Source organism: Pomacea canaliculata, linkage group LG5 (genome assembly GCF_003073045.1).
Source record: "Pomacea canaliculata isolate SZHN2017 linkage group LG5, ASM307304v1, whole genome shotgun sequence".
NCBI classification, from domain to species: domain Eukaryota; kingdom Metazoa; phylum Mollusca; class Gastropoda; order Architaenioglossa; family Ampullariidae; genus Pomacea; species Pomacea canaliculata.
Genome location: NC_037594.1, coordinates 25,370,382 through 25,494,739, shown reverse-complemented (window position 1 = coordinate 25,494,739; position 124,358 = coordinate 25,370,382). Strand labels below are relative to the sequence as shown.

The following is a 124,358-nucleotide window of genomic DNA, read 5'->3' as shown; positions in this document are numbered from 1 at the left end:
ATATTGTTAGATCAGGAAGCGTACAAATTCTCATTGTAGCTTAATGCCACATAATAGAGAAGCGCAAGTGAGACAATTTTGATTACTTTGATTACTTGGAGACAATAGCGAGGGAGGATTTCGAAGAAGAACTTTGATAATTGGATCAATGGAAGCCGAGTGGCCGAAGCGATCTTCAAGATTTACTACAGATGACAGAGATTGTGACTGCTCATGCATGTCACTGACATTAGTCTCGAACGGAGCATCTTAGGGGGTCGTGTGTTAGTAGTTTGGGTTGTGTGTGTGGTTGCAATCCGCGACTTGCAACTAACCTAGAATGTGAATTTGCAGTAGCCAGCCAAGGTATTTCTGTTGTCATGTTGCAGCCATTGAATATTCATCCATTTTCGATGAGAAATGTTTATTCGATACTACAATATAAATTGTTGTAGCGCCTGCAGTGCTATGAATAGCAAAGTTTAGTAGAAACGATTTTTTTTGCAGAATCCTCATTTTTTTTCTAAGAATTGTATGTGCATGTTTCGATTTGTTTCCAAAAGGTTTCGAGAGACTGTAAATAATTTTAGTGCACGTGTGGAAATTTATGACTTTGTTCGTTATTGTGCTATTTAATCGCCTCAGCCTTGCGCGTGCTGCAGAAGGTTTGTAAGACTCGACACAGACAAACAGATAAAATGAAAGATTTCGGGACTTTTAATTGCTCACTTTTAAACCTCGTGCCAAGAAGAAATGTCTGAATGAGGGATTTGTATCAGGATTGTTTGTTTGTATTTACATGTGTCACCGGAACAAGAATCATGAAGTTCACCAAAGCAATTGAAAGCTTTGAGGCAAAGACAAAAGATATGAAACGTGTTCCAAATTTCTAATACTGTATTGTTAAGGAAGGATTGAAGAACTGGAAGAACTGCATAACGATTCTTTGGTAATAGTCAATGGATGTTCTATTTGAGGTGGCTGATAAGCTTGGGGTGAGTGGTTGTGTCAATTAGCCAAATTTTTCGTCTGGCTTCCAGTGACTGGTGCTTACATTCCACATACAACTGCGTGGACAAATGAGTGAGCACGCATATCATTCGAGGACATGATTACGTATGTGCATAACTGCAGTGTCCGAGTACCCGTCCTGACGCTTGCGATTCAATCTGTTACCTGCCAGAACAGGCGGTAGAAGGTTGAAAATGATGTTTAGTGGGCGCTTTGACTTGCTGCGTGAGGTTAGCTTTGCTATGTGTACAAATACAATACAAAGATGTACATTCAGTTCTCATGTCTTCCGCGTGCGTACCATGTTTCAGGTCAGAGCAAAGATGCGATGAATATTCTGGTCAAGCAGTCCAGGGTCGGGTGCGACAGATAAAGGAACACGTGACACATGGTCCATGTAATCATTCCTTTCACCCTGCCATTTGTGGTGGGGAGCTGAAAGATATTTAATACTAATTTTAAAAGTTGGGATGAATAAGTGTGTTGAGGAGAAACTTGTCTGGTGATAGTCATGAGATGGAACAGCGGAGGCGAGAGGAGACTAACAGATAGATGACCTCTATGCGTGGTGGTTGATGGGGCGAGAGTTAAAAAACCATAGAATATTGCAAAGAAAATGTTGCAAATTATAGTATGTTTATAAAAGTCATAACGACTTTATTATTTAGCGAGTCTTGTAAGGACTCAGACAGACATATATGAAAAAGGCGGAGACAAAAATTGGGTGGAGTAGGCGCACTCACACACATCGCGATTCTACCCTATCCTCCCCCCCCATACACATGTAGCAGTCTATCCAGCATTTCTATTTTCTTGATGTGAAACTGTGTCGTTTTAGAGAGAAAGATGTTGCGCGGCAGCTGACCCTGTTGGGGATGGTCAGAGCGTTCCAATACTGGAGCGGACCAGTCATCTGACGTTTGTAAAAGTCATTCTTACTCTGCCACCTGAAGAGATATTTTGAAGGCAGTCTGACAAGGATTTCGGTCACATGCAAATTTTTTAACTGCTCACAAAGTCTATATTGTTTAAAGTGTGGCGTTGAAATCGTCGTCCACAGATGAATAGAAGTGTGATGGTCGTGGAGCGGTTTTCACGATGATGTCCAAGATGTTGAACGCGCTGGTTATAGAGCAAATCCTTCCGTACATACTGAGTGCGAAAGTAAAGCAGCTTATGGTTATCCAGGCATGCTCCGGCTCTCGTTGAAGATCGTATGGTGCAGCTCTTTGAGGCTTTTCGATGTTGAATTTCGCTTTGCATCTCAGTGTGCTCACGCTCTCAATGTTTTTGACCTTCATTTTTGGCTTCCTAGTCCAGCCTTATATCTTTTACCCTTTCAGGACCATCGAATTTCATGCCACTCGAGATTCCTAAGGAAATCCTTACTTCCATTACTCACTTCTAATTACCGGCAAGATTCATTAAGTTAGTTTTAGTGACCACAAATGGTTATATTGTGATAAAGTTTTTGATTGATATCGCAATAATTGACAAACTTCGTAAACATCTAATGTTCACAATCAGAGATGACTTATAATACAACAAGAATTATCTTGGTGCGTTTGGCTTTAATATATTATTTTTCTTGTGTGTGGACATTTAATACTATTTATCGTGAAATTTGACTTTGTAATATATTATTTCTTGGTGCATTGATTTTAAATATTTTCTTGGTGCATTGACTTTTATAATTACTTCAGGTACATGGATTGTATTACATTCCAAATAAGTCCTCCGTATGATGGGGTGTACTGAGTTCTTAATGGTAACGAACTTAATTAAAACAGCAACGAGTTCTCTGATGTATGCTCCAGGGCAAATTTTCAAATGAAAAGAAGGAAAAAAAATTCTGTTCTGGGCATGGCTCTATTTAGAAACGGCCATTATAATCCCTCTTTGCAGAGATGGAGAGGGGAGATCTTAACATGACTTGGTCAAATCACATTCTTGCTGTTGCTAGTTTACTGGCCGGAGTTGGACGGTTTGTAGATTATTGTTAGCGATCTGTGGACTAGAACAATTTCTTTTTCTTTCCTCGAGCTTGCTAACATTGCGCGGAGCGTGCGCTTTCTCAGTATTTCACAAGATGAAAGGAGTTGTCGAATCAGGTTGACTCGCAGTTTAATCTGAACTCTCGAGTCCTTGATTGAAGTCGCAGCAAAACAGTTTCGTGTTTGTAAGGCCCTGTGTTCTGCTTGATAGGTATGACTCCAGCAAACCTTCTTATTAACTGCAGCTGTGAGTCGCTTTTAGGGCATTGGTGAGGTCAGAACATGAGAACCGGGTAGTATTGAATTCAGTGAGGTAGGTGATTAGATTTGGAGACCATTATCAAGGCAGACACTCACTTGTTTAATAATATGATCATCATCTGGTCTTTATTAGAGATATTTGCCTGAGCTCGTCATTGAACCTGAGCCAATAGAATCCCACCTTCTAATAAGCGCACGAATGTCAAAAGGTCGGAACATGCCATTAGCTAATAAGGGACCCTCAATCTCTTGTGCTCCACCACTGCGATAGTAACTACTACCTGCTCCTCGTGGCGTACTTGTGTGCCGCGCACCTCGGACCGAGAGCACACAACGTTTTTCCCACTCTTACATCAGCTGCAAACCGGTTGCAAGGAGCACAAAGTTTCGTGTCAGCGAGAGTAAGCGATAGAGTGAGGGTGAACCTTAACGAGCAGGCCACGAGTTAGTCTCAACACTGTATTCCCCGCATGTCTCCTTACCGGTCTCTTTGGGATCTGTCTTACATTCACCTGGGCGTTTCTTGCAGTGACGGCGATAGTGTGGCGGTGGTTGTCCTCGTTCACGACACCAGATTCAAAGCAACCAAAGCCCACATAACCAGCTGCATGTAGCTATAACCTAATTACACGCGGCTCTGGCAATTTTAGTGGATACCTATCTCTCGAAGAAGGACTTGTGGATATGTGGTTCTAGAACTGTCGGCTGATTGACAGTGAAGAGTTGCTGCAATGCCATTGATATCATTAATATTATTAACAGCTGACAGTGTGCTCCTACGGCGAACAACGAGAACTCAGACACGCATGATAGACAGTATTATAGCTCAAACAAGCTCGCCAGGTAGGTGGAGCTACACAAGGAAGTGGGACTGGATGCTTATATCACCATCATCTTGATTTTTCGTAATAAAACGAACCTTATTGAATTGGTTTTTATAGAGCACACAAACCTCGGGCATAGGCGATAGAGATCCGAGATCAAAACAAAAATAACATAGCACAATACGGGGAGGGGATTCTACGGACTCCAAGGTGTGCCTCACTGTGTCTACATGACCTGAACTTAGCCTTGCTTCAGCCATAACTGATAGAACAGCGGAGTTTATTAATAACACAAAAATTAAAAAAATTGAGGTCACTAGCATGCTGCAGGAAAAGAAGGAAATAGAACAATTAAATAAAAAAAGTCAGCGGCATTATAGAGGAGAGCACGTCTACTGGTTCCATACGTCAGGCCGCTGAAGCGAGTGTTTTTTCATTTCACTTCCTCCGACTGTTTCACGCTGCGCAACAGTCTTTACGCTGTTGCCACCTAAAAATAAAAAACTCTTGTCTAAAACAATAAATTCAAATAAAAAATACAACACAATCTCAAAAAAATACAAAAAAGGGCTCTAGCGAACTGACAAGCACAAAGATCAACGGAATCCCGAGAATAAATGTAGAATAATGAATCGTGTACAAATTATAACAAAAAAAAATAAAACAAATAACAATAAAAAAAAAATAAAAAAAAATAATATAAAAAGAAAATTGTTGGTTTTACCAAATAATAAAAAAAAAACAAAATAATATAGAAAGAAAAAGAATAAAACAAAATATAAAGTAATTTAAAGAAAAAAAATAATAAAGAAAATAAAAAAAAGATAAAAATAAAAAATAGGAAAAAAAAAAAAAATATAAAAAAAAAAAAATAAAAAATAATAGACCCCTTAGAAGTAAAGCAGAAAGTACTTGGTCGAATCTTTTCACTCATTTTGAATATAAATAAAATATTGTACATGTGACAGGGACAAGTTTTCTTGGTAGTTAAAACACAGATTGACCGAATCGTTTTGATGAAGCCGTCTAGTAGATAGCGATTTCGTGGGACGTCGATTCCCACGCTTGATTAGATTACAAGGCGCGACGAATCTGCAACTGTAGAGGACTTGAGATGTGGATTTCTGGAAGGCTGTAGTTGGTGTAGCACAACAGGTGTTTGAAAGTTGCTGGGCAACTCCTGTATCAAGAAGAGACCACAACATGAAGAGCTGTGACTGAGCATCGCTCTTGCTGTCTGCGAAACTCAATATTCTAGAAATATTATTAGGTCTGGAATTATCCTTCAGGAGCATCATTGTGGTTTCTGTCTGCTTTATGTGTCATAGCCTGTGATCGACGCTGAGAACACTAGAAGTATTTTAATAATGCTCTGTAGAAGGTAAATATGGGAAGACTGTAGTGAGTACTAAGACAATAATGTTCAGACTAATTAAATAACTATTTCGTAACAGCTAATTACAGAAATTGGGTTTGGGCTTTGTATGCGGTCTTTAGAAGATAAAAGCCAAATGTTCAGTATGAAAAGTCATTGATAGGTCGCTTAAATCATGTTTAGAGTTGTCTTATCGACATTTACTGTCATTCTTTTATAGAACACTCGTCTGTTTGTCTTCCTCAAGTCTTCTGATGGCAAATTAGCCAAATTATTTCATTACATGCATTGCCATACAGCGACAGCTATATTACCACATAGAGTAAAAAAAAAATGTCCACAGTGACACCAACAGTACCACATACAACGACAATAAAACAATATATAGCGAAAAAGAGGGTCAGGTATGATACATTCAAAACCATTTCCAGAAAACGATCTTTCCTATCAAGCTGTGTTTCGTTGCAAATGACGACCGAAACAGTAACATCCGTTTCTACCCTATCCTTTCCCACCCGGCTCAAGTTCGTCCTCTACAATGGCTTTCCCTGTCAGTTTGCCTGTCTGTCTGTGGTTTTTTTCTGTTGTCGTACAACAGGCTCAATCAAGCGCTTCGTGACAGGTTGCTCTCACACCGAGGGCGAGGGACTCACTAGACCTTGAACCACGTGACTGGCCGAGATGGTTATCAACCTCTGAGCACGGCCTGCTTGCTAAGGTCTGGCGCCCGCGTCTGTTTACTTTGTTATCTACTGACACACACAGTCACACGACTCGAGTTTGTTTACTTCGGCTACTCGTGCACCAGTTTGCTTTTTTTTTTCATCTCATGCAGACTAATTCCACGACTCATGTTCCCTCCACTGCCCGGGTATGAGATAAAGCTCGAGAATAACTAGCACAAGGACCTCTGCCATGCTAGTGTGCTGACTGCATGTAAAGCATAGAAAGTCCAGAAAGAGAGAGAGAAATAGAGAAAACGGCTACTTTAAAGAATAAAATGTTCTTTTTCATCTACAGACACAGTGTACTGAGTAACAGCACTCTGCTAACTGCATGTGTGACAGTTCTGACATAGGTACCTATAGTTAAACGACAGGAGCCTGTTGAAAGAGGATTTTTAAGGAAGCTACTGATCCACAGTCTGATGTCCATGAACTCGAACTAGACATAAAGATAAAACAGCACGCGCGTGTTTGTGCGTGCAAAGACAAAACGGTTAATTGTGTACATTCATTGTTATCTTACTCCGAACATTGAGAAATGTACACAAGCCATAACAAGCAAAGTACAAAAAACGACAAGCGATTATCGTCTTTTAAATGAAATGTCCAGCCTTGAAAACTGTTTTAGTCGATCCAGGAAATGCAGCATTGCAAGAAAGGTATCTCCGACAGTGACAAATGTCTCAAACAGAAAAATCTTTTTCTTTTTGCATATTCACCAGACTTTTGCGGTGCACGCCCTTGCCTCTTTCTTAAACTCGCAATTTTCAATGACAGTCTTGCGTTGAGAGGTGGAAGTGAGCAAGAGCAGGAGGTAACGAGGCTGTAGAAATTCGATGAGGTTGAAAAACACTGTGATGGAAATGGGAAAATATCGGAAAGTAGTCGCGTCTGGCCCGCTGTCAATAAACTAGCAATGCAGCGCCATGGATGTGCGAAATGCGATAGCTTGCCTTAGTCAGCCAAGAGAGTAATTAGAATGTTGCACTGGAGAGTTAGCTCCCTTTAAGGAGCCACTGAGTACACAGTTTAACCGAACGCATGCGCAGTGCCGTTTGTCTTGTGGCTTCAAATGTCCAATTGCTTAAGTCCACGAAATAAGAAGGAACCGAAAATTCCCTAACTCAGACAACATCGACAACCATACATCTTTGTCGATTTCTAGGGGAATATTGAATGTATTCGAAATAAAAGCGACAAATCCGTGTGCAATGGTTTAAAGTCCAAATGACGTTAAATACCACTGCTCCTGCGCTTAATAAAATACCACGAGTGAGCAAGAGATGTAAGGCACGGAGGGAAAGTGTAGGGCTGAGGGGAAGATGGGGAGGGGTAACAGACACAGTTATCTTGTGTAAGTAAATAAAGCGTTGAATTAGATAAAACAAGTGTCAACGTTGCAATACTTCTCATTTAAACCGGCAGTTGGTCAGCGACTCCAATATTCTTTTTGCTGTCATCATTTTCACACAACTCTTCTCGGCTTAACCTCTCACACCTAGGCAGTCGATACCGATATAACCTATTTGGATGCGTCCATTTGGAAAAGTAAGTCAATCCTAAAAAGCTTGCTGGGGCAAACACGAGGTCTCGAGGATAGTCTGATTACTTGGAGTCTGACGGCTCACCCGTGTGTACTTAACTCACAACCATGTGATCGATTGTAGCTCCAACAAGAGTTAATGTCTTCAGCCCTCTTCTTTAGATTTCCGAACGTTTCGGGCAGTCACGATTTGTAGATAGACCTTAAAACTGCTTTCAATCCCCTTCGACAAATAGGATTTTCTCTTAAACCTTCCTACATAGAACGGCTTATGTCATTGGCTGGAAGGCGACGTCTCACATACAACGGCTTATGTCATTGGCCGATAAGTGACTTTTGAATGAAGAAGTGCCCGATAGTTGCATCTCTTCTCAATCCAAAGAGAAGGCTATACACGGATCAGTCAAAAATTTACTAGGATTCCCAGCCGATATTACAACAACCCTTTACCTTTTATCATTTTCCTTTTCGTCAACAACTTTTTCAGAAACGATTTAGTTAGTGTCCTGTGTCTAGTGGTCTGTGATGGATGTGAGAGAAACTGAGGATAACTTTACAGATATTCTATAAAACTCAAAAGGAAGAAAGCACGGTGATCGCTCAGTGAATGGGAAACGACTTTAACGCCTCTGGCACCACAAAAAGTAGTCATCTTTACTGCAACCACTGATAACTGCACAGCGAGACACTCCAGAAAAATTCTGGTGAAGACTTTGCTAACAGTGTTGCTAACTGATATTTGTGACATACTTTGTATATATATTTCACGAGTCATGTTCTGAAACATGGGTGTTTTTTCCATACAGCTAATCTCACACACAATATGTGATATCACAGATTACTGATTGCTGCGGTGGATAACTTGCATGTGATCTGATATGTATTTTAGTACAACTCAACCATCACTTCCTTTCCACCCGCTACAATAAAAAGTGTTCAGATGAATACTCTTCTGAAAAGAAATGTACAGAGCGGCATCAGTTTTGAAATTTGGTTTGTACACTCCGTAAATGTTTGTCGGTTCGTAAATGGTTTGCAATACTCGTACTATACGGTACTTCTACAGCTACTCGTGAAGTACAATATTCTCAGTAGACAGTACAACTACTATACAACACAAGAACTTCAAATACTAAACAATAAAATGCGGTGTAGTATCTTACAATATTCATATTATTATGCAAGAAATCCAATACAGCACTTGTACTTTATAAGGTCAGACTCACACAATACAGTCATGTGTTTTCATGTTTATAAAAAACATGTGTTTTCATGTTTATAAACGGTAAACATTTCCTCTGTCGTTGTGTACTCGCTGGTGTTTGAGTTCAGACCGTCCGTCGTCTGCCTCTCTGTTTCTAACCCCGAGGATTACTGTAATATCCAATTTCCCACACACTCGCTTAGAGTGCATGTAAGGTATTACCAAAGGCAATAAGAACTCCATGAAGAAGAAATTAATCGAGGCTAGAATAAGCTCATTAGCTCCTTTCCAGCCGATATCTTGTCGTCGTCTCTTGGGTTACAAGAGAAGTTCAGCAGACGAGTCTGGCGTTGGCGAACTCAGTTTCTGATGACACTTTGATGAGCACCAGCCAGACAGCCATGTTTTCACTCTTTAAATCATCTCTGACTCTTTAGGAAGAGCATAGAAACTACAGTTTACTGTTCAAATTACCTTAAAGACACTACAATAAATGGGTACTACTCCCAGCTATACATATAAAATGAGTTGTTTATGTATATTGTTAAAAAGCAGATAAAACTATCATTCATTAGTTAATGAATCAAAGAAATCAAAAGATTTTCAGAAGAACCACACATCTTTATCAGCAATAATATTCAGGACTAGTTTTTATTGAATCATTAACACGCTGTTTACTGTAGAACAGAACGGGGTGCCAGTAAAAGCGTGTTTATAACGCGGGCCACCCCAGGGGAAGAATTCACTTCAGAAAGCAATAAACACAAGTAGAAGCACAAATTGGTAGAAACACAATATTGCTTCTTCACTTCACGCCGAAACAGCAGCACAAATGTTTGTGGAGGATGCTTTGGCCCGCACCTCACTTCGCGAAAGTCTAGAAAACAGATGTGAGTCGGTGTCTGCAGTCTCTTGAAAGGTGATGTTTTCTCACCTTAATGTGATTAGTTGGCTGTCTCGTCCATTCGAAATTGCATCCGCGCAATTCCCAAGTTTGATCACAAGAAGAAAGCTGAAATCTTGCTTCATTCATAATGACTGCCGGTCACCTAGTGCTCCAGACGCTCTGCATTAACTTCTCCTCTTCAGCAAAAAGATATCCTTTCTCGCATCCTTTTCTCGTCTCTCGCGAGATTCAAATTCACGACTTTCCTCTTTTGAGGGAGAACTGCCGTGAAAAAAACGCAAAAGAAAAAAAAATAGTTCGTGATTAGCACTCATGTCTGGGCGTTTTCCATACAATGATTCACAGACAGACCCACATTGCAGACGTGCTGTCTGACTTTCTTGAAGTCTCCTTACAGTATCTGTTGGTGTTGGCAGCTGGACATATATGTCTACCAATGAAAAACCGTGGGAAGAATATTCGACAGGAAATCCATATATGTTTTCATTTGCTCGGGATCGTTCATATATTTACAAAGATGGACATCTGTTGAACATAATCTCAAACCTTCCTGAAACCACCTTGTTCATCACCTACAGTATTGTTTTCCTCAATGCAGTCATGAATGCACTTGTTGAGAATGGAACTGCAGTTTACTGCAGGTGTTTAGAAGAGGAATATCACGGTAATTATCCGGTTGATTGACATCACCCTTCTTCAACAAGGGCTGAATAATGGCTTCAGTCCATGCATCAGGAAATTTTCCATGATGAAATAGGTGATTAAAAAAGGAGACCCAAAAAGGGGAGATAGTTTTTAAGGAATGTTTAAAAAGTTCCCATATCAACCCGTTTAGCCCTGCTGCTTTACTATTCTTCAGAGACTGTGCTGCCCGCGCTACTTCTTCCATTCATCATCATTATCATCATCCACATCAGCAACAACAACAGCAGCAATATGTGTAGTTTTAGCGTTATCTATGCTTGACTTGCTTGAAACAGCAAAGGAATTAAAAATCTTTCCAAAACATAGCCCAGTAGACCACATATTTATTCTAATGGCACAGATACAGAAGCGATTGGTCAGGCACAAAAAAACTTTATGTAGTTTACATTGAGTTTTATAAAGCTTGTGACTGTGTAACGAGGACAAAACTGTGGCAAGGACTCCAGAAGACTGGCATGCATGGAAACATGTACAGAGCCATCAAAGCTCAGAACTGCAAATGCCCGTTCTGTCAGGATGAAGAAACTGAAATACACTTTCTATTTGTCTTTCCTATGTAAGCTGATTTAAGAAAAAGCTACATCACCCCAAAATATCATAAAAGACATTCTCTATTCAGATTCCAACTTATAATGTCCGACACTAGAATTAATTTTTCTAACCCCCTAGTCGCAGTTGTCTACAAAGCATGAGATCGGAGAGATAGGTCCCTAAAATAACATATTTATGTGTTCTCTCAGTACTCGTGTTTTTGTAGTTTACACACGTAACTTGTTACATCTACTACAATTGTAAAAATGCTGATAATCCTATACAGTTTGGGTATCACTGATATTTTTATGCTCCCCTTGAACCGGGCCGATGGCCTATTCAATAAAGTTCTGTCATGTTCTGTTCAATCTCAAACCTTCTCCAGGTAAAAAGCATCGTATTCTGAAACTAACCTAAAACCTCCTTCTGGTAAAAGCCTCATCTAGGGATGATGTATTCATCGTCCATCTTCCCCACCCCGTACGGCTAATGCTTCAGAGGTCGACAACGACAAAGGAGTAATTCTTCATCAGACAAAGTGAGTGATGTCCTCTGTAGAGGCTGCTATACCTGCCAGCACATCTCTGCCTTCCCCGGGGTTCAGCAAGTTCTCAACATTAAAGCTTAAGTGAATGTAAAGTTCCATTGTCTCACTGACAGTGAAATGTGATTCATCGTTAAATCACAAAAAAAGAGAACGGACGGTTTTTAGCGCTTTTAGTGAGCGAGGCAAACTACGGCCGGTCACTGTCATAAATTACAAATACTTGCTTAGTTTGTAGAAGCAAATCAAAGGTTGTTAAAGGGCTAAGCCGCTAAGGCGTCAAATGCTGTTATTTAATCCTTGCTGAGATTAGAAATATTTGGCTATTAGTAAAATCACACACATATATTTTGTATGTATATAACTTGAGAATAATAAAATATTACAGCGGCGCAGGCTTTCGGTCTCTCCACACCCGCTGCCCACACTCTTATCTGTTTGTTGTTTTTTTGTTTTAACTTAACTTGATTACTGTAACTCCTTACTTGCTGGCTGCCATGAATACCTTCTTCACAAACTCCAGAAAGTTCAGAACTGTGCTGCACGTCTGGTGCTTAGAGCAGGACACGGGACCACACCACACTCTCCTACATTTTTTTTACACTGGCTTCCCATCCGTTCTGGCATCCAGTACAAACTGTCCGTGTTGTGTTTTAATTTCTTTGCTGACTCCTGCTATAACTATTTCTCTAGACTTCTTCCTTCCCTTCATCACACCCAGACAACTTCGCTCTTTGTCTGATGACCATACCTGTCACAACAACAACATATGATCATATATCGCTACTGTACAGCAAAATAGTGTAACTCTCTCCCCTTCCGCCACGCACCCACCATCTAATTCTTTAAACGGTCACTGAAAATTCATCTCCTCCACGAGCATTACTTCTAACAACAGTCTACTTAGTGCTAGTCTATCATTAACCCTTTACTCTAACCTTTTCTCTAACTTTTCTTGATTAACTTTTCTTGACTAACTTTTCTTGACTTCTTTCTATTGACTAGTCCGCCTGCTCATCTCCCTCTACAGATCCTAACTTTCAGTCCTTACCGTTCCTTACCCTATTCTTCCTTCCATCTTCTGTGTTTGTCTTTCATTACTTGTCTGCATTTTTGTTCCTCCTTCCGTGCTTCCATGTCCCGCTGTGATGAGAGCGTGCTCCTGCATGATGATACACTGTATACATCTATTTATACATAATGCGCAATGGTTATTATTCTTTCTTTGTAATTTAACGAAGCAGGAGGTTGGTGCAGTGAGATGTACGAGGGCTGAGATGCCTCTACTTAGGGCAAAATAAACTGGAAGTGATGGTTTAACTGCAGAACAGAGAAGGCACTCAATAAGAGATATTCGATCAGACGTTTCGGCGCGTGAGTGGGGCGATCAGATGACTGATTTCTATGCGTGGCTGTGTGTTGAGAGGGAACTGATGCTGCACCCCGAGTCATTTATAAAACTTAGACAATGGTGTGAATGTCGCATTACTCCCTCTGTGAATTTAAATTTTGCATACTGATTTACTGGATTTGAAGGGTATAGAAACCCTATCCTTTGGAACAAGTGGCTTGATTCTGTATATTTAGATGCAGCTGTACATACCATGCTAATCAACAGGTAATTTTTAAAGTACTTATTAAAGGATGGAAGTATAATGAACATACCTGCATACATTAGCTAACTATCCCCCTTTAAAAGGAGAATATGTTTGATGACCGTATTCTACTTATGTTCAGCCTCTAGGAAAATATCCATTTGTCTATAGAGTGCTGTTGCAATGCTTTTTTGTTGTTGTAAATATGTTTGTATCTTCACAATGTCATAATGACCGTGAGTCATTGGCATTCAAGGCTTCATGTAATATCATGTCACTCACTCTTGTTTGTTGACTCTAACAGTAAACTAATTTAAATAAGTTTGGTAAAGTGTAAAATTTCCTAAAAGTAATGTCTAACTCCAAGATGCAGGCAAGCTTCACAACATAATGCAAAATTAAATTCATTGTTTACCACTGCTTTATGTAAAGGACAAATTCAATCCTGCATGATTGCATTCTAAACTTGCCTCAATACTAGTGCTCTGTAAATCAAACTGTAAGTTCACCGTTAGAAATGTTTAGTAAACATTTTAGAAAATGCAATAGGCACAATACAAGGAAACATCTGTGTCGCAACCCTGGGGCAGGGTCCGTAGATTTGGTAAGGGGTACGATTTCTATCACCAGTCCAACACACCGTCTATACCCCCACCAAGTCCACGTCGACACTTACCGCGTGCTACCACACTAAATTGCTTATTAATTACCCACTCTAACCAGCTCGAGCCCCCAAGCACGCATACCCCAAAGTAAAACACGAGGCAATTTAGTGCATTAAAAGATGTTAATTATTATTTCCAGAAGTTCATACAAACCAAAAATGTCACAATTACAAAGTATGAACCTTGATCGTTGTCTAGACCGTCCCGTTTTCCTAATTATTTCCCTGCTTCTATTATGTCAGAAATGAGAGCCAGATCTAACCTTACTGTCATAACACAATACTGCTCACACAATACTCCTCACACAATATTCCTCACACAATACTGCTCACACACTCTCCCCGTACACTCCTTATCGCACGCCACTTAGCTGTGTTCTCGACTTTGTGGTGTGGAGATTAGTTCTTGCAGAACACACACGCACAACTGTCACTGCACTGTCCAATGGCGGATGCAGTATGGGTAATCTCTCGTCGCGCCGCAGAAGAAATATTGTCCGAAGACTTCGGTCTTCTGTAGATCGGCACGCGACAGAGGAGTACGAGGAAGGTACACTTCGAACTATCGTTTAGCAGGCCGACGATTTTGGTATGGACGCAACACCGATACCATGGCCGGAACACTTGTCCGTTACTTGGTCGTCAGGTCGGACGAAAGTTGTTCTTTCCAACGCACAGGTACGACCGTGTGGCTATATCACCTTCTAGGTTGATGTCCTTTCTCTCAGTAGTTCGGCGAAGGACAATTGCAAAGGAACTTGAGATCTCAAGATCACTGTCTCTCCCTAGAGGTATCTCGTAAAGCCCAGCTTGTCGTCCAGTTCTTTCTCTCTTTCAGTCCAAACGCTCAGCCTGCATCTCTAGATCTTTCAGTCTCGTAACCGTCTTGTTGGCCAGTCATACCACCTGACACACCACAACCAATCACGCCTCACAGCCACCACGAGCCTACGCTCCCACCCGCATCCGCGTAAATGACGCAATTTCTCTCTATGACGTACTTTCTAGAGAGAGAAATTACGTCATATCTAGAATAAAATAGATATACAAACCCACACTACAGCCCTATCCCACTCTTTCACGACACCCCCGTGCTAAAAACGAAATTCCGATTTCGTAACACTAGGGCTGCAGGGTGGTTTACATCTCTATTTACCTACATCTTACATGACCTCCTCTGAAGTCATCACCGTGAGGTAAACCTTCCAAACTACCTACGTACAATCTACTAGTACTAGATTACGCCTAGTCTTAATCACTAGGTACTGGAAACAGGGTAGACATTTCTACCACATCTACATTTCATACTATCATACTACAGTCGCGGACTCAGTTTGTGGTGGGGAAAATAGATCCAACTAACGTCCCCGCGATTACTTCCCCACCCGGAACTTAAAACTACAGTTACATACCCTCTCCGTACCACCCACACACCCCCGTGCTAAGAGTGTACCCATCTGAAACCAGTGGTATGGGCCCCTAACAATGCAGCAGTCAGTCAAGCTGTCGCTACTCACAAACTACTAATCACTAACCCACGTTCAACGTATGTACACGTGCACCCTTGCACTCCTTGCTAAGCCTGTTCTTAGCAGGGGTTAACTATACCTAGTCGACCTGTTCCGTCCTCGTCGTCACCCTGTCTGACCTAGGTAAACAATAACACAACAATGTTGACACATCAACGCCGCCTCACACACCCCCTTGCTAAAGTGCACTCTCCGCACTTACTCCGGCAAGAGGTGTGATTGCAACCTTATCATGGCGGCTGACAACTATTGCATCGACTAATGCAGCACCAATTCCGACACCCCTCTTCCGGCCACACCCTTTGCCCGAGCGTAGCCGCCGACTAGGAAGGTGTCCTCATGCCCCTGATGTCATCAACCATGTGACAACATACACAGGAGGTTCCGCCTCCTTTGACCAAACATGCATGACCTATGTCCTCGCCACAAAAGCAGCCACCTCTTTGGCCACTCACAGACAGCTCGATCTAGCTCTTCGGAACCACCACTGCCTCTCGCCAGCGATGACGCGTCTTTGTCAGCTGGTGTCCGCCCCCGTTGCTCACTGCTGTCCCGTGCCTCACCGGCAACCACCTCTACTGCTACTATCTGAACGGTATCCGCTCGACAGCGGTTCCTTACTGGTAACAGGGGTTCGCACCCAGCGATCTGACCAGTGCCCCCTGCAATACAGCAGTTCACATCAGCAGTCGGCGCTCGCGTCGAGCGCTCGCCACTGACACCCGCCTGCGGTATTTCCATGGGGCAACCCTTGCTATGCGCACCTCGCAATAGCTGTCACCAACTCACTGCAGCGGTATCACCTCGACGCGTGCTTTCGCGCACTTGCGATCGCCACCGTCACCCCCTGCAACAGTATCGCGTCGGACGGCCGGCGTTGCATCCAAATCGCCGCCGCCATCCGCGTGCCAAGTTTCCACTTCGACAACCGGCGTTCGCCATTCGCGTTCCTCGCTGCCGTCCACATGCATCTGTGCCATCTCGACAGTCAGCGTTCGCATCCCGCGATAGACAGCTGCCCTCGCGTGCCAAGTTTCCACTTCGGCAGCTGGTGTTCGCCACTCGCGTTCACACGCCGTCGTCCACCCATCTGCTTCATCTCGACAGTCAGCGTTCGCATCCCGCGATTAGCTGCTGTCCTCCGCTTGCACAGGTATAACCTCGACAGCTGGTTCTTGCCACCGCAATGGCCATGTCATCTACCTTGCAGCTGTTCCACCGTGTTAGTTGGTCCCGCATCTCGCGATCGCCACTTTCAGCATCCTGCCTTGACCCAGCACCTATACTCCAGTTGCTCGAGTCTTCCCAAGACTATGTCCTCGACCTGCAGTTGCTTACTTCCCTCGTGGCTTCGACTAGCCTGGCTCCCGGCCAGGAGATCAGCAATATCTCCATACCCTGACTCTCCTCCAGCGTGAGTCATCAGTTCGTCGATAACCCCCGCCCTTCGCTAGCCACAACAACGCTAACTCCCACGTCACTGGCATCACAAACGCTAGAGTCTAGCTTGCCAAACTCATCCTCGCAATGCTAGCCTGCACTCCTCACCATCGCTCTCTCCTACTCCGCTCTCCTCTACATCATTAGCCATGTTAGTCTTGTCGTCACTAACCACTGACAACCTCTGCTCGCTACCTTCACCAAGCCTATCAACATCTACATCGTTAGCCTCCCTGGCCATCATCTGCCTGCGAGCGCCACTCGCGTGCAGCTTAGCAAAATGGGCCTTTGGCTCAGGACAAATGTCATGCTTGCAGCCAAGAATGACCTGATGCTTGGGATCCTCCAACGCAGCCTTAATGCTGCCCTTCACTAACTACCGTCTAGATCAACATCGCTATGATCTATGTCGCCAACCTCTGAAAACCTCGCTCGCTGTTTCCGCCGCCTCTAGCTCTGTCAGCCGTTGCTGCCCACCGTGACTTGTTGCCCTGGGACAGCTCCGCGAGTAGTGTCCTACCTTCCGCAGCTGTAACATTCAACCCTCGCATGCGCCTCAGTCTACCATGCTTTTTTAGGGGCACCACTTAGCAACATGTCCTGCGCCATTACAGCGGTAACAGACAAATAGGGAATGGTGTTCTCACGTTGACCCTTCCTCCACCCTGAGGTACTATAGTCTACGTCTTCACCCTCACTGAGTAAATTGTCATTGTCACTGACATAGGTCCCACTATTACTTATGTCTGTTGCTCTGTGCAATGGCGGCTTCCCTTTTTTGACTACCACTTTGGCCTCCTTGCCGCCTATTTCTCTTGTCTTCCAGTTACAGCTAAGTCTCGCAGCCGCTGGAGACTGTTATCTCGGCTTGTAGTTTCCGCAGTTCGGCAGGGGTGATGTTCTCGACGGGGTTGGCGACTGATAAAGGGATGGAGGTTTTACGAGCTGCTCGGGCGCGAGTAACCGCATGTAACTCGGCGCAATGAGCCCCTGGATCCGGACAAATGACATGCCGGCACCCCAGAATGATCGGGTGCTTGGGATTGTCGAAACATGCGGCCTTGATTCTTCCGCTAACGTATTCACAGTCAATGTCAATGTACGCCACGGGAAACTTCCTGATGTCCCGGTCATTGTACTCAATCGCCACCATCTCACCTGTCCTATCTTCTGGCGCGACCATGCGACTGTCAATCACTGCGGGGTACGTGCAGCCGGAGTCCAGCACAATGTCGTACTCCTGACCATTTACCATACCTCTTGTAGTCACCAGGCTGTGTATGTCTCCACCCATTAACGTATTAAGCGAAGCGTGGTCATTCACTTTCCGTTGAGGGCAGTCGCGAGAGATGTGACCTTCTTTACCGCACTTAAAGCAACTGTTACTCATTCGTTTAGCCTCCGGTCTTTCTCCGGTAGTTTGACCACCGTTCCTGGGGTGAGTTACCGCCTTGCTTACAGTGCCGTCCTTGTTGCTGGGTGGATGGGGGGCTTTTTCGTTCCGTTCAGCCTCCTTCCTCCCTTTCCACCGTTTCTGCTCCGCTGCGTCGAACCGCTCGGCAGCGACTGCAATTTCTGCAAGGCTGGCTGCTCCGTGCGCCTCCAGATGGAATGTTAAGTCCGGCCGGTAACTGCCCATCACTACTTCCTTAGCCCAGTTCCTCCCGCACACTCTTGTGGTCGGACGGGTCTACGTTAGCCATACTCAAACCACTTGTCTAGATTGTGTAACACACGGTGATGGAATTGGTCATGTGTCTCGCCTTGTTCTTTTTTTGCCTGTCTAAGCGAGACGGTAAGTCTCGGCTGTCACCTGGAAGCGCCTCAGTAAAGCGGCTTTCAGGACCTCATAGTCGTCCGCCGACTCGTCACTTAGCTGGTGATAGACTTGTTTCGCGCTATCGCGGAGAAGTCCTGACAACTGAATCGCCCAACTATCGCATGGTACCCGACTCGCCCTGGCCAGCTTTTTCGAACTGTGTCAGGAACCTCTCTATCTGGTCAGTTTTACAATCGAACGGCGCCATCTTAACTTCGGTCCTCTTCCAGCCCCCAAAGCATCGCTCTCACTATTACCAACTCCTTTTCACTGCCGCTACTCAACCTTCTATCCGCGCACGTTTCGGCTCTGAGTTTAAGTTCGGCCATTTTCAGCTCATATTCGCGTTCTCTCTCTCTTTCCTGGCGTTCTCTCTCTCTTTCCTCGCGTTCTCTCTCTCTCTTTCTTCTTTCCTCGCGTTCTCTCTCTCTCTCTTTCCTCGCGTTTCTCTCTCTCTTTCTCTTTCTCGCGTTCTCTCTCTTTTTCCTCCCGTTCTTTCCTATCCTGGCGTTCCCTCTCCTCCCGTTCCTTTTATCCTGGCGTTCCCTCTCCTCCCGTTCTTCTCCCGATCCTGGCGTTCCCTCTCCTCCCGTTCCTTCTCCTCCCGTTCCTTCTTATCCTGGCGTTCCCTCTCCTCCCGTCTTTCCTATCCTGGCGTTCCCTCTCTTCCCGTTCTTCCAAGCTTTCTTGTTGCTCTCCAGTTTGCCATTTCATCATTTACAAACTTTTCGAGTTTGTTGCCGCTAAACTCTGCCCTCAACCCTTCCGCTCTGAACTCTTCCCTCTTCTCAGTAGCGGTTTTAGCGAATTCGGCCTGCAGCTTATCTGCCATCTCCGCAACTTAGTCCTATCACGTAACTGCAACTACACTTGCGAATGGACCACCCCCCTGTCTTGTGCTTAGCTTTCCACGAACTCACAATCGTCAAGCTCACAGCAACGGTAACCAAGCCAGCTAGCTACACAGTTCGTAATCAGGAATATAACACACACTTACTTCACTGTCAGTCTTACGTTAACTTACACGAAATCACCCATCGTTAAGCTAACAACATAACAGTTAAGTAAGCAAAGCAACAATCAGGTTATCTTCTCCAAAATAACCTCACTCCACACAGCCTTCTGCTCCTTACACAACACACTGTGCCCTCCACTAGCTTACACGAAATCACTCCACTGTTAAGCTAGCGACAACAGCAAGTAAGGCAGCAATCGCCAGGCTATCTAATCCAAGATACCCTGCCCAATCACACCGCTCTCTCTCGGCTAGTGTGAATAAAACAACTTACAACAAGCCCTGCACACAGGTATCAATTTGGGGCTATGCTGCAAATCGCCACGTGCGACACGAAGCACGTGCGTACAATTATACAACAGTATATACTCAAAACAGTGTGTACCTTAAGGCTAGCTACTAGGCTTGCTTGATTACCAAAGCACATTCAGCCTCTACAGTGACTCACAGCTACCTGGACTACTTCAAAGGGATACAATTCAATTCATTCAATCCCGGACAGAGCCTACACTATGTCGCAAACCTGGGCAGGTCCGTAGATTGGTAAGGGGTACGATTTCTATCACCAGTCCAACACACCGTCTATACCCCACCAAGTCACGTCGACACTTACCGCGTGCTACCACACTAAATTGCTTATTAATTACCACTCTAACCAGCTCGAGCCCCCAAGCAGCATACCCCAAAGTAAAACACGAGGCAATTTAGTGCATTAAAAGATGTTAATTATTATTTCCAGAAGTTCATACAAACCCAAAAATGTCACAATTACAAAGTATGAACCCTTGATCGTTGTCTAGACCGTCCGTTTCCTAATTATTTCCCCTGCTTCTATTATGTAGATAACTGAGAGCCAGATCTAACCTTATCTGTCATACACACAATACTGCTCACACAATACTCCCTCACACAATATTCCTCACACAATACTGCTCACACACTCTCCCGTACACTCCTTATGCGCACGCCACTTAGCTGTGTTCTCGACTTTGTGGTGTGGAGATTAGTTCTTGCAGAACACACACGCACACTGTCACTGCACTGTCCAATGGCGACGCAGTATGGGTAATCTCTCGTCACGCCGCAGAAGAAATATTGTCGAAGACTTCGGTCTTCTGTAGATCGGCACGCGACGAGAGGAGTACGAGGAAGGTACACTTCGAACTATCGCTAGCAGGCCGACGATCTTGGTATGGACGCAACACCGTTACCAGTGGCCGGAACACTTGTCCGTTACTTGGTCGTCAGGTCGGACGAAGTTGTTCTTTCCAACGCACAGGTACGACCGTGTGGCTATATTCACCTTCTAGGTTGATGTCCTTTTCTCAGTAGTTCGGCGAAGGACAATGGCAAAGGAAGACTTGAGATCTCAAGATCACTGTCTCTCCCTAGAGGTATCTCGTAAAGCCCAGCTTGTCGTCCAGTTCTTTCTCTCTTTCAGTCCAAACGCTCAGCCTGCATCTCTAGATCTTTCAGTCTCGTAACCGTCCTGTTGGCCAGTCATACCACCTGACACACCACAACCAATCACGCCTCACAGCCACCACGAGCTTAAGCTCCCACCCGCATCCGCGTAAATGACGCAATTTCTCTCTATGACGTAATTTCTAGAGAGAGAAATTACGTCATATCTAGAATAAAATAGATGTACAAACCCACACTACAGCCCTATCCCACTCTTTCACGACACCAGACAATTAGATTTAAAACTAGAACCAGGTTGCCAGTGTAAGCAAAACATACAAACTGCATGTATAAAATCAGTTATAATAAATTTGTATAATAAATTAGATTATGCCATGTGTGGTGTGTGTTGCATTATTTTCTTAATATTTTATAAGAAGAAATAGCACGGCTGTGTATTATGCAGCTATCCTCTCCTTATAAAACAGCAAAGTAAAACCTTGGGCATGCTAACCTTAACCCTTCTTTTTCTGATCTCAGTATTTAAGATTCCTTTTCCTTTTTGATAGTAAAAATGGCAGGGATTCAAGGTGACCTGTATAATAGGCAGATTATTTTAATGTCTTTTTTTTGCATTAATGTACTGCTGCTAAGGTTCACTGTTGTTCCTGTGACACCATTCTTTGCTGTTTCTTGTCATTATAGTGCACAATACTGCTGTTTTGCCAAAACCATCCCTCATTTCTTCTGCTTGTTGGCAACAAATTACTAATGTGGTCATTGTCTACTTATATGTTGCACATAGTCTGCAATATCTGCTGTTTAACATAACATGTAGATCAACCATTCATACAGCCAGAGGTAATATATACTTATAAGGCTTACATCATGCATTATACCATACAAAACATATATATATATATAGCATGCAAAAAGCAGGGAAAAAAGGACATCACTATAAAAAAAAATCAGACAGAGCAAAATAAGAAAAAATGTGCATATTATCCTAATGGCTAAAATAGTTGCTTAAGAATGTTCAGCACATTCACTCACAGAATATCCATCAGCACCCTACAATACACTATACTTCTAGTTTTCAACAAGCATTCCTGCAGGAAACACATCCATGTCTTTTTTAATAAAGCACTTTTAGTTAAATTAAGAAGTCCTAACAGTATTTCCTTAAATACTTTTTTAAAAGAAGAAAAAGATATGAACTAGGCAGAGAGAGAGTGACCAAAAATAGCATAGTGGGGAAAAACCAAATCTGAATTGACAACTGGTTTTAGTCATCACCTTTTTCTCCTCCTCTGGCAGCATCAGCTAGAAAACAGACCACATACACACACACAGGCATGTATGCAAGCATGCACACGTACACACACACAGATCACCACCTCTAAATTACCTTCATAATTCTCACAGCTGTTTTCTCCCTATCACTAATTTAAACAGTACTTTTTAAACACTTCTCATAAGCAAATAACAAAGAAACCACAGTTTCTTTATGGACAAAATGTACTCAAAACTTTTCATGGAGAAGCTAAGCTATTATGAGCATAGGTAAACACCAGCATAACAAAAAGAAATCTGCTCAGCTGTGCAAACTGCAACCACTAGTAATACAAGATACAAGCTGCGCTAATGCTACAGTTGCCAGGCCATGAGAACAAGTGGCAAGCAGTCAGTAAGCATGACCATATAAGTCAGACTAACACAACATGCTAGCTTGATCTTATTTATCAGCTATCAGTATTCTCCTAGTCTGTAGTACATAAGCCACTTACCTCTGCTAATAACTATACATAAGCCAAGAGTGTCAGGTAAAAGTGTTAACACGTACAATATAAGACTCAATACAAGATTTAAGGTGCGGACACACGAGAAGCCAAAAGCGGCTTCGCAAGCTTGGCTTTCGAAGCAGCGCTTTTCCGAGCCCGCTAGCGGGCTGCTTGATAAGCCGGCTTGGAGGGGGCCGCTGGTCACACACACGAACGCTGTTTCGGTCTTAAATTGTTTGTGCCTATATTTAGGCCGTCTCGAGTCCCATAGCTCGCTATGGCAGTTAATTAATTCGATCAAATGAACGTCTGGTCCTCGCTGAGGCTCGCCAGAGGCCTTGTTGCTTTCACAGCCATGTGGAAACGCATGGAAAAGTAGAACAGGTTCTAAAGCGCGAAGCAGGCCGCAAGCTAAAGCCAAGCAGGCTTACGAAGCCGCTTTGGGGATAGCTTGCAGTGTTGGTCACACGGCAAGCAGGAAAAGCAGGGTTGCTTCGGAAAAGTTTCGCGCTTTTTGCTTCTCGTGTGCCCGCCGCTTAAAGGTGAAGAAAGAAAAGACAGTTGCAGGGATCTACTAATCATCTAGCACTTGCAGGCTTGACAATTAAAAAGCAGGGACAAAGTGTTCCTACACAACTACAGCCACAACTATGCCTTCAGCAACTACAGTCCATGACTATGCCTTCAGCAATCTTACCCGTGCATTGTGCAAATCTACACCATACATCTCCAGTCGCTTTGCCCTCTCCAGGAAGTTAAATTCAGCGTCAGCCGGTGTTTGACCCCTTCAAGACAACCACAAACAACATGATCCAAAACAAAATTTTAAGCTCTGCCTCTAATACACACAAACAGTATTTTCATGTAAGACTGGGTTTAGCAGATAAATAGAACATTATGGGATCAGCTATTTATTCAGGTGATGAGTAAAGCATTAACACTCGAGTCCTGGTCTTGACTTCTTGATTTTAATCCCCAAGTAGCCACTGATTTGAAGTACTTATTTTTTAATCAAACATGACAAAAGGTAAATCAAATTTACAATTATAGTTAAACTAAAGAAAATGAAGCCACTCCTACCTCATTCCATCACAAAATAGTGCATTCTTGTTAATCCAAAGGAAATTAGGGATATCAAATCATATTTCCAAGAAGATTAAAAATACAGGCTAACCCACAATTTATGATCTCTGTGATGTTTACTCCAATATTCAGTAGATTTTAATGGTTTGCAGACCACGTAGAAATGAATAAATATACTTATGATAGCGAAGAACAATTTCAGTGTCTTAAAAAAGCTAACAAAAATCATGAAACAAATCACTAGCTGTCTTCTTGTTACAATGTTAATGGATGTAATTTTCTTTAAATAATTCACCTAGCTAAATGACTAGATTTAGTACCTTTTGTTTACACAGTTTTCTAGTAAAAATTATTGATGGACATCAGTGGGTGGCCTGGACTTAACAGTTACTGAAGGGACCCTCGTGCCACACTCAAAGACATAAAGGGTCAGTTATTTACTCTTGGACAGTTGGTAATTTAGGATTAAGAGGTAACCTATTTACTCACACTTGGCAAGAACATCATCATGAAGTCACCTATTCTCTCACAGCTAGTAAAGCAGAGAAATGAGTTGAATATTTATAATATAATATTTGATATATATTGAATATTTAGTCATGGACAGGTCTTTTACACTGCTCTGCTCACATGTTCACTCATAGCTGGTGAGTAAAGCATTATAGGATCACCTATTCACTCATGGCTGGTGAGTAGAGCATTACAGGATCAGCTATTCACTCATGGCTAGTAAGTAAAGAATTACAGAGTTGGATTTCCACTCATGGACAGATCTTTTACACTGCCCTGCTCACCTATCACCTACCGATGCTGCCTGTGTTTTTCTGCCACTTGTTGTTCAAATTCTCTTGTCTGGTTGGGGACAAACATAAAGCCATTGAGATAACCATCTTTGTGTTCATCAGGATTGAAGTCACCAAGTTCAGCTGAAAAAAAGACAACTTGAGTTAAAGTCTTTACTGTCATTCTGCAAGCACACCTATCTTAGATCACCTTATTCCTGCTTCTAATTGTAGTAACTTTTGAGACATACTGCATATCTGCTTGGTAAAACATCATCAGAGGACTCAGTTTTATTATATACATTATTACACATTATTCCTTTACTATAAAAGCCCCTGAGCACACATGCATAGAGACAAGCACACACAGAGGCAAAAGGAAAAAAAACCGAATGAGCAAAGAATGACAGATGCAGAAAAAAATAGCAGTCACAGCCCACAAGAGGTAACAGAAAGCTGTGAAATCTGCTCACACTGTACAGCGTAACTGGCAAGGGCGGCTGCCTGATGTTCAGAACACACCAGTTTCCCAGATAGCATGTCCTGGCGAACTTGCAGGAAGAAGTGGTATCTAAAACCATAATAGAAATTATAATAGCGACATCATGTTGTGGCTGTAGCAAAATAAAAATAAATCAAGACTACTTCTGGAAATATATAAGTTGCAGTCAATGCAAGCATATCTCATCACTAATCTACTGGATGTTTTCTGCACATACTACAACTGCCTTACGGTCCTACTTGCACTCAATGAATTAAGACACTTCTACACTTATTTTTCAGCAAACAATAATTTTTAGCAGTTTCTAACTTCCCACACCAACTGAATAGAGGAGCATATTAAATATATATGTAAATGTGTAATTGTATAATTTGCAGCTATTTAACATACTTTAAAAAATTCTCTTTATTTACAGATGCTGAAAGAAAGCTACATGACATATCACTGACTTCTGCAGTCTGGCTGACCATGTTACAAAAAAAGGCTACTCACCGTGTGTATTCTTCAGCAAGTTTGCTTGGGTCTGACACATAAAACTTGACACGAAAGAAGAACTCATAAGGGGGACCTGAAAACAACCACAGCTGACTAGCAGAATGCACATTAGCAAAATAAATAGCACAAATCACTTGACTGATCAATTTAAACCGTTGGCTTAACTCTTTCCCTGTATTTTGCATCTGAAGAAGAGAACTTCTTCACAAGCAGTGCCTGTTTCGCACACTTTAACGTGAACAGGGTAGTGTGCATAAATGGCAAAAACTTTTGGTACCTTTCGGGATTGTTCTACCATGAATGAATTCCCTTAAGGAGCTAAAATAGTCAACCCATCATATATTTTGCTATATTTGAAAGTGGGCAAGGAGTTGGTCAAGAGCCATGTTCAAGAAGGTTGCGAGTTACTCGATGTGACATAAATATGTACTCCAACAACAGAAAATATTATAATAGTAATATTTGAAGTCTAATGTATATTCAAATAAAATATATCATTGTTTGGCACTTTGTGTTTGTATATGTTGTGTAAATTGTTTTTTTTAATTTCTGCGTTGTAACCTATTTTTATGACAGGAGCTTTCTTTTCCATATAGTTACCATCTTTTACTAGAATTTAGTAGAAGAAAACAAAAACTATTTCCTTCAAATCACATCACTTAAATGTTTAAAAAAAAAATGCTCTTAAAATAGTGTGTCAATGATTGTTTTTATTAAAGATTACTAGGTGCAAATATTAAAACAGTGACAATGAAGATTGTCTTTCCTGTAGATTACCAGGTCCAAACACTGATATGCTGTTTTAATATATGCTAATATTAAAACTATGTGTCAATGATGACTGTCTTTATCGTACATTATCACAGGTGCAAATATTAACACTGCACACCCTCTTCACAAACTCCAGAAAGTACAGAACTGCATGTCTGGTGTTTAGAGTTAGGAAACAGGACCACATCACTCCTCTTCGTTTTCGGAACTGACTACCCATTCAGTACAAACTGTGATGTTTTAATTTCTTTGCTGGGTCCTACTCTATTTCTCTGAATTTCCCTCTCATCCCAGCTAGAAAACTCCACTCTTCATCTGATGACCGTCTTCTAACTATTCCTGTTACCAGAACATATGGTCACAGGATTTTTTTGGTTCTTGTGCAGCGAAACAATGGAACTATCTTCCTTTCCATATCCACCACCTACCCTCTATTAAATCCTTTAAATGCGTATTTAAAATGAACTTCTTCCTTAAGCATTACTTGTAACACCAATTTCCACAATGCAAGTCCTTTTTCAAACCCTTCCCCCCTCTTTTCCGCTTATGGCTACTTCCCTGCTTGTCTTCTTTTTGCAATCTCAGTCCTTGTTACCTGGTTCTCGTTTGCTTTTTTGTGTTTATTTTTTATTCATCATCAGTACTCTTGTTTATTCTTCCATAGATCACACGTTTTCTTGTTCTTCTGTCCCTTGTACACTGCCCATGTCTCGTTCTAATTCTTAAGTGCCAAGAGCATACTCCTTAGAAGTGTGAGTACAAACTATAAAAATTTTGTGTTTATTATTATTGTTCAGATTTGATGTGGTTAATAATAAAATTATCAACAACAGCAAGAGAGAACACACAGAACCACAAATGGGAAATTTGTACCTCTACACTGTTTCTTGATTGTCTTCAAGGGATCAAGCCAACGCTGAAAATATAAAAAACAATTTACAAGACTTGTTAAAGCAATGACTGAAGCTTCAAAGTGTGATATGAAATCCATGGGGCATCACTCCACACACTAAATGACATATTTTAAGCTTGATATGCTGTCAAAGTGAATATTTAAAAAAAAGAAAACAGAACATACGAATAAAATGGAATACAGTAACCTCCCTATTAAGACTCGTTAAAATTCACCAAAATCAGTTTGTAACTGAGAGGGTTATAGTAGGGAGACTGCTTTCATTCTATGAAACATGACTTCAAACACATATAAATTCAAGTTCTTGTATTTAAATGTTAAAATAAAGCTCTTAAAACCATATCATAAAGCTTTCCTTTATCATCTTTTCTTTCGATTGGTCATGCTTATTCTGCCATTACTAAAGATTTACAGGGGAACTAACTCTCTAGATAAGAGCAATCAACCAATTCTCATATACCATGGTAGACAAAGATGCTCTCTTAAAATGCTCTGTTTATATTTTTGAAAATTTCTGCAAAATGTGACAATAAAACACATTCTGTCACAAACATGTAATTTTTTTTCTAAACATGTGACTTCTGGAAAAAAAGCAATTAATGAAGCACAGTCAAGTGATGTGAACTGTAGAGACAACAATGGGAGTAGGTCCCTTCGAGCAAAAGCCATATCACTCTGGCTATATTGACTTTCTGCCCGAGTAAAAATTGACCACATCATTCCAACAAAGAAAGTTGGACCAAAAGGGGCCCTAAGCATGAGCAGCTGTTTTGCATTAACCATATAGATTTAATAAGAACCTCCAAACTAAAGAATCACGACAAAGGATTTATAAAAATTGATTTTGGAGTAATTCATGTTTATGCGCCATTCTGAGATTTTGACTGAACATCTGCATATACAGTTAATATGAACCTCTACATTAAAGAAAATAAGATCGAAACAGAGGACAAACTGTCAGTCCTAAGTCAGGTTGGGGAGATGGTCGTAATGGAAATAATACTTATGTAGTGAAATATGTCCATGTAAAATATTTGGGTTATAACTTACAGGTGGTTGTAATAAGGAAGGTTTTACTGTATCACTAATATCTATTTGTCAACTACAGAAGTTTTCTGTGCATCTACACAGATATAAATAGGTGCTACTGGTTAAACGATTGTTGACAATGTGACATTAATCATGCAGTTCTTAATTCTCATCCTGTCGTGAGGCATATTTTTCTCTCCATATGGCTTCTTCACAGGTCTTAAAATTGCAAATTCTTTCTCTCCCCTTTTCCCCACATAATCCAAAATCTCTGCCAGTAGAAGAATTTTCCTGTCCAATCAACACAGCCAGCTTTTTTTATTCCTTATTTCTATTTCCAGGCTGCTACTGAAGCCATTAAAAATTTGACTTACTGAGTCACATTCCAAAAATAATTTTATTTATCCTGGTTTTCTACATAATCTTTCTTCTGAAAATGCTCTCTCTCAATTCATCTGAACTGCAAGAACAGTTTTCACTCTGCAGATAATGAGGCCTCTAAGAAAATGATAGTGCTTTGTCAGCAAGACAGTCAGCCTATCATTCTATATGAAGACCCTGATTACAAACCACCTTTCTCGTGACAAATATGTCGCTTACCTTCATAAAAAGTTAAAAAGAGAGAGAAAATGATGAGACAGTGTGAGACAAGGCCACAAGCTATATCATCACAAGGCTTCTGTGAGAATGCGAGCACGACAACAGACTATTTCTGCTGTGTTTCTGATCATCTACACCACACTGCTCTGACTACAGACAAAAAGGATGTTTATAAACACTAAGCAATGGTACTAACAGTGTTCTCTTATTGTTTAGTAATTAGTATTGAGCATATTTGTGACCTAACCAATCAATCTCTCTTCCTCCAGCAGTCCCTCCATCACTCTTTATGCTGCTGATCACATAACGATGTTGCCTTTTTTTAAAAAGAAAGCAAAAATTAGACACTATATGTAAGGCAAAGGACAGATACATATATCCGTTCAGACATAACTTCCAGGGGTAAATGCTGCTGTGACAATGTGATAAGTTCTGGCTTTCAAATTTTTAAATTGCCCCTCTGATAGTAGAAGAATAAAGAACTCATTGGAAACTTCATGACTGAGAGTGTCTAGTGCATAGAAGAGATCGAAGATCACAGCCAGTGATTACTGATGAACAATCCTTTTTAAATTACCTTTCATAAAAATTCATATTGCCAAGCAGTACTGCAATAGAAAAGTGAACATAGGCAAACATTCCTAAAACTTCTTTAAGTGTAATAATTCATCCTTCTTTGGGCTTTTTCTTTTTTTGTGAGAGGGATGGGGGAATCTCTCTCTACACCCTGTAGTTATCTATCACACATCTAAATGCACATATATTCACACACGCATGCAGCAATGTGGATTCACTGATCCAGCAGTCTAATTACAAAGTCCACAATTTCTGATTCACAAGTGACAAAAGAAATTTCCAGTCTAAAAACAAATCACACTCCACTGGCTAAATGAAAATACCCTTCCTCCATCCCCTCTGAAATTTTTCTAAATCTCATCAAAAGTATTTTCTGAGCAGTAATTGAAAAAAAAGCTGTCCTTGTGAACTAACCATGCCATCCTCTCCGGGGGCCATGTCTATAAACTGCAGGCCAAAGTAGTCCTTCTCTACCAGCTCCAGATGGTCAAACACTTTGTCCAATAGCTGCTGTGCCTTGGACCGCTTCTGTAATGACCATAGCATCAATAAGGTTGGTCTATAATGTCCAATGAGGTTGGTCAATAATGAACAGTCTCTGGACCTGCTGACTGTTCAATGATACACACAAAAATCTAACATCTATTTGAGATAGACCGGGTGCTATTACCCTCTGTTAATCAATCTCCAACATCTAAGCAAGTGATGAACTAAGATGCACTGGATGATACACCCACTGTTGGTTAACCTCAGACATCTATTATCATGATTAAAATATTATGCTTAAACTTTTGTACTCATTATCTTACCATTACGCACTAACGCAATTCAGTTCAATAGTATTTTATTTGTTACATGTATTTTTTAACACTTAATGTCTCACTTTAACTTTCATCACCTGCATATTCTTTGACCTGTGGCTGATTGGCTAGAAGTGTCTGGTACCAGCATGTTACTGTTATATTGTATTTCAATGTCATTTCTTCATTATCGTTGGTCAGCACAGAGTGCAATCTCCTTTGGTTAAGATGATATATAAGGTCTCATTTACTGTTATCTATGAAATGGTGTACTCACATCAACTTCAAATGTCTCATCTGTCTCATCAAGGAAGTGGACAACACAATTAACAGTTTTGGGCTGACGATCTTGATTGTGGGCCATTTCTGACGCTCGTACATTGTAACTACCGCTTGACACCAGCTTTATGGACATACTGCGGAGCTCTGCAACAAACACAGCAGTGACTTTACAGCCTGTGTTCATTAAGTAGTAATATCAAATCGACAAGAAAAGGCAGCCGCTAAAAAAACTACCATTTATGAGATCAAAACACCACATTGCAAAGCTAAAAAAATATATAAATATGTCCCCAAAACACTGTACCTCAAATGCCAAAATGTACCTATACCTACTATGCTCTGATTTCTTTTAATCTTTTAAGGACCAGGGAATATGTCCTTTTCAGATCAGTGTTCCTGACTGATGCTTCTGTCAGTGGTTATCATGACAGACCATGAACACTTCTACCGACCAGATACTTGATGTTTACTTGCATTGTTCTGCTGCTACTAATGAGCACAAAGCCTCATCCTGTAGGCTCCTATGGGTTAATTCACCTTTCTGCATTCTCCAGCAGAGTTCACACCTTCTTCCTTCTGCTACAAAGTTCTGCCACACCTCCATCTTTCTGCCTCCTCCATCAGCCATCTATTTCCACACCTTTCTACTTCTCTCCACACCTCCATCTTTCAGTTTCCTACAGCATTCACTTTTACACTTTTTTACCTGCTCTAAATGCTCCCCATTTCCTCTTCATTTTCATCCACACCAGAGACTTGTCACTTCCCTTTATCCTCTACAACGTCTTTGTGACTACTGTTTACAGTACAGTATAGCGTGAGCTTAAATTCTTGTTAGATTCTTCCTCACAGCACTAAAGTTCACATGACAGAATGAGGAAATCTCCAGAAAGATCATGCTAAATATTATTAATCAAGGACACATAAAAACATAATCAAAAAATGGGGCTTATGTCTATCACGAAAAAATGTGATGATTAACTTCGCCATTCACTATGTCAGCAAACTTTCAGTAATCCAAACATTTCCTGACTTGACATGTCTAGTGCTCAGTCCAGTAACTTTCAAAAGGTCAATGCTTTGTCCCAAGCACAGCTCCTGTTCTGTGACTGAACAGTCCACCCCACACAGATGGGTTCTTAACTCCTGGCCAGCTGTACAAGCCACAGCTTCCTGTGCATTTGTTGGTTAGGAAAAAAAATAGACAAGGGAGTGTTGCTGCCCCATGCACTATGCAAACTGACCATAATGATAATGGTGTTGGACTGACTCATTCTAAGTTGTGCTTGCTTAGCTGCCCCCCCCCCCCACTAAACATTAGTCAACATCCTGCTAATGAATGTAGTGGGTGAGTCAACAAGACCTAAGAATGTAAGGGAAAAGCCTATGATGCTACGATTGCATATAAACATCTACAACCATAATTTCTTCAAAAAGGATTTGACAAGTGTTGGAAAATTCAGAAAAAAATTAGTAAAATGAACATATAGGGATTTCCCAGAAATTGGGAAAGAGGCGTAAGGGACAGCTGCTTTAATGTGGAAAGCACTTGGGAAGGGAGGAATTTTTCTCTAATAACCATCATGAAATTCCTGAATCTGTCATTACAGTTGAAAACATCATTGTTCTTACTAAGGCACTGATACATTTTTCTAGAACCATTATTGTTTTAAACTGGGCAGGCCATATAAAATTGGTACTTGGTGTCCATTTCCTTTCCCCTCATGTAGAGAATAGTTAAAAATAAGAGATGAATGCCAAGGAAGATGCTGATGAATGCTCGTATGCTGTGTTGTGTTGATACTTCTGTGCTCTTACTGGCAGCTCTATCAAAACATTGTATGCTAAAAGATCCTTCCCCCAAAGTGTTTAAAATAAGTCAACCACTATGACTACAAGTTTGGAAAAGATGGGGGAAAGTAAAAGAGTCCTGACAGATTTCTTGAGGGAAAATATTAATATGTACTGTTATTATATCTCAAACCCTTTCTTTCTTTCCTCTCTCTCTTTTGCTTAAGCAGAGAGATGTGATCGAAGAAACCTATGTAAAGATGATGTTTCAATTATACATTAAGGAAAAAAAGCAAACCAGACAGACCCTCAGTTGACTAAATTAAAAGTACCTATAAATGGTCCAAACTGTTCTGGACAGAAAATTAACTCTTCCTCTTCTTATAAAGTTCACACCCACAGATGCAAAGGTTTTCATGGCTTCAGCTCAACTGCCTTGATTAGTCCATATTGAGTGAGTTAAAGCTATGAACAGACATGAATACACAGTAATATAAGTCACCAGCAGTGGTATTATCACACTTCAAACATGCTTAATATTCCTGATGACTTCTCTGAGATAAAATTGCAAAAGAGGAAACATCAAAAGAATACTGTCAAACTCTTACTAATTATCCAATACTTCTGCAAGAATTGTAGCTAAACAGCAGCAAAAGTGCTGATGTTGATAATATAGGAGAACTGCTGAAAATAAAAAGAAAGCATTTCCAAATTTTAGTTCATTTGACCTCTTTAAAAAAAGACGGTGAAACTCACCGATAAAACGGTGAGCCAGTTATAGCATCGATCCATAAATGGTGAACACCTACAAACCAGATAACTACTGAATTATAGCTTTAACAAATGTAGTAAGTAAAATGCATGTAGGTGACCAGCCAAGCAGGCTAGATGATAAAAGACTTTAGGAAGAGTCATACCAACTGATATTCTGACATTTTTATTTTATACAGAGACACTTTTACTGAGTAATAAGATGTTGTACGTCACCCTGTCGCCTTTAAGCAATATATGATAATAAACCTTTACTGTTGGAGCACTTCAAAGAAACAGGTGTTCGATAAGTATATATTTTGGTTCTTGCAAGTGCCTTCTGTACACCCTTAAGCCCATCTGAAAAAAATGCACTCTTGAGACACAATAATGCCAAGATATGCTTTCGCCAAAAAACGAAAAGCCTGTCATAGCATTTTCTTAATTTATGGATGAAGCAGACTAGGCAGGTAAAAATCTTTTTCTATGCATACACTAAAATAATCTCTACAGCCACGATATGGTTGTCCCTGATATTAACATACCAGGATTTTTGCACACATACATTTGTAAATGCAAGTGGGTATAAAGTCTGTATAGGGTCTACAAAATGGAGTTATGTGCCCTGAATAGTGATTAACACATAACAGTGTTACACATTTTAAATGTGTCTGGAAGTTATACAATCACAATTCTAAACTACCAAAGCTGTACAGAAGTGTGCTCAATATGATCTATAGTTGAAATGCCACCATGTTCATTGTGGAGAAAGTCACGAAAAGCAGTTCGATATAAAATGCTCTGTGTGTGAGAGAGAATCTGGCATAATATCAAGATATGTTAACAGTTAATCATAACACATCAAATCCCAAAGAATGTGCATCTGCCTGACACTGATTTTGCCATCATAACAGTAACCACAACAATGTGTATAACTTCATGACAGTAACCATAACATGGAGTGTACCTACATGACAGATATGATCTTCAACAGTAGCCACAGTGGTGATGCCATGGCAATGCACCTGTTCAATGAAGTATGTAAAGGCAATATTCTGACCTCTGGCCGGCCCTCCCCACCTCCAGGCCTCAACAGCTGACATCTGCTGGCATCAGGTACCCCCTGCCTGCCAGTCAACTGCCTGTCACATCTTTAGCTGCCTCCTGCCGGCCTCTGGACTCCACTGACAACTCCCCCCTCCCCGGCACTACAAGTGTTAAGTGTTGTGACCAGGCACAGCGGTGTATTCCACCTCGGGCTGCAAGTTGGCTGTGAAGTTGTGTTCGACACTCTGCCGTCTGCTGACATGCCGCTTGTTGACGAACCGCCCAGCCCCCCTACCCACTCCCTTGGGCACACCCCCTCTGCCGCGCTACCAACGCCACACCATCACCACTGCCAGCCAATCGATCTCAAGAGAGAGAATTATTTTCTCGCATCGGCGGAATGTCGATAACGTGCCGGGCGCGGGCTGGTGTAGAGGACTGCCTGACTCGCTCTTTGCCTGCACCCCAAGCGGCACAACTTGCCGCACCATCCACGCCGATCGGCCAGGGCAGCAAGACAGGAGCCACACAAGTCTGGTGCTGGTGCCGGCAAACCCTGCTAGTCACTCTCATGTTGTATTTTAAAAGCTCTCAGACAGCAAACTTCTTGCCGTTAGCGCTTCTCACTCTTGTCGGTGTCTCTCTCGCTACACGAACGCCGACAAGAGCGGCGTCAAGGCGGCGCGGCAGACGCCCCGCGCGACTCGCCGCTTCAGCGTCTGCCAGTTTCCTGCAGCTGCAGGAGGACGGATAGCGCCACTCTTCCCCTCCATATTATGAGACAAAACCAAAGCAGGGACTAGAATTCCCTAAAGTTGACATGACCTAGGCTCCCTGAGGTTCACCTGCTGACAATTTTAGCTCGTCAGCTGTGAAGCCTAAAACCTGATCTTTCCATCTGAGGACAGCCTTGCGATGGCACCACTGTCCTGCTCCTGGTAATGTGCGCATTGTGAGGTCATTTACAGCAGCAGACCTGCTTTTTTCCAAATTATCTTGCAGCTAACATGTAGCAGGAGTCTGCTGTGGAGTAGGCGCGTTAGCTTACGTGTTGTTTCTAAAATATCGTATTCTGTCTATTGAAAAGGAGGGAGGGAGTAGTTACGTGTTTGTAGAATGCAGCAGGCTTTATTAGGATGATGGTTATTTAGTTCGAATGGTTAACCGTTATGCTGAGTAGTTGTGGCTACATCGAAACGCCATTCAAATGGTTAATAATGATAACACACCACCACCACCACCACCACCACCACCACCACCAATTACCAAAACAGCTATATAAAAAAACAGACTTCAAGGAAAATTTCTGAGCGTATCCACTTTTCTACGGCGTACTTCTCCTACAATCCCATGACGACCTGGGTTAACTAGACGTTCCGCTGCGATCTCTGGCATCTGCTCCTGTCGCCATCTCTATACGCGCGTGTGGTGTCGCCTGTACCAACCGCTTCACACTCCCTGACTTTCCTGTTACCCAGCGCTCTCTAGAGAGTAGGGGTCAGAGGCTCTGCAATTTAGGGATACGGTCTGGGGGTTGGGGGTGTATGTAATACTGACCAGAAGGTCTTTGCTAAGGAGGGTGGTGGCGTGCGACTCGTGGACACTGACGGAGAAGTGCACCAAGACCGACAACTCTGCCTGCGGCGAGTGCGACGTGCGTCTCGCTTCTGGTCCATGGCGCCGTTCCTTGCAGTTACTCTTGCCGAGTGAAACTAGCATTTTAACCAATCTTTTATATAAATTCTACTACAGCTGTTTGTGTACCAGAAATTTTGTGTTTAATTTATTAGTTTATATTTTGTAAGAACCTTTCGAATGTCTGACATTTCTAATTCTTGCAGAGGGCATTTGACGTCTTCATGGAGTCATATGAGCAGGAATCCAGGAATGTGCTCGTGACTTGTATGTGATCTTCCAATAGAAATCAATGGGTCACGACATGAATGAAGTCTCAACCTTTTCTCTACACCAGATAAACTGTTTTGGGGTTTATCATCATTGCCCTGTCTGAAGTGATTTTCGACTGTTTAGGTTAAGAGCAGTGATTGTACTTAAATCGTGTATTTTATAAAATTAGTATTATTACACCACCGCTTTAGCGAAAGGACACAGAGTAGTGTGCACTTGCAGCCTCCATTCTCTGGTCTCTCCCTCTGTCCCATCGCTCCCTATGACTGTTGACGCTCAATGTGTATAATAGCAACCTGCCCAACCATTTCACCTGTATTTGGTTTGTCACTTGAAACACATCCTTCCAGCTCAGCTCTAACCCTCTCTTCCTAATCTTTAAGTTGTGCTTTGTGACGGGTGGATGGACAGATGAATGTCTGGAGTACACGTGTCTCTATGACGCACCAGCACAGTTAAGAGCCGTGAGAAGACAAAAGACAATCCATGGATCAGTCTCCAATTACGGGGCGGTCGTATATCGTGCACTGGATCAACATTTTCTGTTTCACAAAGTATTTGAGGCCCACGACAACGAACATAACTTCGAGAAGAATTTGTAACAAAACGTTCGACTATGGAGTAGGAGCAAGATAACTGCAATAAAGAATACTTTCGCGTATGTCAATGCGACAATGGGAAACACAATTGTCTGAAAACTAATTAAGAACGTAAATACTTTTGTCGCATCTTCTGTTATTTTTCCCCAAATCTCCGGGATCAGAAACCTTAAGATCGTACGCAGTCAATTGTCGCAACCTAACTGAATACTGCCCTGTAAGCAACACAGCACAACAAAGTCTCAATGTAAACCTGAACCATGAGTGCTTAACAAACGCGGATTGTTTTTCCGACAAATCTGTGAAATGAGGGATGTCAGCGGAAATGGGTCTCCTCGTCAGAAGTATTCAAGTCCCTGTTCCTTCCAGGTCATATCCTAAAGGCAGCGTCAGGTTTGTCATCAGATGATGGCTAATAACAAAAAGTGATCAAGTAACACCACAGACATCCTCGACTTCACTGAGGACTGATAACGTGTTACTGGGACTAGCGACACAAAGACGCCATGCCAAGCAAGATCCTGTAAGTCAGCAATCTCAAAAAATATTCCTTATACGTCTCCTACACAAGCTACTGTTAGGCAGGGTCGTCTTAGTCAGCCATCTGAACAAGTGTCTCGCGCGTGTCTGCCTGCAAGACACTGGCTCTGATCCGACGAGTTACAGTCTGACCCTCCCGCCTCCAACACGTACAACGGAAGTAGACAATACAAATAAACGAGCAAAACGTCACGCACCTGCGATTCTTTCCCAAACTTTGTTCATTTTGATCATCAGGTGTTGGTCAGCGTATGATGTGGTGTCGACTGGTGGTTGGTGCCTAGGGTACCGATCTTGTCGACTCTTTAGTCCGGGGCCAGGCGGGTCCCGTGCGTCTCCAATGACCCAGCACGGGGCTGACCATGCGTAATAGACGCGCGTGGCGACATACCGGAACACAACACAGCTCGTGCGTTCAGTTGTCCCCTGATCATCATCATCTGCTACTGTTTCTCGTCAGCTGCGTAGATTGTGCGCCAGCTCAGCACAGCGGCGTTCCGCTGCACGGGACAGACCTATCTGCTGCCTACATTTCACACAGACTCCGGCATTACGCCTCACAACAACACGGAGGTATGCTTCAGGCCAGAGCACGTGCAGGGGTTAACAGCCGGCCTTCACCTTCACCTTACGTGCGGTGCAGTGATGACGACACATCTTGTACATCAAGACCACACGGTGACCGATACACGACCAGTCTCTCCAACTGCTGGCGGTGCCGTCCTCGCGGAGGTGAAAGAGGCTCTCTGCTCATCCCAGCATCTCCAGCAGCAGCAGTGGAGACCTTCATCGTGTGACCTTCACATGGATCAATCTCGGGCACGCAGCAGGATGAAGCCAGTGCATCTGTTGGGTGTTCATAGTACATCTTCCCCACCATGACCTCTTACCACCCCCACAGTAATATCCTCCCCTCCCCCCCAACATTTCCTCACAGCCCTAAAGCATGGCCCTATGCTAATGCGTGCCACTTTCTAAGCCAGTCAGTGCTTTCTCAAACAGGTGCCATTCTGACACTAATTATGAACTAATATTTCGTCACAAATCTTATCAGGTTAGAACAGTGAGACGGGAGCGGCGGAAAGATGGTTATTTGCGCTCCTCGTCGCCTGTGCACAGAGATCGTCTGACTCATAACCCTGAGAGGAGCTTGATATAATGTACAACTCCCCCCATCAACCCCCTTCCCCACGGTTGGCACGGAACTGGTGTGCGCAAGCGTTACGATGGTTGGCAACAGGCAATCAAAACTCAGGTATATTTCGAGAAGTGAAGAGGGGGAGCCGAGGCTGCAGCTGCAGGTCCTGTTTGTGTTGCCTCACCCTACTCCCTCCTCCCGCTCATGTCTCTGTATGCGCAACTACTTTCTAGGCAGGGAGCAGGGGGTCTGGCTGAAACACGGTTAGCAGAACGATGAAAACAAGGCTAGCGGATATATGAAAATGACAGGAAGCATGTGTGGCCTGCCCATAGCATGACAGCAATGCCCCGCCTCTCGATGGTGTGGGATCGCGTCCCTGGACAGACAGGCGACTAAGCGCCTTCTTCCAGTCCTCCATGCCGCCGCCGTCGTCGCCACACAGCGAACTGCTGCGGCTACCCCCTGACTTCCCGCCACACTCCCCACAGTGCATGCAGCATCCCTTTGCTTCCTTCACACACACCCCAACTAACAACTAGTTCTCCATGAGGAGACACAATCAGCTTGCAAAAGGCTGACTGCGGCTGCTATGTAGATTACAAAACTGCACGGGCAGCAATGCCACTGAACTGCTGCAGTGACTGTTAGGAAGTTTTACTGTCACTGACAAGACTGTTAGGACTCCCTGATGTCAATGACATTCTCACCCCCCCACCCCACACACACACACAGTCACACTGTAATACACTTCTTCCCTATGATAGTGTTTCCAATTTCTCATGCCACACACCTCTATCTGAAAACTGTTGGTAACAAGTTATTAAAAAAAAAATAGATGTTTACAACCTTGCTTTCAAAAGTATGTCATTAAGAATAAAAAAAACCACTCATTAGATCATGATGATACAGTATGTTTTGTTATTCCTCCAGAGTGGAAAAAATGCAGAACAATGTACTGATTAAGTTCTCCTCTCTAATTACTAGTTCAATTATCATTTAGACCAGAATTTGAGCAATGATAAAAATCAAATTACTCTGAAACTTTCCCCCTATGTCCACAGGAATAGCTATTATTCCACCTAGGATGCGCATCCCAGAGAAAAAAATCTTAATATATCCCTCTCAAAAAAAAAAAATCTTTCTCAGCTCAAAATGGCAAAAATATTTTACATCCACAACTCCAATAATATAAACATAAAATTCAGTATCACAAACAGTAAAATATTACGGAAGATTCAAGGGATGCTATCATCAGCTGAAATAATGACAAGGCTCTGTCTGAATTCCCTCCCTTAGACCATAATGCTTGTGTGAAACCACAGATTTTAAAATAGTCACAGGTACCAGGTAAGAGATGCATGTCAGATGAAGTACACCAAATTTTCAACTCTAACTTCACATAACAATAATAATTCACATATTGTATCTGGTTCTAACTTGAAGTTACTGTGCCCAATGCACTCACACACCTATGCAAGGGGTCTTGAGATCACAGCACCTATAATGGTTTATACCGGTAAATGAATGGATAAAACAAGGAAATTGTGAACAAATAAAGGGCCCCTAAGAGAAGAGGTAGCTCCTTTCTCTTTACCTGGAGTGGTGACAAAAGCAATAACTACTAATCCTTTCCACTTTTAATGAAACAATCATCATTGATTCAAATATTTTAATGTGATGCTCATTTTCACTACTTAAAAAAAAAACCCTTATAAATTGAATTTCGTGTATGGGTATGTCTATCTGTTATGTTTGTGTATATATATATATGCTTATGTTTGCATGTGTGTAGCAACTGTCTGCAAAAGACAGATTTCTGTCTGGGACTGCCTTGGACAGACAAGAAAATTTGATTTGAAACTACCACAATGCAAGCAATAAAAACAAAGGGAGGCCATTTTTGTACTCTATGAGTGCCTTTATAGAAGCCAGTGATGTGTCCTAAGCAACTCCATGGGAAGAGCATGAGGACACAACAATGCAGGCAGCATGATTTTGAATTCGCGGAAGTTTGTTCAGCTGCCCATGAAGTAAAGAAATCAATGTTGCAAGGCAGTAATCAACTTGGGAAAGAATACACAGCAATTTAAGTTAGAGACAGATACAAATCTTGCCAATATATACACCAAAGGCCAGTTGGCCATCTAAATACAGATGTCATGTAGAAAATGCAATCAGATAGAATATGAGAAAAAAAAATGCTCACCTGTTGCAATCTGCACTTTGCACTAATCAGCATGAACTCAGTTTATTCAGCATTCATTTTATCAACCAGCCTCCATTATGGCACTCAACACAGCATTAAGTACAATCAACAAGGCCAGTGACATCAGACAATGCAGCAGAATTGTACAACTGAGAGTCAAGTGCATATATATAATAAAGATGACCACAAGACCAAATGACACAACCTAATGTCTGCAGGTATATTGTGAACAGAAATGGTCTCAATATAAACCCCTGAGCAACATTGTACCTAAGGAGAGAAGTGCCAGACCTAACATTTCTGGTAGCTACCATTTGTGTAAGTTAGGTGAGGTAAGATTCACACCAGCACCACACACCAAGCCCCAAAAGTGGATGAAAGCCATTCACTCAAGATCACATGGTCAAATGATTCATAAGAGTAATAAGTCATCACCATGGTCAGATGCATTCACAAGACCATTGACCATGAAAACTATAGCTGTCTCACTGCTGTATGACTTACTGCTAAGGCTCCAGAGGATCATTAGCCTCTACCTTACCCATGAACTTAAACTTGGCAGCATGCTGCCTGCATCCCTACCCATCATTTCAAATGTGGTCACAGAGTTGATGACAGTGTCACAAACATAAATGTTTAAGCTTCTCAATGATCATGTAAACCCCTCAAATTTGTTTTTAACCCCAAAGTATTGCTGAATGATACCAAGTCACCAAACCCATCCAGCGTCCTTAGCATCCATGATTTCAGACATCATTTAAGATAGCTGGATGCAGAGATACATCACACTTAACATGATGAATGCCTATAATGTAGCAGTCACACATCATAGCTAACTCCAGACCCTATACATACAGGGAAAACTGTGAGCATGTTGTAGTGGTATTAGTCAGCATCAACCCTGCACAGTGAATGGGAGATGATAGAAGACTGAAAGATTGCTTATGATAGATAACCCAAACCTGTGTGTGCCCCAGACTGTAGGTAAGGACAGGAATAAGTTGTTCATGATGAAAGGTCAGAAACACTTTCTTAAAAGAATAAGCTAAGAGATCAGTTGACAAGCCAAGGTGAAGATTTACATCACCAACAACAACTATATAATAACGACACCAACCTATTAAACAAGAATTTAAACAAATGCATCAGGATAATAGAGAAGACATAAAGATCTGAGTAATTCAGATAAAATTCTTTGAAACTGAGTTTAAATTATTGTCATTACTTATGATGTATTTGTTTTGAAAGAAATTTGAAAATTAATGGCTTATGACAGTGTTTCCCCTAATTGCTTTCTTTCATAGCCTGATTGCATTGATTTTCCTACCTTGCCCCTGATGCAGGAATGGATAAATGGTTGATTTCACTCATGTATACTAGCACTGCATTAGATCAGTCTAGAAATGTGGCACTTTTAATTGAGACATGTCATTATTCCTTGCTACTAATATAGCTAAAGTGATAACATTTTTAAGAATGCCACATTTTCTAAACAACCAAACATGGACTAGTATGTAGCCCAAAAGCAGCACAGAGTGATAAAAGTAATTCCTAGCAAAAGGTCTGGTCTCCACCACCATCCAACCTTAGTTTTACCATAACGTATTATAAGCTTTAATATAATAATCATCTAAGCAACTACAAAATTTAAAATACTGTGCAACACTTCTCTAGTGATCACAGTCATAGGAATGTCATGAACACCCAAAATTATTAGTAACATGACAGCACATAATAGCTTCTGAGGCACTGCAAGCATTTTGAACTTTTATTTTTTTTTATGCAGCACAGCAGGCTTTTTATATCAGTACTCTGTAGTATGACTGATCGTATCATTTAGATATAAAATGAAAGAACCTTTTAATTTCTATTAAGTCAAGGTGTGTCAAATTAATTATTCTATATATAATGGCATGTCACAGTATATTTCCAGGTAAAAATGTTAAGGTAAACTGAAATCACAATCTAATACTTCAAAAGATATAACTTTAATACCTCCTTAAAAGTTCCCTTATTATTTGATACTGGCCTATAAATCATCACCTTAATAAAGGATTAGTACCCAAAATCAATTATTCACTATATAAATAATACCTCTGCTAAAAACGCTAAATATTATCATGAACAATGCTGTGACATTGACAACTACAATTCTGGGAAGGCTCCATGACCTGGTGGCGAGTGTGCTCAGCTAGAAAGTTGATGATTTGAATCTTGCTGAGGGAAAACTCACCCTGCCTAATAACAGATTCCTGGTGGAAATGGATTATCCAGGAGGCATTACATAAACCCTAACAACATTTAAGGGGCCACTAGGTTATGAGAAATTATACCTATTATCTAATTACAAACTTAATTAAACTGTATTGAGGCTAAATGAATCCCTGTTAATTACATGCAAGGAAAGAGACTGATAAATCATGCTTGACACTTAATGACAGTTCCCATTAAAAGCAATGCAACAGGAAACCCACTCTGATTCAATGATGTGCAGTTTCATAACAATGTAGTATAACTATGAGGTTTATGTATACAGCATCAAATCAAATGGCTTAAAAAATAAAACAAACTGCTTCAAATAGAACATTCAAAGTTGTGATGAAAATAATTTATAATTTCTTTACCTTTGTGCATCTCACAAAGAGACAGAGAGACACGCGTTAGACGCCGATAATTACAATTCTACAAGAAATCACTATGGTCAATGATGCGAATGACACATCTGCATCTGTAACTCAGCTATAAGTAATGCCATGGCCACGATACATCTAATATTCAATGCACTTTTAAATATGAATTTAAACTGTTATCGTGCATATGTCTGCAAAAATCATTGCATATAATGATTCACACCTGCGGGGGCTGATGCTGAACTTGAGGACACGCTATGTGACAACACAGTACAGGTAACAGTTAACGACATCACTGACTGCAATTTTACAGACAATCAGTATCTTACCTGGCCTGCCACGATGGTGACCAACTTAGGGTGGGATTTAAGTTCACCATCAAGCCATACAAGCTGATAAACACTGTAATGATCCGGTATTTCAACGTTTACTTGTGGAAATATTCGTTACAGGAAGTGGAGCTTCGACAAGATGGCGGAGGAACAACAAAGTCACGTGACCGGCACATTACCACTCGGATGATCAACGGCCAAATTTTGGATTATTAGCCAGCAAAAAAACGGCATTTGCTCTGGGTGTGCCTTGCAGCGATCAAAATAAAACAGTAACTCAGATGCGTCAAATTGCATCTTCAAGTTCTCCCTTCTATGGCGCATCTTGTATAAGGGCCACCGCACACGCACGGTGACGGCGATCTCTCACATGTTGTTTGTTGGTTTGTGATAACCTGGGCTTTGTGCACTTCGAAATGTTAAATATTTACTGACTGCAGTAACTGAAGCAGAGCAGTTTGAGATCTCCAGCCTGCAATCAGCGCACACGTGCGGGCCATGTAAACGCTTTGATTTATATATATATACTTATATAAATACACGTGCATGCATCTACGGTGTGCCCGCTAACTCCGTATTTTCCTATTTTTGGCAGGATTTTGAAAGTTAAAGATTGTCTTTTAGGAATGCAAAACATCTGTATGTGTTTCTTCATGATCTCTGCATAGCCGAAAGCGCCGCCGTGTTCTACAACATTTGCGAGGTGACTTTCTGGAATACTGCGCGAACTGCATGTTTACATGGGACTCTGTGTGTGTGTGTTTTTGTTTTTTGTTTTTTTTTTTTTTTTGTAGTTGTTGTTGTTGTTGTTTTTTGTTTTGTTTGTTTGGTTTTTTTTTGTTTTTTGGGGTTTTTTTTTTTTTTGGTAAGTCTTGATCGAATGGCAATGTCTTAATTGTAAGGCTGCTTCTACACTTCGAGGTTTTCTTTGGTCGTAATGTGCCCTATAGTCTTTGTCGCGTGTCACAACCATGCTCGGGTGGTCTGTATATGTATGAGTTTAACCACGGACGTAAAACTATCAAGAACCGCGATAAAATTCTTAAAGTCAGCAATAGACTTGCAATAAAATTTCTTTGTTTTTATTTCTGTCTTTTTTGGGGGGAAGGGGGAGAAGTCGCCATCCACGTCCCACTACTCAGAGCAAATAAACTAAAAGCATAAGAGCAGGCTTGATGAGAGGTGGGGTGAGGAGCAGGGGGAGCGACGAACGCTGTATACCCAGGCCGGAGGTTGTGAAGTTAGGCTCACCCTTGGCCAGTGGATTTGTTTCCTTCTTCTTTTCCTTTTCTTTAAAAAAAAATCAGAGGAAAGAAAAAACAAGCATGATACATACATGTGAATGTTAAGTTTCAAGTTTGTATCATAGTATTTCCAGGCTAATAGGTTGGGGGACCGTCAGGGTAGAGGGCCTGGGGTGGGAATCATATCCTCGCTGGATGCGCTTGGAGTCGAACGGCCGCTGGACACCGAGGATTTATCTCGCATGAACGTCTAGAAGAACGTTCGTGCGTTGAGATTGCTGGATTTATGTTCAGCTAGGGCAGGGGAGGGCGAAGTACTTATTTGGACCAGCCTGTCTGCCAAAATGTGAAGTGCACTTGTTTCATTTTTTTTTTTTTTTTTTTTTTTTTTTAACCTAGGTTAATTTGATTGAAATTCAATTTATCAAGAACAGCAGCGTTAGAAATCGGCAGTCCGTAAGATTGTAACACAAAGTACAAAGATAACAAATAACACGGGTGACATGTCTCATGAAGTTGTTAGAGAGCATCTGGAGGAGGGAGGGCGGATGCCTTCAAAGGAAAAGCTTGTTTTAAAGTTTTATTGTGAGTGAATTCAAACAGTTTCACTTTACACACAATAAATTGGGTAAGTGAACGCCTTTATGTACTAATTTGTTGTCTTTCTATTATCACTAGGTTTTTTGTGTAGTCACCTGGCCTGGGGTTTTGGTATTTTACTGGCGTTTCCTTATTCTTTGACTGCGATTACCTTCTGATTATCATAATATAACTCCATGTTTTTTTATCACAATACTTTTTATTAAGGAATTATTTTTATATGATAAAAAAGCAACTGTATATACTATACTTGGCATAACCAGTTAGAAGCTTGACAAAAGTGAATCGGTATTTTTGCCCCTGAATGCTGCTGCCTAAAGCGTTTTGTTTCTTCTAATTTCGGGAAAGGTGTGAAAGAGGTGGCAGGCACGTGGTACCTTCTACCCTAGTCTGACATGAGGCGCGTTCTATTCCCTCCATTCCTTGAGAGTTATGTGTGAACTCTCGACACTTGAAACTTATTGCCGCACATGGTGTCGGGTGCTGTCCTGGCACACTCAGAACTCGCATGGTGACGGCAATCTAAAGCAACGAAAAGCTTTCCTGTAATACTGTGAAAATTATATTTTTTCCCTAAATTCGCTTTAAAATATTATTGCAGACCATACCTGCACCCCACTCAAAGGTTTTGCCTTAAGCAACTGCTTAATTTGCCTAATGATAGACCTGGGTCTGCTTCCAGTTGTCATCGCTCCATCTCTAGCGCTTAGCCGCACCGCGTATGTATAGAGGATGAGGTCATAGACTTCTGTACTCGGAGATCACATCGACACAGGGCTATTTTCCAATCGACTAGGCCCTGTGACCGGTCGATAAATGGTCAAAAGATAGATGGTGAGCTTGTTGGCTCCATACAGAGCCCCAGTGTCAAAAGAATCAAATAATCAGTCAACCCGGGATTCCATGTCTCCATATAACCACAGACGGGACAGCACAGAGAGCGGTCCACTTGCTCTAGGCTAGATATAACAAGTCACGTGCAATCCGCAGGCTGCGATGCTCACCATGATCACAATGAACTCTTAGTCCTTTAACTATGTGAGAACTACGGAAAGACTTGTCAGCAGTTCAGTTCTGTGCCGCACTTCGCAGAGCTGTACGACTGTGCTGTAAATGCAAATACACGATCTTTAGCCATGACTGTGCTGTTAGAGGGCAAGGAATAATCACTGAATTAATCTCTTTGCGGTCCTTGCGGAGTGAACAATTAATACCCTGCATAAATTGTAGTTTCAGTTTCTCACCTAAAGTTTCTCCACAACAAATCATCTCTTAACTTCCTTGATATTTAAGTTGTCATTGATTTTTTTAAAATTGAGACTCGTGAACCACTCACCTTCCAAGGATACATTAATATCTTCTTTGCTACTGCACAGTAACTATTAATTTATGCATGTAAGTAAAAAGCGAGGCAGAATGTATGCTTTGCGCATGCATTATGTGTGAGCTTTGATATCTAGCTTGTTCACATGTAAGGGGAAAGGTACGTCTTGGAGCCTATGCAACTAAGATTCAGGATTTAGATTGTTCCTTTCATTCAGCGATATAGTTGAATTCCTTTGATAGCGGAGTTTATGTAATTGCATGTGTGCATTCATGCAATTGTGTGTGTGTGTGTGGTTATCCTCCCCGTCCCCCCCTAAGTGTCTTTAACATACTAATATAGTTACTATATCCACAAAGAGTTCTCAGCAATGGATGACAGTAGCAGCATCAAGCCCGTCGTCTTTATCTCGTTGCCATTTTCAGCAGAGGAAACTGGACAGTTGGAAGCGTCATGTGACGTGCGCTGGCTACCTGGGGCTCCACAGCCCCTTCACAGGGATGTCTTACTGTAGAACGTGAAGTCATTGTCTGGACTCAGGATCGAGTGGAAGCTGAGTTATTGGGCGATGCAGGTATAGGAGTGAACTGAACTCTACACAAGTCTTTTGACATGTACCTGTGACGTACGTGGTCCTGCTACCTGCTTTGTACAAAGTAAAACTAGAATATGATGAACACGTAGACCTAGAGAGATAGGTTAAAGTAACTCAATTCATCAGCGTAATGGCATATCAGAGACGAAAAAGACTAAATTAAACTGATATATGTTCTATAATTTAAAATAACTGAGGTAAATTTAAGTAGTTCGATGTTTTACAGATGAAGACAGAACCGCTGTGGGCGCCTAACTCGTCTCAGTTTACAAATCTAGCCGTCGACCCCTGTACCTTCATTTCCTCAACCCCGAGAGTGGAAAATCATCTGCACAATGCAAAAGTCTCACGTTCGTGTCATTCTGTTACACTCGGGACATGTTCCCATTCTTACAAACACAGCCATAGCCTTGTTGGCTGTTCAGAAAAAAGATTCACAAGTAAACATTGAGCACACCCTTTTCCTAGTTTAAAATGTTTTTGAAACATGCACCAGAAACAAGAGGAGGAAACTCAACGCGGAAAGATGAACACTGTCAGGTAATTTAACGAAAGCTGTGATGACAAGCTCTCGCTTATTTTTAGGTATCCTGACTCGCTGGCTGATTCGGCCAGATGCCTTCTGGTCCAGCAGAGGGTCCCTGTGTACACAGGACTGAGAGCGAAGTGGTGGTCAGTGAGAGAGCGTATGTAACGCAAGGCCTCAGAAACTGAAGGAGACAGTGTAAACAGAATAAAGAGTTCTAGAGCTAACGTTCGGCCTGAATACTTCAGGGGCAAGAACTCTGAAAGTGCTGTGCCGCAGTGTGCGGGTGTACATTATTTTGTATTATCTCCCTTACTAAAGTCTCATTATCTCGTACTTGGGCGTGGGGTAGTCCTCTGTTTTCTTGTGTATGTCTGTGTATTTTCCCATTTTTTTTAAAATCTACATATGATTAAACGCATTATTTGTACCGTTCATTTCGTTTTTGTTGTGGTCTACTCTCATCAAAGGTTCGACAGGTACGTCGTGTCCCGCCTCAGCGGACTAGCGAACACTTTACTTACACAGTGCAAAGGTACTTTTACCGTACTCGAGGAAAAAAAAAAAAAAGAGAGAGACCTCCCTTTATCCGTAACTTAGTAACGTAAATAAAAGTAGGCATTAGAAGAATTGTGTGGGTGCATGCATGATCATTAGACATGTAACCGGAATGACGATCACGTCTCTCGCTAAGGCCAACACCGCGTCAGTCCGTTCCTCTTTGGTGCTCCAGGGAAGAGGATAGAAGTTCAAAAGGATAATTTTTAACTAAAATTCTAGCACTCGTACGTCGAGGGTGCATTGTCTAATCTGCGTTGTGGTTTGTTTGTTTGTTTTTTGTTTGGTTTTTTTTTTTTTTTTAGTTTATTTTTATGCACCACAAACCCACACTCAGCCGACCTTGGAATCCACAAAACACTCTGCTTTTTCCCAGACAAAAGTGTCTTTTCTTCCACGGATCTTTATGTGTGTGTACGTTGCTGCTGCGTCACAACTACACGGACAACACAAATCTCACTCGCGCTAGTCATAGACGTTCACCTCATTCACACGACGAGGACATATACGTACGACACGAACGCATTCGTTCGGACTTTCACGCTCACACAGGTAAATAAGTTCAAAGACATGTTTATTTACATAATTTACACATACAACTATACTACATCTATTCCAAACTACCTACATAGTCTACCAAATCCTAGCACCTAACTCCCTGGGGTGGGGAAAGAGGGGGTTTGACGTGAGCCGCTTTCCAGTGGGACCAAAGCACCTGGCGGTAAATGGTACTTCTCATGTACTCAGGGTGGACAGAACTAATTAGCTGTACTTAGATGGGTGGTTTGAGTGACGCGAGCCGCTTTCCAGCGGGACCATAGCACCTTCGAGCAAAATGGTACTTCTCTCGTGCTCAACCAAAGTTTTACTGCTTTTCCGAGCAGGACCAGCCGCCTCTCGGTAAACAGGTGCAAGCACAGACTTTTGCCTGCTATTTACACTGGACAGTTTGGGTGCTACGTCACCCGCTGTTGTCGCGCGACCAAGTATGGGGTGGAAGGGGATGCGGGTGGAGATAACAAGCAATGTCAACGGTACACGCTGCCCTAAGCAAACGCTCCCGCTGCAGACAGGCTGTGCTTTGCTGTTTGGAGTGGCTTTTGAATGGTGTTGAGTGTGAATGAATGTAACATGAATGCGTAAGTCTGTTTGGCGCATGGATTTGTTGTGGTGTTATTTCATTATCGAGAAGCACTCGAATGGCCCCCTGGAACAAAGTGTTCTCTTTATTACATATGTGAGCATCATGCATGCATTGCCCCTAACTAATTTTATATTTTATTTGTAAGTTATATGCATTAAAGAAAATCCTGGAACGTAAAGAAAAATTATTTTACCCTTTCAAGAAAATTTCAAATAAAAGTGTGTTATAAAAAGTATTTTTTAAACAGATTTTATTTTTTGCCATTGATTTCAGCGATCGAGATTTAATTGTTACTAGACATATCGCTGGTACCCGTACGTTCAATTCCTGCGAGATGACAGCACAATCTTGACATAATCTAGATTAATTGAACGTAATAGATAAATTTAGTTTACTTATTTTTTGCATGCTTCTTTTTACCTCAAACTTTAAAACCATATCGATCAGCTGATTCTGTAGCGCCCACATCGCCAGAGAAAGATTTTACCAATCCTACGGCCGACATACTATCGTCCGATCGCTGTATTAATACACCCAATGCGCAGGACAATGCATAAACCAGAAGAATTCACTTTGTAACACTTTATTTAATCAAGAATAAGCATACTTCAAGCTTTTTGTATCTAATTATTACTTATGACAAATTCGAAAAATAGTTTTAAAGTAAATACATTAGAGAACTATTTTATTAATCTATGTAAAGTGCTTTCGGCGGTGGTACAAATTTTGTCGTCTGCAGCTTGACGCTTTTGTCAGGTGGTAACCCTTTTTCCATTTTTAGAATAGAATGTCTTTTGGCGTATACATATAAAGTAATTCAGATCTAATTATTATAATTTAACTTGTTTAGGTTGCACGAAAATGACTATCAAAGACGAAGCAGTGGACTTTGTGCTAAAATCAGGCGGAGCAACCTACGCTCTCACTGCTGCAGTTCTTGTTCTGGCAGTGTCTTGGCTCATCGGAAAATGGAAACACCAGGGCACCGTAAGTCAGCAACTCACAAAGCATTAAAATAGACCGAAATTATTTCATTTTGTGATTTAAGCGGCAGAACATTTTTTGTAACAGTTCCTCACAGAAAGCATGCACCAGACGTGAAATAATTTTCACGATCGACATGCAGTCATTATTATTTTTTTTTTCGAATGTACCAACTGACATGAGTACAAGCTAGACTGGTGACTTGGTAATGTTTTGTTTTAAGCACTACCTGCCACAGAGGCTTATATTACAATTGATTAGTATCTATGTTGCCTTGCACGTATTTTTTATTTCAGGAAAAATTACCTCCTCACATTCCTTCAACTATTCCATTCTTGGGTCAAGCCATTAGTTTTGCACAAAACCCTATTGAGTTTCTCCTGGCAGCATATCAGAAGGTAAACATTTGTGCCGTCAGCGACAGCAGTTGGAGAATACTTTTTTGCATGCAGTCTGTATGTGTGAAGGTTGGGGAAAGAGAGTATGAGCACTTTTGTGTATAATAATGATAAGCATTTATAAATCCCCAGCATATTATGATATAGTCGGGATTGTTAGACTTTTGACTAAAACTTTGGTAATCTAAAAAGGCCATAGGGTACAAACTTCATGTAAATGACAATGCTATTTACTTATAGCAATTTGAGGCTAGTAATTAAATGTGCATATTTCAGGGGTGGAGCAAAAGGCTTTTTTTCACTCATATAATTATTCCCTCAGGGCAGCAGTCACATATAATATTCAGTTATTTGCAATGAACATTTTTATAATTCATGCTTAACCAGAAGATAATTCTTCTAAAATTTTAATAATTTAAAAACTTGTCTTCTGCTTGCAGTATGGGCCAGTTTTCAGTTTCACCATGGTGGGTAAGACATTTACTTACCTCGTGGGTTCAGAAGCTGCAGCCCTCTTTTTCAACAGCAAAAATGAGAATTTAAATGCTGAAGATGTTTACAGCCGTTTGACTACTCCAGTCTTTGGAAAAGGTGTTGCTTATGATGTACCTCATCCAGTGAGTAAATTTTTCTAGTAAATAAGGTCTAATATATCTAACATTACTTCACATAAATAATATTTATATAGTCAGATATGTAAAGTCATGGAATTAGGAATGCATATTTCTGTAAGTCTTAGAGATAATTGTTTTGGGGTAAATTCCAAGTCGATAGTTTTTTGTGTGTGTGTGTTTTTTTTTTTTTTTTGGCAGTTAGAAAATGATAATAGTTATCTTTGTAAATATGTGGATATACAAAGAATATCATGAGATTTAAAAGGCCGAGAAACATGTTTTTCTGTCTTAAAACTCTACATTTTTTATACATGGTTATTTACACATGAGTTTTGCATGGAGTAACAGTGAGTAGTAGAAATGACGAATGTGACTAGACCTGTATTAAAGTACATGGAAAGTGGAAGCTTGTGCTACTGCTCTCTTCAGACATTGAATTCATATGGAGAGGTCAAAATTCAGGAGGAGATGTCTTTGAGCATGAAAGGGATTTACTATTTGTTTTGTTTTCACATTTTAATGTCTGTGTTCACATGTATTCATAAAGGGCAGTCCAGTGCTGCTATGGTTAGCGCCATTATTCACCAATACTGTGAAAGGCTGGCTGTCCTGGGTTCAGTTCTCTTCTCAGGCATGCCATTCTTTTTCTGCATGTCACATCTGTTTATGTGGCTGGCTGCCTTGCCATGATGTAGCCTTAGTTGCTGGCTCATTGTAAAACCCTTATCCCCCTCACCCAACATGTATTTATGGATACATATAGCCAGTTATTCATTTACATGTTTTGTGCATATAGCCAGTAAAATAAAATCATAGGCTTATGCATCTTTATCAGCATATGCACAGGTATTAGATACTTACATGCTTTTCCACTTTATAGAAACTTGTTTGTGAAGTTTTCACATGATCTTTGATCAGTTATATTTCTCTACCAGGTTTTTCTGGAGCAGAAAAAGATTTTGAAGACGGGATTAAATATAGCAAGATTTCGAGAACACGTGCACATGATTGAAGAAGAAACAGACAGTTACTTCCGCCGCTGGGGAAACAAGGGAAAAAATGGTGTGTATATGTTGGGGGATGGGGAACATTTACATTGCATGTAAGTGCTATAAAATGTTTTGGGTTTTTTTTTACAAATAAATTTCATAAAAAAAAAACTTAGTTGATTTTGCTAATTTTTCTTTATTCAGCTATTTCAAAAAGAATTTTGAGCCCACTCACAAAATTACCGAAGTTATAAGCTTTTAAAAATGTTTATTTTGGCGCCATTTTGGATTATTTCCATAGCAACTGCTAGTGTAACATGCACAGTAAAAGCATTTTTTAAACTTCCATTCAAGGGCAAACTAGTTGAAAAAAAAAAAAATTAGCGATATTGTATAAACCCACATTTTCTTTTTCTTGGGCCATGTTGGGCCTTAAAAAGGAGGTTTTAACTAGGTTATACATCCAGGAGAACTTTGATGTTCAAAATTTGCTCAATAAAATGCAAATCAACATAAGTGACATTTAGCATTTTGTTATATATGTTCAACATATCTCTGTATTTTGTTCTGTATGTTCAACAGATCTTTTTGTGGCAATGTCAGAGCTGATCATTCTTACGGCAAGTCGTTGTCTACATGGTGAGACCTCAATTTCTGTTTGTACAAACTAGTCATATTTCACTTTTTTTTAAATTCTTTAGTGATGCGGACAAATGAGTCACTATACGAACTTTGTTGAACAGTGCATCCAAAGCAGACTTGTGCAGAAAGCACTTTTAAAGCACCCTCTCTAAGTGGATAGTTCAATTTCGGGATAAAATCTCATTCTAGAAACTATGTAAACCAAAATGCTGGCAGCACTGAAAAGATTCATGATGAAGATTCGACAAAGAGTGTACCAAAATTTATCTCTAAATCAAAATCTTTACCTGTGGGTCTAACAGTTTTTGTTATCAGACGTAGCTTGTATTTCTACTTTGACAGCTTTACAATGGAAATTGTTGTCTGAAAGAGTCCATTGTTAAATACTTTGCATAAAAAGGTCAATAATAATAAGAGAAGACAAGTTTTTAAATTATTAAAATTTCAAACGAATTATCTTTTATTTAATCATGATACAGAAATAATAAACATACAACATATGAAGTAAATGAAGTATTAAACCTATAGTGCAAATTTAATGAACTGGTAGAAAGACCCTTGTTTCTGCCTTAGAAGACAGAAATGATGCCTTTCACTGCCTTGTTCTTTTCACCATTGATGCGTTGATGTCATGGAAGCAGCCATCTCTGATGTGTCATCTTTAAGTTTAGGAAACACAACCTGGATAATGAAATCAGGTTCAGAGTAAGAAGAACTGGCCAGTTAAGACACCAGTTACAAGTTTATAGCATAAGCATTTATTTTAAATAGGTATTAAGGTATTAGAATTTTAATTCTTTTTTATAGATTTTGAAGGGGTGTGTCTTATTACTTTTTAAAATACTTTTTGAATGCCGTGTGTCTACTTTCTCATAGGAAAAGAGATTCGTGCCATGCTAGATGAGAAAGTAGCACAGCTGTACTGGGACTTGGATGGAGGATTTACCCATATGGCATGGCTTCTACCTGGCTGGCTGCCTTTCCCAAGCTTCAGGTCTGGTTTCAAACATTTTAACTCAAAAGCACCTTAGTAATCCAATATATCTGTTATGTCAAGAATTTTAAAAGTCTGAGGTCTTGTGTTGACCTGACTTGGTGAGGGTCTTTAATATTTGGTAGGGCTTCTTGCTGTCACCCTGTACCCTTCCTTCCTCAATTGCCCAGCATTGGCCCTCAATTCAGTTCCCCCCTTACTGCCTTCATTTATCTAGGCTCTTGGTGGCACAGCTCACTTCTTTGGGTTTGGTTTTCCTTTCTCCCTTCAAGGCTCTCTTTTGGCAACAGCTTAGGACAGGACACAGCTATGTCTTGCATTCCTACCTTTTACAAGATTGATTGACTAACTGAAAAACTATTTAGCTTACACAGAAGATATATTCTTTGCTGGCCACATTTAACACTATATTAACAGCACTTTATTTCCATTTTCACCAATTTAAAGAGCATTTTGTACAGTAGGATGACTAGAGGAGGCCCACAAGGCAGTGACATACAACAACAATTCAGCATGTTTAAAATACCTCTCATCGTATTACTTGAGTATATTATGATGTTCTTGTAACGGCAGAAAACGGGACAAGGCTCATCTAGCAGTGAAGCAGATGTTTTACCAAGTGATTCAACGTCGTCGAGAAGCCAAAGAGCAGGAAGATGACATTCTTCAGACATTGATAGATTCTACCTACAAGTGAGTTTGCTAAGCTGACTTTATATGCTGATTATGCCGAGAATATTTGAATACATAAAATACAAAATCAAAGAAAATATTTTTAACTTGTTTATTTTGCCTAACAATAGTAAATTAATCTATCTTTTTACACTTTGGCAGTTTTATCATTTAACAATGTGAAGGAAAGGAGTCATGGTGTGGCTAAATGCTACTTGGCATATGTTCCCAAAGGAAAGGATAAACGCTAGAATGGAATGGCAAAAAAACCTGAAAAAAATAATAAAAATAATAAAACAATGTAGAAAATTAGTGTATGACATGAACAGTCTTTAGAACATAATACATGAAACAGAGAACAAATTAACGAAAATTAAGAGTGAGGAATATGACTCAAAACTGTGATCACAACAAAGAGGTAAAAGGAATTGGGGCGTGAGAACAGAAAAGAGTGGGTTATTCTGCCTCCTCTTCTAATGATTCTGCAATACATTTTTGCTCCGTAGACTTCTGTCATGCCAATAATTTATCACAATTAAAATCTGTTATAAAAGTTATTTTACAAAAAGGATCCTTACTATTTCCTATGCTATATAATTTCTATTTTTACTCTACCATATCTGGTCATATAGAAGTGGTAGAAAGTTGACAGATGATGAAGTAGCAGGCATGCTTATTGGGCTTTTGCTGGCAGGACAACATACATCTTCAACTACTTCATCATGGCTTATATTTTTTCTTGCCAAACATCAACACATCCAGGTATGCTTTTCAAGTTGCCCCTTTTTTCTAGTAGATTACATATACACCCAGGGGAAAAACAAAATACAAGAAAATTAGTCTGGCATTTAGTAGCTTATATGAGCAGTACCTTTCTTTTATTCTTTTTGTCTGTGCCTTGTTCTTGTATTGTTTTTCTTTTTGATTTGAATGTTTGTACCTAATGCTACAGTTAATTAAGGTGTCCAATGATGATGATACCATGCCATGATAATGTTCTGCCCACGTCTTCTGAAGAATTAATGGCATTTTATAATCTGTGAATATTGTGTTTCTGTTGATACGGTTGATTTCTGTCTGGGAACTATTTTGGTAAAATCAGATCCTCTTTTATTTAGCAGACGCCCAGCATGTGGGTATTTACAAAATGAATTAGTACAAATACAGATAGTTAGAAATGATATGAGAAAGAATTATGTTGTTTATAATCATGAAAAACAAAGATGAATGGAATATTCCTGTTGATATAAACCTACAAGGAGAATTACATCATTTCCTGTTGCTACAACCTGGGTGTTCTTAGATGCTCAGTAAATGAGGCAGCACCTGCCAAGTATTACCCTTGTTCTGGTGTCAGATTGTTGTCATGGAGACCTGTCTGCTCTGGCAATTTGTGTCCAGTTGAGACTATCCTTGCCCAAAGTTTCTGGTCCATTGCTAATTATCTAACCCATCAGACCACTTGGTATCTGCTTTCTATAAGCCACTAGCTGCTACTGATATAATTTGTGCTTTTGAACTATGCCTAGCACTTTCTAGATTACTGTTTTTTTCTGTGTGTCCATTTTAATGTCTCTGTGTTTATAGCATCCTCAGATAGTACCTAAGACTTGATAAGTGCTTTTGTGTGCGAAATAAAATAAGACAGTGCCTGCATTGAACATGTGTGATTGTATGTGTGATTGTAGTACTGGGAGTTTGTTTGGGGCTATTTTGTGCCATAAGCAAGACACATTAAACAGATGGTTTGTGTGATTGTAGTACTTAGGCTGGGATGGTTTAAGGCTATTTTGTGCCATAGGCATGATACCTGCTCTGCCCTCAGGCTTCAGCCCCCAGAAACCAACCAGTGATAACACGTTCAATAATAAGGCTTATAATGTGCATCCTCTTTCCATTGCATACTTTAACACTTTAACACTCTTTCAGTGACTTGCTTTAATCTTCCTGGCTTTGTATCTTACTACTTCTTAGCTGTTTTTCTATATACTTCTCGCCAATATTTCTCCCTACTTTTAATGTATTTTTTTCTCTTTTTCACCATATCTTCAAGAGAGATAAGGAATGCTGTAGATGATTGAGGCCTATACCCAGACTTGTTTGTTTGCTAGAATAAGGTATTTGAAGAGCAGAGGCACCTGGCCTGGAACGAGGCAGATGGCATGTGGGAGCCACTCAGTTATGATGTGCTCAAGGAGATGCAGCTTTTAGACTGTTGCTTGAAGGAGACACTGCGCCTGAGACCACCTATCATGACTATGATGCGTATGTGCAAAACTCCTCAGGTAAGGAAACTGTACACAGTGAGGTTCTTTTAGTTGTACAAGGTAACAGAAAGATTATTTTCAAATGAATGGTTTATTAAAGGATTCTATTTCCCCACAGAACATCACTCATTATGTACTTGTCATTTTCCACTGCTCAATCATTTGTGCATATGTCTTGAAATTGTGCAGGTCTTATTTTCAGCTCCTCATTGTCATGAAGGTGTTTCAACTTTTCTTGCTTTCTCACGACAATGAAGATTATCGCTACCCTAATGACCCGGCGCTAACCTCCCCAACCTCATGCTATTCTGTTTTCTGGCCTGTCTACCCAAACAAAGAACTAGCCTTCTGTGCCCCCTTCCTCTTAGCACTAAATCTACTTTTTGTCCACTAAATCTTTTTTTATTTTTAGAAAACATTATCTTCAGCTATGAGTGAGTGCCTATATGTTTCACCCTCCTTCACTGTAATCTGTTTGCTGGAAATTTGCAGACTGTGATGGGCTACACCATTCCTCCAGGTCACCAGGTTTGTGTGTCACCAACCACTAATCATCGCCTGCCAGACAGCTGGAGAGAGCTTGACCAGTTCCTCCCTGAAAGGTGAATCTAGCCTAGTATAGCCACAAAGTGATTTAATTTAAATTTTTTGTATATATATCAAATGGAAGTTTTTTGTGAGATAGATATGGATGAATATGGCTCCATGCAGCTTTTAGTTTTATGACCTACTGCAGACAACACATGGAGGGTAGAAAAAAGTACAGCATGTATTATTTTACATTTCAATTTTGTATGTTTACTGTGATCAGAAGTAAGTGGGGTTTTTTGGAGGGAGGGTGGTATAGGTGGCTCCAATTATTTATGGATTATCTACATTTATTTCTCTGAACTTCCCTTACATTCCAGCCAGAGAACTATGTTCTCCATCTGATGACTCTCTCCTAACCATTTATGTCACCAGAGCAAAAACATGATCACAGGATTTTAGTTACTGTGCATCATAACAATGGAACTCTCCTATTCCATATCCGCCACCTACCCACAATTGAATCTTTGAAATTTGCACTGAAAATGTACCTCTTCCTTAAGCATTACTCCTAGCAACAGTCCACACAATGCTAATCATTTGTCACACCCTTCCCCCCCTCCCATCCCACCTTTTCTGCTTATTGCTACTTCACTACTCATCTTCGTTTTAGAATTTGATTTTTCCAATCTAACTTTTGAACCCTTATTTCTAACAGTTGGACATAATGGTTGTTATTGTAGGATGGGGTATTAAAAAGCATGTTTATAGTAAAAATTTACATATCTGGCTTCCAATGCTGAGGTTTAACTTTTAAAATTTGCTCTGCCTCTAAAATGACCTGTCTCTAACAAGTTTTTTGTTTTTACTGTTTTGTTTAGATTTCTTGAACCAGATACTGGTAACAGTGAGAAATTTTCCTACGTTCCCTTTGGAGCTGGCCGCCATCGCTGTATCGGTGAATCATTTGCTTACGTACAGATCAAGACATTGGTGTCCTACCTGCTGAGAAAGTTCCACTTTGAGCTTGTGGATGGCTATTTTCCTGAGGTGGATTTCACCACCATGATTCATACACCTAAAAACCCTGTCATTGCCTATCATCTACGGCAGTGATACCGTTCTCTGGCCTTCACTGTGGACTGCATAAGGATATACCAAAGTGTAAGCTGGGAGAGTGGCTTGATTAGGTAAAACTCAGGAAAAGTTTGACAATTGAAGCTTGAATTTTTTTTTTGCTCTCCCAGATTTCTTGCATCATTAGATTTTCTTTCACTTTGGTAATCTAAACTGCATGGAACTCAGCTGTATTTGAAAATTAATAACGTGGCAAAGTCCAGACCTATTTGCCAGAAAATGTTAGGACTAAGCTTCAGGCCAGCAATGTTTTGCCGAAGACTACTCTTTGTAGCCTTATGAATTATATGGAAATCTAAACAGATTTCCACAAGGACTTTGAAGTATCATGTAGATTTGACTGCAGACAGAATAAATGAAGCTGAGAGTGGAAGGTGGTGGGAGACAATAAAGCAAGGCTACTTTAGAGACAGTTGCCATGACTTCTACAACAATCAATATAATAATTTTATAATTTAATATTTTAATATTTTGGCTAAAGTTGACAAAAACTTCAATATCTAAAAAAAAAAATTCTATAAAGAAAAGTAGAGGTGTAGAATGTGTAGTAGGCATTTCAACTTGAGCTGACACTGGGCTGGTGAAGGGTGGTATCTTTTTTATTTTAAAATATGACAGTGTCGGTGATTATGATTGATGAATAAATGCAATTTTTTGTTTAAAACTTTCTCAGAGTTTCTGCACTTCACATTTCATGAAGGGTGTGTGATTAAAAACAACACAAGCATATTCTAATTCTTTAATATATTAATTGTGCATTGTATTCCGTTATACATCAAATGTTTGGAAAAAAATAAGAGTACATGTTATAAAATGCTTTTGTTGGAATGGACCCTTCTTTCATTCAAAAGTTCTCCTGTTTTACCTTAACTTTATTTTGAGAATCTTAAAATCTATAATTCCTACTCATGTATGTATGAGTGTAGATACATACACATATACACACATACATCATGTTTTTTTTTTTTTAGAGGTCATGTTCAAGTAGTGTGAAAGTTCCAGGAAATTTCAGTAAGCTGTACAAAGAGACGCATTTAGTCCTGTAAGGAGAAAATGTTCGGCTTTCTACAACAAAAGATGTGTCTTGGAAACTTTCATTGTTTGCAGGCTACATCATGTCCTTCCACCATGGATCATTTTATCTTAATACTGTTGAAATCACCGACATGTATAGGTGGGTTGGTGTTTGGCTGCCGAGACTAACGCTTAGCCTCTTGCGAAGTTCTCCGCTGTTAGTCTCGGCGAACCTAAACAATAAATGTGACTTCACCGGAAGCCTTGTACACACCTGCCTCGTTTTAGTAGTTAACTGGATCGTCTACTAGCAGTCCAGTAATACAAGTTCGTGGTTGAAATACAAAGCATGACAAAATGTAGAATGCAAAATCTTTAAATGATCAGAATTACGTTAAAAAATATCTTGGTCATATTTATTTTGCTATAAAGTTGCTTCAGATTCATTGGGTTTAAATGCATTCGCCTGCAAGCAGTACATTTTTTAAAATCAAATGAACATTTGATCCTGCAGTACATCAAGGCAACAGCTGGCTTAAGTTATCAACAGAAAAGTGGTTTTAAAACATCTTTTTGATCTAGTCTTATATATGTGTTAAAGTCTTACACAGAACTTGATAATGACGTTGAAAGGCACACTACCATCACAGGCTCCTCTCTCTGTCAGGAAGAGACAGAACGTCTTGCATTCCAGAAGCTCGGGTCTGGCTGCAGTCGCTAGCGTGTTTTTTTTTTTTTTTTAATAGTGCCACTTGTAGTCTCTTTATCTGAGTGAAGTTGAAGTTTGGTGTGAGGTCTACTGGCAAGTCGTCCCGGCCGCAGGGTTTAACATCGCCTGACGGTTTGAGGGTTGGGGGAGGTAAACGGAACGGACTCAGTATTCATAGATTGTTCTGGTGGTCACGTTGCCATAGGAACAAGGTCTGCAGGCGCATGAGGAGGCTGTACCCACGTAGCGCTCTTTGGTGGTGCCACGACACTGGAAGACCACTGGCACGTAGCGCTCCTGATAGGGCTTGCAGCACGTGCAGTGCTGCACATTCCTCACCTGCTGCCTCTCGAAATGCCATTCCGGCTGAGAACGCGAGTGACACGTGCCCCGACACCCCTGGGTCACCACGCTCAAGGAATCGCAGCCGTCGAGCTGCAGCCTCTGCATCACTGGCTCCGTGCGACATGTCTCGCCCGGCGTGAAGTAGGTAGCACGCACCTGGTGGTTGTCGGGACGCAGCAGGGTCTCACTTCGCCGTCCACGCCTCGGCAAGACTTCAAAAGTCACGGCCGCCAGTGTGCTGCTGCTGCTGCTGCTGCTGCTGCTGCTGTTATTGAAGGTTGCGTTGGAAGCATGTAACTGGCGGCGGAGAGACGAGATGGACGCCCTGCTATTTTGCTCACTGTTAAACACTCGTGCAACGGACAGGCTACCGTCATTCGCCACGTCTCCGTGCACATGCTGTACAAACGAGCGTTTTTCACCGCTCCTTGTATCGTAGTTACCGTTCCATCTCTTCTTGTCTTCATCGTCTTGACTCGGCAAACGTCGATGTCTGATCGCAGCTAATCACATTCTCCTCATCTCTGCCTCCCTCCACACCACGCGCCGATACTGACGCATCCCTGTTGTTTACTTTGTGGAATTTATTGACAAACGGTCTGTCGACCAGCCCTGTAGCTGCAGAGTTCCACGGCGGACCCAAGAACCGTTTTGTGGGCGATGGGCTTCCAAGTTAACAAGATGAGCATGACGTTTATCAGACCCACCTGTTGCATCGGATGCAGCTTGGTACAAAGGTGGGCGGGTGTACTCAGTGTTGACCGTCGGCTCATGGTTTGGTGGTCGGGTGGAGACGGTGACAGGTCTCGCGGCTAGTGCGACAGACATTGCCGGGGTCAGAGGGCACATCCGACACCAGGCATCCCAACGCTAACAACCAAGGTTTTGCAGTGAACAAAGGGTTCAATCTCTCCTGATAGGCAAGAAGGTTCGGACGCAGTTGGCGCAGTAAAATACCCGGTTTACTCTGTGTATAGTTACCGAAGGGCTACGCATCCCACACTTGTCAGCAGCAGGAGAACTACACAAGCATCGTTTCCCAAGCTCATGGCTAGTAGCGACGACGACCTTTTACCTGTCATCTAATGACACCGACACACGGAGTGTGTAGCACAGACGGTGTTTCACACTGATGTCCGGCACAGCTAATTCTCAGTCTGCGGGGCTTGAAGCCTAGTCCTTGTTTGTCGTTACCAGACCTTGCTTTCCTGAAGCTGAAGTAACTTTCAAAAGTGATCAACAATGGCCAAAGAATGGTATAAGTTCGGGAGGTATTTCTCTCAAAGCAAGTTGAGTAGAGAATCAACAAGTATAAAATTGTGTCGTAAATTCATCTGCTGCTTAGAAGATGAAATGATGCTTTGCAAAACTGCCGTATTTATACTTTTCTAGCAAACGGCCTACAGATGAATATTTAGCCGCATGCCACCCACTCTGCCCACCAACCGGGTAGGTGGAAGCTCGCGACACGCGCTCATCGGTCCATCCACCTGCACACACGCATGCACAGAGGACTCGTGACGTTAAACTCACTGGTCCACCTCGAGCCCGAGGCTTCTCAGTTGACAACTTTACATTTTCCAACTCATTTTCCGACAGTGTTGATTTTGGCTCGTGGTATTTGTGTACCTGTTGTTGTTGTTGTTGTTGTTGTTTTTGTTGTTTTTTGAGGGAATGCAATGGATGAGATACTATTCCAGATTTTTAGTGTACAGTCTCTCCCATCTGTTCTACAGATACACGCAACAAAAAATAGTAACTTGCACTGACCTTACCAATTAATAAGGAGAAAATGATTTACATCCTTCATTGTCCTTTAATGTTTCGAAATAGAAGGACAAAAAGTTTTCCATTTTAACATTATTCAGTACCTGGTTATTTTGACTCGAATAAAGGTGGCGGTGACATGTTGGGAACTTGAAAAAGTTACAGTTAGTGGTGTACTAATTGTGCCTTCTTAGCAAAGTTGTCTGCCTGCCAATAAAATGTTAGACTGCAGAAGTCTTGGAAACATAGAAAGCATGCACTGTAAAGCCTGAGTGCACACTGCAAGGGCTAGAAAGGGGGAGGTTGCAATAAAGAAAGGGTAGCCTGACTATTGGCAAGTGGATGAAGATCAGCTATGAATTACAGACCAAGGAGATGAAATTTAGAAATTAAGAAATTTGGGGGTTTACCTTGTCAATCCCCGCTCCCCTATTTTAGACCAGTGACAGTGTGTGGTGAACCAGTGGTAGTAGTGTTTGGGGAAGGTGGGGTTGGGGCTGACCCCTCAGAAAAGATGCTGAAAGATCAAAAATATCTTTTTGCCTCCTCCTCCTCCACTGACCTGGCCTGATGCTAGAGTTGTGATTCTTCACAAAATGCAAAAAAAAAAAAAAAAAAAAAGGTAGAAAGGGGTTGATAATTAGAATCCGATGTGTTGTTGAGAATGTGGGAGGGGTAGCTGGAAATAACTTTCCTGATTGACCTGCCAGGGAGATGCTCATAATTCTTGGTGGTGCTGTCGTCTCTCCAGGGCCTGTTCTACCTTTAGGCAGTCACGAAGGTGCGTAAAAACGACTTTTTTTTTTTAAGTAATGAATGGTGTTAGGAAAAATATTTTCATAGGACATTGGTAGGACACCTTTTCTCTGTGTGTAGGTTGTTCTATGACTGTCTTCTGACCATTGTCAAACATTCCCCACCAGATCGTAGCAGCGACCTCTCTTTTCTAGAACCATAAAATTATTTGCTGTCACAATTTAACGGGTATACTCACTGACCATCATGAAAGTCAGAGACTAAAAGTCAGCAAACTAAATTTTAAAACCAGCATGAAATTACTTGGACATATTCCGTGATTTACTGTGAATTCACACGGAACGGCAGGAGACATTTGTGCCAAGTGAAGGCAAGCCACGGTACAGTTAAGTTAAGATCACAATTTATTATTCATTGTAGTCACTGGAACAGATCATTCACAAACAATACTATTCCGCCTTCACGTGTGTGTTGAATAATCTTCTATCAGTTTTATTTTAACGTTTCAGATTAATCTTATTCCTTATTAAGAATATTTAATCTCTGTATTGTACTCTACCCAAACGTACATACAGTATATATTCTTAGATATGCAATCATATGTACCTGTTTTTTTCAGTTTATTTCTGTAGACTTATTTTCCTAGGGCCAGCTTTGCCACCTGAGACGACAGGAAAGTTTGATGTGGCTACTTGAGTATCGAACAGTGCAGTCTAGAAAGTGCTAAAGTCTTAACAAGAAAGATCATAAAATTTCTGTCTTCAAATGTTTATCAGCATAAAACAACAGTCTCAAATTTTTTCAAGTGATTTGACGTTTTCAATTTTATAAGAGGTTAAGGCCTCAGTTTTACTTTTACTCGTTTATTAGGAATCAGACAACTCAGTCCCTCCCACTGCTGATTGCAACTTGTCAATCCAGATGATGCTGGAGTGAAAAACAACTTCCAGCTGGGACCAGTAGAAAGCTAAGAAAGCTTCTATTGATTTTTGCAAACTAGCAAGTCTCTCATTTTATGAAATTTGATTAGCTTGATATATTTAAAAAATGCAACAGATCACAGTGGACACCTGTAAAGACAGCATGCTGCCTTCATCTATACTGGGAAACAGATTATCACATAAGACATTTTTCAACGAACAGGTTTTGGTCACAAGAAGAATGCCAGCTAAAATTAAAGAGCCACAGAGACATGCTCCTTCACGAAGAGACTTCAATACAACAGGCACTTTTATTTGTACAAAACACTTTTAAAACTTTGAAGAATTTATTAGCAATCTCTTCTGCATGCCAAGACATTCCTACCTCCCTCCACCTAACGCACACACATGGTGTTCAGTAAAACCTCCTTGTTAAGACTTGCCAAAATCCATCAAAATCAGGTTGTAACCAAAAGAGGTCAATAGGGACGTTGACCATTTTGCTTTCATTCTAGGAACTATGACTTGAAACACAAACAAGTTCATTTATTTAAATGTTGAAATTAAAGCTATTAAAATCATATAGTTCTTTTCTTTGTTGTTTTTAGTCATGCATATTTATTCACCAATGTTTCGCTTGATTGGAGCTTTCATAGGGGAACTAGCCAAACATCTGCATAAACATTTACCACAAAACTCCAAGCTAAAAGAATAAATGATGACAAGCTTTAAAAGATGATTGAAGACAAAATCACATTTGTGAGATGTATTCTTTAAATTCCAATTTTATCCATGTTTGCTTAGTAAGATGGCGGCTGAACTTATTGAAACACATGGCTTTGTTGGTAATAATTAATGTTCATAGCTACTTATGTCATCAGTAATAGATTCATTCTTTGGGTTTGGGTCAAATCGACTTCAGGTATTGAGACCATGTAGTCTTACATGGGTTGAGATGGTGTGATATCCTAGAGCGAACTATGTTTGGATGTCTAGACATTAGTAATTCATAGGCTGGAAAGAGGCACCTATGACTCTGTCTGGATTGAGGTTGTTACTATGGGCTGTAATGGCGGGAAGCTGAGAAGACCGACAGCAGATGAGCTGTAGAGCAGCTCATAAAGCTTGTGTCTGAAAGGTTATATAAACCTTAAAACCTGAGTTGTGTATTTGTGAAGACATTACAGATGGTCTTGGCAGTTCCAATGCGAAACTAAAGGAGGATGGTCAATATAGTTTTAGGTCAAGATGACCAATGAACAACAAGCACTCCCTTTCAAAATGTATTTAATTTATTTGACATTATTTCTGCAGTAAGTCAGGTCAAACGGTCTGTCAAAAGCAGTCTATTTTTAAACTTACAAAAGCTCTTTTAACACCAACTTTTGCGACCCCAAAAGTGTCATAATATAACACAAATGGTTGTAAGTCGCATTGGGTAGTCATTTATATAATGAAATGTGCTTGTGAAAAAATTTCTGGGTCACGTTTAAGAGGTGGTCGCAATAGGGAAGAACTTAATGAGATTTTACTGTAGTCCTTGCATTCCTGCCTGCCCTCTGTATGTTCAATTATTCAGCAATGCTCTAATACCTCAAATGCTACGATTGGTAGAAAAGATTCACACAGAAATCTCGATTCTAATCAACTGCAAGAACCTCAAATGAATCAATCACTTCAAATACAAGTTTCTTGGTGGTAATTTATTGGAAGTCTTACATTATCTGAGTAAAGAAGTAAAAACTTTCTGATGCTCTTCTGCTGCACAAATCAGAGTGGTCTTCTCACATCATCCTCTGCTGCAGCCGACCATGTGCTTTCCCTTTATATTAAGCTACAAGAGGTGATAACTATGACAGGTGATAGCTACGAACTTCTTTTGTTAAGGAGAATTGTCAAGATCTCTAAAGGTCATCCAAAACAGCTTTAAGATTTGTGGCAAATTCTGTTGCAAAAGATCTTATGTGTTCTCCTGCTACTTATAACAGTTTGCTATGTAAACCATAACACTAAGTGTACACACAGTGTAGAGTGCATGTAAGATGGAGAAACACAGAGATAAGGATTTTCTTGAGCTGTCCTTATCAACTTACTGACTATACTTGTTTCATGTTAAGCAAAAACAACCAGAAATGTAGACCTTTATTTTATTTCCCACTCTCAGCAGTTCTGAAGAGCATCATTCCTCAGTTTTCTCATACTCTGCTTCTTGCCAAGTTAACTCTATCTCCATGGTTCTCCTTTATGAGGCTACACAACTATTCTGTAAGCCCAAGTTAACTCCACCTCCAGGGTTTTCCTTTATGTCAGATCTATAGTGTTTCTCCACTATTCATCACCATTTCATAGCTTGTAGTCAGATGCTCTTCTTCCAAAGTTACTTGCTCTCTTTGGCATCAAGCATACCTAAAAAGCCAAAGCAACTGGCCGACTGGTGTAAATACAGATACAGTACACATATATATGCACAGGCACACGTACACAAGGAATGGTAAAGTTAACAATACATAAAAAAAACATTCAACCAATTAAGTCTTGAGTGAAAATACATCAATGCCTTCTCAGATACTATAGTAGTTGAGCGTGTAAACACAAGCTGCTTATGAAGAAGCCTGTTCAAAAGTCATGCTAGCTGTACATGTGGACTAGAAAAACCCAGTAGTCCAAAGTCAGTTGTTTCTCACAATTCAGAAAACCATACCATTTGTCATCCACTCATCTAGAAAACATTTTCAAGGAGAAGAAATGATTTTCCTTTATCTCTTTGCATGCATTTACACTGAGAAAAAGGCAAAGAATAAAACGACAATGTCAACACAAACTGTCCCGACGACTCATCCTTTCAATCATCACGTCATTCTAACAACCACTGTTTTGTAAATGTTTTATGCATAGTAACTTGACGAAAATTCAACACTGCCCTGAATTATTGGAAGAGCAGGGAAACACAGTTTACAGTAATAACAAGAACTATTGCAATAACAAGAACTATGTGTTAGTAACAAGAACATTTCTAGGAGTAACAGCCAGCTATGGAAACAAATGGGTTGATCATCACAGAGTAGCAACTAAATAAGAAAACTGTGGCAGCCTTGACTCTTGGTTTTGAGTTTCGCAAACAGCTGTTTTTGTTTCTCTCAGCAGAAAGACAGTAGCTCACATTGCAGCTCTCATAGCTTCCACACAGCCTGAAGCATTCAGTACTTTAAAGACTGTGAAACAACTGTAGTCCCCATAATCCCAACAGATTTACATTATTTTTAGCTTCTGTTTCACACAAGAAGACACTGCCAGTACAAAATGAACAAGAATAAAAAAGTGGTACCAAACAGCAGGACAAGAACAGTTGTGGAGGTCACAGACCAACTGGCTTCATGCAATATTCCAGATTAGAAAACAAATCCAAAATAGTGACAAAATTTGTGTGCACTTTGGCTTAGTTTACTGCATATAACTATATCCTCACATCAACTCCTGCTGTCTATGAAGCATGTGATGTGTACTTCATAGGTGTGACCTCCTGACCTTCTTGCCTGTCCTCATTATTAACACATCTCCCTTGACAAAGGTGTACCTCACATTTGATAGCATGCCTTACACATCTTAGGTATGTAATACTTTGTACAGTAATAGTCATAATGAGCATCAACACCAACAGCATTTATAATATGTCGATACAACAGATAGTAGGCACATTTTTTCAGTCATGTACACCACTCAGAAAACATTCAGGCATAAAAAGCAGTACTCAAGCAAACTCAAACTCCCCAAAAGGAAGACAAATGTCTCATCTACTCACATTCCAGCACACCTAACAAGTTATGTGTACCTCATAAACTCAGTTGTACTCAATCATATGTTGTACTACTCAGTCCTGAGTTGTACTCAATCAGGTCTACGTCAGAAGCAGTTGCATTCTGCATCCAAACTGCATGCCAAGCATGACAAGTATTTCTGCTGAGCTCACAGCCTGTCTTTTCACTTAGGATATAGTTGTGTTAGCCTCAAAAGCTAAAACATACTGTTGTAGCTTTTTTCAGCTTAACTGTTAAGTCCCCTATGCTAGTCTACAAACAGTTCTGTAACAGAGGACATGGATGTGTTGTGATGACACCCAGCATATGAAGCATACCTTAGCTTCTTAATAAACAAACTTTGGATGCAGAAAGTACAAAAATCTGAGTATAATGTTAGCTCCTTATGACACTACCAAGTACTTACAAACTGGCTACTAATAGACATGAGCACAAGCATGTCTTTTCACAAGTGGACGCCGATTTCTCACTTCTGCAATGACCCTCAAGCACTCGTGCAACAAAATCAACTTTATACTGCTTACACATAGGTACTATAGGAGTTCCCAATGACCAGATCAACATGCTCTATAATTATGTATGTGCATACCTATACTGCATAATGCCAGTACATGCTAACAAGATCAACATCTCCAAAAGGAAAAACTGGCGACATGTCTTGGACATGTCACGTGAAGGACAGATATCATGCATACATGTTCGTAAGATCTCATTCATTTCATTTCTGTCAACAGCACACTAGCAGGCTACTTTGGCCCCTCCTCGAGGTCACCCACTTTGGTAGTTAAGTCCCATGATAAGAAAGCAGTATAGACACTAATAGTGAAGCTTGAAATATGCAATCCAACAGATGTGGCAGACCCATTTCACCTCCCCACTAACATTAAGTAAGCAACAGCGTCAGTCAGATGTGTTATATGCTGCAGGTACACAATCATAATATGCTCCAGCACTTCAAACATCAAAATCTACATACCTTTATAAGCATCTCACAAGAGGACTACATTTCTGGTTATAAAAGCTTTCTGAAGGTTTGCTAACTCAATGAAGCGTTGCCTAACATAATCTGTGTAGACTGATCATGAAGCAATGAGCAAACATGGCAGACACTGATTGTCCTGCAGCCATTGTCATAAGAGGGAGGAATGATTATGGGGAAAAACTCTTGAGAAAACATTTATTGCTATCAAAGCTTAGGTTCTGTTATTAATATCAGCCCTTCCAAGGGAAGTCATATAACTTTCACCTATGGACAGTACAATCCACATTACAGTGAACAATGGGAGACTAATTACTGTTACTTATAAAAAGGACAGCACAATCCACATTACAGTGAACAATGGGAGACTAATTACTGTTACTTATAAAAAGGACAGCACAATCCACATTACAGTGAACAATGAGAGACTAATTACTGTTACTTATAAAAAGGACAGCACAATCCACACTACACTGAACAATAAGACTCATCTTGCAATCCTCTAAGGGCTCAGCCGACAAAGCTACAGTAAAACCTCCCTAGCAAGACTCATAAAAATCCACCAAAATCAGGTCATAGCTGAGAGATTGTAGTAGGAAGATCAAGAAGTCTGCTTTTATTCCATGAACCAATTACAGTTAATTTATTGAAATGTTAAAATAAAGCTATTAGAAACCATAAGATGATTTGTTTCACTTTCATTCCATCTTGCTTATTCTGCCATTGCTAAACTTGACTAAAGATCAGGCAACCGACTAGTCCATGTATGCTGTGATAGATAATCACGCCATCTTAAAAATGCCCTATTTCTATTTTTGAACATGATTTGTGCAAACCATTTCAATAAAACACAAACAGTCGGTCGCAAGAATCTTTGTTTTTTTATAAACATATGACTTGTGCAAAAGGTTGTTAACAAAGCACAATCGACTGATATGGGCTGGTTAGAAGACAACAATGAACTGGAGTTGATCATTCCAACCAAAACCCAATTTACCCCAGCTATATCAACCTCCTGCCTGAGTCGAATTCACCCCACCATAACAACATTGTCCCAACATCAAAGGTCAAATTGGCGCAGGCTAAATAAATGTTTCTGTTTCAGGTTAGCGAAACATCTGCATATGCAATTAATACACGAAGAGCCTCCAGCCTTACAGGACAACAAAGGAAAATGTTTGGGGTCGTATCTAAGAAGGGAGTTGCAATACCGAAGGTCTTAATAGAGAGGTTTTACTGTATTACAAAAGCACCTAACCTCACCATTCAAAAGCAGACATCATCAACTGAGACAAAACTAGTAACTTGGAATGTGCAGTTGTTGGACCACACATCCTGCAAGGGCATATATGCTATCCGCAGTTGCTGTATATGCTATTTGCAGTCACTGTACATGCTATTTTCAGTCACTGTGTATGGAAAATCAAGGCTGGCAACATTGGCAAGACACTGTTTTCTTAAGAAAGTGTAAGTATATTTTACTCACCCGTTAAGTTTAATATTACAAAAAGCACAGTATCCTATGGCAACAGAAGAAGTTTGTAAGGTGGTGTGCTTTGATGAAAAGTAATGATAATCGTTTTGTAAGATATCTGAAAGGCTTCTTTAACTTTATGCCAACATAGAGATGCTATAGTTCTCATGCAACATTTGGTAAAAATGCTATATTTTGGATCAGCCACCTAGGCTTATCCTAGCCCAGTCTACTGTGGTACAGCACAGTCACACTGCATGAAGCATATGGGGTGCCAAGTATGTATAGAATGAAATGTATAGCTATAAAATGCATTCTTTACCTATAGAATTAAATTGTATAAATATAAAATGCATTATATACATATATAATGCATTGTAAAGCTATAGAATGAATTCTATAAGTACAAACTGCATTGTAAAGCTATAGAGAGAAAATTAGAGAAAATTCCCCTCTTGGCGCCCCATAGAATCACAGTATAGCATCATACTACCAGCCACAGGGTGTCTTTCAGCAACAGGAAATCAAAGTAGTAATCTCCCTGCTGCTGTTTATCTTACCTTCTTTATCAACAAGACTTCTGGAATGTTGGCTTCATTGTAACCCTCACTATCCACCACCACGTTTCCCTACAGCCATATTTACCTCCCACCCTCAAATATTATGCATTTTTAAAACCTAAATACAAATGGCACCACTTCCTTCATCATCTTCACTTGTATGAGAATACTAATCTCACATGTATTGGAATGTGAATTTAATGTACAGCTGTTTATTTATCTTCTGAAAAAATTTGTACATTTTTCCTGGAAAAACTTTGAAAAGCTGAGGAATGAGAGCCACCACTGTCACCCTGAATACGTCCAAGGTCAGACTGACATTTCTGAATGATGCTGAGGAAGCTGCTGATGAGGTATTTTTGACAAGGTAGTCATTTCTGACTGGCTGCAAGCAAGGTTAGGAACAGTGACTTTTAGACTTTATCTTCCTACCTAGGAAAAAGCAAGAGAACACCTTATATAGACGACTCTTGAAAGAAGTTAATAGCATCGTTTTCTGCACATTCTTTCCCTTTTGAAATCTGGGAGATAAATTTGTTGATTTGCTAATGAAAGCATTTTCGCTCCACATTGAAAGAACACTAAGGACTAAACACACTTTCTGAAGATGCACAGTCTCAGAATGAAACAAAGTTTTCACAAGGGTCCCCATGAAAGAGTTCAACTTTGGCTGAAGCTGTGTAACTAATGAAGCCAAGCCAGCTATCAAAAGTTAAGGCAATCCATGATCCAATCACTCTGCACCATCCTTAGGAATGTACTGTCTTCTGGAAGCCCCTTGCAGCACTTAAGCCACAATTGTCAGTGATGTATTGCCTTATTGGTTCTGCATGTTGCATTGAGTCCTCTCTCACGTCATCACAAATGCAGCATCTTTTAGAGGTCACTTAAACTAATCTCCCTCAAAAGTCTTGTACACAGCTTCCACTTGCTGAAAATCAGAATGTTCACTGGAAGAGCGCATCATACTCAAGAAGCATGTACTCAACGACCCTGCTCTGGCACATGGTCAGTACAGCCATATTGCTCAGGTCACCTTCAGCCCACATGAGGGTGGGACCAAAGACAATGGCAACATTCTGCACCTGCATTCGGTTTTCCTGACTGAAGTGGACCACGCTGTTAAGAAAACATAAAGTTCATGTTTGACTTTAACAGCTTTAATAGCTGAACCCAATCATTCTTTCGACAGGCACAGGATTTTTTTTTTTACATGTTAATTGCTTTTAGTGTATCTATTTTCACTGCATTCATGGCATGCTAATCTTAAGAGAGATGGGTAGACACAAAGATGGACAGACACAAAGAGGGTAGACACAAAGATGGGTAAACATACAAAGAACAAAAAAAGGGAAGGGGAAAGAAAATAAAAATAAAAAAGGATGACATGAGAAAGTATAGAAAAATCAGAAGGAATACAAAAGGATAAAACGAAAGAACAGAAAAAAAGAAACAAAACATAAGAAAGAAAAAGACAAAGGAAAAAGGAAATGAACAACAACAAAAAATGATATGAAGGTGAAGAAGGAAAGAATAGCAGAAGCAGAAAGAAATGAGAGAAAGTTTGACATCACAGCCTTTTTTTTTAATTGTAGGATTAGCACAGGAGGAACATGAATATGATGTTATTGACAGTTCATGTAACCCTTTCAGCATGTTTCTGAAACTAGCTAAACAACACTTAAAAGTATTTTTTCATCAAGGAATAATAACTGCTGAAAGTATACTCTGAGCTAATTAAGTGTCATTATTAGAAACTTGTCTCCGTGGAGAGTAATATCTTTGGTTGCACTGTTTCTCCTTTGATTATCATTCAGAGGCCAAGCTACTTGTTTTTGTCAGCGCCTCACTGGTTTCCCGACCAAAATCACTATCTTCTAAGTAAAATTTCCTAGAAGGACATTTATAGAAGCCAGCACATATTTACAACTCGATATAAAAGTGACTACCAGACGAAAAAGTTAATCTTATGAGTGACTAACACTGGTACTAAACTCACTTTTTCAAATGCTGGAAGAGGACACGCATGGTTTCAAAGTTGCTTTTAGGTAAGGAGGCCAGTGCCTCTTTAAAGGCTTTCAATTTTTCTTTAGAAGTTTCCTTTCCTGAAATGACAAATGAATACATCCTCAATAGCATTTTCCCCTGATTACTTGACAGCTTTTGCTACTGCTGATGGTTTTAGATCAAGTGCAAAGATTTGTAAGATGGTGTGCTGCTCTTTCCTGCCTTTGCCTGCTGCACTGTTGATTTGTTTTGCTTTATTTTTTTACTGTTAATTGTTTTCATCTAGTGCTCTCATAAATAAAAATACAGCATAAATACACCATTATTATAATGATAAAGATAAATATGCATACTGCTTCCACACTTTCAAAAAAAAAATCAAGGTATCGAGGTCAGAGCTAACCAACCAAAACTAAACTCTGGAAAGAAAACAGTTGTAGGGAATATAATTTTTCATTTAATAGGATTCCTTTTCTGTATGTTTAGATATGGTTCGAATACTGGCATGATTTTACAGGTCATTATTTGATATTGTATTAATTTTAAAGAGCTTCTTTTTCTATTAGCCATGATGTTATCCTCCACCTATCCGCCTACCCCTCTTGATAATGGCTTAAAACCAGATATTAATAAAACACTACAATCTCTCTTAAAAAAAGACTTACTGGCGGCATCAAGAAACTTGTTGACGCTCTTGAAGGGGAAAAGTGGCTCTTTTAACTCACGAAAGAACAGCTTCAGAGCACCTGTGAGTGTGTGGATATCCCACTGGGGGTCCATCAGATTGTGAGTATCATCTGCAAACAATAAACATGTATCTTCTTTTCAAAGTGCACGTAGGCAGACCTACCTGCTGCTCTAACTACAGAACATTAGTCCTCTTCATACCTATCTGGTTCATGGTGTCCTCAAGAGACCTACAGTTCTGTCTGTCAGCAGAATCCATTTTTTATGCATTCATTATGTTGTTCCATGTCATTTTCTGTCCTCTTTTCCTTATTAACTGATCTTCATCAGTTTCCTTTTGGTGAGCTATGTTTCCTCATGCCATCAACTGTCCAATTATGTCCAAATATTTTGGGAGGTGCATCTCTTTTCATTCTGCACACATGCCCCAGGCAAATCCACCTTCTGTTTTTGGATTTTGCATGGTTGCCGTATTTTTACAGCTAATTTTTATGATGATTTTTCTGTTAGTAGTTTTTCTTAGCTAGAAAATCTTAATTTTTCTACAAACTTTCTTTTATCTCTTCTAGCATTGTTTTACTTCTTTGTCTTTGTGGGAATATTCTTTCACCAACCCTTCCTCTAATAGGCATCTATAAGACTTTGTGTTAAGCAGTTTATGTTTTATCTTTTTCAAATGTTATGTGAAGTCTATAAAGCTATGAGAGATTTTGACTGGTTGTTAATGTAAAAAATCTACAAAGTGATAATGGAGATGGTGTTCTTAAATATGATCTGTGATCTACAAAGCTATAAAAAAAAAACAGTTCTGATGGTGCAAGAGTTCCTTAACTATTACGCTAGCCTCATATCCTCTGCACCTCTTCCTACTCTAGCCTGCTAAAAAAATAAAACAAACAAAATACAAACAAGTGAATTATTGATGATGGCTCAAACCTTTATCAATGACATATCGCAGCCGTTGAATTTCTGCCAAGTTGCCACTGATGCGGTACAATCCATCATGATCAAGACCTGTTTGTACAACAATGATGTTGATAAAGGCTATATCAGTATTCCTCCCAGTGAAAAAATGTCAATACATTTATAATGGTATGGTAAATCCTGGCTGTACCCTACTATTATAATTACCTTATATGTACCCTACTACTGCAGTTACCTTTCATGTAGAATACTACACCTTACTAATATACTTACCTTACATGTACACTACACCTACTATTATCATTAACATATATATATATACCCTAGTGCTGTAGTTACCCTACATGTACAACACTATACCTGCCATTAACATGTACCATAATACTACAGTTACATGTACAATAGTATACTGTTGTTGAAATGGGGGTCATGTTTTATTTGAAAAACACTAACGAAATAATGAAAAATTAACCCTTATAACTGCCCTGTTACTTTAGTCTCTTAAGGTCTGTACCTTTATTCTCCACAGCCGTGATGCATTCCAGCACAAATGTAGGAACACTGCATTTATCTCTTTCACATAGATTCTGAAGAGTTGATCCGAAAACAGAATCTGCAAGTTTAACACACACACACAGAGTTCAAAGGCAACTGTTTACTCATATCAAACAGAATAAGTTTAAGTAAAGATTTAACATTGAGCGTTTGAGCAAAGATGTAATATTCACAGAGTAGAGTAGTAATAATTTTTACTCCAAAACTAAGCAGACAGGGACTAAATCTGATTACTTATCTCAGTGAACCATTTTTTTATCATAATTTTAGCCTTTGTTTTTCATCATCATAAGTTATATTTATTGAATTCTACATGGTGTGTGACCATGAGAGTCTACTGCAGATTAAGAACAAGTTATTTCTGATTAGTTTAAACTATAATTTTAACTAGTCCTCCTGTCATGTTTAATTTTATATTTTATGGTTTATCTGAAATGCTTGAAATTCATACCTGAGTATCAAAGAGAATGGTAAGGACACAGAGAATGATAAGACATAAGACATACATACATACCTTTGATAATGCCTCGCTTCACAAGGTCTTCTTGTGTAGGTCGACGGGATATGAAGTTGAGTAGCTTGGCCTTGATGCCCACCATGCTGCGGCCTTTGTCCATGTTGACTCCCAAGCTGCCCTCTTCTGACGATTGGCTTCGGGTGATACCTGAGAACCCACAAGCAGTAAGAAATATATCACACACTAAACCAAAATCTACAAAAACATTTACAAACAACAACCAGTATAATAATGCAATACAAAATAAACCAGTGGGTGGAGACGTATGTCTGTGCCCATACATGTGTATGTATCAGACATACAACCCTGTGAAGCTGTCAGCCTTAAGAGAGTGTGTGTGTGTGTGGGGGGGAAGAATTGGTGTTTTATGCGGAGCCAGCAACTAAGGCTATGTCATGGCAAGGCAGCCAGCCCTGTAAACAGATGCCACATGCAGAGAAAGAACAGCGTGCCCAAGACGAGAGCTGAGAGGTGAACCCAGGACAACCAACCCTCACTGTATTGGTGACAGGCGCTAACCGTTGCACCACCAGACCACCCTACCAGCCTCAAGAGTATCATAAAAGTAAAAATAAATAAGAGTAAGCAGATCATACATGGATGTTAATAATAAGTTAGTACACACCATATAACTGACTTTCACTCAGCACATACCACACAACTGAGTTTGCACAACACATATCCATAAATGACCTGCTTTACTCAGCACACACTACACAACTGACCTGGTTTATTCAGCATATAAATAATTTACCTGGTCTACTGAGGGTACCCTCTGTATCTCTAGGTGACAAATCCTTAAAGAAAAAAATCAAAAAGAGTAGAAATAATTACAAATGATTTATACAGCACATTCGTAGCTCAAAGTTTGGCTTAATATCTCTCTCTCTCTCTCACAAACACGAGAATAAATTTATAGCATGCATCTAGAGTGACAATTGCACAGATGAACTTTAGGTGATAAATGAAACATTTACTTTTATAAGCCACAATGTACCATCTTCAGAAAATGAAACACAGTGAATATAGCTCACTGTAAAGCCATGAGTCAATGTGGCAAATAATCTAGTCACTTATTTGCTTACAATCTGATTAGGTTATTTTTTCAATGAGCACTTAGCTGCAGGATAATTTATATCCCATAGATTTGACATTTTTAAAACAAATGACTACTTTACCTAATAATAATTATACTTGCATATATTTATATAGTACCCTTCCCATGCACCCAAGCTGGGCTTAAAACACTTTATATACAGGTATAAAAGCACACACTTTTTTTAGGATAGGCATCAATCACACCTTCATACACCGACATGTGCACTCACAAGCATACAAGCACACAAGAACACAACACACACAAGCCTACATACAGTAGTACAAGACACCCCATAAAATGTTACTGTCTACATACAGTAGTCTCAGATTCTCCATGAATACTCGCTTGTCAAACATCAAGGTCTAGGTGTTTCAACTTGAAGAAATTTCCTGATTTTAAATAAAACTACAATTTTGAGAGTGACTGACCTGTGAAATGTCATTTGCAACCATCTTCATTCTGAACAAAAACTCATGAATGAGCTTTTCGTCTTCACTCTTGAAGAAGAAACTGATTTCCTGCTGTGACACACACCTGCCACAACCAAAACCAGTGTCAACACTTTATCGCTGTTACTGCTCTTTATAGGTAACATGATTCAGCGTGTCAGTGGGAAAAATTGTGGTTCTTGTATGATAGTTGTCAATACAAGAAAGACAGAACACTCCTGAGAATATTCCAAAGAAAGTTTCTGCCGCTCTCATGGAAATTCATTTCCAGTAACATCAGATTCATCAGCTGTATTGTTCTCTTTAAATATTCATCTGAGGAACTCATTTCACAATGAGATTTCTTAGAATATGGAATCTTGCCTTGTGTTTGATTCATAGCCTGTGCCAAATTCTAATTATATTAGTGAGCAACACCAAAGAAATGACTAAATGACATTGCTCTTTGACATCATGAGCACAGAAGAGACACAAAGAACACAATATGAAAACATAATGTATACATGGCTCATAATACAGGGACATGAAGTGTGAATATGAGGGCTTACAATACATCAACATGTGGTGTGAATACAGGAGGAAGAGAAGAGGAGTATGAGAAGAGAAAGGGTAAGAATCGCATAATGATAAGGATAGCAAATCAGGATGATATAGTATAGCCTGATAATTATAAGGATAGCATTCCAGCCTCAAGCTAAGCCCAGACTAAACATTAGACTAAATAAATGCCCAACTAAAACTGACTGGGTAAATTTAAGGTTGATGTGTACATAGTTTTTGAGAAATTATCCTTCTTGACACTAATGAAGCTAGCATAGACTCAAATTGTATTCACACCAGGATTGTATTCCGTTTGCTGGTGAATTCTCGTGGAGGGTTGAAGCTGATCTTGGCCCCGAGAAGGCTGATGACCCCCTCTGGACGTCCATGTGGGGACCCCGGTTTCTGTGCCGCTGCTTTGCTGTCTTTATAGAATACCAGGTTGGACGACTGAAGCACAACGAAGGTCTGATTCCAACTTTTTCTGTAGTTCCAACAGATAATAGTTAATGTTAGTTCTCAGGAAAAGCGTGAACACAATAAAAATAGAATCATGATGTACGTGAAGAACTAAAGTCAAAAGTGAGTCATATTTTTGCACACAGGCATTTAGAAATCTTCTGGACAGATGTACAAGTGGCCTCTCTCCAAACACATTTTACATGCAATTGCATTCTTTTACTTAAATTTCTCATGTTCAAAACCAATTTGAGAAGTAGAATGATCAAAAGGCAAGAAAATAAATTGTCTTAAATCGTCCTTCAGTTTCTCGCTTGATAAGAGCAGCAGTAACACTTACTTCACTTTCTTCTTGCCAGCCTCTGCAATCTTTGCTTTATTAAGGTAGCCACTGAGCTGGTCCTGTAACGGTAGGTTTATATAATGAACAATGACACTTCTGTCTGTTATGGAAATGATTCATGTTGCAATCTCACAATGATGGTTGACATTATTAGAAAGGTGACCAGGAGTGAATGACTACCCATGCAATGGTTACATAGCACCCAGAGAAATCTAGCATGCAACTACATTTTTCTGCTAAATATAAAAACTGAAAAATCATTTTGAACCTATTGTCATATTTACAAGTTATCAAATACAAAGGACTCCCCACAGACTGGGCCCAGATGAAGGACAACATAACTTTAAACATGATTAAAAGGCAGCCTAAGGAAACAGACTCAAGCAAGGTGCCAGTGGCCTAAGAAGGGAGGGCCCAAGCGAGGCAGATGTGGGGATTTGGTGGCCTAAGGATGTGGTCTAGATCAGGCAGATACACATGCGCAGCCCTCATGACCACACAAATATGACCCATGAGGTCCTTGGGGGACCCTCAGTTTGACATGCCTGGTCTAGATAGCAGTGGTGATTTGGTGGCTTGAGATGTGGTCTAGATAGTTGTAAGGATTTGGCAGCCTAAGAATGTAGACTGAAGCAAGGCAATGTGTGGCCTAAGGTGGTTGGTACCTGTGGGGAAAGGATGTTAGCATGAAGCCCATGCCTATTTTGTGAAGTAGCCTGTATGACTGTTCACAATACCCTATATATCTGAATGATGTGTTCTGTATTTATAGTCACTAATTGCCTTACAACAATTAAAAAGGCTTACAAGCATGTTTTATTTTACTTTATTGATTAACAAAAGTTTTCAAAGAGATGCTGCACTAAAGCATGAGTCATGTTTATACACTACAATAAAAGTCAAGCCAGAGATTATCTTCTGATAATAGTTGCATTTTTATACATTATCCCTTGTATCCTAAATATTATACATATCTCTCTGGTATCCTTCATGCATTCAATGAAGTCCATACCATTCATTATCTACCATTCATATTAACTATGTTTCTCTGTTCTCTCTCCCCCACATTCCTTTTCCCTAACGCACACATATGCATATATATATACACACATGCACACAAAAACACTACCCAAAATTTTAAAAATTCAGAATATTTATTTCTCCTAAATATGCAATAAGATGATGAGTGCTGATGCAAGAAGATAAAAACCACCACCACCCCGCAAATTATGTGACCTAATGTCTGCAGGTACAAAGCCAGGTATGTGATGAAGAACAAAAGGTGACAAACCTCAAACCTGTGTGCAGAAGGGAGCGGCAGCTGGAAGGAGGGGAGAGAGGGGCTTTTCTCAAGCTAAGCCAGTGCCAGAAAGGGTGCGAGCGTCATGGAAAGAAGAGATTTGGTATGAGTTCGGTGCACAGCAGTCTGGATTCAAAGGCATTCACCTCAAGGAAGCAAAAGTCCCATGGGAAAACTTAAAAGTGGCTTTATCATACTCTCTTCTCTGAAACTTTCCATCTGCATAACTGCACAGGTGGCATAAGCATGTGAACAGATGTAATGTAACCCATTGAGAGAATGAAACAAATGCTGTTTTAGCTGTCTACAGACGGAATTTAACCTACTGAGGTTTGTAACCGATTGAGGTGTTTGAAACGAATGCTGTTTAAGCTGTCTACAGGCCTAGTATAACCTTTGTAGGTGAATCACACCAATGATGCTTTAGTTGTCTACAGCTAAGATAGAAATTTATAAGCATCATGCTTACTACAGTAAAATCTCTTTACTAAGACCTTCCCGATAATGACCCCCTCTTACTTACGACGCAAACATTTTTGATGTTTTTCTCCAGAAATCAGGTAAAACAAGTAAATGTTGAAAGAGACTGCTTGTTCTATGAGTCAACTGTCATTTTGACCCAAACCATGTCAGTCCAGCCATAGCTACCATGTGTTAAATCCCAACACTGAAAGTCAAATCCATCCAGACTCAAAAGACCAATTATTTCCAATGACAGGAGTAGCTCTTAACTTCAAATATTATCAACAAAGCCATGCATTGTTCAAAAGTGTTTAGCTACCATTGTACTAAAAAAAATGGCTGCCTTTCAATACACATTCTTTGAACAAATCACACAATGGTGCACAGCCTGTGTCATTGCTCTTTAGTTTGGAGGTTTGTATTAAATGTATATACAAACATTTCGTTAAAATCTCACAATGGCACTTACATGTGATTTTTTTCTTAAATATATTTTTTTAAACCTAACATCTGTTGTCCTTATTTTTTTAGTTTGGAGGTTGTTATTAAATGTGTATACAGACATTCAGTTTCTATGAAACAGGTGTCACTCCTCAGGCATTCATTAAGTCTTGCCCTGGTCAATTCAACTTTTGGTGTTGGGATGATATGATCATGGCGGGGTCAATATGGTTTTTGGTTGAAATGACCATCCCCTCCCCTAACTCCCACTTAATCCCCAATCTCTTTACCACCACACACAAGTCCATTGTGCTCATTAACCATCTTTTGCAGAAGTCATAAGTTCATAAAAAAATATTGTGACCAGCTGCTCGCACTGTGTTGCAACTTTTTGAAGAAATTACGTTCAAAATATAAATAACACATTGTAAAAGAGTGTCTTTGCCACGATACAGGTGTACTGATCAATTACCCTTACCTGGAAACTTAGTTTTCCTAGAAATCAGGCTAACAATAGCTGATTAAATACGACCAAGTGAGAGTGAAAATAGCAAAAAAAAGGCTTTATGATGTGGTTTTTAAGAGCATTATTTTAACAGTTAAATAAATAAACTTGCACTTATAAGTGTTTGAAGTCATGGCTCATGGAATGAAGACAGATTGGTTTGATCTCCCTACTACGACCCCTCTAAGTACCAATTTTGGTGGATTTTAGCGAGTCTAAATAGGGAGGTTTTACTGCTTGACTACAAGATATCAAATAGTATAAAGTTGACAGCATAATAAGAATGAAAATTAATAGCTGTTATTATAAGAATTTACAAGAGTCATGAAGCTACAATGGAAAAATATATATTCTACAATATGGGGTGGGGTAGGGAAACAAGTCCTCAGAATATAAGTAAAAGCAACATTAATATATACAAGGGCTATATAAATATATGTACAGGATAAAAGCTAGAAAAATCAGAAGGTGATATTTTCAACTGTAATAGACGTAACAAACAAACAAACTCAACGATGATAAAATGGTATGCTTGAGAAGAAAATAATCACCCTTCACTCGTTTGTCCACAAAATCACATGAATTTGGGCGAAACTAACATCACCTTTGCACTATCCATCAGGAATTTGGGATTCAATGTCACTGCAGTCATGACTCTTGATAAACAAGTGACAGCTGTCTGTCAGTCTACCTATTATGATAGACTATAGTGACAGATGTCTGTCAGTCTGCCTATTATGACAGACAAGTGACAGCTGTCAGTCTGCCTATTATGATAGACTATAGTGACAGCTGTCTGTCAGTCTGCCTATTATGACAGCTGTCAGTCTGCCTATTATGATAGACAAGTGACAGCTATCTGTCTATTATGAGCTACACAAGATCAGCACCATCTGTCACATTCTTTCTATGCATGCTACCAACACTTTCGTCTTTCTTTGCTGGCTCCTGCCCTGACTATTTCTCTGAACTTCCTTCTTATGTCCCAGCCAGATGACTACACTTTTCTTCTGACGTCTGTCTCCTAACTATTCCTGTCATCAGAACAAAGATATATGGTCACAGGATTTTTATCTACTGTGGAGCAAAAACAATGGAACTCTCACTTTCCACATCCGCCACCTACCTACAACTGAATCCTTGAAATATGAACTGAAAACATACCTCTTCCCCAAACATTACTCCTAACAACAGTCCACACAATGCTAATCCTTTGTCACACCCTTTTGCCCCCCCTCCCACCTTTTCCGGTTATTGCTACTTCACTTGTCTTCCTTCACAATACTCTCAGTCCTTGTTACTATGTTCCCTTTGTATTTCCTGTATTTGTCTTTTATTCATCATCAGCACTGTTGTTTATCCTTCCATCATTTATATGTTGATTGTTCTTTTGTCCCTTGTATGTTGTCCATGTCTTGTTCGTAAGCGCTATGAGCATGCTCCAAGTGTGGGTATGCACTATACAAATCTTGCATTTACTATTATCATTACTTAGGTGAAGATCATAATATAGATGTCTGGCTAAAACAAGACTTTCCATGATTGGGTAAGTATGAACAGCTGCTACAGATAAATAACTATTATTATTTTTTGGAGAGTGAATCTTTAGTCAGTCATCTTTGTCTTAGTCATAAAACATTTAGCATTTTGTTTTAGTTCTAACCAAAAAAAAACACTATTAAATTAAAGCAGCAATTACAGTTCAGCATTGTTACATACAGCAGTATAAATTTAAAAACTGTTACTGTAAGTTTCATTTCAGAAGGCATTTGATGGAAGTGGAAGCTTAATAAAAGAAAACTCTTCACATCAGCAGTATCACAACTTTAAAAGCATTAGTTACAGATTTATAAAACTGTTGCAGTAGTTTTGCTGTTACAGTATTTGGATGTTAAGAAATGGTCAGAGTAAACAACATTACAGTAAGAAAGAAGCTTTAAGAAAGTTCCAATGAGCAGCCCTTGCAGGCTACAAAATCATTTACATGATTAGATGAGTTTACATATTTTTATTTTCTGATGTTTCACTAACAAAGCTCTTTAAAAAAAATGAGCTGATGGCTGTTTGTTCAAATGGTTGATACCCCACATCAGAAAGTTAAAGATATTGGTATGAACAAATTACATCTGAACACACCATTTACCTCCTGAGCACTCATAGAAGAAGGCAATTTTACACAACACCATATGAACTCAGACATAGGAGTATGAAAAAAGTTTTGTGAAAGATAAGCTGCATGTACGCCACTAGTTCCCTGCCCAACCAACCACTACTCTTATTGTCAAATTTCTGTATGATGAAGCCACTTTTGAGTAAAAAAGGAAAAAAAAGTTGCAGTACTCTGAAACTTTAAAGTTAAACTAATTTGTAAAAAAACTAATGGGGTGCAACATTTATTTCCAAAATTGGGTAAAGAAAATCTGGCTGAATATCAACCCAATTCTCAAGAAACATGCCTACAAACATAAGGCATTAAAAGAGGTCAACAACCCCACATTAAAATATGTATAGATACATATATGACATGAGAGCTTCAGCTGGGAATGTAGACATGTCATGAGGTCACAATTTTGACCTCTTTCTCTGCATGATGTTTGTACCTGTACATCTTGAGAAAAGAAGATGGGTAGTCTTCTAAATCTTAGGAAATCATATCTATTAAGGAGCTTTACTCAATCACCAGAAACAATGTCTCCCCCACTAGTCTTTTAAGTAAATTTTCAACATATCACTAAGAATTGTTAAAATGTAAGTATCAACACCAACTACTATCTAAAATGATTAAAGCAAATGACATTTGGTCCTGTTAAATGCTCCCAAAATACCCAGAAAAATAACTGAAATAAGCTCAAACATTTTTATTTTTTCAATTTAACATATAGGTAACTTCTAAACTCCTGATGCTGGTGCAGAAGCAAATCCTACTCAGATATTTTAGTGAAATGAGACAGGGTGCACTTTTATTTCCTTTTAATTACTTCTATAAAATCATACTTGACAAAACAGTTAACATTTACTGAAAACTTTTTCTTTTTTCTACATCATGGGCACAAATACTTAAGTAAAATTAAACCTACTCCTGACGCTGGTACAAAGCTGGGTGGCTGAGAACCAAGCTTGGTCACATCCAGATCACTTGGGACATCAATTTTTCCATACATGGATTTAGATTTCGACTGTCGAGTCAGGAAAGTGCTCTGCCGAAAGCTGCTGCCCTGATAGTCTGCTCTTCGATCCAAACTTTTGGAACCAGATCTCTGTCAAGAAACATAACAGTAGCCAGCCATAGGGGAATAAAACTCACAGTGATGTAACATGGCAGCTACATTGACAGTGACGTAACAGCAGAAGTAGCAGCTCAAGATGATGGCTACATGGTACTACAAAGATCGACCTTTACTGCTTCTTTAATGTCATTAACATTGCAACCAGTTTTTCTAGGTCAGCAAGCAGAGTTCATATCTTCCATCATAGCTAAAGAACAGAATGGGAACTTTGTGGGACTTGTGCATTTGGTAGTTGGAAGTAATGTTAATGGTGCAGGTGTGCCAGATCTTGTTTCTTCTCAGGCCATGCAGATTTCTGCCTTCCCACTACAATCTTTGGTCAGTGTGACTCCAAGTACCATAAGAAGGTGATCTCCTTGAGCTGTTGCCTGTTTCTCTGCTTAGCTGTCAACATTGGTGTGAACCATGACTTTGCTCTTGTCAGTACTGACCTCCTGCTCTGTCAGCCTGTTGGTAATGTATTGTTACTGCTCTCACTGATGTCAATGTTGTCTTCCTGGGTAATATCTACTACAAAGGCACTATATCTAATGACCACAGAGGCAGTGAAATGTAAGGGATTCGCTGTGCTTGTGACACAGAATATGGATGGCATCCCCCTTCATCACCTGATAAAGTACCTATTGTTGCTGTTCTGATATCCAGTGAATCAACAGCAGACTACAGAGATCTTCAAAAACGGTCACCTGTTGTCGCCTGAACTGTCAATTTATTCAGCATTATGCATCAAACAAAAGAACCACTTGACTTACTACACAGCACTTCCTATATACTGTGTGATAATAATAGTCATCATTTACATATGAAGGATGTCATGGCAACTGCCACTGCATCAGTGCAGCTCTAGTCTCTGTATTTCTAGGGATACAAGTGTTATTCTCATGCATTTGTGATAACAGCCTGTCAGGCCAAGAGAAAGAGAATTATTGCACACAGAGACAATCACAAGCATGCTCATTCAAAAGCCATCACTTCACAAGCTTATGTACAAGGACTTTGTACTTCCTGTATGGCAATAATAGATCCTGTATTATAGCAACTGAAAACAACTATTGCTCAAATTTCCTATGGATGCATAGAACAGTTATCACCATTTCCTCCTCTGACATTCAAATTTGTTTTGAATTCCAAAAAAGGGGCACTAAATCAAGTTTTTGAAACTATTCATTTTAAGATACCAGATAGCTATTCACGTTGAACTATCAGAACTACAAATTATTTTTCACATAGACAGTCATCTAGAACTTCAGCGATAATGTACCTCAGACATAGATCGCGCAGAAGCTGGCAACTCCCATAAAGTATCGCTGCTACCCAGGCGATGAAAGTATGAGCGTCCTCCCTGGTCCACCAATTGCTGCCACTGGTTGCCAGTGCAAGAGGACATTTAGAGATCATGCAGCCATGTTGCAGTCATGCATGTCATTCCATAATTATAGAATATATACAATCCACAAAATACAAACAAATGCATATTATTATAATAGTATGCTGAACATAGTAGGCTGAACAGACATAGTTCTTTGTGAGACATCTTTCAGAAAATTACTGGAAGAGTTTCTGAGATAAACATCAGCTGACATTAAGAAAAGTGTAAGTATTTTATGTTTTCAAGATGCATTTTAACTCTCCCATAGGTATGATTTTCTGCCGCTGGGAAATCAGTTTCAATTCATTGCTGAAGCACAAAGATCATTCCACATTCAAGCAGTTTTGAATTTCCTGCTATATGCATGCAGACAAAGTCAGCACCACTCAAAAGTCATAACAATATTACGTTCATCAGTAAATGTCCTTGCAGGAAATTTGAATTAGATTATATAACACATCAAGATATAAATTACTCAATAAAGAAAAAAATGTATCAAAATAAAAAAAATAATGAAAGAATAATTCTCTTAATTGACAATAAAATAATACTTATAGTTATATAATTATGACTAATATTGTTGTTTATTTTGTGGGAAAAGTGTGCAATGGATACAGTATGGAGGATAAAATTTATGTAACACAGTGATGTCATTAATTTAAAAAAATTATTCCCAAAATTACTGACAAAGATGTGATCTTTAAATAGGTCACTTGTATGCTATACTTGTATTGCTGATAGTTTCTGGAAACTCACAGGATCAACATCTATCCATAGAACAGTGATCTGACATGAGAGATGTGACATATTTTATCATGTCTTGTTCCATGTAATTAACGTCAGTATTTTATCTGTGCATAAGAAGCTAAAGCCATTCACAAAATATCAACTAACAGGCAGCATAAGTCTATTAAACTAAAACTATTATTTACGCATCATGAGTTTATTTACTACAGAGAAATACCACAAGCTATTTCTTGTTAATCTATGTTTATTTTTTAATCTACTAAGACCTCAATGTGTGCCATTAACTGTGCGCACTTTATACACTCTTTCATCAAATTACACAAATAAAACAATCAGTGTTGCTGTTGTATGTTATACAATCAACACAAGCTATCCCTTCCCTGTTCTCTATACAGCTGAACTACATTGATCCCAGAAACCTTGCAATCATCAATGTCTAGCTCCATAATGGTGGTCATACACATCAAGGAAGATAATACACATAAGACTCCATGCTCTCAACACTCATGTCAACAGAGTGTGCTCAAGAAAAGTGATAGATACCTAAACCTCCACATTGTCAGCTCTCATCTTAGATACAACCAGTTTATGCACTCAACAATATTCATTACACACTCACATGTTGACTGATGCAAGCAAAACATCTGTGATATTATTTTTGTGTTCTACTCACCCTCTCTTGTGTTGCTTTGTGAACATAAAACACATCTCCATTTTCGTCTACCTGTTCATACTCATTAAGGGAGTCTGTGTCAAAGCCTGCTTCACCCCTTTCTGCCTGTCAAAAGAAATGCATAACTTGGAAAACATCTTCTTCTGCCAATATAGGTTCAATTTATAGGCGTGAACGGTGCTACTGCAATAAATATCATGAAGTGTGTAAGTCAGTGGTGCCCAACCTTTTCTTGCCCAAGGGCTGCACAGGACATGACAAAATCTCGTGGGCCAGGATCATGAGATTAAAAAGGAAATTATGTTGTGTCTGGTTAAAATGAGGTGGATGTGACCTGCGGGCCATAGGTTGGGCACCCCTGATGTAAGTAATTAACTAAATACTAAAAGAAATGAGGTGACACAAGACAGCATGCAGCCGCTTGTACCATACAGCCGACCCTTAGGACCTCACCAACAGACATGATAGCATTTCCTTATCAGCCCAGATCTGAGATTTCCTGGGAGCATCTTCCTATCCATTTAAGAATCTATTTACCTGAGGAAGTGTGTCCACCATGTAGTCAATATTACAGGAATGATTTAAGATGCAAAAATGTTTAATTAACTCCAAGAAATCCATTCCTGGAAATGTCTTTTGCATTGTCCCATGTCAGTGAACAGTGTTGTTGCGGCCCTATGCTCCTCAAAGAATAACAAGGAATTAACTGAAATGAACATGTCAGTGAACTATAAAATGAGCAAACGAGTTCTTAACACAGTCATGGAAGCACTTCATAAGGACTTCTAATCAATTTCTTCAATTGCAAGCATAGAGCATTGATGACAATGGCCACATAAATGACGTAAAGATCCCTCGTAAAAAAATTAAAAAAGTAGATCTCGTGACATACTTTACATCCAGCATGTTTGTGAATCTTGAATACTCAACATTTTTTCCTTGCTAAACTGGCAGTATCTTAAAAAAAACTTGCAAAACCTGGATTTTATAGTCGTCCCCACATCCCTGTAAAACAATACAAGCCCATAAGTAGAAGTGCACATCTTTTTGTAACGGTACAAAGTGCTTTCAAGTGAAACTTGACTGTTATAATAATAGTTGCAATTTCTTCCCTCTGTAACAGGGTTATGTTATCGTGTATTGCAGTTCATCTAAGTTCATAAAACAACAATATCACTGTGCATCTAATAATCTTTTGCTTTTTTGTACTTTATGTCATTAATCTGTAATTTTCAACTAGGATAATAATAGTCCTAAAGATATTTTGCATTCAGAATTATGCATTTTGTATGATTTACTCTTAATAACAGAAGCTGAGGAGGAAGAGAGCAAGAAAGAGTGAAATCGAAACAAAAAAGTCTCATGACGAGAGTTATTTCCTCATGTCAGGCATTGTTTTACTTCTCTTCATCACAGCCTACATCCAGGCTTCCATTTCTTCACCTTCTTCCCAACATTTACTGTACTGAAAACATTTGGATAGTCATGGGGTACATTACATTCACTCCTCTTTTTATACTTGTTTGGTTACTTGACTAGAAAGGCACTGTATACACTTTCCACTTACATACTTTTTGCTTCCATCATTAGGGGTAAGACAACACAAACTTCATGATGCATCCTTCAGAGAAGTTCATTTCACAATACAGAAAATCTTAGCAGGAAGGCAATGGACTGTGACCATCTCTATCAGTTCAGGTCAGTTCACCACAGAATGAAAAAGAAAACAACAGAGGTGGAGAAGTGATAGCAACAAATGGAAGAGCAAGAAAGAGAGAGAGAGAAGATGGAAAGACAATGATAGAATGCACATGTTCTGATTGTAAATTAATCTTAGCAATGAGATTTTGACTTCATTTGCAATTGCAGCGTATAACTGTAAATGTGAAGTTGAGGTAGTTCTGCCCAGCAAAGGCAAGCCAGATACCCAGAAATATTTGTAGTGGTGAAATGTGAACCACAACCCACATATGAGTTAGGTTTAAAACCACTGAACTGCTGATAAACTAGCGTTTCTCACACTATCATAAGTTTACGCATTAGTACCAGACTATTTCTGTCTAAAAGGCAAATATGTTCAAATGATGTCTCTTCATTATTTCTATAGCATACAATTAAGAAAAAAAAAACTACAATACATGAAATCTAAGGCTGCAGTACCTTTTCTGAATGGATGTAAAATCTTGAACTGAAACTCTCTCTCTATACATATATATACACACACATCGTCTCCAAACAATATATATTATACTTTCTGCTTCGCTTATCTGAAAATTCCCCAAATGTTGACAGCTTGACATGAATGTGAACAAAATTCCTTAGGAACTTGCTATCTGGTAATAGAGCAGTGAAAAAATTAAAGAAACTAGTCTTAGTTCTGCGAATAAAGTAGCGAGGGAAAAAAGTACTGTTGAGACATACTTGTGATCTTTCTCTGTCATTTGCAGGAACAGGTGACTTCTGCGGTGGACTAGCTGGCTTTTCTTTTCGAGGCGGTTTCCAAGTCAGCTCTCCTGTGTCACGGTTATGGAAGAACCTTCTCCCACTGTGGTCATCATAAACATCCCAAGGCATGTCCTCCACCAGAATTTTCACAAATAATCCATCCTGCAGCTTGGGCATTTGATCACATGGCTGGGCATGCTGATAGGGGAGGTTGGCGTAGTCAGATTCATTACCCTAAAAGTTGAGAAAGTCTTAAATTGTATGAAATCTTGAAATACCGAAGCAATCATATGAAGAGTGGAGTGAGAAAGGTTTGAGGCTTACTAGTTACACAAAACAGCTAGTGTACTGTACCAATATCATACAGGGATTGCTGTGACACTACCTTTTTTTCTGCAACTGCTGTAACAACTAGTGCACACTAGTAATGTCATGGGTATTATGGTTGGATCACTATCTAATAAGAAAAACACTGATGTTTACAATTTCATGTCTTGTAAACAGAATGACTTGGGAATTAGCACTAAGTGAACTAAGCCCAGAAATAGAACATATCTTTATTTTTAAATTTGAATTTGTCTTTAAGAAAATATTCAATGTGAATAACTGGTAGTTCTTAAAAAAAATAAAGAAAGAAATAAAACACATACACACATGCCAAGTGCATGACAGAAATGTACTTGATCAAACCTACTAATAGCTTAGACTTTCAAGATTTCATGATCTCATAATCACACCTTCTCACCATTCTTACCATCTTGTTTCCAGATAAATTTGATAATAATGCACTCGGAAAACTTGCTTCCTCTGTCATTGTAAAAATTCTTTTGAAACTGGTACACTGATGTTTACAGTAAATTCACAATAACGGTTGTCTTAAGCAAACACACTTTATTGAGGGTGACACCAATGTTTTCTTCATCTTCACAAGTGAATACAGTGTGTTTAACTGAGGATTCCCAGTGAGTATATGCCATACAGGAAATATAATACATAACGAAAGCCACCGAGTGTCCCACATTCTTTAAAACAAATTGTTCCAAAAAAGCACTGTTAATGACTAATGTATAATATTGAATCACAGCTACATTAGCTCAACCGGAAAGAAATGGTGAGGTAGGGAGGTAGTGAGGTTTAATAGTGATCCTGCAGGGGGAAAAAACTCAGGGAAGTTAGAGGTGGAGAGTAAAGGCAAGGAGAGGGGCGGAGTTAAACGCGCTTTTCATGACAAGGAGAGGGGTGGAGTTAAATGTAATTTGGAAAAGATTGGGTTTTCCAGTTAAGAGAAGAAACAGACCAAAAGCCAGCTGTGTCAGGGAAGGGAGCAGAGAACCATCAGGAAACAGAGTAAGCCTCCCTTTCATAAATTCACAACCCCCTCCGACCCCCAAAAATTCTATTTCAGAAGAAGTGCAAATCTATCTGTAAAGCAAGAATCAGCAATGTCCACATCTTGCTATGGTTTATCCTTTCCTCTGTAATAAGAAAGTATTCAACAGCTTGACCTTCAGGCATGACTGTGGTTCAAGAATAGGCCTCAATTTTAAGGTCAGGATGTAATATATAAAAAAGAAAGCCTTGCCATTCAGGTCAGGCTTTGCTACAAGAACAAGCAGGCTTGGTCAATGATACTGCAAAAAATGACTGTCCAGGAAAATGACTGCTCTCAATAACTGGGTTATAAATGTCAACATCCACTTGTGCAACTCTTGATATTTAGTTGTCTGCATGCATATGAAGTTACATACCCACACACGTTATCTGTACATACACATGCTAAAGTATCATCAGTCATACAAAAGAGGGGCTGACCTAGCAGTGGTCATTGTTGACAAGATACATTTCCTCATGTGACATGTCCAACTCTGCTGTTGCTAGTATAAATAATACTAATGTAGGTGCCTTGTGGAATAGCTTGAACTAATCAACTCGTATCAAACATTACTTAAATAGCAAGGTAAGCCATTTTATTGATCAATTAAAGCCTTTTTAGTCCTAAAACAGTACTTTAAACCTTGCCTGATTTGAAGAAATTGGGAGCCTACACAATGTGTAACAACTTACAAAATGCTTATTTTCAATTAATAAACAAAAGCAACTCCATTGTTTAGTTTTGGATCTTTCTCTGCACCATATACAGTGGCTACACTACACTATAATACACTCATCAGTTCTCCTTTTTGTACACAGCAGCTAGTTTTATAAGCTATATTCTCTTTCTCTCTGTCCTTAATTGTTTCCAGTGATTTGGTGGACATCATGAGTTGTAGGAAATTTGGTATAGGCACACCAGCTGGGCCTGTACTGTGCCCCTTCCAGGAGGTCATCCAGTTGGTGGCCTGACAACTGTTTGATGTTACTCAGCCCCCCTTTTTTGCTGCTTGCCTCCTGGATATCCTACCTCCACCCCTCCCTTTTTGTAGACAGGATATGTCCAAACCAAACCAGTTTTCGCCCTCTTCATTGTGTGGAACAGAGGTTCCTGGGGACCAACCAGGATGGTGACCAGACTATAAACTATGTTCAGTGACCTGTAATAGCACAAGGCTGGGTCTCTTGCTTGGGTTTCATCACTATCTGTTACATGCATTCACTACGACTAATGTGCAGTAATTAGTAAAGGCTATCTCTCAAGGAGGGTATCTGGTATGGATCTACTTATTTCTGTTTTAGTAACTCCAGCTACACAATTATATATTTATTTAATTCCTAGCAGCAATGACCTGATTAAACAATCATACACTTTACAATTCCTGAAAGCACAGATATATATATTAGAAAATGTCAAGACTCTAGTAATGACAAGTAGTCTCTATAACAAACCCAACGAGATGTGGTAGATATTTAAGAAGCACAATCTGCAAGTCAAGTATTGATAAAGAGATGTAGGTAGCTGAGGATCAAATGCGGGCATTATATGAGGCCAAGCCCATTGTACAGGTATAGAATAACCTCTGTATGAACATTATAGAGAAAGCATGAGACCAAGCTCATTGTACAGGTACAGAATAACCTTTGTATGTACACTGATACACTGATATTGGGGCTAATGTTGATATTCTTTATTTCTGTAGACAGCTTCAGTTCTCTGACATTGTCTGGTACACATCACAGTTCTTATCATTATCTAATATCAAATTGAGTGTCTCTTATATCCGTGACCTCAGATGATAAGGTTTAAGCGCAGTGACTTTAAAATCCTGTGCAAAACATGGCAGAAGAAAACATCATTTTTTTGCTGTTGTCTGACTTTGCATTCAGCAAGCAGGTGTGGCATGGCACTTGCATAGAATGCATATGTGCCTTACATACTATGCTAGTCATACTTTACCATAGATCAACTACCATGATACAATCTTTGTATGAGACTAGTGAGACTATGAACAAATCCATTTCCATATTATAACCACTGTTATCAATGCACTGCAAGAAAAATACCACTACTGTTTTATTGCTTGTTTCTGGATCTTATGTTCAGCAACTTGCTGTAGTTTTCAGGCCAGGAACAATAAGCTATTGCAGGCTAGCTGCTGACAGAGACATCATCAACGCCATATGCATGCTGACATGATGACAACTGAACACTATATAGAGTTCTGTCTTCTAAGCAAAAAGAAATAATTGCTGGACTCAAAATGCTCAAAGGTATGTAACAAAATTTCACCAAGCACATCTTTATCTCTAATAGGGCAATCAAGTATAATACATACATTAGCTGATGAGTTGTCCACAGAGGGAATGTTGGCTTCCAAACGGTACTGTGCCAAGTTGACATATTCATCATCACCATCTGACTCTCTCTTCCTTATTTCTGGCATTCCATTAGCAGATGTTTTTGATGTGGGTTGTTTGTCTTGTAACTCTAAACCAATCACTGTTGCCGTTTTGTCTTCACTATCCAGTTTCCCAATAGATTTCTCTGACATGCGTTTTTCTTCTTCATCCAATACATCATCTAATGTTGATAAAGCATTGTCCAAATCAAGATTCTTCTTTAAGATTCTAACATACTGTGCAGGCACAAAGAAGCCATCTGTGTCTTTAGAAGGGTTGTTATTGGCAAGAGAACACACATGCCACCACTCGTCGTTTGTTTTTTCTAACAGTTTGTACACATCTCCTTCTTGTATCTCCACCGTTCCAGTATCATCTGAGTATGTATAATCATAAAGAACCTCCACTTCTTTTACATCTTCGACAGACATTGTAAAGATATAAAGTTTCGACGTTAGAAAATTATTTCTCCCAAGTGCTCAGTTGTATAGGGCGTAACTCATTTCTGGCGATAGACATGTAACTATCTTTTGCCGTTTCCTTGTCCTTGGCATACATTCTTCAAGACGGCTAGCACCATAATAATTGCCTCACAGAACGTGCTCTGTGTGTGTGTGCCTAAAGAACAGCCTCACCGATTGTTGTTACGACAATGATATGATGATCACCTTTTGCCGACCTCAGACCTCTTGGGTTAAAACAATATTCAACAAGTATCCAGCGCACTGTCTTTTCGCTGTTGTTTTTTGCCGAAGTTTACATTTGCGCCGATTTTTTGTTTCGTTGGCAAGGAGGAGAAAGCGGAAGAGCGTCCTGGTTTTTAGTTTTCACACAAATTCAGCACGCGATCAGAACGATACGCGGAAGCACAACAGAGGCTGCCATGTCAGTGTCGGGGCCTAGCAGAGTATGTCACGCCTAATCTTATTGGTCAATGTTGACTGAGTGCTTACATTACAGGGCTTTCGCTGTTACAAGTGCTAGCATTACACGAGTAACAGGACTCACCGTTAGAAGTGCTGACATTACAGGGTATTTCAACGTTACAAGTGCCAACATTACAGGACTCTCACTGGCATGTTACCATACAAGAGCTAACTGACCACAAGTTTGTTTCACCAAATTTTTGAAATCAAGGATAAATGCTATTTTTTTTTCCCGGAAAGCTCTGTTTTCAACAATTATATACATTTCTCTATAGCAACGGTTTTTGCTAGTGGCGTATGAACTGGGGTTGGGGGACAAGAAATAAAGATACCTAGGAGGCAAGAATGTTGAACGTCGTTTACTTTCCCCTTCCAAAGACAAGCATATATATATATATCTTCCTATAACCCCACTGAATTATACATATATATTGCATGGTTGGATGGTTACAAAGGTGATGAATGCACCTTCTCTTGGTTCTTGTTATGACCACACCCGATACAAACAACTGTATCAGTTACAATATTATCCCAAGTGTTTTTGGTGGCTATTCAATCAGTCGCGACCAGTTTTGATCCTTTTGAACTGTTGGTGAACATATATATATACGGAGGAGGTGCGCAGGGAGTGGGCGCTCAGTTTATGTCGATAAATACCAAAGCACCTAAAGTTAGAGGTTTTGTAGTCTCAAAATATACCACCTACCACCTGCACGTTTAATATTGTGCTATGCATCTGTTATATGGACACTACAGGACGAGAAATGAATTTTTTTTTTTTTTTTTTTTGCGTCCTGCCACCTCTGTTCCCACACCCCACTCAGAATGGATAGCCAACTTCTTAGAGTACCGACAGAAATTGCAGACGTCTGTAAGTCTATAAAAAGTTTGATACACACAGCGCAATTTACTTCCCCTAAGTGACCCAGCTGTTGAGTGCAGATCTCTTACAAAGGACTGCAAATAAGAAAGTCAGCGATAGTGGTGGCCACCGCCCTCACAAACGACTGTGGCCCAAACTAAGCGTGGTCTCGAACACGGTCGCTGGTTGGTTTGGTTGGTTGGTTTAGTAGGAAAGTGCTTCCACCTTGCCGCGATTTCGCACTGTGTGGGGGGGGGGGGAAGGAGGGGGAGAAAGCCAAAGTACCCAGAGAAAACCCCATCCGCCCATCCCTGTGTACATGTGTCACATACAAAGAGTGTCCCGAGACGAGATGTGAACCCAGAGTCGCTCACTGTAGTAGTGACGGTCGCGGGACTACCTTTACCGTTTTTTATACCTCCCGCCCCCTCCTCCGCTGACAACGTGAGGTCAATATAACTTATCTGCGACCTCCCTCCCCCCCCCCCAAAAAAAAAATCTTTGAGCGACTCAAGGAGGCAGTGGTACGTCCGTGCACCAGGAAAACAGTTGGCGGAGTGCAGGAGTGCTTAATCTCTCGGCGAACACTTACAGTGACATCACTCCAGTCGCCAGCAGTGTGTATGTGTGTATGTGTGTGTGTCTATGCGTGCCCGCGTACCTGCGGGAGTTAACAGCACCTGTTGGCAAGAAGCAGCATGCGGTGTCACGACTGGGGACACTGAGCACCGGGTTATAGCAGATCGCGCTGTCCGCCACCAGACTTCCTTCAGTCACCAAGCAAAGCTTTTCTGACCACTGTTTCCTCCCTTACAGTCGGTTAATTGGTGTTGTAAGGAAGTGGGGAGTTTGGTTTGGGGAGGGAGAGGGAGTCGGGGCTGGGTGGTAGAGGAGGGGCCGTGTAGTACTCGAACTGTTTTTTGGTTGTTGTTGTTGTTTTTTTTTAACTGCATTCAGCATTTAGCAACGGGCTGAGTATACCTATGCAGCATTTTTAAGTTATTTTGCAGTGAAACAATTGAACTCTCTCCCTTTCCATATCCGTCACCTAACCACTATTGAATCCATTTAAACGTGCACTGAAAACGCACCTCTTCCGTAAACATTACTCCTAACAACTTTTCTCATAATGCTAGTCCTTTTTCACACCTTTACTTTTGCAATAGCATGTTACTGTCAGCTCTTGTTCTTGTTATTTGGTTCCTCTTCACGTTTTCTGTATTTGTTTTTATCCATCATTATTATTGGTGTTTATTCTTTCATTGTTCATTTGGGAACTAAGCTGTGCCTGTCTTGTTCTTGTTCTTAAGCGCTATATAAGAGCATGCTCATTAGGAGTGTGAATATGAGCTTTACAAATTTTGCGTTTATTATTGTGGATACTGACTATACCTATAAGCTGTCGGTACTGGCTGTACCTACATAATGTACCATACTGACTGTTCCTATACACTGTCGATATTGACTATACTACATAATGTCGGTATGATTGTAATACTGTCGATTCTGACTATACCTATACACTGTCAGTACCTCCATACTTATTTACTGTATCAGTATGTTGCCCACACTGACAGTACTACATACTGTCCACACTGACTGTACTACTATTTGTTCTTAGTCAGCTGTGGAGGCTGCACGGTAAAGTCAGTTTGACAGGGTCCGTGCAAATATAAGTTGAATGAAACAAGTGGTCTTTGTACCGACTGTCAGCAACGTAAGGTTTTATTAAGTATGGACTTCGGTTTTGTCCATCTCAGTCAAAAAAAATATTTCTCTCTCGAACTTCAAAATTCTCGCCACTTTGGACAGGATGAGGAAGAAAATTATCTCCTGCGACTCGACTGAAATGTGATCTAGTGTCAACCACGGTTAAAACTTTTTGCTGCAAATGGCCAGACAGAGCGAAATTCTGATCAGCTGTTTCTTGCAGTCCTGCATGATCATGTATAAACAGTCCTTGGACTTAGATGATCCAGTTTAATTCAACTGACGGACGTGGGCCCGAACGAACATCGCCGTGATATTCAGTAGGTTGGTTGGCTAGCTGGTTGATTTAGTGGGAAAGTGCTTCCGCCTTGAGGCGATTTCGCACTATGGGGGAGAGGGAGAGGAGGGGAGGAAACCGAAGTACCCGTAGAAAAACCCCGACATCCGGCCCTGAATATTTGGTAGCTAACCCGTGTGAGCTATTTATAAGTTTGTGGTGTGACCGTGTGAAGGTGTGGTTCGAAACGTTAACGTCCTTGTCTTGGGTGTGACATATTTTTGTTGTGTAGAAATCTGTTAGCTGCTGTGGAACGTCTCTGACGGTAACGGCCTCAACGTGGAAGCGTAAAAAATAAGATAAAGACCTGGCACGGCTGACATGTAATGTAGGAAAGTGTAGTTTATGACAATGTAGTACAAGCTTGCCTGCTGTAAAGTAGATTACATATAATGTTGGCAATGTTTATGTGTGTGAGAAAGAAATTATTTCAACATGTATATGTATATATTATCTCTATACGGTACTATTTGGAATTGTCTTTGTGGATAAATAAAGTTGTATTGTATTTACACGGATTTACATACTGATACGCGAACGCTCATCGCCAACCCCAATAAAGGGCAGCTTGCCTTGAATTTGCACAAAAGATGGAGCCCATGGCGGGTATAAAGGACAGATCGAGACATCAGCCAGAATCACATTAGTGCTCGAACACTACTGTTGCTGCAGGTCCTGTGGGCACTGGTGTCTCTCGCAACCGGCAGCGACCTCTTGTATAACTTAGATGGTGCATCCTGAACACACGGACCTTGCACTGGTACATTCATTGTACAATGTCAGCCGTGTGTCTACGACTCGCGCTGTCAGAAAATACTATTGGCACATTCTACAGTGATGCTAAATATATGCCTAGATATAATGATCTTGCGAAATTTGTGCTTTCTGTACTGGCACTATGCATACATCTGCCATTTACTAAAGGTAAATTAATTGTCAGTGTATCTAAAACTACATGTACAGTGTCATCGTGTATCTAAGTGTGAAGGGTTAATGTACAACGTCTCGGTGTACAGTGTCACCATGTATCTAAATGTGCAATGTTACTCTTTATCTACACATATAATGTCACTATATATCTTTTCGGGTGAACGGGCGGCCCTATAGACACTTTCTTTTTTTTTTTTAAACACGAGACACAATACTCATCCCCTCTTCGACCTCAGCAGGCTTCACTTTCTGTCCGACCTGCTATCAGCGGGGACGCGGGATATGGAGAGATAAAACACGTGCTGTTTACACGCATCAGCCCACACAACTGGGGATTGTTTTATTTGTCGGAAAAAGTGCAGTTAATGTGGCAGACATTTATTTTCAACACTGAGGAAGGATTGAAACTGAAGGGCAATATAATGGCAATGCGATTGTATGGTCAAGGCTGGGAGTATTCTTCGAGTTCCTTCGTGATAGCTCATTCAGAGCAGTCATTGAAAAATTGATTGAGAGTAATCACACGCGGGTGATTTGTATGGTATTGAGATTGTACAAAAGTTGTCAGTTACAGAACTTCGTGCTTGAACAGAGGATTATGAAATCATGCAGGTACAATCTCATTGAACAGATCAGCTAATTAGCTGGCTTTAGCGCACAACAGGGATATTTAACTTATTTTATTGCATCGGTGACTGGTTTGTCGTTTGAACATGGGTCGATTCGACTTTCGATATTGGGACGATTTGGTCTGTGACAAGGTCGATATGGCTGAGGCGCTCCGGATTTCGGTCGAAGTGACGGGTAATTCTCCCCTGCCGTAATTTCGCGAGCAAAAGAATTACCAAGTGATACGATTTAATCCTTTTTGAATATCAAGACTTTAAATTATATCCAAACCGAGACATGCTAAACTCTACTCCACTGATAGTTATTATCTACAAAGAAACTTCAAACACTCATCATGGTCGCGTGCACTCATGATGAAAACAAAGGAAAGGTAACTCTCAGTCTTAGTAAGCGTTCTTGAAAACATGGCGGACGTAGAACATGTGCAGGTGAAGTTTTTCACAAAACAAGAGCAGTAAGCAATCAAGATTTGTTTTTAAACACGTACACGCAAATATTTCTGTGAGAGTGGGCAGCTACAAACCCTATTTTTGATAGTTTGAACACTGGCTACGAGTTCAGTTTAAGATACTAACTAAACATAGTTAAATGACTGCAGGCCTACACATTAATTCATCGGACTTTTGACAGTTGCAGTCAGTGTTTTGACTATGCATTAATTGATAACACTGTATTATAGATACCAAGTATTTTCTTAAACTTATATTAATAAGCTTTTAGTATAAACAATGCACCGGAAGGCGTACTGGCATTCTCCAGAGACGCGCAGCTTTTAAGGGAATTCGAATCCATTTTTGAACAAATTTATTTTGATATTTTTTGAATGGAGCATTCATTAAACCAAAGGCTCGTATTCAGATCTCGGATGCGCTGTTCTTTCTCAGCATGTGGCACGTTTACAGAGCCGGCTGCTTTGCCATGATAAAGCTCTCATGTCATGCTCTCTGGGTCTAAAACACCAATTCCATCCCCCTATTCCCTGTTGTCAGCTAAGCCTGACCACGAACACTAAAGCTTGAACATTTGCCACTTTAAAAAGCAAAATTTCATTCTCTAGAACCAGATACATTCTGCCACACAGGTTATAGTGTTTAGCCATCCACTGCAGTAATTTTCTTGTTTTCAGATATTCAGTCCCAGACACATTATTTTCAGTACCAGCCAGTGTTGACTCGAAGCAGCTCAGTCAGCTTATCAATAGTCTTTTGCAAGGTATATTTTATGTTTATTCACTTTTATAATTTAATACTAAGAAGCATATGTGTGCACAGTCATATATATACTCTTCCTGCAGTTGTGGAAACAAGATATTTTAAGTGTTTTTGGATGCCTTTATTTGATATCTTAGCCATGGATATAATAGTTTTAAAGTGTTGTTTAGATACTCATGATGTAAAACATTTCAGTGTGAATGGCTTTTTATTTTATCACAACTTCTCCAGATCCATAGTAGTTTTTAAAATATTCATAATCAAGCCACTTTTCAGATAAGAATCTGAATTGAAAAATTGAAAAGAAATAGTCTTAGTGTTTGTGTTTTAGTTGCTGCCAAAGAGTGTAATTTATATGTACCCAAAAAATGAGTTACACTGATTTTTTTAATGGTCCATTTAATCAACACAATTTGTTATGGATGCAGGTGACGCCAAAACAGAAGGTGATGAAGATTTGGTGAAGTTTGATTTTTTGCTTGATGGGGAAATTCTTCGAACAGCACTTAATCATCTTCTACAAGAGAAAGAAGTATCATCGGTATGCACTGCACATATTTTAAGACCATATTTCTTTTGTTCTTATGAATGTGTGTTTTTTGTTCTTTGCATGTTAGTGCATTATGTGTGTGCACAAGAGAAAGAACATTCACCAATGTCTTCAGCAATATTAACTTTGAAGCTAGATGTACCCATGCATATTCACTTGTGAAGCTGACTAAAGTGGAAAAAGTGTAAATGTTAAATATTAATTAAGATCTTGCATTTAACAAATGTTTTTTAAAGGCATTAGACACATTCAAATCATATTGCCATCACTCAGTAAGGTCACCTCCCTTGCAAGTGTCTCCATTAGTCACCACATTTTGGCTATTTTTTAAAAAAAATTATACAAAAAATACTATATGTTACAAAACTATAATTTTGAATTAGTTTTAAATATCACAGTTAGCATTAATGAACTGTTTTACCTTTAGGAAATGCTATATGTTTTGGGTTTTTAGAAAATTCATGTATATCAGCATACCCGAAACTACCTTTCAGATTCGTATTTCGGAAGTAGAGCCACAGTGATAACTTGCTATGTACGTAAAATATTCAAGTTATTAATGCGCAGAAGTACTTTTTCATCCAAACATGAATACACATTATCCAGAATCAGGAAAATCACAAGACACACAGGAATTTGGCTGATTTTACAACCAAACTAACAGAAAATACGGGGAACATAGATCCCCATATTCCGTCATATTTTGAGGGGGCGGGAGGTATAAAGAAAGGTAAAGGTAGTCCCGTGACCGTCACCACAAAGAATTTAAATTTAAAGAGACAGGATGGCCTGTCATGCAAGTCAAGGGAAGTAACTTGTAGAGCAAGGATTCAGCTTTAAAATGAGTTATGTGTTGCTCCTGTACTGTTAACCGTTCATGAATTAAAAAACTAATAAAAGTGCCGTACACGCTTCCAGTGTGACTTCTTTTAAAAAAAAGGTGAGCCACTGATCATGGCTTGCCGGTGCGATGGCAATGAGTTAATATGCCCCAAAAAAAGCAATTTATAAGTTAGGGAGAGAATGAGAAATCTGGATGTCAATAAACAACTGTATTATTTATTGAATAAAAGTGTTAAACAACCATTTTCTTTACACAGGAAGCTGTCATCGAACTAGAGTATGTTGAAAGACAGCCAGCCCCATATCCAGAGAATTCCCTTCTGCATGATGACTGGGTCAGTGCTGTGCAGGCAGCAGGTGAAAAGTGAGTATATGTTCGCATTAAAGCAGATCTGTGGACATTCGTGTGTACATTTTATACATGTATCAATATTTGCATATAAGGAAAAAGTTTGAAGTGAAAACAAATTTGATGGTGTTGTCCATGAAATATTTTGTTTAACGTAGAGAAATAGATTTAATGAGCTGATTTCTGCATTTGGATGCAGCAGATTGAACAGCAGTTCTCGGAGTAAGATTTTCAAAATGAGTGTAAGCCTGACTGTTAATTACCAACAACGCTGTATGCACTTCAAAACTTACCATTTCAGTCCACCAATTAAAACAGTATTTGAGAGTTGAAAATAGATTCTAGCTGTGCATGAAGAGTCATATTTTCAGCCAATGTCACTATAGTGTTCTATTCACATTTGTTAAAGGTATGTTTAACAAGACAGTCTTCTTTAAACTTATTTAGAAATTGCAGCTGTGTGTAAATCATAAGAATACCACAACACATGTAGGGGAAGTGTAATGTAATTTATATTACTGCTTTCCAAACAGCTCGTGCATTTAAACCATGGATGTGTATGAATAAGCTAGATAGAGATGTTTCAAATAGTCTTTAAACAACTAACTCAAGTTTGTGTCTGCCTATACTTCACTTACATTTTCTTGTGCAGAATTTTCACTTAGAATTGTTGATGTCTAGATTGGCACATCACTTTCTTTAGATTGACTTATTACACCATTGCTATATACATTACTGTAGCTTTCTTAGCTTTTCCCTGGCTATTATATCTAAACTGATGGAACCATTTACATTACCATTAATTTTGTTAATCATTATATTACACTTAGGTCCTTCCACTTTAAGGCAAGAGGGGTGTTTAATTGCTATTATTTTGTTTAATACTTATGACATTTAATGTGTAAAACAGTGAAGTTTGTTGTTGTCACAAGATATTTTAAGGTCTGCCTTCTGAACATTTTTCAGCATCCTTTCTGGTAGCTATGATAACACTGTACGTCTGTGGAATACACAGGGTGAGCCTGTGATGACAATACCAGCACATGCTGACCCAGTCAAGTGTGTGGCTTGGATTAGACATGGTATGTTGTTGAACCTTATGAATAACTTCCAGAATTGCCTCATATTTTATCTCTCAGGTATTTCTGAACTTGTCAGCATTGTCATCGTTTTGAAACCATGCAAACTAGATATCACTTTTACATGTACTTATTTTTTTCTTTCCTGCAGTGTTTTTTGTTATCAGAAAGTAAATTATGAAGAAAGTTTGGAAACAAAATTGATCTTTTTTTAATGCAATACTTCCTTCTGTTCAAGTCAATACCTCTTGAGTGAATGGTATGGACCAAAGACTGTCATCGTCACTAGGTTCATTGAAACACTAACTTAGCTTCCTTTAGTAAATCAGATGAATAAAAAGATGTTTTACATTTCAAACAGACACATCCGACATTGAAAGCACTTTTGTAAGTGGGTCTCATGACCAGACAGCAGTTATCTGGCGATGGCACAAAGAACGTAATGAAGTGGACTGTATTCATGTGTGTAAAGGCCACAGTGGCACAGTAAATTGTGTGTCTGTCAGCCCATCAAAGGAAAAGGTTTGTTATCTACCACTTTTTTTAGCACAACACAGCTGTAGAACATAATTTTGAAACAATCATGATTACATGCTTATTTGCTACTGTGCTGTGTCTTTATTGCATTCTTTTATTTTGCTGCAGATTTTTTTTTCTGAATTAAATGTTTGTTGGTAAATCTTTGTTCATGCATCTTATTTGCTTTACTTGCTTCCACATCTCTATAAAAAAAAAACTACATATTTATGGTTTGGAGACAAAAATGAACATGTATACAAGGATAATCAGAAAACTAACAATGGTGTCATAAATTATATCAACATTTTCGATTCTTATTTTCAGATGTGCACAGTTTCATGGGACAAAATGTTAAAGTTGTGGTCAGCAGGTACTGATAATTGTAGTACTTCTTTCTTTCAACATTTCATGTAAATAGTTCTTAGTCCACGTCCTTCAGAGCTGTCCCCTTATCATTGAGAAACTTTGTGAACATCTCCACTTGACATCAAGCTTTATGGATGTAGACCGGACTTGGAAGATGTGGTATTATTCATCTCACAGGCTGACTGACATTGTGACAGAAAAGTATCAACAAGAAAAAGTACAAGTGAATAATTTTAAAGACTAGTCATAAGAAAGAAAATGCAAATAGAAAAGAATACTATAAAATATAGTTTTCAGCCCAAGACAGTCATTATTTCTGTTCTCTTCAATCAGTTTGATTGACCTGTCTTCATTTCTGACCAAGACTTTAGCGGTACAGTCAGGAAGCTGTGAGTGAGGATGTGAAGCTTCCAAATTTGACATAACCAGTTTTCCTGATTCACTTCAATCTATTAAGACACACTTTCTCACAACTGTCATACTAATGAAATAAAATGAGTTTCACTAGTACTTGTATAAATAAAACAGGGGAGTGATAAACCAAATGTGACTTGCTAAAAGAAAAAAGAAATGTCTATCTTTTTAAACATCATCATCCATTTTTAACGGCAAGATTAGCTTAAAGCAAAGAAAATGTAAATTTCAACAGTTTTGGGCTAATTCATCAAAAGAAGGCAAGGGAAATGATACTATAGGGAAACTGTCATAACCAGAAGTATTTTAGGGGACACTGTTTTTAGAAGTACACTTATTTGTCACCATATCTATGAGAAACTAAGGGTTCAGATATTGTCTGTTGCCTGTCTGCAGGGGCGGGCATTGCGGGTTTTTTCTGGGTACTCTGATTTCCTTCCCCTGCCCTAATAGTGCTGCCTCGAGGTGGAAGCACTACTAAGTAAACCAAACAACCAACCGCAAGTAGTGTTACATGTGCTACTGCAGCTACATGGTGGTCACCATTTTAAACAAGCACCTGGATTTTATTATGTTGAATTTCAATTTAAACTTGGGGGACAAGTACAAAAGTCTAACAAATTTGAAATTATTGGTAAAGTAAAAGGAAATAATGATCTTTTCAGATAGATTTTTGTAGCTTGATTTTCTGTGATTATTACATTTATGCAAAAAGATAAAGCAAGTTAAAATTTCCGTAAACTTCCCTGCAAGTCTTAGTTTTTTTTTAAAATTCATATGTAGTGCTTCCCAAAGCAAGTGAAAGAGAGAAAAAACCCATCCAACCCCAGCTCTTTATTTTTTTTTAAAGGGTTTGTGGCTAATATTAGGACGTTTAATATTATAAGCTAATATTAATTAAAAGCCATCAAAAATAGGTCACACTTCAGGAAGTATCTACTTTGACATAAAGGGTGTACATGACAATATATGTGAAATCTTTTACACTAGCATCTTGAGTGGATGTTTGATTTCTGTTTTGATTTCATTATGCATTGATTTTGTGCAGATTGTTTACCAGAAGATGAACCAGAGTCAGACCGGCCAAGAAAAAAGAAAAAAACAGCAGCATCTAAAGCACAGACAAGGGTACACAAGATTATTTGCTGTGCTTTCGCCCATGCAATAGCCCAACTTCTTCTCCCTCGAGGGCCACACTGGACATGAAATAAAATCTTGTGGGCCAAAACATGCTTTTTTTCAGAATCATGACACTAAAAATGAAATTATGTTGTGTCTGGTTAAAATGAGCAGGCTGGATGTGGCCCATGGGCCTTAGTTTGGGCGCCACTGCATTAGCCTATTGTACTTTGTCTTCATTTTAAAAAAAAAAAATCCCATACATTGAGATAAAATTGATTGCAGAGGTATTCAGTTATATAGTGCAGGTTTTTAGTGTATAGCCTTTGCATCTGTTGCAGTCTCATTAGATTGGTATTTTCTAGGTACCTATTCTGACACTTTCTGGACACAATGATGCAGTCACAGCAGTACAATGGGTGGATGACACATCAGTTGTCACATCTTCAAGAGATCAAACAGTACGGATCTGGGATTTAAAGCAAGCTGTTCAGTCTAATCTACTGGTGAGACTTTATATAATTTCAGGATTGAATGGCATCAACATTTTTAAAAAAATTGTGTGCAAATGCTGATAGGATAGGACCTTCCATCTTACTGCTAAATTCTTTTATTTGTGTGGGCCACGATGTTTGTTGAGGGAAAGTAACAGGTAGCTCTGCCAGCCATTTTGTCACATCTTAATCTCTTCATGTTACAGCAAGGCTCAGAGGCAATTTTTGATGTTGCTTATTCTCCACTCAATGGTCTGCTTGTGGTTGCTTCAGCAAGTAGGCATATCCATCTATATGATCCTCGATCTAAAGGTGAGATTAGTCCGAGATCTGGAGATTAACACCAACCCTGTACTTACAAGCTTTTATTGTACATGACTCTCCTACTCAACACATTACTGCTATATTTTTTTAAAAATCTTAGTAATAACAATGTTTATCTAAGGCTTGCAGCTTTTTTTATCTTTTCTTCACAAACTTTGTAACTGATGATCAAGGTTTTGGGGTTGCACAATATCAATTATGCCATTTTAAGTTTTTCTAGTAGTAAATGGCATTTGAGTAAAGGCAAACACCCAGTTTCATTTTAATTCAGTCTCCAAAAATTATTGTTCTGATAAATTTTTTGCAGAAGGTGCAGTTGTTAAGCAATCGTTTACATCCCACACTGGGTGGGTTGTGAGTGTCGACTGGTCACGAAATAATGAGCATCTTTTCCTGTCGGGTGCATATGACTCCATCTTGAAGCTGTGGGACATTAGAAGGCAAGATTTTTACGTTCATGTTTTTTTAGATTTGCTGTAGACATGCACCACATTAGCTTAATGGGTATTTTGGAGATGGATGGTTGATGATTTCCTGTTATGCTTTGTGTGATGTGCACTTTTCCTTGGGGTTTATAGGAATAATTTTAAATCAATAGGTTATCCTTTAGATCAGTGGTTCTCAAAGTATTTCGGACCGCGGACCACTTTACTTAAGTAAAAAATATGTTGGACCACCAAGGCCTAAAAGTCACTCTGTACTATGAATTTCAAATTTAAATTGCCGCGTTTCATTACAATTGAAAACTAAATGTCCATTTGTGACAGTAGTATAGTAATACGTTGACATAGAACTACGTATACCTCGTTCTTTGTAATTAAAATGTTAATGCAAGGGATGCATCACTTTAAACATCACTTTGCTGACATATGACAACTGGCAGCTGCAGACCACCTGACTTGTGCCCGTGGACCACACTTTGAGAACCACTGCTTTGGATAGCTTTTAAATAAGACAATTTTTTTCACCTAATTTTTGTTTTTGGAAAGTCTCTGGCATTTTCTTGGCTGCACATATACAGTGTCATTTTGGTATGATTTAAGAATTATGCATATATAAAGTTCAATCTTTCAAGTTTAGTGCTGTGTAAATAGAATGCATTGTGAATATATCTTTGTCAAATTTGTTACACGTTAAACTTTCAGTAACACGGATTTTCCTGTTTTTTATGCTTACAGTCCCAAAGCTCCTTTGTACAACATGCATGGACATGAAGACAAGATCCTGTCAGTGGACTGGTCTGTGCCAGAGCTGATACTTTCTGGTGGTGCGGACAATAACCTTAAGATCCATCACTATAATGTCACTTCATGATCTTCCACCTCGTTTACCTAAAAACAAACTGTGATTAAAGTACATTATACTCCAGAATTTGTAATTTCTTTAAAGTTTTGGCAGGATGTGAAAATATTTCCTTAAACATCTAAGCGTTAATGGAGGGGCACAATTTGTACAAAGAACTAGTGACATGCTAACTTAGTATGTGCAAGGTTTTTACAGAAGGTATTACTTCCTTTAAAAACGGACTGCTAACATGGATTTCCACCTTTTTATAGCACAATGTGCAAAAAGCTAAATGTGGAAAATCTTTGTTTTAAGCGTATAACACCTTGAAAACAAAGAATACCTTTCTTTTTGGGTCTATTTTGTTGCTACATCATAAATATCCAAGGTAATAACCATCTAACGTTTATTTCACAGCAACAATTTCTGCCTTTATGTACAATATTAGTGACTACCACAATTTCAAATATGTGCAAGACAATCAACACAAAGACATGTGTGAAATGTGTTACCATTATCTGACACCAGAAGCCTAGATCATAGTAGTGCACCACATGTAATTTCAGACAGGTGAGGTACAGCGTGTATTTCCCCCACAGCTCCTAAACATGACATTTACAAATGCACAGAATGCCCATATCAGTGCTAGGATGTATAGAAACATGTAACAGTTACCAAAGTATATTAATGTACACTTTGAGATAAAGTGGAAGAGATTTACAAAGCAATGTGAAAGGATTAAGGGCATTTTCACAAAAAGTCCCTAAAACTATGATTCTTGCAGAAAAAATAAGTATAAATAAAGTAAAATTTTATACATAATACCTTTTTGGTACACTGTCTGCAATCAAATTCAACAGACCAAATAAAAGAAAAAAAGACACCCTCCACTAATGGTACAACAAAATACTCAGGAAAATTAAAACATTAAGGGAAACTTTTAAAACAGTTAACATTGAAATAATATAACCTGGGTTCATATGTTTTGTCCAAATCTTGTTTACTTGCTAATAAAATAAACGTGTGCTTGTCATGTTAACACAATATTGAAAACACTGCTGATATAATCCCTACTACAGTACAGGTAGAGACCAAGGCTCAAAGCCCGAGTAGACAAGCAAAATGAAAAGTGATAAGACCTATGCCCTGGATAAGCCTGTTTATGATGAAATAAATGGATATCATGGCCTGAGAAGGCATGTCAACAACTTAATGAATAAGAGGTGATAATAGACCCGAGACCTCGAGTTTGCCTGTTCATAATAAAATGAACCAGACCTCGTGGCTTAAGAAGGCTTGTTATTGATTTTTTAATTAAAATGGTAATGATAACAGACCTGCTGGTCAGATTAAGCCCTTCAATGAGTGAATGCATCAAGACGAGATGATTAATGCAGCAAAGAACAGCATTTTACCTTCATCTTCACCAATGTACAATTGTTCATGGGCCTATTTGCATTCAGATACCAATAAAGAAATAAGAGATGCTAACTGGCAGAAGCTGCCCAACCTGCTGAAAATTGCAGATGTGCCAGTTGTGAAAAAGATGTTTACTTCTGCACCTACACTTATTTCCCAAATGGATGCACTCATACATGCTTACACACAAAACATATCACCACTATGGTAATGTTCTGGACAATACCCACAGCTTTGGGAATTTCAAATCCCCTTGTGAAAATTAGTACAATATTTTGAAAGAGATGGGTATCATCCCACGCATCGACATACGCTAATGAAAACAGCATTAATCCACACATGCACCAATACAATCCACACATACACCAATACAATCCACTTAAACAAGATTGTCACACCAATCTTCTGACAAAAATGCAATCCTTTCATTTTTGCATTACTGGCCCACACAATGTTCCTTTGTAGTAGAAACCCTGAGGCGATAGGATCTACTTCTGTCGTCCTCGAACACTGTGCGACTTTCGACCCAAAGCTGAGCGAGTGGCATCCCAAGGTAGCTCAAACTCTCTGTAAGAGTGATATGGGAAAGAGAAACAGCTTAGTAATAAAAAGAAATGTTTATGCCATCTGCTAATAAACATGAAATGTGTTTAGCTAGAGAAATGTCTTAAAGGGTCGAAAGTACAAAATAAGTCAGATTTTTAATCTTAAAAGGTTATTGCTATCATTAACACTTTCCATTTAAGAACTTTACAAATTAGCAGTAAGAGGGAGTTATCAATGCAGGAACACAGCAAGGTTGAACAATGATCTGCACATGCCAATGGTACTTACGATGGCTCTATATGTGGAACTGCCTGGCCAAAAACCATAACAGGAACACTATCTAGGATTTCAATGTGGCTCACTGGAAAGACAACAGAAAATAGTCATAATAATTACAATTGAATTTTCTCAAATTTTCTTGTGCTGAATAGTATATATATTCTTTGAAGATATATACACCCTTGTGCAAATTTGATCAATTTTTTTCCAGTGTATTTAAGCTGTTTTATTAAACTCTTGACATATTTTAGCTGTTTTTATTTCATAACAGATGTTGACTTTGTAATGTGGAGCCAAAACATTCATGGATGATGCAATAATGCTGATGTTTTATGTTATAAGTGATTGTATCATAAACTACATCCAGTCATTTTCAAACTGGATGCTTTCTGCACCAAGAAACAGTGCAAATATTGTGGCTTTACATAAGTACAGTGAAAGACCTACAGAGACAGCCAATATTGTTGGCATCAGATTGGCCACTGTCGGCTGTATCCTAGAAAAACCAGTGATGCCTTACAATGTGATGAGAGCTAAAGGAATAGAAATTAGTTCATCGACCGTTTGAAGGTGCTTCTTGGAAAGTAGGCAGAAAATCTTGCAGACCAGTGATAAAGTAACTCCTGACCAAAGTGATGAGTCAAGCGCTACAAATGGGGATTGAATTACAAGCACTGGACTCTGCAAGATTAGAGACTAGTCGTTTTCAGTGATGAAAGTAATTTCGTCATCAAGGTGGAGCAGTCAGCATGCTCGGAGGTTTGTGCTGTGTTTTAATTTCTTTGCTGGCACCTGCCCTATTTCTCTGAACTTCTCTTCCCTTTCATCCCAGTTAGACAACTCCCCTCCTCGTCTGATGATTATCTTACTTTTCCTATCACCAGAACATCATCAAATGGCCACAGTTTAGTTATTGTGCAGTGAAAAAATGGAACTATCTCTTTCCATATCCTCCACCTACCCCCTATTGAATTCTTTAAATGTGCACTGAAAATGCACCTCTTTCATAAACATTACTCCCAACACCCTTTCACACCATGTTAGTCTTTTTTCACACCCTTCCTTACTCATCTTTATCATGATACTCTCAGTTCTTGTTAGCTGGCATTTTCTGTACTTGTTTTTATTCATTAATGCTGCACCTTGTAACGAACTTTATTCTTACTTTTATTCCTAACTTTTACTTCGTAACTAGAGCACCTTTCCATGTTCAAACTGCCCACTAGGACAAATACAGTTGATCATTGTCATTTTATTAGTACTGTTGTTTATTCTTAGTTCATGTGTTATTCATTTGTTTTCCTATCCCTTGTATGCTGTCCATGTCTCGTTCTTGTTCTTAGGTGCTAAGAGCATACTCCTTAGGAGTGTGAGTATGCACTTTACAAATTTTGCTTTTATTATTATGAAAAGCTGAGGAATGCCAAAATTGATCAATGTGTGAAACACCCACAAAAAATGTTTTGGGGATGTTTCAGCTATTATGGCGTTGGTTCCTTGCACTTGTCAATGGCATTATGCACTCAAAGCAGTACATTGAGCTGCTTGGCAGAAGACTTGTTTCAGTCGCGAAGAGGTTATTCCATGACAGATCTGGCATTTTCCAGCAAGATCTGACCCAATGTCATACTGCGAAAGAAGTCAAGAAATTTTTCAAGGATGATCAAATAAAACTCTGATCTTAAACCCAGTTGAGAACTTGTGGTCTATTTGAAAGCACCACCTGCATGGACTTGACTGCACCACCATGGAGAAGTTGATGTAGGCTTTAATAAGAGTGTGGTACAAAACCCTAAAATCCAGCAAGACTGCTTAGAATTTGTGGATTCAATGCCAAAATTACATCAAACTGCAGCTGAAGAATCGAGCAGGTTATATCATGTATTGATGTGAGTGTGTTAATACTATTCTTACAAAAAACTTGAACTGATTTTTTTTTGTGCCGTTTTTTTAGGTTTGTTTCAATTAATTTGCACAAGTGTGTGTGGGTGTATATATATATTATTAAAAGATAACTGCTGCAAATCTATTTGTGTGTTTCTTAAATAATTTGGATATGAAATAAAACCTACTTCAACAAAAACACTATTTGAAGGTTATTGTTTAACTCAGAAGCACCTAACATCTAAAGTCTCTAAATTATTTCTCTTAAAGTTGATCACAAGTGCAAGAAAAGAACATACATTCGTCTATGAAAGGAAGAAAAGTCTGAATGTCCCCTTTCTCTTCTTGAGAGGTCCTGGCAGCCTTCTCCTGTTTGCCACGCAACTTCTCAAAAACCCGTTGCTCACGCATCCGCTGAATGTCCCATCTGATACAAAATATTTATATTTTTTAAAATGAGAAATAAATGATGTGATATTCATAAATGTAAGACTAAATAATCCTAAGCAATCAAAAGCATTGTGGAGGGAAAGATTTATATGCAGGCTGTTAAGATTTGTTCCAAAGAAAACTGCACAAAAGAGAAAACCACATTTCAACTTTCCTGTAAACTAAAAACTACTCATTATTTTTCTCCATTTAGTTATGTCCTTAATTTACCTACCACGGCATTATTTACTCTGACATTTATGTCCATCTGAAATGGAGACATGCTCTGTTAGTGTGGCGATGTTGTTTGTGTGATGAGACTGCAGAAAAATTCACATTGCTGTGCCCAATGTGATCCTTAATAAATGAAAGAGGCAAGGAATGTTTCATGCTGTTTAATAAATACACAGCTATTCATTGCACTATGCAAACTGTAAGTGCAAAGTGCATTCTTGCATCAGACTAAAGAGCAGCAAAGAATGCCGAGGACTGTTTCTAGTCAAGAGGAAATAAACACTGTGGTGCTGCAAGCCACCTCCCTCCCTCTCATAGGGTACTCTAAATAATGTGAGATAATGTGAAATACTGCATGAATTAAACATTTTTAAGAGCCAAAATGTAACAGGTAAAATAAACATTAAAATACACTCCAATTCAAAATACATGAATCAAACAGTTTAAATACTTAAAATCTGCTTTGTTTATAAGATCCTTATTATTATTTTTCCCATAACAAATAAAAAAATGATCCAGAATTTTCTTATTACCAGCTGAACCTCATTTCATATATTCCTGCTTTGCCATTATGCAGAGGGTTAGAAGTTAAGTCAGATAATGATATGCCTCTACTGTCTTAGCGCTCCATGAGGTATTTATTTAAACCAAAGCACAGATGATTTGGACTAACTGATACATTTAACAACTCACCGTTTTCTTCTTTTTTCTTCCATCTCATGTTTTTGATGTCGCTTCTGGTATGCTTCATCTGTAATATTCTGTAAATTGAAATACAGTATTACAAAACTAGAGAGTCAAAGGAAAAAATAATGACAGTAAAGACATGGTCATTGTCTACAACCAGAAAAGTGATGCATTTCTGTGAAAATACTTGTGGAGGATGCAAAGGTGATGTTACCTTGATGTGATCTTGGTAGGCAAACGAGCAAAGATGTATTTCTTCTTCTCGAACATAGGAGGGCTTCCTTTTTATCATCATTGAGTTTAAGTTAGTTTGACACCATCCAGACTTTGACTTCATTAAAACAGAGTTCTATGGTGCTGGTAGCAAAGTGAGACTCAGCCAGTGGAGTGGAGCAGTACAGTTGCGTATCATCAGCATACGATTGAAGAGAAACATTGTGAAACTGGATGCAAGATGAAAGTGGCTTCTTATACAGAATAAACAGAACTGTGCCGAATACTTGAGGGATGCCCCAAGAAAGACCATCAACAAACACAGTCGGCATCAAATCAGTGAGATAGGAGTTGAACTACACTAGTGCAGGTCCAGAAATCCTGTAGAGGGGGTGTGTACTCTACGAAGGAACAGAGAGTGGTCGATGGTGTCAAATCCAGCAGACAGGTTCAGGAAACATCACCACTGTCAAGGGTAGATAATATGTCGGTGGTCACTTTAATTAAAATAATTTCAGTACTGTGAAAAGGTCTATATGCTGACTGAGCTTCAGTGACGGTTGTGCTGATGATACAGACTGGGTGTTAAAAAGCTCAACATTGAGGCAAGTGTTGAGTTGTCGTGCAGGAGAAACATGGCAGTCTCTTGTTCTCATACGACCATGATAAACTGATCGGTTGTATTTCCAGCTAGTGTTATGGGTGATGACATTTACTGGTACACTTTGATCGCGCCAATGCTGATCCTAATGCTGATGACGAGTCAGAGAATCTTCACAATGGCTGTGAATGTTCAAAGTACTACACACGGTGCAGAAGGGAGTGTGCAAATGATGTATGGAGGAAACATGATCCAGTAAATAGTTGACAACAACAACAGCGAAGCAGAATCTGTGTCAGAACTTGGTGACGAGGGACATGCAACATGAAGTGTTGATTGAGTGAAGCTCATACTTCCTCTTTCAAACTTGTAAAAAAGTTTATCAATGAAAAATGTGCTTTGTAGTGAAGGAGATGTAAGGGCTGAGTGTAACTTAAGCACAGAAAAACTGCACACTAATCATAACCATAATGCCCAAATAATTGGCTCTTTCTCTGGGTGGGACTGCATAGGATTCCTGTGAAGGATGCCCTGGCATGTACTTGTGCGCCATGGGAAGTGGATCTTTGTCATTGCTATGCCCTGTTTTGGATTCTTTGCTTTTATCTGGCAACATTACCTTCACAGTGAAATGTAACATGACACCTGAGGACCCTGTCAACCCAGTGGGACCCTCAACTGTGTGATGTTGCCCACAAGTCTTGATGATACTCTCTATAAACACTGCCTGGAGATTGCTCAAAACCAAAGTGACAAACAAGTGGGGTATTTTTCAGTGTTTTCCTGACAACCTCTGACCCTACTTCAACAATGTGAACCATGAGCCCATGCCCTTGCCACAATCAACTTTCCTGGAATCTAGATGACAAAGATGATTAGGTCCTGCCATGACTTCTTGCTGTGAATGACTGTGTAATGACAATTATCCATTGAAGGAAGGGCATTCAAGCCAGGGACCTGACTCCTATCCTTGTAACAGTAATGTGATCATAGATCAAGAGGGTGAAAGATGTCTGAATGTTGTTCACAAAAATGTGCTTTTGAATTTGTGACATGTGTGACTGAAGATATTGTTTAGGTTGAAACTCAGACCGTTTACAATTTACGATTCACCTGTGAGAGTCAAAATTTGATTTTGAAGTGTATTTTTGTCATTTGCATTTCACCCAAGTGTGTTCATTTTTCTGCCTCTATTTACACAATACACTGTTTGGTGTAGGGTTTTAAGTGTATTCTGAATGTAGACAGGCATACTATGCTGTTTTAACAGGGTTTAATAATAACAACAATTAAGGGCATTTATAATGTGCAGTACCAAGACAGATCGCACTCACTGAGCAGACCAGTAATGATAAATGAACAGATAGTAGACAATGACATACCTGCAGGCACAGAACATAAAGTATTGGATGGAGGTAAGAATGATACTATAAACAGCTGGATCTGTGTTTGATGGTTAACATGACAGACAGAATTACAAAGGAGTTAAGGAAAGTCAAATTCTTTTGTCCAGGACAACCAAACATTATATAATTTAATTATTATTTTAATTGTTTTAGAAAACAAATGCATGTACTGACTGTAGTTTAGCAACCTTTGCTTGTGAAAACAAGTAGCATAGCTTGGAGAAACAAAGTTGTAACACTTAAGGTCGTGCCATCTTCAAATGGAGAAGTTTATGTGTATCCACAAATGTGCACTAACACACAAATATTGTAGGTATCAAACTGGTAGACGCAGTTTCCCAACTCACCTCAGTGCCCTCAAGCTGGTACCTGTTTGTCAGCATTTTGATCCTCCACCCTGGTGTCTCCACTGCCCACACAGTAAACACACAGTAAACACACAGTAAACACACTAGATAATGCATGTTCTGTCAAAACTGCAAGTTTGGACTGGAGTGAAAAATCCTGTACAACTACAATCTTGCCAAAACAAAGTGGCCAGAGATTTACTGTTGTATTTATTTACAAGGAGCATTCAGTATTCAACTCAAGGTCAACAATGGACCTGGTGCAATTAAATAAACTTCATAAATTTTTGCTATGGCAGTGATAGACAATTGGAGTAACTTGTATTAATAGACATGGTTAAGTTGAGGTGTTGTGATGCATGGTCATATGACAATGTACTGTTGTGACACTTTAGATAAGGTTTTGAAACTTCACTCCCAGAAGGGTAAAAGTTTGCTGATTGCTGACGTCGAGTTAAAACTCTAGAAAGATTGATAATTCATGAAGGAAATCAATTATCTACTGAGTTATGTTTCCTGATGTGAAAACTAGTGATGACAGACATAAGGACCTATGCACACATGACATAAAAAAATACTCAAGTAAATACATGTACACACATAAGTATGCCAGACATCCAATTCAGTTCTGTGTTCTAGCTTTACATGACAATGTCTTGCATGTCAGTAGTTAGTCAACATACCAAACTCCCCTGTGCAGACCTCCTTTTCTTCTGGCACATCTATGGGATATTCAGGTGGCATATCCACAAAGCATGTAACAGGGTACAAACACTCTGTCCTGAGCACAGGAGATGGGTGTGGATCTTTACTTTCTTCTTCAGCCTTCATCTCTTCTTCGCCTTCAGACTCATCTACATCATTATCACTTCTCTCCTTTTCTTCTTGTCCGTGCTCATCTTCCACACTTTCACACTCTACTTCTGATTCATCATCACTAGAAGTTAATTCTGTTTCACATCTTTTGTCTGCTTGTGAACTCTTTTTTGTAACTTTAGCAGGTTTTCGTAATTTAACTTGCTGCCTTGCTTGGCGTTTCCTTCTAGGTGTAGCCTCTAGTTTCATAATCCTGGAAAACAGTTAACAAATAACAAAGATTAATAATAGTAATGCTTATAACAACAACAGAATACTTTTACACAGCTGAAATTTATGAGGTAGTTAAAGCCAATATGAAAACAAAGTTGATGGAATTGTCAACTTGAAAAATAGTTTTTCACCTGTACTTTTTGCCTCTCTCATGCCCACACTCATGTATACACTGTCTCATGTATACACACAATGTATACAAATACTACACATATCTCCCCTCCTTTCATACACAGAAACAAGTACAAAGTGGTTGTCTCAGTCAATAGCATTGATGAAGGTCTGTTTTATACTGAGATTCAGTTTTGCATACTGTGAAAAAAGTAACTAATTACTACAGAAGGTAAAGAGAAGATAAATGTGTATGATACACACATCTAAAATAATAAGCAGATTTATATAGCTCATTTTTCAACTGTGGAGTTGACTCAATGTGCTTTATAAAACGAGCAACATCAAAATGCACAAAAAATAAATGTTTAAACACTGACCAAACTTAAAAAAATTCTGTAGAGACATAGCAACTGACACAAAACAAGAGGAAAAAATATACTGCACACAAACATTCCACAACAACACTGCATCAACAGGATAACACCAAAGTTATACCTATACATGATACATACACTTTTAATATAGGTGTACAATGCATTATTAATGGTGAAATAATGAATGGCTTAAAGTTTCAGGTAGTGAGTATAAGGTGTTAACAGATCTGGATAATTTATAAATGGTATTGGTGGTCTTTTACAGTTTAGTATGACCTCTTGAAAAAGTGTCACAATTAAACTCTGTGTAGCCCTAAATCTATTATGAAATTTTTCCTTAAGAATATCAAAAATAACATTTTCTTCAGTTCCTTATCATTCAAAGAAAAATTTTATTGATACCCTGTACAAGTACATTTATTACTTTCTCTGCTACAAGCAAATCATAAAACACATCATGAATACAGTCAAATCTCGCTACTATGCCACACCGCTACTATGCCACACCGCTACTATGCCACTCTCGGTATTATACCACTTTTGCTCGGTCCTGACTATAAATTCAATGTAAAATAAATTTACTATGCCACCACCTACTCTCGCTACTATGCCACTATTGTGTGACTGTTAAAAGGCACAAGTTGTGAAATTCCGCGCAGTGCTCGATTATTATACTGTATGGTAGTGTGGGACATCGCAGTTAGGTGGGATGGAACATAGCACGCACACAGGGAGGGTGGAGGCTGGCGATAGGGGGTGGTGGTCGCTGGCCGGGTGACAGCCACGTGACAGAGGGAGAGCGGGAGGGGGTCAACTAGCGACAGGATGCAGGTGTGCGGATGTGGTTGGGAGGGGTGGAGGATGAAGAGGTGAGGGGAGAATGAGAGGAGACAGCTAGCACCAGCCGACGATTCTTGAGAGCTTTGGACGGACAGATAACTTGAGCAAATAAAGCCTTTTTTATGAACCCTCGCTACTATGCCACTCTCGCTACTATGCCACTTTTGCTCGATCCCGGTAGGTGGCATAGTAGCAAGATTTGACTGTATTTTATAAAATATATTACAATATATTAAAAAATAGATTATATTAAAAATGTAATTCTAATATTAGGAATTGTTTAACCTTTCCTAAATTTGGCATAAACATACATTTTTTTTTTAGCTTTTATTAGAATTGTATTTTATGAGCTTCTTGTATTAGAAAAGTGGGACAGAATCATTCACTGATAAAAGAATTATAGGACTGTTCTTACTTCTTATGCTTGTCAGGAGGTACCTGTGGTGGTGTCTCTGTGATCTCTTTAGCTATCTGGGCCTCAAGTAACTCCTCTTTCTGCTTCATTAGTGACACCCTCCTCTCCACTTTTTCCAGGCGGCATTGTAACTGAGAAAAAAGGATCAGTAAACCATTTAAAAATATCTGATGATGTCAATACATTTTTGTTAAAGAAAGTTTACTCGTTAAGGCACAAAGCTTTGTGGAAATTCAGCTTTTAGGGGTGCACCAGTCTATATAGTAATTACTGGCATTTCAACCTAAATATATTCAAAATATTTTTTTGAGTGGGTAAATTCTACTAAATGTGTAAGTATGCAACATTTACATGTGATATGCTGATTTTCTCTTTATCTGTTATAAGAGGCCTATCTTATTTTAACTGTTTTATAATTTTATATTTTTACATGATCTTAAAGGCAATCTTTTGTCATTTTTTATTATGTTTATAAAAGACAAATCTAATGATTACAATATTCAGTCTCACATTCTGAGGTACATATTAAGCATTTTAGTGTATATCTATATGTATCCAGAAAGTGTTCAGCATCTAGTGGTGCCAGATTATTCAGTTAATTTTTTAAAACTGTAATAAAGTGTTTAGCAAACTAAATTTAAAAATGCTTTTGATAATAAAGTTGACATAGTAAACTTTTTACAAATTTGTGGACATTTTGAAGTTCTGATAAATAGCAATTCCAACTGTTCACCAACATGACCTATGCAAATCTAAATTAATGAGTGGGACATTTAAAGGAATGTGACCTACTAAGTCCCAAATTACTACCACTGCTAAAAGTTCTTTAGTTAGATACTGCTTAATAAAAATCTTTCCTACTGAGTTCTATGTATGCAGCATTAATGTCTCAGTAAAAGTAAATTTGTGTTACTTTAACATAGTTTTTAATTTTATACATTTGAATTAAATCACACCTCAGTCTAGCCTACTACTTTAGATGAATGCAAACCGGAATAACTGAATCTTTCCTTTAAGACACATTTTCACACTTTTTTCAATAACTTACTTTCACATTATGTTATTACTGACTAGCTTTTTTAGAACGGACGCCAAACTGCATTTGCATATTTTAAGTGCGGTCGCTTGAAAGCCTTATACAGCTTCCTAAAAATATCCAGGTCTTGATTCCAAAGTGAAAGTTAGCGTTGCATAGAATTAAGCACAGGTCTAAGAAGAAATACTTTTGAAAGCAAACAAACTCCATTTTATTACTGGAAAAACGTATCATACCCTTTGCTTTGAGTCTCACATACACAAGGATACTGCCAAAACAGGCTTTCCACTCGCAGTGAGCAGAGACTAAAGAATGTTGAAGCCTGTCACGCATCCCCCCTGCCCCTCCCATGCTTGTGATCCATTACACAAGGCCCGATCACTATGCTACCAAAGCGCATTTTTAATTTCGTGCATTAAAACAAAAGAATACAGGAACTTGTGTAATTAAATCTGATCTCTTACAAAAATCGCCACATCCCAACGCATTTGTTTTTGATCAGGATCACAGAACTCGCACACTCGATAAATTTTACGTCGGGAAAACATTTTTAAGGCTTTAAAGGTCGTTCACCTTCTGAAGAAACTCTTTTCCCCATCTGAAATCCGAGTGGAACGGAAAAACTATTTGTGTGATGAATTTCAGCATTTCTTTAGTTGGTATAAGCCCACCAATTCTAGTTTGCAAATGGCCGGCGAAGCTTGTTGAGCAGACGACCGGCCATTAGCGACTCGCACACAACAAAGACAGCGCAACATGTCACATGATTGGTCATGTGATCACAACGACCCCCCCCTCCTTGCAGAAGTGACGTAAAAAGACAAACGTTTCTTCATTAAATGTTTTCTTGTGACAAATGGAGACTAAATTTACTAACCATATTTGATATTTTCCTTAATTCTGAGCTTAATAGTAACGATGATAATGTTAAAAAAACAGATGATTCAAAAAGTGGAATGAAATAAGCGTATTATCAACAAATACCCCATTCGGGCCTATGTTGAGATTATTCGGTCACTTAAATCCACACTCAGTTTTCCGAAATAGCAAATGTAGTACCGACTCAGTCGCTTATATGTGCGAAAAAAAAGTCGCTACTGCTTTTTACCTACCGAGGTTATAATGACACATGGTGCACGAACCCAAATTTCATAGTATTCTCTGAATTCCAGCACATCAAAGTCGATACTATAGTTAAAAGGTAAAATCACCTGCACTCTATAACCGAAACTTTTAAAAGTAATTTTTCTTAGTGATTTTGCATTTAGGTTCTTAATCCAATAATACACAGACTAAGCCTGCCATCTCCGAAACGCAAGTCAAAACAAGAAGTCGGCCATTTTCACTCCAACAGTAACTTTTTGACATCTCATTGTCAGTACTTACAATATGGGTTTAACACACCTAAGTAAATTAAGATCTGTAGCACTTACATCGTCTTTTTCTTTTCTTAAAACTCCGATTTCCTTGTCTTTGGACGTTAAAAGTTCCTGCTGATGTTGAATGAGTTCAATGTGAATCAACAGCAGATCTTTTAGTTGTTTTAATTCTTCCGATCCCTGATCGTTGCTTGCTGAGCTCAGCATCTTCCCTGTCATACGTGACAACGACTCATCTGATGTAACACCATTGAGTAAAGCAGATTCTCTATGGACACGTTTTAACTGTCCTTCCTTTTCTTTGGCATACTTCAAGCTTTCTTGAATAGCAAGCGACAGCTCCATTTCAAAATCCCCATTTTCACAATGGGTTTTAGTGGCGACTCGTCTCCGCGGCAGACTGTGTCTTCCTTCGGAGCGGTATTTGGATTCCATTGAAAGGTCCGATTTCATCGTATCTCCGGTCATAGGATACGTTAATGTTTAACGCAACACTAAGTTGTAAGCAATGTTTCACAAATCAGGCGGGCCTTCCATTGAAGTGTTTGTATGCTTTATCAAGAGGAAACCGGTTGTGCGTGTTTTCTGTACCTCACAAACTGAAGAGTTCCATTGTCGATAAACAAAACGTGATCCAAGCCCCTCGCAAGAAGAGCCGAGAATTTAAACTTTTAATACGTCCATGCATACTTGCATACTCTTCTCGTATAAGAATGTAAACTCATTTACTTTCTCCCTAATATCTATGCAGACGAAAGCGTCGTCAACAATGGAGTCTGTGTATGCGAAGCTGGCGGTAATATTCTTGACTTGATCTAGATTCTTGACTGTTAAGGTTAGGATCGGAGTCGTGTACAGTGCACTGACCCCGTGAAACAATGCAAGGCACTGATACAAATACAATAGTGAATAGAAAAATATTACAAAGCATTATATTTCCAACACAAAACGCTATTTCACGGCAATTACAAGACTCGCTTAGTTATTTAATTTGGGATTAAGAACGCATTTAATTGAGAATATTTTTAAAGAGTACATTATTGTACTTTATTGCCGAATGGTGCACAATACATCCGTTTGTTGTAAACGATCGCACGAGTAGAGAAGACTGCTAAAAATTTTCCTGGAGCAAGCCTCTAATTTGTGCCTCACATCTGACAGATTCAAAGAAAAGGGCACCGAGACGAGAATAATTAAAAATCAACAGCTCAAACAATCTAACATCAATGTGCATATATATATACTTTGTTGACACACATATATAAGCGCATGTGTGTACGCTGTCCATCGCTTTCTATACTTATTGTAAATCGCAGTTGCAATTGCAAATTGAATTGATGCAGGAGACAAAATTATACAAACCTGAACATGCATGACCTCTTGAGACAAGTAGCAAGAGGACATGATCAGTCAATGTATATTATTTGCAGTCTGCATCTCGCCGATGACGCTTGTGTTCTCCTGTAAAACTATTCACACACACACACAATGCAAATGTGTACATAGTAAGTTTGATGGCAGACAATCCTTTAAAATAACAGCAGATTTGATTTTACCAAAATAAAACACAGTGTAAAAGCTAGACTGTCCATTCCATTTACATATTCCTTTAGATACATTTTTGTGCAGCACAGATCCTGAAATCCATGGAGAAAATGTTAATATTTGTAATTTTTAAATAAAAATGTCTGAAGTGGTTTATTTGTTTAATCCTAAGCAGTCTGATGAATAAAAATTTAGTTGGTATAGGTTTTATGTTCGAAATATTTTTTTCAAAGACTATCTTATTTAGCTTCACTCCACTATTGCAGGTATACTGACGCTATCGAATTTACCAGACAATATAGTGACTAAAAGTGTCGACGCTTACAAGCGAAATGTGCAGTATTAAGGGATCGAGTTAGAAAGCCGCCGCTCACGGGCAGGGCTAACAAATCCTCCAAAATGATGCTAGAATTTAGTGAACACAAATCACGCGAAGCTCAAGTCAGCTGCCATTCAACAAATCGCAGTTGTATTGAGCGCCGTGCGGATTGGATCGCACGTGTTCCCACTTTCTTTCTAGCCACAAAAGTGCGGGAACTGTTGAAAAGACATTCTTATGTAACTTATCCATGTCTAGCGCTAATGTAGCGTGCCCGTTAGATATGTCACAGCACTTTCTGTATGTGACATCTTGCGTTAGTGTAGCATTCCTAGAACTTGACCAACGCGTTTGAGACCCAACCGAATGCAAAGGCATGTTGCGCTAAAAGCCTCCCCCCCAAAAAAAAACAACAACAACAACAAAACAAAACAACAAAACAACAACAACCGATTTTTGAGAAATTCAAGGTTGTGCGGTTTCTGAGGTATAAATAGTGGAATTATAACTATTAATTATTACTAATTAAGTGTAATTTATGTAGCCATGAACCACGCACATGTAGGAGCATGAACAAAAATTAGGTTAATTTGTAGTACTGAACGAACAGAAAGATGGGCAACGATGAGGATGAAGAAAAAAGAAAAAGCTCAACAGTAATCAACAGGGATATCAGGCACGGCAGAGTAGCAGACTTATCAAAAGATATAAGAAGAGTGGATAGGAGGAGAGACAGAGAATGGGTTAATATAGTGGGTTGTGTTTAAAAGTAGTGCTCACGAAAAAAAATGGTGTTTAATGCACGTTTAATAGACTCAATGGTGGGTAATTGGGGGGGGGGGGGCGAGGTATAAAAGGAAGGGAGCTTCACTGGTTTTCTGCACGAGAGCTAACAAGCTGTTGACTTGATCTTATTGTTTCTGTGACAGGAGTAAACGGCATGCGCTGGTCAGACCAAGAGCGGACTAGAATGCAGGGGAGACATTGCGGTTCAGAGAAATAGGCAAGACAAGCCCCTTAAAGAAATTAAAGCAGAGCACAGACAGCTTGTATTGAATGTGAGCACGAACGGACAGTGCAGAATGAAGAAGTGACATGGTTGTACTATTTGTTGTTGTTGTTGTTGTTGTTGTTGCTGCTGTGAGCATCAAACGTGTAGCAGAATTCTGTACTTTCTGAAGTTTGTGAAGAATGTATGCAGGGCTTATATACAGCTTGTTTGTCAAGGATGGTGTCATCAGTGACAATGAAGTCCATATTCCATTCAGACGACGCAAAGGGAAAGCTGACCTCACCAACATTGGTGGTGATGGGTAAATATAGTCCGATAGTCGTTGGTCCATTTTATCGTTTCAGGAGAGGTCTTGATTTGTTAGGATTCAACCTTATTAGAAATCAAGACACTGGGGCATAATCGTTGAGAGTTTTACGAAGACTAGCTTCCAGTTGATCAATGGATGGTAAGTGGTACAGTGCACTATTTACACACG

At 39.4% G+C, this 124,358-nt stretch overlaps 5 protein-coding genes across 11 annotated transcripts; 2 read left to right on the top strand and 3 right to left on the bottom strand.

Annotated features, from left to right (window-relative positions):
* Positions 1–22,009: 22,009 nt before the first annotated feature.
* LOC112565108 (tyrosine-protein phosphatase non-receptor type 4-like) lies at positions 22,010–44,017 on the bottom strand. 5 transcript variants are annotated; one of them, XM_025240395.1, is made up of 10 exons: positions 43,625–44,017; positions 32,807–32,939; positions 30,679–30,827; positions 30,016–30,129; positions 27,357–27,399; positions 25,710–25,785; positions 25,189–25,286; positions 24,739–24,859; positions 23,548–23,635; positions 22,011–22,392 (listed from the first exon to the last, which is right to left on the bottom strand). In XM_025240395.1, exons 3-10 carry the CDS (start codon positions 30,814–30,816, stop codon positions 22,264–22,266), a joined length of 807 nt encoding a protein of 268 aa, XP_025096180.1. In that variant the 5' UTR covers positions 30,817–30,827; positions 32,807–32,939; positions 43,625–44,017; the 3' UTR covers positions 22,011–22,263. The 5 variants fall into 5 exon arrangements, with proteins under 5 accessions (XP_025096183.1, XP_025096180.1, XP_025096181.1 ...); XM_025240396.1 differs by lacking the exon at positions 43,625–44,017 and adding an exon at positions 34,196–34,544; XM_025240398.1 differs by lacking the exons at positions 32,807–32,939; positions 43,625–44,017 and adding an exon at positions 37,516–37,766 and having other exon boundaries at positions 22,010–22,392.
* A 6,306-nt stretch (positions 44,018–50,323) lies between these two features.
* LOC112564918 (lanosterol 14-alpha demethylase-like) lies at positions 50,324–59,507 on the top strand. Its single transcript, XM_025240056.1, has 12 exons — positions 50,324–50,374; positions 50,469–50,605; positions 50,899–51,000; positions 51,441–51,617; positions 52,550–52,676; positions 53,186–53,242; positions 54,122–54,239; positions 54,813–54,932; positions 55,544–55,673; positions 57,023–57,196; positions 57,671–57,780; positions 58,588–59,507. Exons 2-12 carry the CDS (start codon positions 50,480–50,482, stop codon positions 58,820–58,822), a joined length of 1,476 nt encoding a protein of 491 aa, XP_025095841.1. The 5' UTR covers positions 50,324–50,374; positions 50,469–50,479; the 3' UTR covers positions 58,823–59,507.
* A 6,535-nt stretch (positions 59,508–66,042) lies between these two features.
* On the bottom strand, positions 66,043–94,677 carry LOC112563682 (rho GTPase-activating protein 15-like). The gene is made up of 16 exons (XM_025237918.1): positions 93,702–94,677; positions 89,968–90,225; positions 87,547–87,651; positions 86,019–86,120; positions 84,548–84,727; positions 80,054–80,116; positions 78,760–78,821; positions 78,256–78,444; positions 77,400–77,505; positions 76,627–76,669; positions 75,870–76,019; positions 75,315–75,413; positions 74,813–74,890; positions 73,855–73,986; positions 73,182–73,287; positions 66,043–72,301 (listed from the first exon to the last, which is right to left on the bottom strand). Exons 1-16 carry the CDS (start codon positions 94,194–94,196, stop codon positions 72,130–72,132), a joined length of 2,340 nt encoding a protein of 779 aa, XP_025093703.1. The 5' UTR covers positions 94,197–94,677; the 3' UTR covers positions 66,043–72,129.
* A 4,117-nt stretch (positions 94,678–98,794) lies between these two features.
* Positions 98,795–107,799, top strand: LOC112564311 (ribosome biogenesis protein WDR12 homolog). 3 transcript variants are annotated; one of them, XM_025239025.1, is made up of 12 exons: positions 98,795–99,142; positions 100,287–100,372; positions 100,800–100,912; positions 102,022–102,128; positions 103,080–103,195; positions 103,554–103,714; positions 104,036–104,081; positions 105,540–105,619; positions 105,976–106,116; positions 106,311–106,416; positions 106,736–106,868; positions 107,607–107,799. In XM_025239025.1, the coding sequence occupies exons 1-12, from the start codon at positions 99,069–99,071 to the stop codon at positions 107,740–107,742; spliced, it is 1,299 nt and encodes a 432-aa protein (XP_025094810.1). In that variant the 5' UTR covers positions 98,795–99,068; the 3' UTR covers positions 107,743–107,799. The 3 variants fall into 3 exon arrangements, with proteins under 3 accessions (XP_025094810.1, XP_025094811.1, XP_025094812.1); XM_025239026.1 differs by lacking the exon at positions 98,795–99,142 and adding an exon at positions 99,507–99,614; XM_025239027.1 differs by lacking the exon at positions 98,795–99,142 and adding an exon at positions 99,556–99,588.
* Positions 107,800–108,104: 305 nt separating this feature from the next.
* LOC112564309 (male-specific lethal 1 homolog) lies at positions 108,105–121,593 on the bottom strand. The gene is made up of 8 exons (XM_025239024.1): positions 121,059–121,593; positions 118,590–118,720; positions 116,441–116,826; positions 115,758–115,819; positions 113,197–113,264; positions 112,140–112,267; positions 109,966–110,038; positions 108,105–109,698 (listed from the first exon to the last, which is right to left on the bottom strand). The coding sequence occupies exons 1-8, from the start codon at positions 121,470–121,472 to the stop codon at positions 109,620–109,622; spliced, it is 1,341 nt and encodes a 446-aa protein (XP_025094809.1). The 5' UTR covers positions 121,473–121,593; the 3' UTR covers positions 108,105–109,619.
* Between the last annotated feature and the right edge of the window lie 2,765 nt (positions 121,594–124,358).

Coding starts and splice junctions, on each gene's coding strand:
- LOC112564918 (XM_025240056.1), top strand. CDS start 50,480: ATGACTATCAAAGACGAAGCAGTGGACTTTGTGCTAAAATCAGGCGGA. Junction 53,243..54,121: donor GGCAAGTCGTTGTCTACATG/GTGAGACCTCAA, acceptor ACTTTCTCATAG/GAAAAGAGATTCGTGCCATG. Junction 57,781..58,587: donor GACCAGTTCCTCCCTGAAAG/GTGAATCTAGCC, acceptor TGTTTTGTTTAG/ATTTCTTGAACCAGATACTG.
- LOC112563682 (XM_025237918.1), bottom strand. CDS start 94,196: ATGTCTGTCGAAGATGTAAAAGAAGTGGAGGTTCTTTATGATTATACA. Junction 80,117..84,547: donor GCTTTGTACCAGCGTCAGGA/GTAGGTTTAATT, acceptor GCACTGGCTTAG/CTTGAGAAAAGCCCCTCTCT. Junction 76,670..77,399: donor TTGCAAATGACATTTCACAG/GTCAGTCACTCT, acceptor TTTTTCTTTAAG/GATTTGTCACCTAGAGATAC.
- LOC112565108 (XM_025240398.1), bottom strand. CDS start 37,552: ATGATCAAAATGAACAAAGTTTGGGAAAGAATCGCAG. Junction 27,400..30,015: donor CCCCCGGAGAGGATGGCATG/GTTAGTTCACAA, acceptor TTATATTTTCAG/CGTTGGCTTGATCCCTTGAA. Junction 25,786..27,356: donor AATCAAGAAACAGTGTAGAG/GTACAAATTTCC, acceptor GGTTGTTTTCAG/GTCCCCCTTATGAGTTCTTC.
- LOC112564311 (XM_025239025.1), top strand. CDS start 99,069: ATGGTATTGAGATTGTACAAAAGTTGTCAGTTACAGAACTTCGTGCTT. Junction 100,373..100,799: donor TATCAATAGTCTTTTGCAAG/GTATATTTTATG, acceptor TTATGGATGCAG/GTGACGCCAAAACAGAAGGT. Junction 106,869..107,606: donor AAGCTGTGGGACATTAGAAG/GCAAGATTTTTA, acceptor TTATGCTTACAG/TCCCAAAGCTCCTTTGTACA.
- LOC112564309 (XM_025239024.1), bottom strand. CDS start 121,472: ATGACCGGAGATACGATGAAATCGGACCTTTCAATGGAATCCAAATAC. Junction 113,265..115,757: donor ACCAGCTTGAGGGCACTGAG/GTGAGTTGGGAA, acceptor TTCAATTTACAG/AATATTACAGATGAAGCATA. Junction 109,699..109,965: donor GTTCCACATATAGAGCCATC/GTAAGTACCATT, acceptor TCACTCTTACAG/AGAGTTTGAGCTACCTTGGG.